This window comes from Pyrus communis, chromosome 14, assembly GCF_963583255.1.
Source record: "Pyrus communis chromosome 14, drPyrComm1.1, whole genome shotgun sequence".
NCBI lineage: Eukaryota > Viridiplantae > Streptophyta > Magnoliopsida > Rosales > Rosaceae > Pyrus > Pyrus communis.
Window position 1 is genome coordinate 1181071 of NC_084816.1, and position 143106 is coordinate 1324176.

Below are 143106 nucleotides of genomic sequence, written 5' to 3' on the forward strand. Positions count from 1 at the left end.
GTCCAATCTTAACCCTAGATGGGCATTCCCATCATTTGAACACCCAAAGGGCCGGCCTCATCAACAATTGAGGTAAGCCCAGCAAACACAGCCCAAAATGAACTAACCCAGCCGCCTTCACCCTAATGGCAATCTTGTAAATAAACTGAAATGTGGTCCAAAACACTGTTCATATGAATAGTGCGATTTCCCCTCCTACTTTAGACTAAAGTAATTTAGATCTATTCAGGGTTTAGGTAGGGGATGCTGGGTTTTGTTTGTTTGTGCAGTATATACATCTTCTGGAAGCAATGACAAGTTGCAACTTGTAAGCTTTTCAATGGATCAATATATAATATTTGTCTGCAATTTCCCAATATCTTCAAGGTCGCGTAAAGATTCTTTTCTGTGTTAATCTATGGACTTGAAGAGGTTTTGTTTCGTTTGATTTGACTTCGGTAGTAAACAACAAACAAAAGACATCACAAAGTCGCCTACAGGGAATTAAATAATTTTGCATGTAGATTAAATTTTTCTTTGTAAAATGTGTTGTTTTGACTTCTTACAATGACTTTTCAAGTGCCCACATGCATTTAGATTACAAATTTTTTTTTTTTTCGTTTTTGGGTGCAAGCAATAAAGGGAGAATCAAACTTAAGACTTTAAGTGCAACAGTAAATATTCTTCTAGACCAATATTATATAATATTATGGTTTTGTCTGCAATTTCCCAATATCTTCAAGGTCGCGTAAAGATTCTTTATATGTTAAGTCTAATGGATTTGAAGAGGTTTTGATTGGTTTGATTTGACTTTAGTAGTAAACAACAAACAATAGACTTCAAAGAGTCACTTGCAGGGAATTAAATATTTTGCATTTTGATTCAATTTTCTTTGTAAAACGGGTTGGTTTGACTTCTAACAATGACTTTTAAAGTGCCTAAATGCATTTAGATTAAAATTTTCCTTTTTCCTTTTTGGATGCGAGCAACGGAGACTCACATGTAAAACTTTGAGTGCAACGGTAAATATTCTTAATCATTTGAGCTACAAGCTCTTTACGAGATTTGATTTTTAAAAATTACAAAAAGAGATAGAAAAAAATGACTTTCTTTAACGCTACATAAAGATGAGGGAAAATAAATTTCGAGACAGTTTAATTTTTTCGATTCTTGTCTTAGGAAAGGAGAAGAGCGAGACTTGAAGTTTTTGTGCAAGAGCAAGTAAAGTGCCCTACTACTAATATAAAATGGTCAACTACTTGTATATCAAGTAGCAACTTCAGATATCACTTTCAACATCTGGCTATTTTTCAAAGTTTTTGAAAATGATTTCTAATGCGAATTTAATTTTTTATGTATGCCCTCTCGTTTTCTTTTTAATCCAAAATTCTTATGGGGTGTGATATCCACACACCCTATTTTACTTCTCACACACTTTTTTAATTTTCGACCGTCGGATCAGATGAATTGAAGAAGATCAACAGACAGAAATTATCAAGATGTGTGTGAGAAGTAAAATAAGATGTGTGGATAGCACACCCCTTTCTTATTAATATTTGTAAGAAAAGGCAACTATTTATTCAACGGAGAATTATAAATAATTATAAGGTAGATTACGGAAAACTTGATCACCAAGAATGTTTAAATTCTTGACAAATTAAACGGCAGCCTGCAAGTGAATTTCCAAGTGACTATTTCGGTATTCTATCCTGACAAAATTCGAAGACATTTGCGTATGAATTTAGTTAGGAAAGTTGGATGCATGTTTAACCCTACAATGTTAATTCCCTTTCTTTTTTACTCAGTTGTTAGATTGTTTGTATGCAGCAGCAATGTGGTTAATAAGTCCTTTATTTCTCACTTAAAAATTACACTGATCAACATATGAAGCGATCTTTAACATCGGAGAGGAACTGGAAATACGCATATCGCCACGACGTGATCAAAGCTAAAGAGCCACAAACTCCCCAAAATCCTACAATGAAACCAAGAGCCACTGAAATATAAAACCATGGAATTTCATTCCCATTGCCATGCACATCTTCCATGTTCTTGGTTGCATTATCATTTGTGTTCTGCTGGCATTTGTTTGGAAGCGGGGAACCGCAAAGTCCCGGGTTGCCCTCAAAGGCAGTGGCATCGAAGCCTTGGATCTGAGTGCCTAACGGTACTTGTCCTTGGAGGTTATTGTATGCAACACTAAGTGAAGCCAAGAAATGAAGACTTGATAGTGAAGCTGGGATTCCGCCCGACAGATGGTTTCTTGAGAGGTCTAATCTCTCCAAGTTTGTGAGGTTAGATACCTGGTCTGGAATGCTGCCAACGATGTTGTTGACGCTGAGATCCAGCTCGTGAAGGTTTTGCAACCGGCCTATCTCAATGGGAATATTGCCACTTAGACTGTTATTTCGGATGTAAATTGCTCGAGGCAAGTTGGACAGATAGTTGTACTGCAGATCTGTGACAGATTCATTCGTTCGCTGCGTGTAGATAGGTAGTTCGACATCACCATCTCTTTGAGCGGCAGGCTTCTCGGATACAAGAGCTTGTAGTGAGAAAAGCTCCTTTGGAAGTCCCCCAGAAAGTGAGTTGTTGTTCAAGCTTATGAAGAAAAGACTGGGAAGACTTCCCAACCAAGGAGGTATTGAGCCTGTGAGTCTGTTGGAAGACAAATCAAGGGCTTCGAGTTTCTTGAGCTTTGACATCCACACCGGAATATGACCTTTAAGTTGGCAGTCAGATAAGCCAAAAAGGCGGAGATTTTGAAACCCAGAACCAATCATAGCATCACCATCTGGCAGTTCTTCACCTATAAAATTATTTGGAAGTGTGACCACCCTGAGACTTTTGAAACGCATCAATATATGCATAGCGCCCGTGATATTGGTGAGTCTGTTCCTACCAAGCGAGAGGAAGGATAGGTATTTCATTGAAACAATCTCGGGCTGTATCTGTCCCTCTAGATTATTACCGCTCAGGCGAACTGCTTTCAGAAACTTGCATGAGTAAAGGCTTTTTGGCATGACACCGGAGAAGTAATTGCTCCCAAGATCAAGCTTGATAAGTTGATCAAGTTTGGAAAAATCTAGCTCCGAGATATTTCCATCTAAATGGTTGGATTCAAGATTGAGTTCAATAAGGTTTGTGCAATTCATCAAAGATGGGGGCAGAGGACCTTCAAGATTGTTGAAATGAAGGAGCATGATTTTTAATTTGGAGAGCTTCCCGATATGGAGAGGAAGTGCGCCACTCAAATGATTGAAGTAAATCTCTAGGATTGTGAGGCTTGTGAGATTGACAACGTTGTCACTAATGTGACCGAAAAGTTGATTGGAAGGTAACGAAATTTCGTGAAGCGCTTGGGCTTTGAAGAGATCACTAGGAAGAGTCCCAGAGAGAGTATTAAAGCCCGCGCGAAAGATTTCCAATTTCAAACACTGTCCTAGTCCGAGAGGAATTGAGCCATTGAAATCGTTGTGGGAGAAATCCAAGACTCTGACCAAAGAGGAACGAAGACAAATGGAGGAAGGTAATTTGCCAGTAAAATGATTTTTACTGACATTCAAGCTGCTCAAACTCCAGGCATGCTGGAGGAATGAAGATGGAATTGTTCCATTGAATTGATTGTTCGACAAATCCACTATTTGAATGTAACTAGATGATAGAAGCAATGGTACTTCTCCGGAGAGAAGGTTATAGCTCAAATCAAGAATTTCAAGGTGACTCAAGGACAACAATAGTCCAGCTTCAAGAGGACCGGAAAGCAGATTGTGGGAGAGATTGAGGTGCGAAAGATGTGTGAGGTTTCCAAGAGAACAAGAAACGCCTCCTTGGAGCCGTTTAGAGGGCAACAAAACATGTGTTACCCTACCATCGGCATCACAAGCGATGCCTTCCCAGTGACAACAATCACTGGAAGACCAATTTAAACGAGAAGAAGACATATTGAAAGATGACAAAAGAGAGTTGTGATCTGCCTTGTTGCAAGCATGGTTTGTAGAAATGAAAGCAGAGAACACAAAAAACTGGAAAAGGACTCCATAAGGTATTATATGACTAGGTGCCGGCATGGCGTTTTTTGCTATGGCTGTACCGGAGTTATATTGCTCGCATCGTTTGGGGGGTATATATACACTTCTTTGTCTGAACCAAAGGAGGTAGAAATTAACAAAGGGAAGAAGGTAATTAGGTAATGGTTTGTATTCTTGTGCTCAGTGTTTGAATTTCTCAGTCTTTGCTATTTAGAGACTTGAGTGAAATGGGACGTCACTAACAATGGAGGGTGTCTAATCATGGGTTGGGAGCAACGCAATAGAAGGTCTACATTGACTTTTCGCTTGTGCTTTTGGAAGAGCTAAAAACAGTTTTGTCTTGAAACATAGTTGTTTGATAAAAAATTTAAAAGCCCTTTTGAGTGTGAAGTAGAAGCACTTTTAATCACTTTGACAATTTTTTTGATGCAATCAAGTTAAGGAAATTCAATTAAACAGGAGAGTTGTGTAGTTAAGTATAAGAAGTAGAAGTGAGAAGCTCATTAATTAATTAATTAAGTGAATTTTCTATGATTTAACAAATTGTAAGTACTCTTACATGAAAGAGAGAAGGATACTTGCTCAAATTTTCCTCTTTAAAATTTAAGTTTCGCTCTTATAAAAAGAAATAATACAATTACGCGTATTAATTATAGAATATAGCCTGACGTAAACTTATCATCTGTCAACTTATTTCACGACTATATTTTTTTCCTTTGTCTAGACTTTGAAATCTCAAATCTATAATAAATAAATATGAAGAATGCTTTGAAATTGCACTAACATCACATGCCACTTACCTAAGTTGATTTTTCTTCTCTTATCAGATTGGACTCAATAGGTTTACTTAAGTCATAACCAAGGTAAATTAATGGAGCGTTTTTCTTTTTGCTGGGTAAGATGCTTTATAATATGTGACAATTACACTAATGGAGAGTAGGAACAACGGCAATACGTGTTGATAATGATCTTATATTGATGAGAGGAGGACTTTGCATGAGCTTATAAGTAAGTTGGATTATTCCTCATATTTTCAATTGATTTTATAGAGGGACCTTAACTTCTTCATAGTATCAGAGCCGATTATCTCACATGTTAAGTCAAATAGTCACATGCGCTTCACGTCATCCTGTTGTGTTGTTCACGTGTTAGGTTTGAAAATTCACCACATGTGAGGGACGCGTTGAGAATAAATCATACATTGATGAGAGGAGAGACATGACGTAACCTCAACTTCTTCACTACCTTGAGACATCAACAAATTGTAAATCAAGACATTTGTTTGCCAAAAAATTTAACAAAAGAAACTGTTACGTTGTTGCAGCAACATGTTTCTTCCAGAATGTGTCATGCTACATACGTTAACAAGATAATTGCAATTTAAACTTTACTGTTTGATGAAAGAGAAAAAAAAATCGTGAACCGTTTTCTTTTGTGTTTTCCTAGATAAACGTAAGCACCGTTTTGTGCAGTATATACATCTTCTGGAAGCCATGACAACTACATATGAGCATTGTTAAATTGCAACTTGCAAGCTTTTCAATGGATCAATATATAATACTAGAAAGTTTGCCCGCGCGTTGCTGCGGGATTAGAAATTGTGTGAAAAAATGTGTTTAAAGGTATAAACACATCAACTTTATCACATTTAATTGAATTACTGCATCAACATATTGACGCGCTTAATATGAAAATCCATAAACTATTTGACAATATGAAATCCAACAATCTCTAAAGATGAGAAATGAATGTAGAAATTCAGCAATCTCTAAAGATGAGAAATGAAAGTAGAAATCCTACCTCATATATATTAAAACAATTAACAAATTCTCAGTAAATGATCACAAAAGAGGTATAAAAAAGTAATTCAATTTCTTAATTTAAATCAGTTCTCACCATAACAAAATAATGATATCGTTTTCACATTAACTTGGATTGATTTCGATCACCAGCATTAATAAAATCAATGACTTCAACCTGGCAAGCAAACGACCAAATTAGATGCAAGCCAACCAACTTCGAATTTGACCAAATAAAAAAATAATTACAATTAAACTAACCTCTTATTCCCAAATGAAGTAGTTGTTGTTCCCTGTTTTGCCTTTGTGACCTCTTCTTCCCATATGAAGTAGGTGCTCAATCAGTTGATATAAACCATTTACTTGCCATTTTATTTATTCTTTACCTTTTGTTATTGTGATGTAATTCGGTAAGTCATTCTTATTGGGCGGTTATATTTTTCTCTTAATTTTGTTTGACATTATTATTTAATCAAGGACATCACTGTTTATACTAAAAAACTGATTAAATAAACTGTGTAAAGACAGTGAGATAACAACATTTGGCAACTATAAAGAGTAGTTAGTTTGATAGACAGCTTCAAAACAAAGCATGTGCTAAGAATCTTAAATTTCGACTGTAGTCAGTTTGATGGACAGCTTCTTAAAAAATTGGAAAATGAGAATAGATTTGTTGAATTTGTGTACAGATAAATTAAAACTTGTACAAAAAGCAAGTATAAAGAGTAGTTACCTAATCTTTTTTGGAAGAACCGGAATCTGTTTTTGCAGCAGTTGGAGATGACTTTTTTTCAATAGCTTGATAGGAACTCGGTCAAAGTCCTGCGCATTTTCTTCTGAGATATCTTCTACATCACTGTTTGAAATTGGTCCAAAGATCGGCAAACATGAGCATGCAATAGTTTAAGATTTGGACATTGGTAAAAAAAATTATACAGTTAGGAATGACCTTTGTTCAGAACTGGCAAAAAGACATCTTTTGACCGAAGAAGAATGGGAAAAGTAGTTTAAAGGAGGTACCCTAGGAAAGGGAAAAGAAAAGGATTGAAATACATGAAACAAAATTGTATCACAATAGAATTATATTATGAACAAAATAAGGATAGATTGTGTTTACCTAGTGTTTTTCTGCAGGAAATAAGTCTGGTTTTGCATGAGTTGGAAATGAACTTTTTCTGGCAATTTTACAAGATGTCAAGAAGTTTTTGCCCGTTTGTGTATGCGAAATGTACATTAAATAAGAGTTTGATTAAACATATGAAAAAAATATTGATTAGTATGGTGTAAACACAAAATTACACATATCAGTCAAGATGAGATTGCAATTGAGGGTTAAACCCCTCAGTCGTCATATGCATTCACAGAATGTAAACTGATTGGTATGTTTAAGCAGTAATGATGATACTTTTGGTCTAGCATAGTTAGCAATATGTGCAGTACATGTATTACCCTAATTGTATCTTATTATTAATCATTATAAGACTAAAATCTCTCCTCAAGCTTGTAAAGAAGGTTGAGTTTAAATTGACTTTCCTACTTTGAACAAAACTTTATTCAGATACCTCAAATAATCAGAATCATATAAAAACCAAGCATCCTAGTAGCTAGCTAGTACATGAAATCGTGGTTTCACTGATTATATTAAAAATATTAGGAAATTTTTTAGATACAAAAAGCAAATAAAGTTTGAAAAATCACTCATTGAATGTCCCAAGAGATCCTTATTTACAACAACATTTCCAATCCTGGCTAGCCATCTTCCATATTGATGACGTCTGCTACACAGAGAAGAAACAAAACAAAGAGATTTTAGAGATTTTTATTTGGTATTTATATTATTTCTCATCGATATTTTATCTAAATTATTATATAAAATTATGAATGGCTATTAAGACCTTGTAATTCTTCTGTACATTCAAGCCCCTCTTGAGAATCCATTGCTTTTCCTGTAAAGATCGCATTATGTTAGTAATCAATTAGCATTTAAACGCTCTTGTATATACAAATCTATTGAATGCATGATTAGTAGCATGAACTAAAACAACATGGTTTGACAGTTAAAATGGTAAGCCAAATTATATGTCAAAAAATGCTTACCCAAGTAAACTGAAGATTCATCATTTGATTGTAATTCCCCAGCTAATCAAAGAAAAACCAAAAATTAAAAAATAGAATCAGCATATAGTATGGAAAATAGTCAGAACAAAAGCAGAATTTGACTGGAAAAAAATGCACATTTCTTGTAACTAAAAACATCATTGTGTTTTCTTGACAAACCTTGCTTGCCTTCCTGCTCTACCCTTCTTTGTTGCAACTATTGTCCCACAGATGCGCTTCGTATTGACCAGTCCATCTATACCTGATCAATAGAAATGCATCAAGAAATATAAAAAAAACTTAGCATCGAGGCAACTGTTCTTTACGGTTTCATATAACAAAAATGCTCAATCAACCATGAATAAACAATAGCAATCATCGCTAATCAATCTTTCACCAAGAAACAACAAAAAAGCTACTTTTGAATATGCATTTGCGAGTAAATTTGTTGTCATGCCAACGTCAAGCTCTGGCCACCGAACTTATGACAATTTCCTCCATGCAACGTTGAAGTTCCAACTCCTGCAACAAAATGCAAGTACTTTCATAATTCTTCCAATTCCTTTCAACATTCAACCAAACAAACACCATGTACTTGTCCAACCAATCTATTATAAACTCCTTCCACGACAAAACATTCATTTCACGAAAAATTAAAAATTCCTACCTTTAAATTGCTCCAGAGGCATACCTTTGAAGATGCATTTCCCAATAAATTTGTTGCCAATCTAGCCATCGAATCAGAATGTCAACCTCTAGTCAGTGGCCATCAGAGAAATTTGTCGATGTAGGATTAAATTGCAACTTCTGGAACAAAATGTTAGAATTTTTATCATTATTTGAATTCCTATAACAAAACAAATAAAACTAATTCTTGCAGACCTTTAGCGTTTTCTACCATTCCAGAGTCCTTTGATAATCTAACAGTCATCTTTATAAGCATTGCTAGAGCATGAGATAGGATAAAAATGCAAACATGATCCGAATTTTTAAAAACCTTTACGATAAAAAAAAAAATTTTAATTTCTAAAACCTTTTGATTAGTTTTCAGACTTACAATGCGTTTGTGGTTTTTTCAACCCCAACGGAGGTAACTGCGAAGTAACAACATAGGGCAGATCCCATGGAAGCTCTTAGACAATTAGTAAAAGATGAATGCTTACAAAACTGAAAACAAAAACATTTAATCAAAGAAAAAAATACATACTTGATCACAAAGGGCTTGCAGCCTTGCAAGCTTGCAGACAAAAACCCCAATATTCGAAGACCAGCGTTTCCTGAAAGCAAAAATCAAACCAGATCAGACAGCCAAAAGCAAATCACCAAAAAAATTTAAATCAGGTACACAAAAATCAAACTAGTTCGATATTGAGACCTTACGAAATCTTGGCGTCGGGGATGTCATTGACTGAGTGCTTCTCGACCTTGAACTGGAGCTGGTGACCATCGGGAAGTTCGCTGTTCTGTTTGGCCAAGAATTTTGAGCTTCAGAGAGAAAGCTATGCAGGAAAATTAAAGTAGATGGAGTTGACGAAGAGCAGCTAATTCGGAGTTGGATGATAACGACAAATGGAGAACGAAGAGTTTCTGGGAGACAAAACAACAGAGAAAAGGGGAGAGGAAAAGAAGTGAAAAGCAAAACCACAGAAACCAAAACAATCGAACTCAAATTAGAGGAAAAGAAGTGAAAAGCAAATGACTAACCCATCGAACCTTTGCTTAGATTTGAGTCTCAGCAGCGATCCGGTTGCGCCCCGTCAAGGTAATGTATGGCGCCCTCTTTTCTTATCTTCTAATGGTCCTCTTTCAGGTGAAGACTCCATGATGACGGATGCAACAACAGCTACGATAGTAGCTAGGAACCTCCTCACACCTAAGGATAGCAGGCTGCTTTCAGGACGGTCCGATGAGTTGGCCGTTCAAGAGTCCCTCGCTCTCAGTGTTCAGTGTGCAGCCTCTGTGTCCAACATGGGCCAACGCCTACTTGCTCGCTCCCGTCAGGTTGAATCGTTGATGGCAGAGGTGGAAAGTCTCAAGCAGGAGATCAAACAGCTTAAGTACGAGAATAGAAGTTTGCATGTGCTTGCAAATAACTATTCGTCGGGCATGAAGAGGAAGCTTGATGAGCTGCAAGAATCCGAAGGTCGAATTCGAAGTGACTGTCAAAGGCTTGCGGCTTATCTCCAGAGGCACCTTTTTCCTGGGTCATCCAGCGTTTGGCCAAGTATTGAGGCCTCGAATGCTCTATCTTCGATGCCTTCCGCTCCGATGCCTTCCGCTCCTATGTCTTCTGCTCCTATGTCTTCTGCTCCGATGCCTTCCGCTTCAAGAGTTTTGCCAAGTAGTGGGGCATCAAGCAAACAACCTTTGTGAAAGTTACATTCTTTTTTTTTTTTTTTTTTGAATCAAATGGCATGGACTTTATCTTTGAATGGAAGGTGATACTTGAAATGATCCGGTAATAGTTTAAATTCAAGATTGGGTGCCTGAATCATTAACAACATGTTAGTATAAAAGAAAATTGAAATTCGGGGAGGCGGCTTACCTGTGTGCTCCGAAATGAACTTAAGAATAAACACCCCTTCGAAAGTTATGACTTGTCCCGTGTCATAAAATCCAACTTCCTTGGGAATTGTGGTTTCAAATATGTCCTCTTTGATGCCTTCTACATCTTCTCCAGCCACTACCTTCTCTTGAATCATTCTTCTTGGTGTACAAAGTCCTTTGAAGAATTCAACACCATCTAAAACTTGCTGTGTTGCACCAAGAATTGGAATAGCATTTTGCACCTTTGGGAAGGCTTCCACGATGTCCTTTTTACTCTCTTCTTGGTTGGGAATCAAAAACCTGCTAGGAAAAGGGACATTGGGTGGAATAACATCAGAATAACATGGAATTGGGACGTCCTTACTTGTGGTGGGTGGTTTAGAGGGCTTAGGGGGCTGCGGCAAGGGTTGTTCTACCCTTGCCGTGTGCATGTCTTCTTCCTCCTCCTCAATTAGCAGCTCCTCATCCACTTCTAGGCTATGTTTGGACATTTTTAGGTCAGCTCCAACCTCCATAACACTTCCCAAAGTGATAGCATTATGGATTTCAAAATCTTCCTTCGAGTTTTCAATAGTTGAGTTGGAGAGTTCACTTTGCTCTTGAATTTGTTTCATGAACTCCATAATCTGCCCAATTTGCTCCTCCAATTTACCCAACTTCTTGTCTTGATTTTGTTCGTCCTGCGTCAAAGAGGTTAGTAATTGAAAATTTTTATCATTATCCATGGACATACTTGAACTTGATTGGAATTGTTGTGGGGGAGGTTGTGGTGGCTGCATAGGTGTTGTATTGAACTCCTCATATGGTTGCCAATATGCTTCTTGTTGAGCCTCCTTGGCTTGATTTTGTGACCCCTGCGCCAAAGAATTTAATTCATTAAGAATTTGATTATAATCTATTGGCGAACTTGAATTTAATTGAGCATATTGCATATGAAGTTGTGGTGGCTGCATAGGTCTTGAATAGAACTCCTCATATGGCTGCCAATATGCTTCACGTTGAACTTGTTGAGCTTCCCACCACATAGAGTTTGAATGATCACTCCAATCTGAATTGTAAGTATTGGAAAACACATTATTCCTTGATTGAAGATCAAATATATCAACGTTTTGCATTTGGGACCTTTCCATGAGCTGTGACAAAAGAGAAGCATTATCAAGTGCCATGTTGTTCTTCTCTAGTACTTGAATTCAACAATTAAAACACAAGTCAAAAACTAAACTAAAATACATAACAGAAACGAACAATCCAAGGGATTAACAAATTTGCTAATCCTCGGCAACGGCGCCAAAATTTGATGCGAGAATTATACGCACACAAATTAAACCCTCTTTTTGACAATTGTAGTATAAGTATAAGTAGGGATCGTTCTGGACCGGGGATTAGGAGGGATTGTTAATCACTTGGAAACTGACTCAAAAACGTAAAATAAAGTTTAAAACACTATACTAGACTCAAAGAATGCAAAACTAAACTTTAAAACACTAAGACAAACCAAAAGACTCAAAATACTTTAAAAACACAAACTAAATTGATTTCTAATTAAATTGAACAATAAAGTAAAGGGGGGATTTTGTTTGGACGAGATTAAATTAAATGGGCAGATTATAATTAAAACAGATTGTAAAACAAAATGTGATGAATCAATGGATGATGGAATAGCTAAAGGGTTATTCTCCACACATGTTACACTTGCGTACAAGATTGATTTTCAGTTGGTTTTTCGATAAATTATGAAACTCAACACCCCGGGTTAATTAGGTCCGCTTAAATTAACCGTCAAGTTTTCCTTAAGTTAATGAATTGGATGGGTTTGCGCAACGCAATTCACAACATTCTCCAAAAGTCCTTTACGTGAACAGCGCAATAAAGATACAATCAAAGATCATTAAGCATTATGAAAACTATAAGTGTTGACGAGGCATTCGTTACTATGATGAGCATGAAACTCGTGCCAAGAATTCATTTAACGCGATTGTTTATAAGCAACCTCCACTACTTGTGAATATAAGTTCATAACGATTAGGTGAAACTCACTTATATTCTAGCGTCATATTCATGCATGAAAATTAAGCGCGCATTCTTAATAAACATACATAAATAAGTTATCAATCAAACGGTTAAACAAATTGAATCAACAACTTATGAAATTCCAACGAAAGTTAATCAATTCATATTGCAAACATAAACATAGTTTCGAATCACCCCCTAGCTAAAGGGGGGTTTAGTTCCTCATAACTTTGAAATCAAAGAAACACCTAAACATTCCAACAACTCAAACTTGAATTGTATGAACGTTTAGGCACTCTTCTCTTCCATTCCTCATACGTACAAAACAAAGAGAATTGAATTTAAACATTGAAATCAAAGAAACACCTAAACATTCTAACAACTCAAACTTGAATTGTATGAACGTTTAGGCACTCTTCTCTTCCTCGTTGTTGTAGCACAAGGTCTAATGAGATGTTTAGGGCTTTAGGTGTATGTGGAATGGAATGGGGAATGGTTGGAGTGGCTGCAATGGAGGAGAAAAACTGCACAAAATGGAAGGTGATGCACGGCACAAGATGTGTGTTTGTGTTGTGTGTTGTGTTCTGAATGGAATGAATGAATTATGGCTGCAATGCATGCTTATTTATAGGTAAATAAGAGAGAACATGACAGCTAGGAGGTGGGTGGAAATGTGGCTGCAATGTTAGTGAATGATTATGAGTGAATGCATGTGGATGTGGCTAGGTTGGAAAGCTGGAATTGTGATGGGAAAGCCACGGCAAGAATGGGAATATGTGGCTGCATGTTTGGGTTTGTTTAAAGGGTGCATGTGGGTGAATGTTAGGTTGGAAATGCATGTGGAATGCTGGAATTAAGGGGGAAGAATGCACGGCAAGGGAATGAATGACAGCTAGGTTATGATGATGAATGCATGTGAGTTGAAATGCATGTGTTTAAATGGTTGAAATGTGTATGAATGCATGGCAAAGCTGATTTATTTGAATATGCAATTGCAATGACAGCTAGGTTGAATGATTAAAGGAGTGTTGCTAGGTTGGAAATGCATGGGGAATGCATGTGCACGGTTTTGGGAGAAAATGGGAGTGCATGTGGGTGCAATGGATGTGGAATGGCTGGTTGTTTATGATGATGTGCACGGCAAGGATTGTTTTTGGTGCATGTGGCTGCAATGTTGTGCAATGATGGAGGAATAAGTGCATGTGGTTGAATTGGTGGTGAATGTGCATGGCAAAGAATGGATTTGGCTGCAATGGTGTGTAATTGGGCTAGGGTTTAAGTGCATGAAATGGACCCAAATTGCTCCCCCTTGCATGGCAAGGAATGGTGTTTGTGTTAAGCCCACGGCAAGGTGAATGTAATTGGGTTAGGGCCATTGTTTTGTGTCCTCAAGTGCATACAAGGCCTTCAATTTCATCCAACACTTGGGCTCCAAGCATAAGCTATCCATCCTTAACCCAATAGTGCTCCAAAAGGCCCCAAAACACTCCACAATGCATTCTTTTGTCAAACACGTCTTATGATCCTGAAAACACACAAAAGAAGCATAAAGGACTAAAATAACTAAAGAAACATAACGTAAATGTACGAGAACAAGCCATTTAAGTCGCATGAATATGCTCCTATCAGTTTGGAAGTGGGGTGCCACAAAGTTTTGGATTCCCTTTGAATGCAGAGGCACTGAAGCCTTGGAGCTGAGTGCCGACTGGTATTGATCCTTCAAGATTATTGTATGCAACAGTAAACGTAGACAAGAAATGGAGACTTGATAGTGATGATGGGATTTCACCTGACAGACGGTTGCTGTTGAGTTCTAATCTCTCCAACTCTGTGAGGTTGGATATTTGGTCTGGAATGTTGCCGGAGAAGTTGTTGATGCTTAGATCCAGTTGTTGAAGATATTGCAATTGGCCAATCTCAAAGGGTATGCTCCCACTTAAACTGTTGTTCCTGAGGGCGATTACTCTTGGCATGTTGGCCACATACTTGTACTGTGAAGACAGCACAGTTGCATTATTACCGCGTTGGAAGTAGATGGGCAACTCAAGAGAACAATGGCCCGTTTGATTCGCAGGCTTTTGCAATACCAATGCTTGTAGTCCGCAAAGCTCCCTTGGAAATTCACCCGAAATCAAGTTGTCATTCAACAACAAAAAGAAAAGACTCGGAAGAGTCCCCAACCAACCAGGTATTGTGCCAGTGAGTCTGTTAAAAGACAATTACAAGACTTCCAGTTTCCTGAACTTTGAAATCCATGCAGGTATTTGACCTGTCATATAACTGCTATATAAACTGAAAACACACATATTTTGAAACCTGAAATCAACAGTTATATCTCCATCTGGCATTTCTTCACCTTGAAAATTTTCTGAAGAAAGAGCACCCTGAGACTTTTGAAACGCATAAATATCTTCATTGCCCCCGTGACATTGGTGAGTCTGTTATGAGAAACCGAGAGGAAGGTCAAGTTTTTCAATTGAAGAATCTCAGGTTGGATTTGTCCCTCGAAATCATTTGAAGCCAGTCGAAGTGCTTTGAGGGACTTGCATGAGTAAAGGCTTGTTGGCAAGATACCAGTGAGTGCATTATTTATAAAATCTAACTTACTAAGTTGAGTAAGTTTAGAGAAATCGAGCGCAGAGATATTCCCACTAAAAAGGTTGAATCCCAGATTTATTTCGACAAGGTTTGTGCAATTCATCAAAGATGGGGGCAGAGGACCTTCTAGATTGTTGTAATGAAGGTGCATGAGCTTTAATTTGGAGAGCTTCCCAACATTCTCACCGATGGGTCCGAAAAGGCTATTAGTAGATAATGAAATTTCTTGAAGGGCCTGAGCATTGTAGATATCAGCAGGAAGGGAACCTGAGAGAGTGTTGTCGTGAGCACGAAAGACCTCCAAGTTGGAACAGTTTCCTAGTCCTAGAGGAATTGAGCCACTGAAAATATTGTGGGAGAAGTCCAAGACTCTAAGCGAAGAGGAAAGAAGACAGATAGAGGATGGTATTTGGCCTGTAAAATGATTATTACTGATATTCAAACTGCTCAAATTCCAGGCATGCTGGACGAATGAAGATGGAATTCTTCCGTTAAACTGAGTGCTAGATAAATCCACCATCTGCATATAACTTGATGATAGAGATGATGGTAGTTTTCCGGATAAATGGTTTTCGCTCAAATCAAGGATCTGAAGGCAAGTCAAGGACAAAAAAATTCGAGCCTCAAGAGGACCGGAAAGCATATTGTGGGAGAGGTTTCGATACGAAAGATGTGTGAGGTTTCCAAGAGAGCGAGAAATGCAACCTTTGATACCTTTGGAGGGCAACAACAAATGAGTTACCCTACCAAACATATCACAAGTGATGCCCTCCCATCGGCAACAATCGTTGAAGACCAGTTTAAACTAGAAGAATCAATATCAATGAAGGCCGAAGAGAGTCTTGATCAATTTTTCGGCATGCGGGGGGTTGTAGCAATGAAACTTGAGATGAAAAATATGAAGAGGAGGCCAAGTGCCATGTCTGTATATTTGATTGCTCACAAGTCTATTATATATAACACACTGATTTGTTTAGACTTAAGGGGCTAGAAACAACATCGAAACATGAATCACGCCTCTTGGCAGATGCATGCATGTGAAGAATATAAAACACATGAGTTGTACTACGTACTTGTATATGATTCATGTTGCAGGTGAAAAACGATTTTAGCCTTTAAGTTTCCACGATAAAACTAATTAGTTCCGATGTGGTACTAGTCATCACATCCCCATTGTGGATCATGTTGTAATGCTGAGCTCGTTCATGGTCGGTCACTCTCCGCGTTGCCTGTTGATTTTGGAATTGGAGCCTCATATTTCTTAGTCATGAGGAGCTACACGACTAAGGAGTAACATCATGTTGGTTGGTGTCACATCCCAGTACGGGCGCCATCACATTCCGGGTTCAACTCTGCTGTAGCACGATATTGTCTGCTTTGGGCCCCGATCACGCCCTCACGGTTTTGTTTCTGGGAACTCACACGAGAACTTCTTAGCGGGTCACCCAACCTGGGATTGCTCTAGCGTGCTACTCGCTTAACTTTGGAGTTCCAACGGAACCCGAATCTAGTGAGCTCCCAAAAGGCCTCGTGCTAGGTAGGGATGTGAATATACATATAAGGATCACTCCCCTGGGCAATGTGGGATCTTACAATCAGGATCCACTCCACTCCCCTAGACGATGTGGGATGTAACAATCCACCCCCTTAGGGGCCCAACGTCCTCATCGGCACACCACGGCCAGGGTTAGGTTCTGATACCAAATTGTCACATCCTGGCCCGGGGGTCCACCACATCCCAGGCCCACTCCACCACCGTAGTATGATATTGTCCGTTTTGGGCCCCAACCACGCCCTCACGGTTTTGTTTCTGGGAACTCACACGAGCAACTTCCCTGTGAGTCACCTATCATGGGAGTGCTCTCTTGCGCTACTCGCTTAACTTCGGAGTTCCCAAGGAACCCGAAGCCAGTGAGCTCTCAAAAGGCCTCGTGCTAGGTAGAGATGAGAATATACATATAAGATTTACATGATCCACTCCCCTAGACGATGTGAGATGTAATAGTTGGGCTTCAGAATTGTCAACATTCACAGGTTTTCCACAGCCACTTTGGACTACGACTCAAAAGCACTTTCATAATTCACACTTAGAACAAAACGTGTTCTGCACTGATTTTACAATTTTAAATGAAGCAAATTAATTAATTGAATTAAATTATTGCTTTGTCCATTTGCCTAAAATTTAATTAAGTCCTCTTTAGCTTGTCAATTGAACAAGAAATCAAGCCCTCGAACACGAAAATAGAAAAGAAGAAATAATTGTGGTGGGCCACATTCAGGGCAAGTTCCCGAACTTCTTTGTGAGCATGTCGAGAGTTTCGTGATCGTTGGATTTCAAAAAATTGATGGTGGATTATTTATATTAATCATTTGTCTTAATAATGATTAATATAGTGATTTCACATAGGAGATACTTATTTTGAGGCTAGACACGGCAAGACAATTACGATCCAAGAACGTATGAGTGAGTTGGCTTTTAGGTTCGACCTATATATGAGATATATGATTTTCGAAAGGGTTTTTATGAAATATCATGTTATCGTGACAATGTTTTACTCAACGAATGCAAATATTTTATATATTGAAGACGTTATGATTTATGTGTTTTGTGAACATTATTATGGCATGATCATACATCTTTTATTAGCTCATCATGTATGTTAAACCAATGTCTATGGTACTGTTTGGGATCATGACCAACTTCACATGTATGTTCACACTGCACGCTATGCTCACTTTGGATTTATGTAGTTCCAGCCTTTACTAGTTGCATTTAGCTTTCAAGACTGAAGTGGGATGTGCCTTGCACCACCTTCACGTGTATTTGTACTTGAGCATAGATTTATACACCCAACTTGTTCATGTTAGAGTGTCCTACCTTGGATGAGCTCGTTTGTCTGCATTTCTTATGAGAATATTATATCATACTTACTATATTTGAGATTTATTGTGATATAAATGTATTCTTTAAATTCGTTTTTTGACGATAATCGAACATAAGAACTCTCACTTTAATAAGTAAAAATGAATACCACTAGACAATGACGATATACATGTATTCTTGAATTAGCTGGTTTAACATTAATGCCTTAGTTTTGATAATTATATGTTTTATTGGAACAATATATGTTTTATTTTTAAAAAGGAAATGTTATTGGCACTCCAAAAATCTCATTTTACACTCCTCACAAGTGTATTTTTCTTTCTAAATATAGAAAGTTTGGAGTGTAGAATGAAAAATTTGGAATGCCAATAACAATTCCCTTTTAAAAAGGATAACCAATGAAAAAGCCTTGAAAACTTTGAGTTTTAACGAAAATGACAAAATAAAGGGTAAAGTGAAGTACTAGAATTGAATTTTAGTGTAAAAATATGATTTTTCATTAAAGTAAACAGTATAGGAAGCTTTTCGTTAAAGTTCCCTTTTTAAAATTTATAAGTTTTACAGCGAGACAGAGGTTATTATGTTCCGAAAAACAAGGTTTTAGAAAACTATCCCAAGTCCAAGTGTAGGGGGCAAAAGCCATACCAGTTTCGCCACTTTCTCATCCACCAAAAAACACACTCACCAGCTACCCCAACAACTTCCTCTCTCTCTCTCTCTCTCTTCCCCTGATGTCAAACTGTACGGTGGAGCGCTGCACAGTTGAGACCAACGTTGGAGTCAAGCTCAGCACAAAGCTCTTCAAACCTAGAGAAGAAGAAGAGATCAAGAAGGGCAGCCCTGTGGTGATTCATTTTACATATAACAAATTGGTATATTTAAGAATTTTAAAAAATTCTTATAACAAATTGGTATATTTTGGAAATGTTTTAAAAAAGCTAATGGGTACAAACTTATTCTATTTTATTTATTTATTTTGGAAATGTTTTGAATGAAAATTAGTTAGGAATTTAACAAAGGTGTGAGTATTAAAATTCTAAATCAATTATTAATTTTTATTTTAAAAAATTATGTAACTGACATATAAATTCAATATTACATTAATGCTAGGGACTTGGATCAAAATCTAAAAAAGTCAATAAACATTAGTAACTTGGAACCATATACTAATTTTTCCTTAAATATAAGAAATAGAAGTGAGAGGCTCATTAATTAATTAATTTAGTGAATTTTCATGATTTAACAACTTGAAAGTACTGTTACATGAAAGGAAAGGTTACTTGCTTGATTTTCTTCTTTAAAATTTGAACATCTCTCGTATAAAAAGAAATAATACAATTACGCGTATTAATTACATAATGTAACATGACGTAGACCTATAATCCGTCAACTTATTTCATGACTATATTTTTTTTCTTTGTCTAGACTAATGGAGCATTTTGTTTATCTTTTTTGCTGGGTAAGATGTTTTATAATATGTTACAGTTACACTCATGCAGAGTAGGAAAAAAGGCAGTACCTGTTGTGAATAAGTTTTACGTTGATGGAAAGAGGGACATTGCATGGATTTATAAGTAAGTTAGGCTACTCCTCGTATGACCACTTGATTTTATGGTGGAACCTCAACTTTTTCATAATATCAAAGCAAGTTGTCTCACATGTGAAGTCAAACGGTCACACGCACTCCACATCATCCCGTTGTGTTGTCCACTTGTTAGGCTTGAAAATTCACTATACATGAGGAAGCGTGTTGAGAATAAGTCTCACATTAATGAAAGAAGTGACCTTGCATGGTGTACCTCAACTTCTTCAATACATCGAGACATCATCAAATGTAAACCAAGACATTTGTTTGCCAAAAGTTTTAATAGAAGAAACTGTTACGTTGTTGTAGCAACATGTTTCTTCCAGAATGTGCCATGCTACATATGTTCAGGGGTGGATCTATATAGAGACCGGGGTGGTCCTAGGACCTCTGAACATCAAAGAAATGCTTATGAAGAACCTCAAAGGACCACCCTAAACCCTAGGCCATGAAGGACTCGATAGGATAAATTATAGTAAATTAATAGGATAACATAGTAGATATAAGAGCCACCATTCCCTGGGTTGTATTCGCCAGAAAGCTTGAGTTGCAGAACCGACAAAATGAAGAAGAAGGGTTGTGCTTTTGCACCCTGCTTGTTAACATTGTCGTTTTGCATTCTATCTATCCCTTTTTCTAATTTGGACCCACCATCTTCTATTTTTAAAAAAATTTCTACCCCAATTTTCCGTTCGCCCTTTTTTTTTGGAAAAAGATCCTCGCTGGATCATTTTCCTGAGAATCCAAGAAATTCTGTAATCGTCTGTAATAGAGAAAAATCTTTTGTGCGTTGCGCATTATTTCTGTCTACAAAATCCTTGAATATTTTATATTAGAACCACCAAAGATTGAATTCTGGATCCGCCATTGTGTACATTAACAAGATAATTGCAATTTAAACTTCACTGTTTGATATAAAAAAATTAAAAATTTAAAAATTTAAAAAAATGTGAACCGTTTTCTTTTGCGTATATTTCCAGATTGTTTTCATGTTTCCAGCAGTGGCCAATTTGCAGGATTAAGGTGCCACTGCAACCCATTTCCTGAACAGCCTTTTCTTGCGAAAGTTAAAGCTCTACAATTTTCGACTTCTGCTTTTGTTGGGATTCATTCAACAACTTCCGGCTTTCAACCCATGCAAACTAGAAGACGTGAAAACCCAACTTACATTAGGTTTTTTTTTTTTTTTTTTATATAATTTTTTTTAAAAATTTATATATACACTTTCGAAAATAAAAATATATAAACCCTTTTCAATGATTCTGCATATACAGATTTTGGATTTTTGATGAGTAGTATCAAGTTGAATCAGGACCCTTTTCTTAGTTTCATTTTTGTGGGGGTTTTTTTTTTTTTTTTTTTTTGTTGAAAATAAAACTTCATTAATGAAGGGGAATATTACAATTTGTGATAGATTGATAGATAGGTCTAAACAAAAACAAAACCCTCCATAAACAGAGTAAGACATAGTTGATTTTGAAATTGGAACCTCATCCTTTTTCAGTCATGAGGAGCTACACCTACACCAATAAGGACTAACACCATGTTGATTGGGCTTCAGCACTTTTGACTATGACTCAAAAGCACTTCCATCACACTTGGAACAAAACGTGTTCTGCACTGATGTTTACAATCCCAAATATAGCAAAGTAATTAATTGAATTAAATTATTACTTTGTCCATTTGCCTAAATTTAAGTCCTCTTTGAGTCTTTAGCTTGTCAATTAAACAAGAAATTAGCCCTCGAACAAGAAAATAGAAAAGAAGAAATAATTGTGGTGGGCCACATTCGTGAGATGGGTTCAACGTACTATATTAGGACAAGTTCCCAAACTTCTTTGTGAGCATGTTGAGAGTTCTGTGACGGTTGGATTTCAAAAAATTGATGGTGGATTATTTATATTAATCATTTGTATTAATAATGATTAATATAGTGATTTAATATAAGAGAGACTTATTTCGAGGTTAGACACAGCAAGACGGTCACGACCCAAGAACATATCAGTGAGTGGACCTTTAGGTTCAACCTATACACGAGATATATGATTTTCGAAAGGGTTTTTATGAAAATGAATTATATTCGCACACACCTTAATTTTTTTTTCCAAATCTTTTTATTTTGTTAATATTTTTTGACACACCACTAACATAATAATAAAAATGTTTAGTAATAACAGAAATGTCACATGGCACTATTTCAGTAGTGGAGTTTATTAGTATAGTTAGAAGGGTATTATTGTAATTAGGATGTATGAATATATAAGGGATTGTATAGCTATTATTTCATCAAGTTCAGTTGTATACATTTTGTCTGATCAATCAATACAATATCTTGTTTCTCTCTACCAATTCTTTCTCTTTCTCTGTACCAATTCTTCATATTTTGCAATGTAGTTAATATAACACTTAATAGAAAATATTAAAAAATTAAAAGGGTGTGGAAAAAGTAATTTTAGGGTGTGTTAATATAATCTCTCTTTTATGAAATATCGTGTTATCATGTCAATGTTTTACTTAGCGAATCCAAATATTTTATATATTGAAGACATTATGATTTATGTGTTTTGTGAACATTATTATGGCATGATCATACATTTTTATTATCTCATTATGTATGTTAAACCGATATCTATAGTACTGTCTAGGATCATGATCAACTTCACGTGTATGTTCACACTGCACGTTGGATTTATGTAGTTCCAGCCTGTACTAGTTGCATTTAGCTTTCAAGACTGAAGTGTGATGTGCCTTGCGCCAACTTCACGTAGTAATCACGTGTATTTGTACCTGAGCGTAGATTTATACACCCATCTTGTTCATGTTAGAGTGTCCTCCCTTGCATGAGCTCGTTTGTTTGCATTTCTGATGAGAATATTATATTATAGTTGTTATATTTGAGATTTATCATGATATAAATGTATTCTTCAATTTTGTTTTTGATGAGAATCGAATTTAAAACATATCACTTACATATAAAGAGTAATATACTAGACTGTAGTGACGATATACATATATTCTTGGATTAACTGGTTTAATATTAATGCCTTAGTTTTCATACTTATACGTATGACTCTTAAAATTTATTGAGTATCGAGTTAGGGGATATTATGTTCCGAAATTAATGCAAGGTCTTAGAAGGCCATACCAGTTTTGTCACTTTCTCATCCACCAAAATACACTCACCAGCTACCCCAGCAACTTCCTCTCTCTCTCTCTCTTCCCCTGATGTCAAACTGTACGGTGGAGCGCTGCACTGTTGAGACCAGCAATGGAGTCAAGCTCAGCGCAAAGCTCTTCAAACCCAGAGAAGAAGAAGAGATCAAGAAGGGCAGCCCTGTGGTGTAATTTCTTCTGACATATTATCGTTATCAAACTTTCAAATGAGAATTATTCAAACATGTTTTTAGATGATGATTGATAGTACGGCTAAAAAAAAAAACTGTTGCATTTAAAAGATTTTATAAAATTCTGTTCTACAACTATATTTTGTGTCTAATAATGTACATCTAAAATTTTGTGTTCGATTTTCTCGCTCTTATTCCGCTACTATCAAAAGAACGACATCCCTAACCGGAAATAAGAGATAAAATAAAAGGGCTGCTCAACTGATACTATGTATTTCTTCTTTGATTGGATCACTGAAGACGGAGGTAGAGCAGTCCTGTTTGTGAGTCACCATGAAAGAGCTACTGAGGCTTGCATGTTCTGTGCAATTTTTACTGTCACCCTCAGTGTGTGAATAGCTGCTGCTTTCAACTTTCTCCCCTTTGATTTGAGACTTGGACCCGGTCTTGGGGTTGCTTGTTAATCTTCATCCTATGTTTAATTAATCAGGTGGAACAAGGGTGAAAAAAGTAATTAAGCTCATAAAAAAGAAGATAGATTGAGAAAAATTTAGGTGTAACTGGGGATATTTTTCGTCTCTTTTTATCAGTCATCACCTTATTAATGAGATATAAAGAAGAGAATATATCTCCAGTTACATGTCAAAATCTTGCCAAGGAAAATTAGGGTGTGACTAGAGATATATTCAGTATCTATCTCACTCATGATATTTATATGAGTCAAGTAGTTGCACACATAGAAGTGAATATATCTCTAGTTACGTATAAGAATCTCGACAGATTTACATCACCAAATCAAGAAAAATTTGGAAGTAATCAGGGAATATTCCGGTCTTTGTCTCACTCATCACATGAAAAGTGACGCACAAAGCAAAAATAAATTCCCGATTACATATCAGAATCTCACAAGACTTACATCAGCAAAACAAGGAAAATGAATAAAACTTGATAAATAAATTAAAAAAAAAAGTGTATAACACTCTTACCTTCTTCTAAATTTTCTCTGCATCAGATAGAGCTTGAATTGAACATTGTCTAGGAGCTGGAAATATGCATATCTCCATGTCCTCTTGAGAAGCAAAGGTCAGCAGAATCCCAAGAACCCTACAACGAAACCGAGCACAACGGATAACCCAATCCATAGACTTTGATCCTCGTCGTCGTCCAAATCCTGGCTGTTCTTATTCTCTCCATCATTCCCATTACTTGACAAGCACTCAATAGGAAGTGGGGGACCGCAAAGTTTTGGGTTCCCTTTAAATGCAGAGGCGTTGAAGCTTTGAAGCTGTGTGCCGGTCGGTATTGATCCTTCAAGACTATTGTACGAGACATTGAAAGATTTCAAGAAACTAAGGCTTGCCAATGACAATGGGATTTTTCCGGAAAAATGGTTCAAGGAAAGGTCTAATTCCTCCAAGTTCTTGAGGTTGGATATTTGCTCTGGGATTTCGCCCAAAAAGTTGTTCATGTTAAGATCCAGCTTTTGTAGGAGGTGCAGCTGGCCTATCTCAATGGGAATTCTCCCACTAATGCTGTTGTTCTTCACGTCAATCACGCGAGGAAAGTAAGACAACTTGTACTGCAGAAATGTTGTGTTGGTCGAGGTGTAGATAGGCAGTTCGAGAACATCATCGTTTGCTTGAGGAGAAGTTTCTTCGGATGATAACATGGGAAGTGTACAGAGTTCCTATGGAAATTCACCCGAAATTCGATTGACTCCCAATGCTAAAACAAAGAGCCTCGGAAGAGCCCCCAACCAACTAGGAATCGACCCGGTGATTCTGTGCTTCGATAACCATTGAGGTATTTCGCCGTTGAGCTGACAGTTACTCAAATCCAGCATTTGAAGATTTTGGAACCTGTCGAGATTAGCCATTGCTTCATTCACTTGGAATTTTTCTCTCCGTAAAAGCTTGTCGAAAGAGTACCTTGAGACTCTTGCAGCGCATTAGTACCTTCATTGCCCCTGTGATGTTTGTCAATCGGCTGTAGCTGAGGGAGAGGAAGGACAAGGATTCGAGTGAAAGAATCTCGGGTTGTAGCTGTCCCTCTAGATTGTTTTTGCTCACTCGAATTGCTTTCAGGGACTTGCATGAGTAAAGGCTTGTTGGCAAGAAACCAGTGAAGTGGTTTTGGCCAAGATCAAGTATCGTTAGTTTAGTAAGATTGGACAAATTAAAGGTGGAGATGTTTCCTTTGAAAAGGTTGATTTCCGAGATTCAGTTCAATAAGGCTTGTGCAGTTCATCAAAGATGGGGGCAGAGATATTTCCTTCATTTAGATTGTTAAATTGAAGGAACATGTGTTGTAATTTGGATAGCTTACCAATGTTTACAGGGAGAAAACCGCTCAATCCGTTGGACTGGAGGTCAAGGAATCCAAGGTTTGTGAGGTCGACAATTCTTTCGCTTATGGCACCGTGTAGCAAATTGCGAGGCAACGCAATTTCTTTAAGTGTGGTAGCATTGTAGAAGTCACATGGAAGTAGTCCCGAAAGGTTGTTGTAACCAGTGCGAAACACCTGAAGTTTGGAAAACGCACCTAATCTGTGAGAAATATTGCCACTGAATTCATTGTGGGAGAAATCGAATAGTCTAATCGAGGGAGACAAATGAAGACAAATAGAGGACGGGATAGACCCCGAGAAGCTGTTGTCCATGACGTTGAAACTAGTCAAATTTGAAGCACGTCCGAAGAATAAGGATGGAATTTCTCCATGGAAGTGATTGCTGGACAAATGAACAATCTGTACATTTCTTGGAAGCTGAGAAAGTAAGAGTTCTCCGGAGAGAAGGTTGTAGCTCAAATCGAGGATCTCAAGGCGATTCAAGGACAAGAAGAATCTGGCTTCAAGTGAACCATAAAGTGAGTTGTGGGAGAGATTGAGGTGTTTGAGATGGGTAAGATTTCCAAGTGATGAGGGAGAAATAATACCCCCATTGAGGCCCTTGGATGGTAACTACAATCGTGTGATGTGAAGGTCCTGATCACAAGTGATGCCTTCCCACTGGTAACAATCAGCTGAAGTAGTAGTCCAGTTCAATGGAGAAGAAGACAGAGAGCGAGAGAAGGTCGTGAGAGCTCTGCGTTCGCTTGGATCGCAAACATCATTCATAAATATAATGGAATTGAATAAGAGGATGAAGAGGAAGCCATGAGAGATTGAATGATCCATCTTAGATTAAGATTCTCACAGGTTTGTTTACATATAATATGTTAGTATGAGTGTGATTCATACGGTTTGGTAATAATCTTTATTGTCTCAGATTGCTATAAAGAAGTCTTAATATGTTTATGAGAGTTAATTCAACTTCGTTTTGGATTGAAACTCCTTGTTGATAAGCTTAAGAATAGGACTTATACTTGTACAAGGAATGCAGTCTTGTATTCCTTGTAGGATTGTTATAGGGCAATCCAGGTCTTGTAGCATAAAGCCACAAGCCCCTGCTCTCACAAAACACGCTCTTATAGTTCCAATTACCAATAAGTTGGAGAGTATTGAGTTTTGCAGAGAGGAGAGGTTGTGTGCAGGTTTTCATGTCTACAGGTATGTGTTGGTATAATTGCTGCAGTTCTTACACTTGTATCACATACATAATTTAAGCATTGTGATTTAGTTGATTAATCCTTGTGTTCTTGGCTAGTGTATTAATCTTTCAAGTCTAGTTTTCTCTTACATGTGGTATCAGAGCCAATGGATTTTTCAATTAAGTTCAATCATTGGTCCTTCAATCTGCAAAACTAATTGTGAATTCAGTTAAGGAACAAGTCTGTTTATTGGTTTTATAGAACAATGATAATACGAGTCGTTTTAGGAATACCACTTTGTTTTTTATTTATTATTTTTTTTATTTCTGACCCTGGCAACATAAAAGGGAAAACTAGGGATTATTATCAATCCAAAAGGGGAGAAACTCGTGTTCTTTAATCTGGGAAAGGGTGAACTTATTCTTGCTTGCTTCTTTGGAGATCAATAAAGTGATTTAGCAAAACACATTTATTTTAAACATCATAGTTCTAATTTTGAGAATTATTGCTTTCGCTGTGTTCATTATGATGTCTACATATTGAGGTAATTGTGGTTTCTTAATCCTTTATATGAGTAAAGATGTATCCTGATCAACTAATTATGTTGTTAAAAACCACTGAATGAGGATCGTGTTATCTTTCTGATTCTTCATATTGATGTTGACTCATTCCTTGTTCTATTGTTTTCTCTTGTATTATTGAAATCTGAATGGGAATTGGTGCCGACGGGATTCTGGCCGATAACTTTGGCGATGATTTTGGTTTGGCGCATCTGTAACAATGGTGAATTTACTTTGAAAATCTGCAATGGAGCTGAGGAATTGCAATCGGGTTGACAAATATGCGTCCAGTGATGCATTCGGGTAACTCAGTTCACTGTTTCATGCATGATTAATTGTTCTCCTATGTGTATGATTATAGTGCGATGAGTTGGAGCATAATGAATTAGGGTTTCTGCTATTTCGAGTATACTTGTTTATTTATATATATTGTGAAGGCATGATTAAACTCGAAATCCCTATAGATGCCAACTTGTGATTTACGTGAGATGTCTGGAATCATATTAGTGTAGGCCTAGATATACTCTTCTATTTTTCATTAAAGAGTCTACGTGTATGCTATTGTATGTACCGTCATCCTTACGAGAGCATATCTTGCAAAGCAATTCTTAAAATTTCCTTGATCCTCTTAATTCTTAGCAAGATTTACCTTAAATCTTTGACTGGATGACTAATTTTACAAAAATCTGATCGCTATCAATTTAGTTGTTGGACCTTAAATGTGGTAAATACAAGATATGCTTGTTTGGTTTGGAATGGATTTGACTGCATATGCAATTCAGCAGCTATTATAAAGCAACAAATACAAATGCATATATAAAGTGGATGCCAATTGCTTTGTGATTTATATATAATAGCATATATGAATGAAATCTGTATGCATATGGATATAGCATTTGTGCATAGATGTTACAATTATGGGCATGCAGTTTTATCTATATCAAATAGAACTTGCATAAGCTTATCTACATATTGATGCATGCATACAAGAAAATATATGAACAGATGAATGAACATATATATGTGAAATATGTTTTGGGTAGAATTGTTATTGTGCATATATGACATATCTGTTTACATTGGTGTAATTTGGGTTTTATTTTTGTAATGATCTTATTTTCGTTAGTTGACCCAAATTAGATTTTGTGGCGATATATATTGATCTTAGCCTTAAAAATTTACTTGTATGATTATACATAGGTCAAGCTATAAAATTTGAGAATTAGCTTGTGTCATCCATTATATAGGGATGATAAACAAATTAGCTTCTGTGAGCTGTTGTCTATATTTGTGTACAACACAAATTGACATTGTCGAATGCATATTGATTTAATTTATGAATTCATAAGAAAGCCTGTGCTTATTGTATTGTGAAAATCATGGAGTTTAAGATGCATGCTTATTGTATATGTATATTTGTGATTTCATGATGCATGCTTCCGCTATTATATTTTGGTTGAAATCACAAATAGGGAGGAAGATGAACTTTGAGTTCTCCAGAAGAAATATTGGTCTTGATTATCTCGTTTTAATCAAGACATATTGTTGTGATATATATCCATACATTATCAAGATTTTGTTGATCTTGCTCGATGCATATTGAACTAGTAAGGATCAAATTGAATGCAAAAATATTGTGCTTGCTATTCTGATTTTGATCGTTGTTGAAACAGGTGATTTTGGGTTTATGTGAGATATGTTTTTTCTGAATGGATTGTGACTATCTTTTGATACATAGACTGTTTGCATAATGGTTTAGGTATATATGACTAAACTGAGATTATGCAATTGGTGAGGAATCGGGAACCAATTGGTTCATATCTCCGGTTCCTTTATTGGTTGTGTCGTACATTCTGCTTATGCTTAAGTGGGAGAATCATATATTCGGATGTAAGCATAAGGCTAAGAGTATTTAGGCCCGCCATTATAATTCATATGGATGCTTAAAAACCAGTTTATGGTTTTATTGAAGCAATTGGTTGAATTATTTGTGTTACGTAATTTGTTTAAGTAATGAGAAGGATCCTATTATGTTAGCATTCAAAAAGAAACGAATTTAGTTTCCATATGGATTTTGATTAGTTCATTGTATTGGAATGATTTTTAGTTAATATAGTTGCTATTAACTTGTACTTAACTTGGTTGTATTAAGTATGGCCTACTTAAGTGGGAGCAAATTGGTTTGGTTTTGCTATATTGGTTCACATAATTACAAAGTGCAAATTAAGTATGTTGTGACTTTTGAGTTAATTCTGCGATGCAACAGAAAAGATTCTTAAGTTCAATACTTTAAAATACGTAGGTAAGTTGTATGTGAGGTTAAGCTTTTGTCATCCAAAAGATTTGGTGATCACTTATTTGAATATGGCTACAGTTTGTTATAGAGCTTGTATGGTTGCTCTTAAGGTGAGGGAAAAAGTGAAAGAAGTTGGCATCATTGCGGAACATTTGGCCACTGATTTCATGATTGTTGATCCTTTAACCAAAGCCTTGCCAAATGGAGTTTTCAAAGCTCATATTGCTTGAATGGGAGTGGTGGATGCTCTTGATAAGTGGGAGTAATTATATTTGTTATCAAGAGCTTATGGATGCCTGTTGTGGAATGCTTTACAAGTGGGAGTATGCTGCACAAGGTTTTCTGGAAGCTTAGTGTTTTAGTTTAGAACTTTATGCTTTATAGTTAGTTTTATGCTTTGTAGCTAGATTTTGTTTATGTTATCTAGTTAGTTGATGTTTTCATATAGTTCAACCCTTCCAGATAAATCTGTGATCAGTTGTTCAACGAAAATAGTTTGATAATTCAATAAAGGCTCTTGAGTCAATATTTTTGAATTTTGATAAAGCTGTTGGTGAATTATAATATTTTGGGCTTTATGAGTGGGAGTAAACTTTTGGTTTGCTCATGCGCTGTGAAATGTTACTACAAGCATGAATTGGACTTTGTGATTTATAAGATGAATCTGTACATTGTATTGCAGAGGAGATTATGAATTCATTGTCTGACATGTGTGAGTAGTATCATGTTAATATTGGAGACATATGTGTAAGGCTTGTGTGACCACCTTAATATTGAAATTGATATGATTATTTACTGTTGTGAATCATACTCAAGTGGGAGAATGTTAGAGTATGAGTGTGATTCATACGGTTTGGTAATAATCCTTGTTGTCTCAGATTGCTATAAAGAAGTCTTAATATGTTTATGAGAGTTAATTTGACTTTGGTTTGGATTGAAACTCCGTGTTGATAAGCTTAAGAATAGGACTTATACTTGTATAGGGAATGTAGTCTTGTATTCCTTGTAGGATTGTTATAGGGCAATCCAAGTCTTGTAGCATAAAGCCACAAGCCCCTGCTCTCACAAAACACGCTCTTATTGTTCCAATTACCTATAAGTTGGAGAGTATTGAGTTTTGCAGAGAGGAGAAGGTTGTGTGCAGGTTTTCATGTCTACAGGTATGTGTTGGTATAATTGCTGCAGTTCTTACACTTGTATTACACACATAATTTAAGGATTGTGATTTAGTTGATTAATTCTTGTGTTCTTGGCTAGTGTATTAATCTTTCAAGTCTAGTTTTCTCTTACATAATACGCATATACGCGTATACATATAGGTCAAATGTGCACCACTTTGTACAGTATATACATCTTCTGGAAGCCATGACAGCTACATATGAACATTGTTACGTTGCAACTTGCAAGCTTTTTCTATGGACCAATATTATATAATATTTTGGTTTTATCTGAGATTTCCTTGTATCTTCAAGGTCACGTAAAGATTCTTTATGTGTTAAGCCTACGGATTTGAAGAGGTTTTGATTGGTTTGATTTGACTTTAGTAGTAAACGACAAACAAAAGGCTTCAAAGAGCCAATTACGGGGAATTAAATAATTTTGCATTTGATTATATTTCCTTTGAAAAATGGGTTGGTTTGATTTCTTACAAATGACTTCAAAGTGCCCGAATGCATTTATATTACAATTTTTTTTTTCCTTTTTGGATGCAAGCAACAAGGGGAGACTCAAACTTTGGACTTTGAGTGCAATGGTATAATATTCTTAATCACTTCAGCTACAAACTCTATGTGAGATTAGATTTTTTAAAACTACAGAAAAAGAGAGAAAAATGATTTTCTTTAACGCTACATAACGGAATGGGAAAATGAATTTGGAATCAATTTAATTTTTTTCGATTTTTGTCTTAGGAAAGGAGAAGAGCGAGAGTCGAAGTTTTTTCTGCAAGAGCAAGTAAGGTGCCCTACAACTAATATAAAATGGTCAACCACTTGTATATCAAGTAGAAACTTCAGATATCACTTTCAAGATCTGGCTATTTTTCAAATTGTTTGAAAATGAGTTCTAATACGAATTTCATTTTTTATATATGCTCTCTCGTTTCTTTTTAATCCATATTTCTTATTAATATTTGTAAGAAAATGGCAACTATTTATTCAACGGAGAATTATAATTAATTATAAGGTAGATCACGGAAAACTTGATCACCAAGAATGCTTAAATTCTTGACAAATTAAACGGCAGCCTGCAAGTGAATTTCCAAGTGACTATTTCGGAATTCCATCCTGATGAAATTCGAAGACATTTGCGTATAAATTTAGTTAGGAAAGTTGGATGCATGTTTAACCCTATAACGTTAATTCCCTTTCTGTTTTACTCAGTTGTTAGATTGTATGCAGCAGCAATGCGGTTAATAAGTCCTTTATTTCTCACAGAAAAATTACACTAATCAACATATGAAGCGATCTTTAACATCGGAGAGGAACTGGAAATACGCATGTCGCCATGACGTGATCAAAGCTAAAGAGCCACAAACTCCCCAAAATCCTACAATGAAACCAAGAGCCACTGAAATATAAAACCATGGAATTTCATTCCCATTGCCATGCACATCTTCCATGTTCTTGGTTGCATTATCACTTGTGTTCTGCTGGCATTTGTTTGGAAGCGGGGAACCGCAAAGTCCCGGGTTTCCCTCAAAGGCAGTGGCATCGAAGCTTTGGATCTGAGTGCCTAACGGTACTTGTCCTTGGAGGTTATTGTATGCAACACTGAGTGAAGCCAAGAAATGAAGACTTGATAGTGAAGCTGGGAATCCGCCCGACAGATTGTTTCTTGAGAGGTCTAATCTCTCCAAGTTTGTGAGGTTAGATACCTGGTCCGGAATGCTGCCAACGATGTTGTTGACGCTGAGATCTAGCTCGTGAAGGTTTTGCAACTGGCCTATCTCAACGGGAATGTTGCCACTTAGACTGTTATTCCGGATGTAAATTGCTCGCGGCAAGTTGGATAGATAGTTGTACTGCAGAGCTGTGACAGATGCATTGGTTCTCTGCGTGTAGATAGGTAGTTCGACATCACCACTCTCTGTTTGAGCGGCAGGCTTCTCGGATACAAGAGCCTGTAGTGAGAAAAGCTCCTTTGGAAGTCCCCCCGAAAGCGAGTTGTTGTTCAAGCTTATGAAGAAAAGACGGGGAAGACTTCCCAACCAAGGTGGTATTGAGCCTGTGAGTCTGTTAGAAGACAAATCAAGGGCTTCGAGTTTCTTGAGCTTTGACATCCACACCGGAAAATGACCTTTAAGTTGGCAGTCCGATAAGCCAAAAAGGCGGAGATTTTGAAACCCAGAACCAATCATAGCATCACCATCCGGCAGTTCTTCACCTATAAAATTATTTGGAAGCATAACCACCCTGAGACTTTCAAAACGCATCAATATATGCATAGCGCTGGTGACATTGGTGAGTCTGTTCCTACCAAGCGAGAGGAAGGATAGGTATTTCAACGAAACAATCTCGGGTTGTATCTGTCCTTCTAGATAATTACCGCTCAGGCGAACCGCTTTCAGAAACTTGCATGAGTAAAGGCTTTTTGGCATGACACCGGAGAAGTAATTACTCCCGAGATCAAGCTTGATAAGTTGATCAAGTTTCGAAAAATTCAGCTCCGAGATATTTCCATTCAAATGGTTGAATCCAAGATTGAGTTCGATAAGGTTTGTGCTATTCATCAAAGACGGGGGCAGCGGACCTTCAAGATTGTTGAAATGAAGGAGCATGAGTTTTAATTTGGAGAGCTTCCCGATATGGAGAGGAAGTATGCCACTCAAATGATTAAAGTAAATCTCTAGGATTATAAGGCTGGTGAGATTGACAATGTTGTCACTAATGTGACCGAAAAGCTGATTGGAAGGTAATGAAATTTCGTGAAGCGTCTGAGCTTTGAAGAGATCACTAGGAATAGTCCCAGAGAGAGTATTAAAGCCCGCGCGAAAGATTTCCAGTTTCAAACAGTTTCCTAGTCCCAGAGGAATTGAGCCATTGAAATCGTTGTGGGAGAAATCCAAGACTCTGACTGAAGAGGAACGAAGACAAATGGAGGAAGGTAATTTGCCAGTAAAATGATTTTTACTGACATTCAAGCTGCTCAAACGCCAGGCATGCTGGAGGAATGAAGATTGAATTGTTCCATTGAATTGATTGTTCGACAAATCCACTATTTGAATGTAATTAGATGATAGAAGCATTGGTACTTCTCCGGAGAGAAGGTTATAGCTCAAATCAAGGATTTCAAGGCGACTCAAGGACAACAATAGTCCAGCTTCAAGAGGACCGGAAAGCAGATTGTGGGAGAGATTGAGGTGCGAAAGATGTGTGAGGTTTTCAAGAGAACAAGAAACGCCTCCTTGGAGCCGTTTAGAAGGCAACAAAACATGTGTTACCCTACCATCAGCATCACAAGCGATGCCTTCCCAGTGACAACAATCACTGTAAGACCAATTTAAACGAGAAGAGGACCTATTGAAAGATGACAAAAGAGAGTTGTGATCTGCCTTGTTGCAAGCATGGTTTGTAGAAATGAAAGCACAGAACACAAAAAACAGGAAAGGGACTCCATAAGGCATTATATGACTAGGTTCCGGCATGGTGTTTTTCGCTATGGCTGTACCGGAGTTATATTGCTCACGTCGTTTCGGGGGTATATATACACTCCTTTGTTTGAACCAAAGGCGGTAGAAATGAACAAAGGGAAGAAGGTAATTGGGTAATGGTTTGTATTCTTGTGCTCGGTGTTTGAATTTCTCAGTCTTTGCTAAATAGAGACTTGAGTGAAATGGGACGTCACTAACAATGGAGGGTCTAATCATGGGTTGGCAGCAACGTAATAGAATGTCTACATTGACTTTTCGCTTGTGCTTTTGGACGAGCTAAAAACATTTTTGTCTTGAAACATAGTTGTTTGATTAAAATTTTAAAAGCCCTTTGAGTGTGAAGTAGAAGCACTTTTAATCACTTTGACAATTTTTTTGATGCAATAAAGTTAAGGAAATTCAATTAAATAGGAGAGTTGTGTGGTTAAGTATAAGAAGTAGAAGTGAGAGGCTCATTAATTAATTAATTTAGTGTATTGTCCATGATTGAACAACGTGTATGTACTCTAAGAGAAGGTTACTTGCTTGATTTTTCCTCTTTAAAATTTAAATATCGTTCTTATAAAAAAAATGATACAATTACGCGTAATAATTACATAATATAGCATGATGTAGACCTATCATCTGTTGACTTATTTCATGATTATATTTTTTTCTTTGTCTAGACTTTGAAATTTCAAATCTATAATAATAAATACGGAGAATGCTTTGAAATTGCACTGACATCACATGCCACTTACCTAAGTTGTTTTTTCCTCGCATGCCAGATTGGACTCAATGGGTTTACTTAAGTCATGATCAAGGTAAATTAATGGAGCATTTGTTTATCTTTTTCGCTGGGTAAGATGCTTTATAATATGTTATAGTTACACTAATGCAGAGTAGGAAAAACAGCGGTACATGTTGAGAATAGTTTCACATTGATGGTAGGGGATCTTGTATGGACTTATAAGTAAGTTGGGTTATTCCCCATATTTTCGATTGGTTTTATGAAATGACCTCAACTTCTTCATGATATCAGAACCGATTGTCCCATGTGTGAAGTTAAATGGTCACATGTGCTTCACGTCACCCTGATGTATTGTTCACGTGTTAGGCTTGAAAATTCATCACACGTGAGAGACGCGTTGAGAATAAGTCATACACTAATAAGAGGAGAGACATGGTATAACCTCAACTTCTTCAGTACCTCAAGACATCATCAAATTGTAAAGGGATTTTTGAACATTAGTCCTTGCAAAAAATTAAAATTTTAAAAAAATCTGGTGCTAGATTACATATTCAATTTAATCCATTGAAGTGTACTTTTATCAAAATTTATATTCAATTTTTATTATTTAATGTGTATTTTTATTTAATCTCTCCACATTAAAATTTTATTTTATTAATATGCACATATTTAGTTCTTTAATTATAAATAAACACAAATGAGAAGATATTAAAAGAAATTTGTGATACAAAATATATAAATACATGATTGTACTGTGCCGAAATATATATATATATATATAAAATTGACTTTTTTGCACCTACATTGTACCGAAATATACTATAATAAACCTAAATGTATGTACGAAAATGTATTATATTGAATTAATATACCTAAATATCAATACCGAAATGTATGTACCAAAATGTACATACCGAAATGTATGTACCGAAATATAGTATATTGAATTAATGTACCTGAATTGTCTATTGTATGACTTAGCCGAACCCCTCTCCTTAGTGTAAAATATATCGTTGTACTCAAAAAAAAAAAAAAAAAAAAAAAAAAAAAAACTCAAATGTGTGTACCAAAATGTATGTACCGAAATGCATGTATATGTTTGTATCGATGAATTAATATACATATATGTTTGTATCGATGGATATACCGAAATATTCAAATATATTAATGTACCTAAATGAAGAACATACAAAATTGTTATCGGACTATATATTATAAAAACAATTATCTGCCTAAATGTAGACATGAAAATTAAATTTAAATGTAATTAATACATTAAAATAGGAATAAAAGATAAATAAAACATCAAAATATAACTAATATATGAGATGATTAAATGTACTAGGGACTAAAATTGGATTTTAATCTTACACAAGGTTATAGTCTAAAACTCATCTTTTTAAAGAATTACAATGAAGTTTTCTAAATTGTAAATCAAGAGATTTGTATGCCAAAATATTTAACAGAAGAAACGGTTACATTGGTGCAGCAACATGTTTCTTCCAGAATGTGCCATGCTAACGTACGCTAACAAGATAATTGCAATTTAAACTTTACTGTTTGAGAAAAAAAATAAAAATCGTGAACCGTTTTCTTTTGTGTTTCTCCGGATATCCAAATTGTTTTCATGTTTCCAACAGTGGCCAATTTGCAGGATTAAGGTGCCACTACCGCCCATTTCTTGAACCGCCTTTTCTTGCGAAAGTTGGAGCTCTGCAATTTTCGGCTTCTGCTCTTGTTGTTTTGCAAAATAGTTTGATGTGTTATGCGACCTAAACATTTTTGTGGTGTTTTTTTATTTTTATTTTTTGTTGAAAATAAAATTTTATTAATGAAAGGGAATATTACAATTTGTGATAGATGGGTCTAAGTCCAAACAAACACAAAACACTAAATAAACAGAGTAAGACATAGTAGAGTAGACAGACTTAAGCAAAATGAGAGCTACACCCAAAACATAGAGGGAGGCCCATACATACTTAGGCCTGTAGGCAACAATAAAAAACAACAGGAAAAAACTTTAATCTCAAGCAGTAAAAAGCAAGCCTCCACCGCCACCGCATCATCCGGGAAGGAAGAGATTGCCCCGAACTGAAAAGAGCACTCGAACCAAAACTAGATTTGAGAGTGTTGCGCACAATCAATTCATCAAGACCAACAACATCCACAACCACACCTGAAATTAATGTAAAAAAACATACAGGAGGAGGGGAGGGCAAAGGGGATGTGTAAAACAGCCTGTTCCAACATGAATCATTCTGCACTTCGCCCAACTTTTATGGTAAGCTGGTTCAGCAATGGGCTGTGAGCGTTGGGTCTTGTGTCAAGATAGAGTCCAATATTCCGAGATCTAATTCATGATTATGGGTTGGAAAAAATGAGGGGTAGCAAGGGAGAGGTAGGAAGAAGGGTGCGATGTGTGGATGGTTTTGCTTTGCTTTCTTTCTTAAACAGAGAGAGAGAGAGCGCTGATTGAGGTAGTAATTAGAAGAAAAGTAAATATTTTTATGGTTAAACATGTGATTTAGAACTTACTCTTTAATAGTTGTTTTGCACCAGAGAATTTCTGGCTCAATTCGTACACAAAAATATTTATTCTTCTGGGCAGGGAGCTTTAACTGGAACACTAAAGAGAGAGGTGGTTTGGAAGTTGTCAGGGACCATGAAAAATTCACCATTTCCTGTTTAGAACAAGGACAAGAATTAAACATCACAAACCAAATCGAAAAAGAAAACGCAAAAAGAGTCATACCTTCTTCTAAGCCTTCTCCACATCAGATAGAGCTTGAATTGAACATTGTCCAGGAATTGGAAATATACATGTCTCCACGTCCTCTTGAGAAGCAAAGGGCAACAGAATCCCAAGAACCCTACAACAAAACCAAGCGCAACGGATAACCCAACCCATAGACTTTGATCCTCATCGTCGTCCAAATCCTGGTTGTTCTCATTCTCATCTGCATCATTGCCATTACTTGACAAGCACTGGTTTGGAAGTGGGGTGCCACAAAGTTTTGGATTCCCTTCGAATGCAGAGGCACTGAAGCCTTGGAGCTGAGTGCCGGCTGCTATTGATCCTTCAAGATTATTGTATGCAACAGTAAACTTAGATAAGAAATGGAGACTTGATAGTGATGATGGGATTTCACCTGACAGACGGTTGCTGTTGAGTTCTAATCTCTCCAACTCTGTGAGGTTGGATATTTGGTCTGGAATGTTGCCGGAGAAGTTGTTGATGCTTAGATCCAGTTGTTGAAGATATTGCAATTGGCCAATCTCAAAGGGTATGCTGCCACTTAAACTGTTTTTCCTGAGGGAGATTACTCTGGGCATGTTGGCCACATACTTGTACTGTGAAGACAGCACAGTTACATTATTACCGCGTTGGAAGTAGATGGGCAACTCAAGAGAACAATGGCCTGTTTGATTCGTAGGCTTTTGCAATACTAACGCTTGTAGTCCGCAAAGCTCCCTTGGAAATTCACCCGAAATCAAGTTGTCAGTCAACAACAAATGGAAAAGACTCGGAAGAGTCGCCAACCAACCAGGTATTGTGCCAGTGAGCCTGTTAAAAGACAAATCCAAGACTTCCAGTTTCCTGAACTTTGAAATCCATGCAGGTATTTGACCTGTCATATAACTGTCATACAAACTGAAAACACACATATTTTGTAACCTGAAATCAACAGTTATATCTCCATCTGGCATTTCTTCACCTTGAAAATTTTCTGAAAGAAGGAGCACCCTAAGACTTTGGAAACGCATAAATATCTTCATTGCCCCTGTGACATTGGTGAGTCTGTTATGAGAAACCGAGAGGAAGGTCAAGTTTTTCAATTGAAGAATCTCAGGTTGGATTTGTCCCTCGAAATCATTTGAAGCCAGTCGAAGTGCTTTGAGGGACTTGCATGAGTAAAGGCTTGTTGGCAAGATACCAGTGAGTGCATTATTTATAAAATCTAGCTTACTAAGTTGAGTAAGTTTAGAGAAATCGAGCGAAGAGATATTCCCACTAAAACGGTTGAATCCCAGATTTATTTCAACAAGGTTTGTGCAATTCATCAAAGATGGGGGCAGAGGACCTTCTAGATTGTTGTAATGAAGGTGCATGAGCTTTAATTTGGAGAGCTTCCCAACATTCTCACCGATGGGTCCGAAAAGGCTATTAGTAGATAATGCAATTTCTTGAAGGGCCTGAGCATTGTAGATATCAGCAGGAAGGGAACCTGAGAGAGTGTTGTCGCGAGCACGAAAGACCTCCAATTTGGAACAGTTTCCTAGTCCTAGAGGAATTGAGCCACTGAAAATATTGTGGGAGAAATCCAAGACTCTAAGCGAAGAGGAAAGAAGACAGATAGAGGATGGTATTTGGCCTGTAAAATGATTATTGCTGATATTCAAACTGCTCAAATTCCAGGCATGTTGGACGAATGAAGATGGAATTCTTCCGTTAAACTGATTGCTAGATAAATCCACCATCTGCATATAACTTGATGATAGAGATGATGGTAGTTTTCCGGATAAATGGTTTTCACTCAAATCAAGGATCTGAAGGCGAGTCAAGGTCAAAAAAATTCCAGCCTCAAGAGGACCGGAAAGCATATTGTGGGAGAGGTTGAGATGCGAAAGATGTGTGAGGTTTCCAAGAGAGCGAGAAATGCAACCTTTGATACCTTTGGAGGGCAACAACAAATGAGTTACCCTATCAGACATATCACAAGTGATGCCCTCCCATCGGCAACAATCGTTGGAATACCAGTTTAAACTGGAAGAATCAATATCAAATGAAGACCGAAGAGAGTGTTGGTCAATTTTTCGGCATGCGGGGGTTGTAGCTATGAAACTTGAGATAAAAAATATGAAGAGGAAGCCATATGAAATTTGAAGTGCCATGTCTGTATATTTGATTGCTCACAAGTTTGTTATATATAAAACACTGCTTTGTTTAGACTATAAGGGCTAGAAACATCGAAACATGAACCATGCTTCTTGGCAGATGCATGCGAAGAATATAAAGCACATGAGTTGTACTATGTACCTGTATATGATTCCTGTTACCTAGCTAATCTGCCCACCGGCCAGGTGAAAAACGATTTTAGCCTTTAAGTTCCACGCTAAAACTAAGTGGGTCTAACGGACTAGCTGTAACTCCTACTAAGCCCATGAAAGTATATTCCTTAACTTTTCGATGTGGTACAAGTCATGAGCAGCTCCAGCGGGAGCTCCTGCTCGAGGGACGGACTCCGGAACAGGGTTGGATTGCCCGAGGGAGGAAGTCCAGCGTTGGCTGGCGAGGAAGCCCGAGCAGGCTCGAGTGCCAGGCCCGTTGATTTGTGCCTGCCCGAGCGCTCGAAGGCAATTTGACATGGACTGACGTCAGGACGACGTCTCCACGCTTTTTGAGGGCCACGGAGACGTGGATTCCGACGAAACCGACTGTGCCGATGACAAGAACGGATCTCCGCCGCTTCCTTCTCCCACGACCACCGTCTCCTGCAAACTCATCTCCGCCGCTTCCTCCCCTGCAAACTCATCTCCGCCGGTTCCTCCTCATGTGACCACCGTCTCCTGCTGCTACTGCAACTTCAAATTCTAGGTTTTCAACCAACCCCTTTTCCATTTCGGCAAGACCCATTGCGAGATTCTCAGGGCTTGGTTCTCCGTTGGCGTCGGATTCGATTTAACCTTGCTCTTTTCCGTCTCCTTCCTCCTCATATGGGAGCTCGGCAGAGCTCTCAATCTCTTCCTTCTTCGTCCACAGTGAAGACAAGTTTTCTGAAAAAAAATATTATTATTTTATAAATAAAAAAAATACTATTATTTTATAAATACAAAAATACTATTATTTATTACATAAAAAAATAATATTATTTTATTGCTTATTGCCAAGGCTATTCAAGTGCAACGGTGAAGATGCAAAAGGCAGTTACTGTTCACTAGGTGGATTGAATAGTGAATAGCCTGGGGGGAGGGTTCCCACGCTGGAGTTGCTCTCATATCCTCACTGCTGGTTGTGTTGTAATGCTGAGTTCGTTCACGGTTGGTCACTCTCCGCATTGCCAGTTGATTTTGGAATTGGAACCTCATATTTCTTCAGTCATGAGGAGCAGGACTAAGGAGTAACATCAGGTTGGTTGGGCTTCAGAATTGTCAACAATACCAAGTTTTCCACAGCCACCTTGGACTATGACTCAAAAGCACTTTCATAATTCACCCTTTGAACAAAACGTGTTCTGCATTGATTGTAAACCATTTGCCTGAAATTTAAGTCCTCTTTAGCTTGTCGATTAAACAAGAAATTAAGCCCTCGAACAAGAAAATAGAAAAGAAGAAATTGGGCCGCATTCAGGACAAGTTCCCGAACTTCCTTGTGAGCATGTTGAGAGTTTTGTGACCGTTGGATTTCAAAAAATTGATGGTGGATTATTTGTATTAATAATGATTGATATAGTGATTTCATATAGGAGAGACTTATTTTGAGGCTAGACATGGCAATACAGTTACGATCCAAGAACGTATTAGTAAGTGGGTTTTTAGGTTCAACCTATACACGAGATATATGATTTTTGAAAGGGTTTTTATGAAATATCATGTTATCATGACAATGTTTTACTCAACGAATGCAAATATTTTATATATTGAAGACGTTATGATTTATGTGTTTTGTAAACATTATTATGGCATGATCATACATCTTTTATTAGCTCATCATGTATGTTAAACTGATGTCTATAGTATTGTCTGGGATCATGACGAACTTCACGTGTATGTTCACACTGCACGTTATGCTTAATTTGGATTTATGTAGTTCCAGCCTTTACTAGTTGCATTTAGCTTTCAAGCCTGAAGTGGGATGTGCCTTGCACCACCTTCACGTGTATTTGTACTTGAGCGTAGATTTATACACCCAACTTGTTCATGTTAGAGTGTCCTCCCTTGGATGAGCTGTTTTATTTTTTTGTCAAACCTTGGATGAGCTCGTTTGTTTTTTCTTATGAGAATATTATATCATACTAACTATATTTGAGTTTTATTGTGATATAAATGTATTCTTTAAATTCATTTTTGACAATAATCGAACTTAAGAACTTTTACTTTATAAATAAAGATGAATACCACTAGACAGTAGCAATATACAAGTGTTCTTGAATTAACTGGTTTAATACCACTAGACAGTAGCAATATACAAGTGTTCTTGAATTAACTGGTTTAATATTAATGCCTTAGTTTTGATAATTATACGTATGATTCTTTTTTTTAGAACAATATACGTATGATTTTTAAAATTTATGAGTTTTGCAGAGAGACTCGGGTTATTATGTTCCGAAAAGCAAGGTTTTAGAAAACTATCCCAAGTCCAGGTGTACCAGTATTGGCACTCTCATCCACCAAAAAACACTCACCGGCTACCCCAACAACTTCCTCTCTCTCTCTCTTCCTCTGATGTCAAACTGTACGGTGGAGCGCTGCACAGTTGAGACCAGCGATGGAGTCAAGCTCAGCACAAAGCTCTTCAAACCCGGAGAAGAAGAAGAGATCAAGAAGGGCAGCCCTGTGGTGGTTCTGGTGCACCCATACTCCGTCCTTGGCGGCTGCCAAGGCCTGTTGAGAGGAATAGCAGCTGGGTTGGCAGACAGAGGCTATAAAGCTCTGACCTTTGACATGAGAGGGGTTGGGAGGTCAACAGGAAGGGCCTCTCTCACTGGGTTTGCAGAAATTAAGGATGTGATTGCTGTGTGCAAATGGGTTTCTGAGAATCAATCAGCTGACAGGATTTTGTTGGTGGGTTCTTCTGCAGGTATAATAATTTTGAATTTTTGTGCTCTTTTAGAATATGTTTCTGCAATTTTTATTGGATTAAGCATGTTGTTTATAAATTAAAGGGTGTGTTTTTATGTAGATGATTTTTTGGATCTGTGGATTGTGTATTAGCTTGTGGTGGTTTAAAGATTGCTTCTTTGATTGGTTTGGTGAATGGTTTTGTGGATCTGTAATTTGGATATTAGTTTGCGAAGTGATCAGAGTGTTACATAGATAACAACTAATTACTTTCTGAAGCGTCGTCGAAAAATTAGAGAAGGCTTTGGATTTGAGGGAGAATTGATGATATGAGGCTAGGATTTAATTGGTAATGTTAGTTATCCCATTTAAGTGTGATGAAGTTGGGATTTCATTTGGTAATGTTGTTTGGAGTATTTCTGACTTTCGTGTTGCTGATCGAACTGTCCTTCGATCATTCAAAAGTTTGGATTTTGATCACATTCAAAGCGAATATAAGTATGATGAAAAATGTTATGTGCAACTATGATGGGTTTCTCTAGCTCGACTGGAGATTGTAAATGTTGTAAAAGATGATAAATGATGAGAAGCCTAAGTTTCTAGTAATTGTGAAGGACTTGAGCTATGATTGGATAAAGTCTAGCGTCGTTGTAATTTCGAACAGCCTCTCACTGCTGCTCCTTAACTTCTTGTTCTGAATTGCGATTTTTGGTTATCGATGTGTTGTTTATGCTCTCTACTAATTGCAATATGAAAATCAATACGTAAGTAAAATCACAAGGTCAATCAGTTTTGGTGAGAAATAGATGGTTTTTTTTTTTTCTGCAAATAATCTTGTGGTAAACAATGAAGCATGATCTAGGATCTTTCTGGTATGAACCGCACATAATTGTTGTAGACATGGTCGGAAAAATATAAGATGTTATTCATAGTCCCGTCTGTTTTGTTCGTTTTATGATCATTCGAGCTGGGGGTAACATAATTTCCTCATATGTTCTATAATTTCCCTATGTTACGGTGTAGGTGCCCCAATTGCAGGCTCTGCGGTAGATCAGGTTGAACAAGTTGTGGGCTATGTTAGTCTGGGGTATCCTTTCGGCATGCTTGCCTCAATCCTTTTCGGGAGACACCACAAAGCCGTACTACAATCCTCAAAACCCAAACTTTTTGTAATGGGGACACAGGATGGGTTCACGAGCGTGAAGCAGTTAAAGAACAAGCTAAGTTCTGCAGCCGGTCGTGTTGAAACACACCTGATTGAAGGAGCAGGCCACTTCCAAATGGAAGGCCCTGCTTATGATGCACAGATGGTGAATCGTATCCTTGAATTCATTGCATCATTGTAGATAATCAACCATGTGTAATGGAGTTGTTCTATTTCAGAACTGATCGGAGCTCTCCGCAGCGATCAGATTCTCTCCGTTTGCAGTGTGCTGCAGTTGTATGTATATGCTAACTTGTAATCGTGTGTAATTTGCAGGAGCTTAGTTGGTTTGCTATGTGCTTTCGGTGTAAAATTAAGCTGCTGTCTCAACAAATACGACAGAAAGAGAGTCGTTAAATCAATCTTTAGAGTCAAGTGTCATCCAGTACAACCCCGAAAGCATAATTAAGGTTAAACTAAAACTGAAACGAACCCTAACGCTTACACTAATCATTCACTTGATTCGACATCAAATCCGAATATGGCACAAATACTACAAGCAGGCATATATCATATGTCGTCGCTCTCAAAACGTTGATCATCGGATGCAATTCTGCCGTCTCTGGTCATTTTGTTGCCATTTGAACCATCAACTGCCCGACCTTCAGCCATTTCGTCATACTGCCGTTTTCTCCATCCTCGTTCTTGGTCTAGTGATAGTCTTTGGGAGAATGTACGTTCATCTGTTTTGAAGCCAAAGAAGGAAGAAAAATGGCACTGGTCATCAGCAAAAGTTAATAAGACGTTGCGCAGCTGTGCTGCTTCAGAGATACATTCACTGCAATAATACATAATACATCCATTGTAATTTTTGGAAAAATATATACGTAACACAGCAGCGAGATGACCTTGATGTTAAAAATTACACAAAGTTTAACTGTAAAGTTGTACACAGTAAGTACCAAGTCAAATCTGACTAATAAGGACTAAAGATACAACATAAGGCAGTGGAGCTTTATTATGTATTATAGAACATGGGTTATATGCAATTAGTTATTACCGCTTTCAACGTCAGATGCATCTTCGAGTCTTGCAATTGCATCGACCAGTGCCTGTTCATGCTCCTGCGTTTTATATAAACCATTACAATCCCGACAATAAAAGAACATCACGCAAATAAAGCATAAAAGATGCTTGAATTCATACTTTGAGAACTTTCTTGGCTTTCTCAATCTCCATGGGGTCAGGATGGCTGGCTCTGAAAACCTTTTCCACCTGTAGTATCAAGCAAAGCGGGAAAAACAAGTTACCACCAGGTAATTGGAGGAAAAGCGGGGAAGGAAAAACTTAAATCATCATACTTATACCTCTTTAATCAACGAGTCTGTATGAAGTATTTCAATATCGCTCATTGCCTTCCTGCCAATGCCATTTAGTTGCGGAGGCAAATCCTTCTTGGAACCCTTTGCAGTCCCTCTACCTCTTCCTGCACCTGAAACTGCACCGCCACGTGCCATCGACTTTTTATTCCCTCGGCCAGGTCCAGGTCCGGGTCGACTGCCTTTACGAGAAATCCCAGGACCATCAGCTTCCCACCGAATATCTTCAGGAGATATCTATATCATTAGAAGGAACAACAACAATTAGCAAAAAGCGATTGGGAAATGAGCTCACAAGGCAAATCACAAACACAATCTAATGGGCCACAAGGTCCACAACCCATTACACTGTCAGTACAATGTTAAGCAAGTATTCGATCTCCCACCACCTTTGTTCATCCCTACTTTCTCCACATCCCAAGGACAAAAAGTGAAAACTAAAAACTAAAAACTAAATGGTTATCAAATGGACCCATGGTAAAATATATAAGAACACTGCTCAATATCAAAAAGCACAAACTTTTGACATGATGATTTACGTGCTGATAATGAGGTAACTCAAAATCAATCTGCATTTGTAGCTTTATTATGAATAAAATGGTTAAGGAATTGAAAAAATTAGCATAGAGTACAGATTTAAGTTTAAATATCTGCAAAAACAAGCACAGAAAAGCAAAGTACCTCAGATTCTCCTGAAGTGCTATAAACCCACACAAACTCATTTGTCATAATGTGCAAAAACAAAAATAAAAACTTTGATTTTTGAGATTTGAAATTTAAATATTTTATGAGACAAAGAATATATCTTTGGTAAACAAAAGGATTAAAGCCCTACGAAAGAAACAACAATCAATAGCAGTATACCTCTTTTAGATTGACCCATTCCCATGTCTCATCCACTGTACCAATATCATAAACCAGAGCATGTAGCCCCTGTCAACATTTGAGAATTGTTGGAATTCACGAAGATTTTTATTGGAGTTGTGTGGTCAAAACTGCTAAATTAAAAAATGCTTACTCAGGTTCAGATGAATTCACAGCAAGAGCATACCTCAGCACGGTTGAAATTAGTTATAACAGCCTCATAGAAGTGATTGTCTTCAGGCCACCTTGTCCAAACTTTTCTTCCTACTAACGGATCATCAGTTTCACCCTCAGCAGGCTCATTTTCCACAAAGGCACCGGCAGGACCTCGATTAGTGGCTTGGGGCCTTCCAGGAAAATTTGTGGAAGGGTACTGTGAGGACTTCAAAAGCGGGCAACAAACTCCATTAAAGAACAGGGAAAAACAAATCCAAGAATATATGAATAGCATTGCACCATTTTCTTAACCCAGGATTATTTCAACTTACAGATTTTGGTTTCTTGTTCCGAGGTCCTGGAGGAGGACCTCGTCTCAAAGCTGCAGAGGATTGTTGCATGGATGGAGGCAATGCAGGAGTTGGAGCACCGAGGGATAAGGACTGTGATGTTTTCTGTTTCTTGCGTGATGCTGAAACAGTTGGACTAGGTAGGGGGTCATGAACAGGCTGAGCAGCATTAAGTGTACCATGTTGAACCCCACTTGTTTTTCTCCATTCCCTAATAGCATACAGTAAAACATTTCTCATAAAAAAATGCAGAGCTATCCAAATGTATTTGCTGCTCAAACCAACATGGCATAATATAATCAGACCTTAATCTCTGGATCATGTCATCGGCATTGACCCTGGACAAAAGTTCTCTGTGTTCCTCATCAGATACTCTCAGCTCCTTTCTAAGTTCCGTAATTAAAGTTTCCTTATCCTGTAAAGTACATAAGAACTGACTTTCAGGCCTAAGTTAACACAATCATACTTTTGATCCAAAAGAAAAGCGGAAGAAAAACTGCGAATAATTAATCAAACAGCTACCCAGGTGAGGGCATCAGATTGAGCACTAAACGCCCTTAGAACTGAACAGTATGCTTCTTGCTCAATGCGGTGAATCTGGATTTCCATGTCACCATGCATCCTAGATAATGGAGCAGAACCGACGGCTGCTGACCTTCCATTCCCAGAAGTTCGGCCACCTCTTTGAAACCTATTTTGATGAGACGGCGGAAGGTCATCATCCGTTCCTGCAAATGTTTCAGAACATAGCAAACTATTATTTCTAGCTTCAGTAACAAGTCTATTAGGTCTTTCAAGAACTTTGCAATAGGAAACCATGGAATCCCTTTCATTTCTAAGGGCCTTGCCCCCGCCAATAGCCACCTTTTTCAGTTATATACATGTCTATATGCATGCAACATATTTAGCAGGCTATTTCTTGTATCTGTGCCTCACAAAGTATGCACAAACTATATGTATATGGAAATATGGATCTTATATTCCAGACAAACCACGTAAGAATGCATACCTTCCTCAAATGTATCGTGACACTAGCGAAAAGAGAACTAAAATTGTAAATCACATCAACATTTTCTGATAATACAGAAGATGGGTTCTAGATGCATGCACAGTCCCCTAAAAATGTTGCTTTAGCATCCAAGAGTAGTACCAATGTTAAATAAACAAGAAAAAGGAAAAAGAAAGATACCTTGGTTACAATGTTAAATATTTTGCTAATTCGGAAAAATAACTATTGCTTTTCTCATTGTTGTCATGCAACGGAACAAAACAGCTTTGCAGGTATTTATAACAGAAACATAATCACTCTCATGCCCAAAATGCATCTTTCACTATTCCTACACTAAACTAACGCATCCTTTTGTTAAAATATGTTAAACTAATATAAGCCATAATTTTCAGCCTTAATTGCCAACTTTTCTGAATAAAACAAACCAACGACAAACACACAAAACGTGACCAATATATAACAAACTCTTTAACTTAATGCCGATCTGTTACTTTTCTCGCACCATCAGCCTTTTTCTCCTACACAGTGACCTTGGCTAGAAACGGAATAATAGGACCTAACTACCATTGACAAAATTCCACAGAGGAGAGTTACAAGTGACTTTTCTCAAAGGATGAAACTGAAACAATTCCAAGCACTGCTCACAAAAAAGTGAATATCATTCGGGCGTTCACCCAGTGCTCAGAATGCAAAACACAAAGTTTAAAACACTAAGCAAGACCAACTTAAAGATGGGAAGAATGGGATTTCCCGAATCGGAATCAATCTCCAGAACATAATGACACCAAATTACATGTTGTGGGAGAACGTGTAACTCTTACATGGTGCTTCCAAACCAACTTATACAAACTAAAAGAAAGAACAAAGCCAAAAACAAAATCCTAGTACCTCCGAGCACAAGTCGGGTACACTACATTACAATTAAAGGCGAAGCACAAGACGGAACACAAGCCAAACTACATGACAATAAACTTTCTTCGAATTCAACCATGGTAGACCAAAGTAGTACAAATTCAAGGAAATCCCACAAAAATAATGAATTCACAGTAAAAAACGAACATCAAGAGCAGTAATCAAACCCAAATTCACGAATTTGAGTCAAAATTACTCTGAGAGCCAATAAATTACACATTAGAAAAACAAAAATACATACAAATCAAAATTGAAAAACAGATAAGCAAATTCAACTTAGCTTACCACTGCTATCTGAGAGTTCGTAGTCCATCACCGCTCCTCAAAACCAAGACTTTCGCTAAAACCCTAGCAAACCCACGTCAAACCCAATCAATTCAGCAAACCCACGTCGGAAATTCGATCAATTTCATCGAAAACTTGAACTTGTACCTACTGGTACCCTCCAAAACAGATAAATTCGCAAAATTTGACCCAATTTTAGGACAGCACGGTCCCAAAACCTCAAAGAAGTTGAAATTAGGGCCCCAAGAGCGGTGACGATCGATTGACGTCAATGGGAGCGAAATGGGAATGGAATACCTGTTCTAATTGTGGGGCGTAACTAGAATTTCGAAGAGTTGTGGGGTAAAAAGAGTGGGGATTGGACTTGGAGTGTGAATTCGAAGAAATTGAATTCCGGCAGAGGGATTGGAGATTGGAGATAGGTCGGGAGGGAAGTCGCGGACTTCAAACTAGTTCTTGTGGCGCCTCAATGTTTTCAGTTAATAATTCAGTTTCAGTTCCGTGTTTCCTATTGGCTGATGGTTTTTCTTTTACTTATGTTAATTAATAATTTGGGAAGTGTTATTCGTACTTCAAAAATCTCATTTTACATTCCTCACAAATGTATTTTTCTTTCTAAATATAGAAAATTATGAGATTTTTGGAATGCCAATAACAATTCTCAATAATTTTTATTTTTATGTTTTTAGCATAGTGCTATTCACACACTCATTCTTTATCTCATACACACCTTTACCAAATTTTATTATTTTATTTATTTGATCCGATGACTGAAAAATTGAGAAAAATATATGAGAAGTAAAAATGAGCATGTAGATAGCATTATCTTCTTTTTTTTCGAGTACCCACCTGGCGCTCAAATGTAGGTCTCACATACGAGCCATGTTAGCAAACTAAGCGCTAGTTTGGAATTAATGTGCTTTTAAAAAAAAAACTACTTCTCATGTTCTTTGAGATAATCAACTATAAAATAAACCAGTTGAATGTTTGATAAACTGTATTTTTAAAAGTTTGTGAGTATGAAAACTGGTGTAAAAGCATGGTACATAATGATACAACATACATTGTATGGGGGTGGTGGCAACGACAAAGATGACAAGGTAGTTGCAGCGATGACACCGACAATAGTGCGGGTGTATTGGTAGCGCCATAATAAAGTGGTTGGATTGTAGAGGTGGCAGTGATAATGGCAACAATTATAGCGTTGTTAGTGTGACAACGGTGGTGGTGGTGATGGCGGCAGTGTTGTAGGTTGGTGGATGTAGTTGTAGGTTGTGGTGACGACAGTGGTAGCAATGGCAGTAGCACTGGAGGTGTGGGCCTGCGGGGATGATGGTTATGACAACAAAAATTGTGAAAGTATGGTTAGGTACCAATAGCGAAGAGTGGTGGTTGGGATGTATAGTTTACAATGGTGGTAGAGGGGTGGCAATGACGATGGCGGTAGTGATGGCAGTTTTGGTTATGGTGGCAGCAATGGTGATGATTATGGCGATGATATTGAAAACAGTTGACACACTCAACCCGATTAACCATTAAACTAAGGTAGAGATTGTTGGCTATCACCATAGTTGGAACGAAGCCATAAGTAGAGTTTTATAAGTGTGATAATTAGAACCAACAGGTTAAATTAATTAAAAGCAACTAAAATTATACCGCAAGAAACGAAAAACTACAAACAACCTCTCTACTTGAGACACAATAGGGTTTTTCTCCTTGAATACATGTCACAAGTTCACAGTATAACAGTAGTAAATGCAACAGTGTTTGCAACCAATCATGCATTGTGCAAACACAATCATAGATTTGATTATTTATTAATAAGTAAGATCACCCTACTCATATCCTAACGAGAGATGCATTGCTGCGAAGCCCGCTCATAGTCGTCAATTGCTGCTTTTGTCTCACTAAATTTCGGGAGGAGGGGAGGAGGGGAGGAGGGGAGGAGGATAATGTGTGGGTGATTCATAGTCATTTATTTACAATGCATTTAATTTTATTTATTTATTTATGTAGTTTGAATTTATTATTTTTTTAAATTGTTTTATTTTATGACAAAATTGTACTTTTAAGCAAAAAAAAACCCCAAAATTTTATTTAACAGAAGAAAAATGCAAATCATTTCGCATTTCTCCTCACTCTCCACACTTCCCCTCCCTCGCCTCTCTCTCTCCACCGCCCTCAACCTCCGCGGTCGCCCTTCCAAATTCCCATTTTACCCCTCCAATCACTTCGAAATTCCCAGGCTGCCCCTCCTCGCATGCAACCTCAGCTCCGGCCGCAGCCAACAGCAAGCACCCATGGACTCACCCCCGCCGCAGGCCGCCGCGTCGGTCGACTCCGTGACACATGATTTCCAGAATCAGAGCTTGGCCAGCGACGGCGGCGATGAGAAGATTTGCAAGAATGAAAGCAACGGTGTAAGTTACACTCAGAGGGTTAGGTTGAAGCTCGAAGATCTGAATTGGGACAACTCGTTTACCAGAGAGCTGCCTGGTGATCCTCGGACCGATACGATTCCGCGAGAGGTTACCTTGTTTTTCTTTTCTGTTTTGATGTTTGGGTTATTTTCTGTTTGGTTGCTGAGAAATGGAGGAAAGGAAAGTGTATCGTGTATATTGGGTGTGTGTTTGTTACTAGCTAAAGGCTTTCACTTGCGTTTTTGTTTCGTACCCAAATCGGAGAAGTTGTTAACTTTAATCATAAATGCTTAGTAAATTGTAGTTACTCAATCGAGAAATGGCCAAGTAACTTACGATTTGTGTGTTGTGAACTGGGTTCTGTTTGGTTGCTGAGAAAGTGGAGGAAAACCAAATAAGAAATTGAAACATATGTGCGGTCTGTGTGTGTACTAGTTAAAGGCTTGCATTTACTCTTTTGTTTCATGCCCAAATCAGAAAAATTGTTAAATTTATGCATAACTGCTTTGGAATTTGTACTTACTCAATCGAGAAATTGCTGAGTGGCTGACAGTTTGGGTGTTGTTAGTTGGGTTAGTTTAATTTGGCTATGGAACTGTATCATTGATAGGTTTGATTGTGATTTCATTTCTTGCTTTGAGCTCCAGTTTGATTTTTACTAGCTGAGGGGGTGATGGCGATGCGTTGTAATTAGAATCGTGGTAGTCCGAGAGCTACTTCTTATCAAGTTCACTTAATTTGGCTGTGGAGCAGTGCCATGATAGTGTTTATTGTGATAGATCTCTTGCTTTGAGCTATAATTTGAAATTTTTACTAGCTGATGAGGTATTATGTTGTAATTTGATGTTATGCATTCTGGGTTTTGATTATCAGGTGTTGCATGCTTGTTATACCAAAGTGTCCCCGTCAGCTGAAGTTGAAAATCCTCAGCTTGTTGCATGGTCAGAATCCGTTGCTGAGTTTCTTGATTTGGATCCTACAGAGTGAGTGTTCTTGTTTCTTGTGCTCCCGGGAACATCAACTGTTAATGCTTTTATAGAACATGGATGAGAAAATAAACTTTATTTTAAGAGTGTTTGGTGGTATCAGAAAGAAAGAAAAACTGGTGTTTTGACAGCATATATTATGGATAATGGTTTTGATGGTACTTGGAACCTGAATCTGTTTCTACCTCTACACAAGAACCTTATGGTTGGTACTTTAGGAAATTAGATCAGTGTGTAAATAACATGACACTACCATTTTAACTTGTAACTGGAAATATGGTAAATTAGTGCCCCAGATAATTTATACATTTGGAGTTGCTAAATTTTCACATGTTTTTTAAGATTCGTGTTATTGATTGAAATTTTCTTTTCTTCGAGTTCTGATATTTAGCTGGGGTTATTGTTTCCTTTGTACATGTGTTTTGCATCTTGTATGACTGCTTTGGCTTCGGACTTGCTGTACCTAAACCTTGAATAATATACCATAGTCCTTCACTCTGATGAATGATGAGTACATATGTTTTGCACTTGTGGTATGTCATGGTTCATGGGACTAATTTGCCACCTTATTTGGAGTTACAGATTTGAAAGGCCAGATTTCCCTCTTTTATTCTCTGGGGCGTCTCCCTTGGTGGGATCGTAAGTGCTTCTCTGAATATTATGTTATGAGGCTCACATTTGTGCTTGTCAATTTTCATCAACAACTGGATCGTAACTGCTTTATTTATGCAGGTTACCCTATGCTCAATGCTATGGTGGACATCAATTCGGCATGTGGGCTGGACAGTTGGGAGATGGACGGGCTATTACTCTTGGGGAGGTTCTTAATTCTAAGTCTGAAAGGTGGGAACTTCAGCTTAAAGGTGCTGGAAAGACTCCTTACAGTCGGTTTGCAGATGGCCTTGCAGTGCTTCGTAGTAGCATTCGGGAATTCCTTTGCAGTGAAGCAATGCATAATCTTGGAATTCCAACAACACGAGCTCTCTGTCTTGTGACAACAGGAAAATTTGTCACGCGTGACATGTTCTATGAGTATGTTAATTAGAACTCTATGCAATGAGTATTTTTCTACCTAATCATGTTTTACTACGAGAACCATACACCATCTTTACTGGATAATTTCTCTTTAGTCTTTGAGATAAAAGAACCTTCTCGGTTTGATCGTATGCTAAGATATCAATATCTTGCTCGGGGAAAGGATGAATTTTTTAGGAATATATGTTCTTCTTATTCTCTTCTTAAAAGAAATTCCTCATGTCTTCATTTGCAGTGGCAATCCAAAAGAGGAGCCTGGTGCAATTGTTTGCAGGGTTTCTCCATCCTTTCTGCGTTTTGGGTCATACCAAATACATGCCTCTAGAGAAAAGGAGGACCTTGAAATTGTTCGTGCTCTTGCAGACTATGCCATTAGGCATCACTTTCCTCATATAGAGAACATGAGTAGAAGCGAGAGTTTATCTTTCAACACAGGCAACGAAGAAGTTCTTGATCTGACATCTAACAAGTATGCAGGTAATAATTTTTTCTTTGGAGTCAAGGTGTTGGTGCTGGTGCCTTAATTTACTTTCAATAAGACAGGATAAACTATTTCTTATTGTGGAAGCGTAATGAATCGGAACTTCAGTTTACAAGTGTTGTATAAGTTTACTGGTCATAACTTTCTCATGTTGTGCACCTTCCTATGGTCTTATCCCATGGCATTATGGTAGTTTATTTTTCATTTTTCTCTAGAAAAACCATTTGGGTTGATTTAGGATTGAAGCACTTATTTAGGATTTAGCTTCCATACATTTCCTTCATGTATGCCTGCATTCGTAACTATGGAAGTTCAATTTTCTTTTTTCTTCTTTAGAAAAACCATTTGGATTGACTTAGATGCCAAACACCTATTTAGTACACTCAGTTGACAGTTGCAGAGTCCTAATTGGTTCAGTAGTTTTGTAGGAAGTTTTGTATTCCGGCCAAGTTAGTAGTGTGGTGAGCTCCCATATTGGGCATGGAAAGTGATTAAGATGGGATGGTATCTCTCTTGTATGCAACGTACACTTTGGACTAATAAAAATGGCTTCAGGTTCTGTTAAAAGCTAATACGAATAGGGACGAAATATCTTGTTTTAAAGTTGCATCCATAGAGTTTCTTCATGGAACTGAGTGAAGACTCAAATCAGATGTCTGCTGTTGATACTGTGGTCCATGCTGGAGCACGTTACACAGGGACCATCTTATTATATTAATAGAACTTAGTCATTGTGTTTCACAGAATGAAAAAAAGAAAAGAAAAGAGACGATTTGATACATCACCAGTTTCTGTTTAGCTTGTAAAGTTTTAGTGCTAAATATGTTATGCTAGGTTTGTACCAAATGTGGTTACGACTATTGTACTGAACCTTGGTCTTTTCTCTCATCTACCCGTACTGCCACTCCGAAAATAGTTTCTGATAGACGTCTTGCACATCATACTTAATTAGTTGTTTTTCTGAACTTTTGCTCCCATCATGGTTTTTTAACAGCTTGGGCAGTAGAGGTTGCTGAGCGTACTGCTTCCTTGGTTGCCAGATGGCAGGGGGTTGGTTTTACTCACGGTGTGTTAAACACTGACAATATGAGCATTTTGGGTCTTACCATCGATTATGGTCCTTTTGGATTTCTGGATGCATTTGATCCACGTTACACGCCGAATACCACAGATCTTCCTGGGAGGAGATATTGTTTTGCAAATCAGCCAGATATCGGCTTATGGAATATTGCACAATTCACTAGAACTCTGGTAGCAGCCAAGTTGATAGATGATAAGGAGGCGAATTATGCAATGGAAAGGTAATTGTCATTCCTACACCTCTATCCTAATTAAATGTATGTTGAAGTGGGAGTTAATTTTCAATTTTCGGGGGATTTTTATAGATATGGAACCAAGTTCATGGATGACTATCAAGCTATAATGACCAAAAAACTTGGTCTCCCCAAGTACATTAAACAGCTGATCAGTAAACTTCTGAATAACATGGCCATCGACAAAGTGGATTACACAAACTTTTTTCGGCTGCTATCCAATATCAAAGCTGATCCCAACATTCCCGAAGAGGAGTTGTTGAACCCACTAAAGGCTGTTCTATTAGATATTGGGCAGGAGCGAAAGGAGGCATGGATCAGCTGGGTGAAAATCTACATAGAGGAGGTATGATGAACTCTGGTTTTCTTGTAACTTCCATCTCGGAAAAGTATATTGGTTTGATACCAACATTGTATTCATCGTAAACATTGTTTTCGCTCAGAATATTGTTAAACTCATCCAGTGGCTAGATTCTCGTCAAAAGCGAACATTATGTCATCTGATTTTCTCACAAATTATAGTTTTTGTTTGTGCAGCTGGCCAGTAGCGGCATCTCCGATGAGGAGAGGAAGGCATCAATGAATGCAGTGAACCCTAAATATGTTCTCAGAAACTACTTATGCCAGAGTGCTATTGATGCAGCTGAACAAGGTGATTTTGAGGAGGTTCGGAGGGTGCTTAAAGTAATGGAACGACCATATGATGAGCAACCGGGAATGGAGAAATACGCTCGCCTGCCCCCGGCGTGGGCTTATAGGCCTGGAGTTTGCATGCTGTCTTGCTCTTCATGAGTTTGATTATCTAATTACAATGTTATATATAGTTGGCAAAACGAGATTTTTGTTTCGTTTTTCCTCGACAGATTATCTTCGGTCATGTCATATTAAGTTGTCGTATATAATAGTCAAATTCGGGGGTTTTCTTCTCCTTCGTTTACGTCTGACGATGAAATAAAGTGGCAAGGTTGTATGATTCTTGTTTCTAAACAATTTATACAGCTTAAAGAAATGCAAGAAAAACCAGGTCAAATGGAACATGCTGCTGAAAGATTGGCTATGAGGTCATCTCCAACCGATCCAGTCAAAAGGCCATAAGGTTAAAATAGCTCGGAATGACACGAGAATCATTTCCAACCGAGGGCTAGGCCAAAGGGCTTGTGGGTTTCACCAGGTCAAAACCCCCAAATCAGGTCAGCAGGCTAACCACTTCCAGCTAGCTAGCTAGCCTTCAAGCGCCAGAATGTCAAGCTTGGCATTTTGCTAGCTTTCCAGCTCAGCCCATTTGAATGCTAACAGCTAGTTGGCGTCATACTGACGCCAGCTAGCAACGACTAGCTAATGTCATGCTGACATCAGGTTACCGTAGGAAATTGAATTTTTTTTTTTTTTTGGATGAATTTAAAAAGAAAATTATAATTTTTTTCCTATAAATACCTAAGTCATTCCTACACCATTTCTCACATACTTTCCACCATTCCATACTATTTTACCTCATTTTATTTCAATTCTTCACATTCTATTCTCTTACCTCTTCCAATAATCTTTCCTTTAATTTTTCAATAATTTCAAATGGCCACATTTGCAATGAAAGGAATGGCTTGGACCCAAAAAGAAGATGAAGCTCTTTGCCAGGCTTATAGATGGGTCTCGGAAGATAGTGTCAAAGGTAGTTCTCAAACAAGTGAAGGTATTTGAACTTGTACGTCCAAAAAGTACAATGAGTTCTACGAAGGCACCATTCCACCGAATCCCCGGAACCACGAGATTTAATCTTCAAGATGGAAAACAACGCAATCTCCACCCTAGTACTACTTGGGGGAGTTATTCAAACTTAAACAACATTAAACAAAACATTTAACAACATAAAACTTAAGTCATCTCCAACCGACCCGGCCAAAGGGTCATAATGCTAAAAATAGCTCGGAATGACACGAAAGCCGTCTCCAACCGAGGGCCAGGGCAAAGGACTTGTTGGCCCAACCGGGCCAAAACCCCTAAATCAGGCCAGTGGGCTGGCCATTTCCAGCCAGCCCTTTAGTTGGGCCCTTCTACGCCAGAATGTCAAGCTTAACATATTGCTAGCTCTCCAACGCCATAATGTCAAGCTTGACATTTTGTTAGCTGGAGTTGTCAGCTCTCCAGCTCTGCCCATTTGAATGTCAACTGTTACCTAGTGTCAGCATGACACCAACATGCAACGACTAGTTGATGTCATGCTGCTGTCAGGTTACCGTTGAAATTTGATTTTTTTTTTTTTGGACGAATTTAAAAAAAAAAATTCTAATTTTTTCCCTATAAATACCTAAGTCATTCCTACACAATTTCTCAAATATTTTTCACCATTACTATCTTACCTCATTTTATTTCAATTCCTCACATTCTATTCTCATACCTCTTCCAATAATCTTTCCTTTAATTTTTTCAATAATTTTCAAATGGCCACATCTGCAATGAAAGGAAGGGCTTGGACCTGAAAAAAAAAGATGAAGCTCTTTGCAGGGCTTATAGATGGGTCTCGGAATATAGTATCAAGGGTAGTTCTCAAACAAGTGAAGGTGGTTGGACTCGTACGTCCAAAAAGTACTATAAGTTCTTCGAATGCACAACTCCACCAAATCCCCAGAACCACGAGAGTTGTTCTTCGAGATGTAAAACAACACAATCTCCACCCTAGTATTACTTGGGGGAGTTATTCAAACTTAAACAACTTTAAACAAAACATTTAACAACATAAAGCTTAGGCCACCTCCAACCGACCCGGCCAAAGGGCCATAGAGGTAAAAATAGCTTGGAATGACACGAAAACCTTCTCCAACATAGAGCTAGGCCAAAGGGCTTAAGGGCCCTACCGGGCCAAAACCCCTAAATCAAGCCAGCGGGCTGGCAATTTCCATCCAGCCAACTAGCCCTCCAATGCCAGAATGTCAAGCTTGACATTTTGCCAGTTATCCAGCTCAGCCCATTTAAATGCCAGCGGCTGCCTGACATCAGCATGATGCTAGCTAGCAACGGCTAGCTGATGTCATGCTGCCGTTAGGTTACCGTTGGAATTTGAAAAAAAAAATTTGGACGAATTTAGAAAAAAAATTATAATTTTTTTTTCCAATAAATACATAAGCCATTTGTACGCCATTTTTCACATATTTTTCACCATTCAATACTATCTTACCTCTTTTTATTTTAATTTTTCACATTCTATTTTCTTACCTCTTCCAATAATTTTTCCTTTAATTTTTTCAATAATTTTCAAATGACCATATTTGCAATGAAAGGAAGGGCTTGAACCATAAAAGAAGATGAAGCTCTTTGCATGACTTATAGATGGGTCTCGGAAGATAGTGTCAAGGGTGGTTTCAAACAAGTGAAGTTGTTTGGATTCGTACGTTCAAAAAGTACTATGAGTTCTACGAAGACACCACTCCACCGAATCCTCAGAACCACGAGAGCTGTTCTTCAAGATGGAAAACAACACAATCTCCGCCCTAGTATTACTTGGGGGAGTTATACAAACTTAAACAACATTTAACAACATAAAACTTAGGACATTTCTAACCGACTTGGCCAAATGGCTAAAAATAGCTATAAATAACACGAAAGTCGTCTCCAACCGAGAGCTAGGCCAAAGTATTTATGGGCCCCACCAGGCTAAAACCCTCAAATCAGGCTAGTGGGTTGGCCATTTCCAGCCAGAATGTCAAGCTTGACATTTTGCCATTTTTCCAGCTTAGCCAATTGGGATGCCAACAGCTACCTGGCGCTAGCTAGCAACGGTTAGCTGATGTCATGCTGCCGTCAGGTTATCATTGTAATTTGAAAAAAAAAATTTGGAAAAATCTATTTTTTTTTTCCTATAAATACCTAAGCCATTTCTACACCATTTCTCACATATTTTTCACAATTCCATACTATCTTAACTCATTTTATTTCAAATCTTCACATTCTATTCTCTCACCTTTTCCAATAATCTTTCCTTTAATTTTTTTCAATAATTTTCAAATGGCCACATCTGCAATGAAAGGAAGGACTTGGACCCGAAAAAAAGATGAAACTCTTTGCAGGGCTTATAGATGGGTCTCAAAAGATATTGTCAAGGGTAGTTCTTAAACAAGTGAAGGTGTTTGGACTCGTACGTCCAAAAAATACTATGAGTTCTACGAAGGCACCACTCCACCGAATTTCTGGAACTACGAGATTCTTCAAGATGGAAAACAACATAATCTCCACCCTAGTACTACTTGGGGGAGTTACTCAAACTTAAACAACATGAAACTTAAACAACATTAAACAAAACATTAAACAACATAAAACTTAAACACCTACTCCATTGTTCTTTGGCCCAAAGATGTGGAACAAGATCATGTTGTAGGTATTTGTTTGTTGCACGAAAACGTATCATCCTATGACGCCTCATGTACTCATTTAAATAGATATTACCAGTTCTTGGATCCAAAGACAAATTAGGCATGTCATAGGCTAGCATTCAGAGTGCAATACCAACCTTTTGATGAGGTGAGAAACCATGACGGCCTGCTTTATCTATCTTCTGTCGAAAGTATGGATTGAGATGTTGGACATCATGAAGTAAACGCTTGAAGACATGATACCTCATCCGGAAGCGATGTCTGAAATCCTTTTCTGTGTACACCGAGTTGGAGTTGAAGTGGTTGTTCATCAGAGTTTAATGCGCGATCTCTCTATTTCGTGATTTGTAAGAGTGACCACTAACAAAGCCACCCCATTGAGGTTGTTCTTCAGTTTCCTCGTACGCCATGACCCTAACCATTGCTGCCATATATGTTGTGTTGCACCATATATGGCTTGAGATAGTTGTATGGTAGGCTGCACATAAGAAAAAAATAGACAATTGGCACTTTTTTAAAGGTACTTCAAACCAAAAAATTTCACGAGGAAATAACTTTTGATAATATTTCTAAGTTTTAGGTTTCATGATCGAAATTAAAAGAGGAATAAAACTTTGACAATTTAGATTTGAGACTAATACTTATAACTCAAGCGGTTAACAATTTAAATTATCATCTACACTTATGTGCTTGAATCTTCCGAGCATTTTTACTTTTTAAGAATGCGTATTCTTACCAAACTTGAAAAAAAAAAAAAAAAAAAAAACAAACAAACAAACAAACATGAATAGTTCTCTGGTTGAAAGTTTTAGGAAAAAAAAAAAGAAAAAAAAGTAAACACGCCAGCAAAGTCTAGAAGTGAAACGCTGCGTTCAACTCTAGAAGATTAGATTGCGGAAAGTGCTGTCACAGCCAGCAAAGTTTGGGTGGCTCGGGGACTTCTCAATCTCTCTGCAGTGGCTGGTCCAGCTTTCGTAAGACTCTTAATTTTGTTCTTAATTTTTGCTCTTTGAATTGCTTGAATCAATGAATCTACCCTCAACATTTGATGCCCATTAACTGTTCGATGAAATGCTGCTTCGAATTTGATATGATTGGTAGTGTAAATTTTGAATCTTTGGCAACTTTGAATCTACGAACTCAAGCTTAACATTTGATGCCCATCATCTGTTTGATGAAATGCCGCTTACATAATAGCCTTTGAAGAGCATTGGGTTTATTCCCGTTTCCGTTTTGGTTGTAGCTCTGGCCAAAGTGAGCTGCCACGGCACCCCAATTGTCAAACTTTAGTCTGTCTGTGTACGTTTGAACCTAAATTCTACGTGCAGAGAACGGACATGTATCGACATTGTGGAAGTTGCATCGATGACCATAACGAATGTCTGGTTCATAGCATCAAGCATTCGAGTGATTCACACTTAATTCTCCAGCATCTTACAATGTGCCAATACTTAATTCCTTCATTTATAGAAACAAAAGGACAAGTGTGCTCAAATTCGTATATCGTCTATCTGATATGCTGCGAAGTCATTGTCTTTTCGCTTTTCTTTCGGAAACTTATGTCCTGCTTTATCAAGTTACACCTGGAAGTTGAATTCTTATCGACTAGTATCATGCTTTAACTGTAAAGTTTGTGACTTGGAATGTCTCATGTTTATACCAAGTGACGTCACCCTTCCCTCGGTTTTTTTATCCATCAATTTGTAACATGCTAATCATTTCTTTAGAGTCTATAGAATGCAGTGGATGCATGTTGAGTTAATTTCATGTGATGATAAAACTAAGATGCATAATTAGTTTCTACTGTGATCTACAGGGAATGAGAGTTCCGCGAAATCTTGAGGTCTTGAGAATGGGCACCATGAGCTATCAGGAAGCACTTAAGCTGCAGGAAAAACTGGTTGCTGAAAGAAAAATTCATAAGATTCCAGATACTCTCGTGTCCCTGCAACATCCACCTACATACACCCTTGGCAAACGAAGAACTGATCACAATCTGTTGATTCCTGAGACTGAACTCAAAAGAATAGGAGCTCAACTGCACTACACACAAAGAGGAGGAGACATTACATATCACGGTCCACATCAAGCCATTTTATATCCCATTATTGCTCTTCGGGATATGGGGCTTGGTGCTCGTAAATATGTGGAGAAACTTGAGTCGACTATGATTGACTTGGCATCTCTGTATGGCGTAAAAGCTTGTCCTGGAAATAAATGTGAAACGGGGGTTTGGGTTGGAGATAGAAAAATCGGAGCAATTGGTGTACGGATTTCATATGGAATCACCTCTCATGGGTTGGCATTCAACATTGATCCAGATTTGAACTATTTCAAGCATATTGTACCTTGTGGCATTGCAAATAAAGACGTTACATCATTGAGAAGGGAGACGGACTTAGCGCTTCCTACCGAAGAAGTAGTTCAGGACCAGTTGATTTCTTGTTTTGCAAGACAATTTGGTTATAATGATCTTGTGTGGAAGGATGCTGCTTCAATATTGTCAGAGAGCGGGGAAACTGAATGAGATTCTACAATTGTTTGCCAAAAACAAATAAACGATGTAAGTTTTATACTCTTCCATTGATTTATTTGTTAAAACAATTGATTTGAAAATTGCTGGATTTGTATATCTTGTATTATAAGTAATGTGGAAAACTAAGCTCAAGTGATGAGGAAGGGTGGGAAAATGGGTTTGAGCATTTGACCACATCAAATGTATCCGAAAAAATGTATTGCAAAATTAATCTGTTCAGTAATTTCCGTTCTTGCTTCCTTTTTTTGTCATCTTTAGCTGGTAAATTGCTCCTAATACAGGATAGTAGCTTGTGGTGAATCTATGGTGTTGAAAACTCTTTTCTGCCTCTACACAAATCCTAACTTGTTTGATGAGAAAACCATGCCCTTCCAATTTGCATGTTTTACTTCTTCTGTGCTACGATATTTTGTACTAGTAATCCCCGACTGCCCCCAGTTTCCATCCCTATAGTTTTTTCCTTGCATTTTTTCGTCCTTATAGTTTCATTCCTGTCAAAATAAGGCAAAAATTTCTTCGAAGTTGCATCTTCAAGTTAGAAAATGTTGACCAAATGGAAGGAAAACTCTAACTTAGTTGACGGATTGGAATAAAGCAAAAACATAACGAAATTACAGGGACGGAGATGCAAGAAACGAACTTCATGAACTGAAGTGATAATCCTACGGACGGAGATCCTCTCCCGATCTCATTGTCTAGAGTCCAAGGATCAGGTGATCTTGGCCGCTCAAGTTGAATCCAATGGTCCCTATTAACTCATTCTGTTGGCCCACCTCACATAAACTTACGACTCCAATCTCTCTTTCACACAAATCAAAGAACTCAGAGAACTCAGAGATCCGGATAGTTAAAGAGAGAGAAAGAGAGATCTGGACACTTGGTTTATGTGAGGTGTGCCAACGGAATGGACTAATGAGGATCGAGCGATTTAAAATGAATGGTTTGAATTTCCGAGTCCGTCGGCTCCGAACTCAAGGATCCAAAGAGGATTTCAATTCCAATAATAGCATAAAACTATTATAAATAAGGTGTAGATTATAAATTTATATTGATCCCAAATGGGACTAATTATATTTTAGTGCAAGACTGATCCAAATCACATACTTTAATAAAAAAAAAAAAAATCATGGCTATATTAGAAAATGTATGAGTCAGCTTGATGGAGTGATGGGGCTTGGGCAAGTTGATAATGGTACTAAAAATAAATTGTTTTCTTACTGCTAAAATCCATGTTCTCCTTTCAACCCATTTCTGAAACCATGAAAAATCATGTGGCTTCCAAGGGGAAGGTACAAAGCTTAGTATAGTGCAAGGCTAAGAAAATGAGGACTTTCTTACCAGGGTACATACTTAAGCAGTTAAGAGTATTTCGCTTTTACACAGACTACACTTGAGATGTTGTGTTCGGAATTTTGAATCCGCCATTCTAAGTAGCAATTGCATCAAGAAATATCTTAACAAAAATGTTTGGGATAAAAATGAGTGTGTGGATAACAGTATCATTTCTGTATAAATGGACAGCTAGGTTCAATTGTTTTAGTTGAAACCATCCTATATGACAATCTACGTGATTCTGTATTTCTTGAGAAAGGAGCTTAGTTTAGCATTTGTGAAAACTAAGTACTAATTTGGACAGATTCTTTAGTGTGACTGTAACGGAGGGCAGTACATCACAAGTTATTATACAATTGGAAAGATATTATTATTTCAAGTGTTCCTCTAATTATATAATGACATATAATATACTGCCTTATATTTCGACCACACTAAAAAATCTCTTCCTAATTTGGAAGGGTATAAATAATAGATGAAGAAAAAGAAGATTAGGAAACGTAAAAGTTGGAGGAACAGAAGAGAAGATGACAGTTCGGTGGAAGATTATGGTTGTTTCACGTTTGGAAAGCAAGATTACACAGCCATGTTTAGCTGTATGTTTGTAATTGTACTACTACTTAATATACTATATTAGGGTTCGATTTGGTCTCATGTGACATATCACATGAACAAAATATATTCAAGTTCTGCAGATAAGTCATTGAAACTGACACAACCCACTCAGACTCACATGATCAGCTGCTTCCTAGTTATCACCTGCTGCACGAAATATCTCAAAAGGCCATGTTACTAAGGCTGAGAGATACTGTAGGGTTTTCTATTAGCAATGTGTTGGTCACAGATGATACGATCATTGTGCGTTTTAACTTTTTCATATATTAGTGTTGAGATTTCTCGAAAGTTATCTTACATTGTTGATTGTGGACCATGTTAGTAAGACTGAGAGATACTGTTGGGTTGTCTACTAGCAATAGTATAGTTTTGGTTACGAACGATACGATCATCGTGTGTTTTAACTTTTTTATATGTTAGTGTTGTGATTTCTCGAAAGATAACTTACATTGTTGATTGTGGGCCATGTTAGTAAGACTGAGAGATACTGTGGGGTTATCTACTAGCATATCATAGTTTTGGTCACAGACAATACGATCATCGTGCGTTTTAACTTTTTCATATATTAGTGTTGAGATTTCTAGAATGCTATCTTAAATGGTTGATTGTGCGGACTTGACGATTGATACTGTAGCTTTACATTTTGTTTAACTGCGACAATCTTGTGGCTCTCAAGTGGCTAAAAACATTGGTTCTTATAAGTTGTATTGAGGTTTTGTGTTCGGATCTTCTCTATATAACATTTCTTATATCAAGAGAAAAACAAATCTCATCTAATGATGTTAATGCCTTTCAAGATGGATTCGATTGCCGGAGTTAATGCATTTAGGGGTAGATAAAAAGTGGTTCGAAGTGTTCAAACCGGCCAAATCGGAAACCAAACTAGTCCATGTGAACTACATCCTAACAATGTTGGTTATGGTAGTGTATCTGCCCCTTGTATTAAAGTTTGAAAAACCTTATCATAAGTTAGGGTAGATTAAAATATTTCTGCGTTAAGAGAAGAGATTAAAAAGAAAAATACTTGGCCACCAAATAGGATCATGGCAAAGAATGTTACTTGAGTTTAAATTGTCTTGTAAGAATTCTTGCAACCTTCTTCTCATCCTACAATGTTATATAATAATTCGAACCCTATATTTTTTATGTTATCTTTGAAAGATCATCTTAGTAAAAAGATTAACTAAATATGAAGTTCTTTGGTCATCTAACAAATGCAACCAAACACTTATCTAATAAACAAACTATATTTCTCACTTAAACCCTAAAATTTCGACAATGTTAATCAAAAGTTTCAATCATTTTTAATGTAGTTGATTTTTTTTCAAAATTGATTCTTTAAGAATGATAGAAATTAAGGACTCGTATAAAAGTGTTTTTAAATGATTGGAAGTGATTTTAGAGAACGTATTTTGGGGTTTCAAAGCAGTTTCAGTATTATTTTAGAATTTACTTGTATTTTACTAAGGATGAGTTCAAAAAAATTTCCAAACAAGTAATAAATTTTCCGACTATCAAACAACATTACAAATTAAGAAAGAAAATTAAAATGGTAAAACGAGAAAACGAGAAAATTACAAAATTTCTGTCCCGTTATCTTGATTTACATTCAATCTTTAAACCAAATTACCCCGTAACAGCACCGCCATTTTTGGGCTTCGTGATATGTATAAGCTCTCTATACTCTGTTCCTTCCATCTCCCTTGTGTTTTCTCTCCATCACACCATGAAAACCACTCACACAATCCTACTCGCCATCTTCTCCTTCCTTCTTCTGCACACTGTCACATCTCCTTCCCCGCTGCAAACCCACCAGGAGCTGCTGCAGCTGCAAGTTCATCCCAGACACAGAAACCAACCCAGAAGGTTACTGCTTGCTTCTGCAGTTGCTTCCTTCTCTTCAAATCCAAAGAATCCCAGCAGCAGCAAAGCAATGGAAGATCCCAAGAAATCTGTGGAGGCTAGCTTAAGGAAGTCTCCACCCAGCAAATCGAATCCGACCCAGAATCGATAAACTGGTCGATATTCGTGCAGGGATCCCAAAATAGAAAGAGAATGAAATTCCACAATTTTTGCAGATTTTTCTAATTTTTTTAACTGTTATATAGGTAGAAAGTCCAGATCTTTATACAATGCTTTTGTATGTTCTTTTCTATTCGTTTATTGTTGTTATTTTGTAGTAATTTTTTTGGGATTTTAGAGTTAGATTTAGGAGGAGATGGGAAGAAACTGTATGTAGAGAAGAACCCTGTAAGGAGTTGTTAGAAAGATTATTGATTTGTTCGAATTTTTGCAATTGGCAAAATGGAAGTTTTCGCATTTCAATCCTTTTGCTACTGTTTTATATAACCCATGTATGCAATTGATCTAACTTTATATTACTTCTTGCTGTTGTGAGTTCTCGAAATGTATCTATTTGCCGTTTTCTGTGTCTGAGGGCAAATATGAGTTCTTTGTGTCTTTAGAGACGCATAATGCAGTGAGTTTGTTATTATCTTCCTTGAAATCATGGTTATCTCCAAGAAAAGAAATTCTATATGTTCACGTTTATTGATTGGATTGGTTACTAGCACAAGTGCCTCCTGCTGAATTTGTGTTTTGGAACTTTAGAGTAAAGGTTCAGATATAAGACTTGCATTTTGTGAAATGATAAGGTACATGGAAAACTGCTACACAATGGTTGCCATTGCAGTCTTATTTTTGTTGCATTCGTCGATGTTTTACAAAATTCATACAGGTATGATAATGGATCCTTTAAACCACTGGTAGAGTCAGATTGAATGACCAACAGTGGTTAGCATCTGTAACTCAATGATTGTCCCGTTGCTTTCCTTATATTTTATGCAGAGTTGAAGGTCGAATTTGGAGTTTCGAGTTATTGTGCAACTGACTTACAAACATGGTAAGTATTTTAACTAGTTTTTTAACCTATGAAATCTTTAATGTTCTGCAAGTTCTGTCCTTGAGCACCCGTGTTTCATTTGGTCTGGAAAATGTCTCGATAGGCCATTAGCTCTATGAATTCACATGGTATTTCTTTTAGCAGCCTGCTATTGTAGTTCAACTATTGAGGTACTGTTGCTGGTAAGTCCAAGACATGCTCTTTTCAAAAGCATTGTAGAATTTTCAGAATTAAATCTCTTTCTTTAATTCATTATTTACTCAGTTTTTCAAAGAAAATAAATTATTGTATGGTTACAGATTTAGTGAATACATTTGTCACAGATTACATAATTTTAAGCACATATTATTGGTTGTATCTCAAAATTTTGATGTCAAACAAAAATCTTCCTTTCTAATATGAGGCAGGGAAGTGTGGTTTTAATTTAGTTTTAACAAATAATGATATTTTTCATGTTCTTACCTTTTCCGTTAATCCGCTTGTTCATTTGTAGTATACTTTGTTTATTGCTGAGTTATCGCTGTCACCAATTTTAAGATTAATGCTGTACTTGTTAGTGTGTTAATTATTTACGAAATTTGAAAATGTTACGCCAGGTCCCAAACTCTTTAACAATGAAAGGGGTTCTCTGTGTAATACAATGATAATATGAGAAACACCGTCTAATCTGGTCACCTCATGTACACGGCGTCTATATGAAGCATTCAACAAGCTGGAAATAAAGATAGTTCTACACGTGTAGTAAATGCGTTTGAGTGATGTACACGTAGTGAATGAACAAGAAAATCCGCCAGTTACATTGATTTTCACCAACTCTTCCTGAGGATTATATACCCTTAAGAAACAAATTTCCTCGTAGTATTCGCCCTGTAGGATTCCTCTGCAAACTTCAGTCTTAGCTCCTTTTCCTTCTCCTTAGAAATTTCCTACATAAAGATGAGGATTCGAAATAGCCGGTCAAATTTTTCTCAGATGACTCCACCTGAGACCACACCCAGGGCTGCTCATCTTCGTTCACCAGAAGGTTCAGATGATCGCTTTTTAGTTGAAGAAGAGAATCGGCGCATTGCATGGTCCTGCCATACAAAAAAACAATTTCCTGCTCAAGTTTCAAGTGAAGATCAATTGCATGATGAATTGGAAGCAGCAAGCAGTACAGAAATTAGGCCTTTGAACTGTGTTGATAAGGGGAAAGATGCGAAACATTGCATGCAAATGGATACAAATCCGGTAATTAGTCTTTTACTCAAAATTTCATTTTTCACTTTAGGAATTTGCGATTTGTTGAATTTGCCCAAGATCAATTTTGTTATTGTTTAATTTAGCGTATTCTTGTCCAAGGTTCATTGCATCTGAAAAGTTAGGGCAGCTAGTCAAGATTTACTTAATGTTTTAGAAGGTATGATTTTAATGTTATTTCATATTTAGGCCTCAGAGGGGCAGAGCGAAGGAGAAGCAGATAAAGGGAAACAATTTACTGCATGTGCTGGTTCTCAGGGGTAACTTATTTCTTGTCCTTTCTCATCTCTCGAACCTGCCAAAATGTTTAATTGCCATTTATCTATTCTAATTTTGAAATATAGATACTTATCTAATCTGCAATTTTGAGATATGTGATGAATACATAGTTACATACACATCCCTATCCGCATTCTCTTGTGATAGAACAGAATTTCCATATCTGTTTATTTGTAATTTAAATAGTCATAAATTGATAGTGAAAGTAAAATTTTCCATTCACTTACTGATTTCTTTTCTACAAAGAAGTTCAACTTGAGATCTATAAAATTGAAATAACTGTCTTTTTGCTGCAGGGGTGGAGAAAACGTAACTTCTCCAGTTACAGCTGGGATCGCTCGTCCTTGTTCTTTTTCTCATCTAGGTAAACTACTTCTATTAAATTAGATTCCTCATGGAGACCAAGTCTTGAGGGTAACTTTTCAGTGAATTTCTTGTTGGTTTAAGAGATTTGATGGTCATAATGGTCATAATCAGTTCTTATGATTGGGTTGAAAGGAATCCCAGTACTAGGGGTTCAATGTGGAGTAAATGAGTACATGTCTTATAAAGAGTCATATGATGCTAGTATATGGGAAATGTAATGATAGCTAAAGCCATCTTGTGTGTGTAGTTGCTAAGTGAACATGGGGTTTTCTAATTTCTTACATCATTCAGCATGTGATGTATTTCAGCTCAGTTGTTCTAGTTGCATTTATAGTTTATATAAGTATCAATCGAAGTACATTATGGCCTTTAGAGGTGACATATGCAAGGCACTAACATAAAAGCGTCTTAGACTGAAGCTGCATGTCATTACATGTCTTTTTCGCTCTAAGATTTTCTTGTTTCGTTGGCAACTACATGGAAAATTTGTTGTTCTAACTTTTTATTTTGCTTGGTGTTCTGAATCAGGTCAGAAACTTCCGTTTAAGAAAAGAAGACCTTATAGTCACACAGAGACTGAAGTAGAGATGGAAAGAGAGAAAGTAGAAGATGTCTATCTAGAAGTAAAAGTGGAAGATGCGGTAATGGAAGCAAAAGAAAAATGCATGCCAGTAGAAATTGAAAAAGAAAATCATTTTGCAGAAGTTAAAGAAGATAAGCCAGTTAAAGCGGAAGCTGAAGATGCAGTAGCTGATAAGAAAGAGGAATCACTGGAGGAAGGCGAGATACGAGAAGAAAATGCGGAGACAGAAAAAACAAGTGAGCTTGAACAGGTCAATGAAGGGTTGTATGTACCTCTTCTGACCATTGATGAGAACCAGCAGGACAGCAAAAACGAAGAACTTAATCTAGAAGAGACAGCAAGTGAACCAAATGAGAAGCCAAGAAGGGGAAGGAAAACGCCCAGATCTAGTGCTAGCACTAGCAGCGATGAGCCTCATCAGTAAGTATCCCTGTAAGAATACAAAATACTCCCATTTATGCTTTCAAGTATGAAAAATGGTATGACTTTCACCGCTATGGATGTTCTGTTTTTACCTTGATGTTTCACAGAACTAATGTTCTTGAACTTTACTTTGATGGAATTATATGTGTAGAATCACTACATAAAGTTCTTCCAATCCTTTAATATTTGAAAAATGAATGGTTTTTTTTTTTCTTTTTCTTTCTTGGCCAGAGAGAAAAGAGTCTGAAAAAGCACATATATATTATCATTTACGGTTTTATGTACTGTAATTCATTTACTTAAGGACAGTGTTGTTTTTCTTATTCTACTGAGACAGAATGAATTTTGAAAGTCAAGGGCAACTGTCATGAGATGTTCAATTGCTCCTTCATCTCCGTCCATTTCATTATATTTCTTCATGATACTCTCACGCTTTATGTGTGATGAGCATGTATATGTATGGTTTCCTAGTGGGTTTGGAGAAAATTTACAAATCTGACTATGAAGTATGAACACACAGGGGAAGGCAGAAGCTAAAGAGAGGAAGTCCAAAGAGGATGCAAGATCCAGCTGAGGCAAATCAAGGGTTTCGTCACATCCCTCCCTCCCCCTATTCTCTCTCTCTCTCTCTCTCTCTCTCTCTCATGTGTGTGTGTTTGGACATGGATTTGTGTGATGGACATGTGTTTTGGATACATTTTTATGTGTTGTGCATGCATATATGCTCTACCTGCGGACATAATCAACAACAATACTTTCACTATGAAGGTGTGTAGAGAAGCGGAAGCCATTAAGAGGTCGCCCCAACAGGGGTAAAGAGGAATCTTCTCTTTCAAACAATAGGTACCCAAGAAGAGGTCGCTCCCAGAGGGACACAGAGGAGTCCTTTCCTTCAAACAATAGGAAGCCAAGAAGGGGTCGCCCCAAGAGGAGCACGGAGGAATCACCTCATTCAAACAATAGGTACCCAAGAAGAGGTCGCTCCAAGAGGGACACAGAGGAGTCCTTTCCTTCAAACAGTAGGAAGCCAAGAAGGGGTCGCCCCAAGAGGAGTGCAGAGGAATCACCTCATTCAAACAGCGGGTACTCTCTGGATACAGAGGAGTCATCTCCTTCAAACAATAGGAAGCCAAGAAGGGGTCGCTCCAAGAGGAGCACAGGGAAATCACCTCATTCAAACACTAGGTACTCTTTCTCCCTCTCTTCCTCTCTCTCTCTCTCTCTCTCTCTCTCTCTCTCTCTGGGTTAGAAATCTGTAACTAAATATTTAATAAAACAGGAGTGCTGAAATGCCAAAGCCTAAGAGGGGAAGGCCAAAGAGGGTGAAGGAGTAACCAGCCAGCCAGTTAATGTAAAAACGTAGTGACTCCTTTGAAATGTCTTATATCATTGTAAGACTTTGGTAGAGTAATGTGTAATAAATAAGTCCGTAGTTTGCAAGTACATTTATTTGCCTTAGTCTTTTAGGATTTATGTTTGATGATCTATAACAGAAAAGACCCAAGTGAAAGCTGAAAACTTTGTGTGGTGCCTATTACCAATGTGTCAATGCAATATGCTATTATTATTTATCTTGCTACCCTGATTATAAATGTAACAGATATCATTGGTGGGAATTTATTGCATCACCTTCAGTTTCGTCTTTGTTATAGTTGACTGACTTTGTGCGTAACACATTTTTCAGTTTCATTTGTATCCCGGTTACCTATGATACATGGTAAGCATAGATCACAAAAAAGTTTTTGAGTATATCAGGATATTCATACAATAAATAAATTGAAAACTGCTATATTATTTATATTCTGAATATATTCAAGAACAATTTTTTTCCCAGAAAATTACCGTCGAGTGAATTATATATGCATGTACATTTTTTCCAGCAAAAGCATTAGTAATTGACAATTTGACAGGTCTTCTTTGTGTAAGCAATCTCATGTTTATCTGTATGGCCAATTTAGGCATCAAAATTGTTTAGTTTTGGTGCATTAAACTCTTCTATGACTTGTCCTATGTCTTCTTGGTAGACATTTTCATCGAAACAGCCTGATTTTCTTAAAGGGAAGCTTACATGCTATCCTTATTAGGTTACCTAATATGTAGAATTGCCATTTCATATGAAATTTATGACTTATATCTGCTAGGATTTCTTCTATGTTTTCAATGGAAATTAGATATATCAAAATTTAATGACATCTAGTCTCACATTTAACTTTTACTCTTTTACACTTTACGGGTTGAGAGGCACTGTGTAGCCTAGTAAGGTGAGAGGTTGTGTCAGGCCATCCACCAGGTGTAAGCCATGTAGAAATTTTTGCTTAAAATGCAGTTTAATGAGTCTAAATTTCTGTTTCTTTCTGTCTTTATGTGAGTTTCTAGGTCTTTCCCTTGTGCTCATCTCTTGCTAGACATTGATTTTTCCTTCAGATTCACTAGTTGAAACAACGATCTTTTAGGAATTGAGTTGTATACAACGAGATCACATTGACTCAGGTGTATTTTCTTTGTTTTTATCGTACCTTTACCTTGGTACTCTTGGATAATTTGAAAATGAGAATCAGGGGCAGACGGATTGTCAAAACTCCTCCTCCTCCAACTAGCTCGGTTGGTTCCTCAGAAGATCCCCCAGCACAGCAAGAAGAGCAAGAGGTATTATCGTTGCCCTTCAATGGTGCGATTTTTTTGTCCTACCAAAGAAATCTGCATGATCAATCAATTAAAGAGGTAAAGAGGGGTTCAGATGTGCAAATCTGTTGCAATTTTAAATTCAGATGTGCAAATCTGTTGTGGTTTAAGTTATTTTTATGTTAATTGAATTAACCAACCATCAATTCACAGGGAAAGAGGGATTCAGGATGTGAAAATCCTTTGCGATTTTAAGTTATTTTTATGTTAATTGAATAAACCAAACATCAAATCACAGGTAAAGAGGGATTCAGGGTGTGCAAATCCATTTCGATTTTAAGTTATATTTCATTCTTGGGTATCTCAGATCTAGGTATAACTCTTGATCAAAATCCTCATTTTGTCGTTATAATGCTACAATTTCTGCTCCACAGTCTCAGATCGTGGTATCCTTGCCTGCATCTTCAGATCTAGGCAACACTGTATATTCTGAAATTTGGGCTGGAGTAACACCAGTAGCCTCATCAGTTTGTTGTTATCATGCACTGATTCTGTTCAATCTTTTTTATAGGACACTGCAGGAGGTGTAACTGAAGATGCTTATAAGGAGATCAACGATTCCCATGTTACTCCAAGGTAAACTGCTTTCTTAATGTAATTTTGTAGATTCATTGAACAGGGCGACATCCCCATGACTTGTAGGCTTGAACTTGACAGTGAGACAGTATTGTCATCTTTCGTATGTCCATCTGATTTAATAAAAGGGGGTCATCTCTACTCAACGTGTTTCATAAATATCCAAATTAGGTTCCCGCGCACTCATGCAGTACGCGCGTAAAATTTAAATTGCATAGTAACTTCAGACTGATACTTTGAAGGAAACTCATTATTTTATTGTGACAGTGAGGACATTTGAATGGCTGTTTACACATATTGTTTACTTCAAGCGTTGTTAAATGAATTTCCTTTTGGTGATCATACAGGAGGGGGAAAGTGTTGAATGCAGCTGTACCTGCCCAACAGGTTCTAATTGTAGTATCTTCTGATGAGGGTACGCCTTTTTTTACTTTCTTTAAAGAGTTCAAGTAACGGTTATTTGGAACTTAATAAATTTTGTATGAAGCACTAATTTAGATATAGAGAGTATGCTTTTGGAAACATCTTTGTACAAAATTCGTACTCTGAGAGGATCAATGACTGCTAAACTAGGTGAACTTGTCTGCGTCATTTAACGGCATTATAGAGATGCTAGTAATATGGTAATTCTTCAGATTATCGAAAACCGATTTTTTTTTCTAAAACCCTTCTAAGCATCAGTTAACTCCTCAAAGAGTAGCCTACCCACTATTAGTATTATTTTTAGCATCCCTTTTTAGGATATTCTTAAAATGCAACAGCCAAAAAGAAAGCCATGTCGTTGGGTAACTTCCTTAACCTGCCATGAACCAGTGGATTTTTGTTACAATGGTGATTTGCAAATCAGGTTAATACAGATCCCCGTAGCTTCCACAGTAGAAAAGAAGCATGGAAACAAAGGTTACATATGATATCTTATTCAATGGATAAACTTTGTCAAGAAAACACATTTTATCAATATTTAAGTAAGCCTTTTCCCAACGTATTGTTTCTGTTCTAATAACTTCTGCAGATTGGTTTGTTGAGGTACTTTGCTTAGTCTTGAGGAGGAAGTATATTGGTGTTGGCTTGCTTTGTACTTCATGACGCTCACGTATTATAATAACATCTCACCATTTTCATTCTATGGAAATGGTTTTGTGGATGAAATATACATATTACCATACTAGTTAGTGTCTTTGCTGTTATTATTAGGTTCTGTTTTGTCAAATTCCGTTTCTTATTGGATTCTTGTATTTATTACCATGGAAAAGCAGATGAACCTGCACTGAGGAGCACGAAGGTAGACCCACATGAAGTCACCAGCCGAAGGATTCGTAAGAGAATAGACATCAGGGATGTCAACATGGGAAGATCTAACCGTGCACGTAATAAGCTGACTCAGGTTGGACATGCACGCGTACGCGCCTCAGGTGTGGCAAGGGCTAGGGGCATGCACAACATTATGCACAACCTAATGCCTTCTTGTCCCAAATCTGAAGAGGAGCTCGTTAAGAACGTTTATGGTGAGGCAAAGAAGGTGCAAAGGAAAAGATTCAGGCTTCTAAGAGAATTCTATGGTGTTTAGAAAGGCTTGAGGCAGTGAGGAACCTTATTTGGACTAAAGCAGTGGTTTCTGAGTTGCATGTTTTTCCGTTTCCTAGTATTATCGTGTTCGTCAGAGTTCGTTAAGGAAGTTTCGGTTGTTAGAATGAAACAATGCTTTTCTGAGTCGCATGTTTTTCGGTTTCATAGTGTCATCGTTTGTGTGAGATTTTTTAAGGAATTCTTGATTGTTGGATTAAAATTTGGTCTTCTGATTTGGACTTGAATTTCATACCAGTTATCATCTTATAGACGGGGAGTGCTATGATTCTATGAACGAGTGTTCAATCTTGAGAGACCTCCACATGACTTGGAGCTTACCCTACCTTTCCCTCAGCTCCTACCTCTCCGTAGCATTGAATACGGATCGGGCTGAGGCCTTGGCCCAGATTCATCCCCTAATGAGCCGAGGCTTGGCAGTGCTTTGCATGACCCATTAAACAACATGAAAATAACAAGTTTCGAATTAACCTGTTAATGATTCATTTCTTCTTAGGTTACTTGTTAAGAACCTATTAACAAGCCGGGTCGTCATCGGGTCACTTGTTAAGATTCCAATAATATATAGTTTGCCGGATCTAAACGTTGGACATGATAATTTTTTGCATGATTCGTTAACCCGACACGAAACGACACGGCTTATTAACAAACCGGGTCGCTGTCAAGTCACTTGTTACAATAATGGGTATGATAGAGCGCTACCTGTTAAGATAACATGTATAACATGAAAACAACACGAACGTTTGTTAGGTCTAAATGACCCATGAGTCCATTTGGTCGCGGTAGGCAATATCCAAGCGGCTTGCCTGTCAGGTCCATCATAGGCTAAGATGACATGGCCCACATGGGTGACCTGACCTGCGATCCCACCTGGTAAGAAATGGCTAACTCGACCTGATGGGAAGAAATGGCATCTCGGCCTTGTCTTGACATATGTGGGCATCAAATGCTCGTCGAACCAGGCCTCAAACCAGTGATTATCTCAGCTCGGCCTTGGGTATTTTACCCCAACAACGTATATCATACAAGTTTAAAAACGTTTAGTTACTAAGTTTTTGGTGAATACATAAATGGAGAGAGAAGATAATTTAGTTGAATATCAGAATGCGCCGATTAACATACAAACAAACTAGCTATATATTAATATAATTTTATTAAGTAAATGAAAGATTGTCATGATGGCTACATAACACAAGAGGTTACATTGTATATGACTTATTAAAAAAATAAACTAATACAAGCACTACTATATATAGTGGAAACTAGCAAAATCCTAATCCTTAACGGGTATTTTCACTAATAATAAAATAAATAACTAATTTTCCAACAAAGTTTGCATTTTCACTAATCTCATCACTTTGAAGACTTCTTGCCTTTTGATCATGGAAGTCTGTTTCCCATCACTAAGAACATTAACTTAGAGATTTGACAGCACCTAATTTGCAGCTGTATCCGTCCCCTTCTTTGCATTCACTTTTTCTCATTCTCCGGGTACTATGGAGGTTAAAGTGAAGACGAGATTCAAGCTCTAATCTTGGATGCAGAGGTAAATGTTTTCAGCCAGTCGAACTTGAAGTTTTCGTTTTCTTGCTTATGGAGTACTTGGAAAATGACTCTAAGAAAGACATGAAGCATTTGGAGTTAATGAAAGACTTTGTACAAAATGAAGCGTGGTAAAATTCTAAGATTCATACAGCTGATCTTATTTAGTAAGATAAAACTTTATTATCGTTTTGTCTTTTGTTCATGTACCTTTCTTTATGTTTCTTTGTGAGCCCTATTGTTGAATTTTGACCGTTAAACTTGAATGGTCGGCAGATGCATGAGTCATAATACATGCGTTAGGATCGGGAGTCATCATCATATTATATATATATATATATATATATATATATATGTATATATGTGTATATATATATATATGTATATGTATGTATGTATGTATATGTATATGTATGTATGTATGCATATATGTATGTGTGTGTGTGTGTGTATATATATATGTATGTCTGTATGTATGTATGTATGTATATGCGGTAGGATCGGAGTCATCATCATATTATATTATATATATGCGTTAGAATTGAGAAATACCATATTGACAACACTTTTATCACCCACTCTGTAATTTGTATTAAGGATCTAAACTGTCTATATTTCAACTTAGCACTCAAAGATCATTCTTAAAAATATTAGATAAATTTAAAACCATTAAGATATTTATTTGTAGTAAAAAAATGGACGAACACGATTCGGCAAAGAAGCACTAAAAATTAATATCATTTAATGATTGTCGTAATGTTTCGTATTTGTGTGATTTTTGTGGATATGATCTTTGAATGGTGAAAAAATGTTATTAACTACTTGAGTAACAAATCTCTAGAATTTGGAACAATCACAATTGCTCAAATGAGTAAAATTGTAAAATGGGTGAGGGCTGAGATAGGTCTTGGTGTTATTACATATGGAAGAATTCAAGGGTGTTTTCAATTCAGAATTTGACGGATATCAATTCTTTTATAAATACAGAAGTATTTAATCAAGGTTTTAAGTGATTTTTTTTTTTATTTTAAGTGTATATAATCAAAATGTTAAAAGATTTTGTTAAATTCCACAAAAAATTCAATTAGAATTTTAAATAATTTTTAAAATTCGAGAGAATTTGAGAGAATTCATTCAAAATTTTATATGAAATCTCTGTAAAACAATTAAACTCCATCAAATTAATAGATTAATAAATTCGTTAAAATCCTTCACAATTCCAATTAAACGATCATATTATTTTCCCAAATCTTCAAAGTAGGACTCTTGTATTTTGAAATATGACTAAACTAGTAAAAATGCCCACACATTGAAGCGGGACTTGAATGCAGCATCCTTTACCACATAAATAAGATACATTTAACTTGAAAAAAATTCAACATAATCATAAACGAACAAAAGGGATAGATGAGTGAACGGTGTTGGTAAGATAAGCAGTTCGACTTTTATATACATTGAACATGGCTGATTACAAAAGATATGGTTGCAAAAAATGCTCTGTTTCCCTGAGAATCAGAAGCAACATGCATTTTACAAATATATTGCCCTTCAAGTTAAGATGACAAAATATTTTAGTAGTTGAACAAAAAAAGCATAAAAGTGTGTTGTTCTTATTTCAACAGCTAATCTTTCACGCACTAATGTTCAAAGCAAAAAAGATGTAGGATGCCTGTTTCCATAAGACACAGAAGAAACATAAACAAGATGCATTCCACACATATTTTGCCGGTGTAGTTAAGGTGACAAAATACATGTCCTACAGAATAGACACCTATTTTAGCATTGCAAACAAAGTAAATCCGTTTGAGGTATATAACTGAAGGAAATAAAATATATGAGAGAGTTTTAACGAAAAACCCGCGGTATTGTTCATTTTAACTAAAAACCACATTTTTACACTAAAATGTCAATTCTGATACTATTCATTTTACCTTATATTTTATCGTTAGAACTCAAAGTTTTCAAGTCATTTTCATTAGTTTTCATTTCATAAAATTCATTAGATGCTAAATGAAAAAACCTGGTATTTAACATATGGAACTCAAAAATATTAAGAACAAAGACAAAAGGTTGAAAATCAACAATTAATCCAAATAGTGATTCTTATACAAAGACAACAAATACTCAAAAATCAAATACAAAATATCATCTCTTTGAGGTTAGTACAAAACCCTGTACCGATCAAACAAATAAAAATAAAAATAAAAATGAAAAACCAAAAAGTGTATACGTCGGGATTAAATCGGTGGTGTTTGGAGAGGATAGATAGTTAGATGGGAGGAACTCGTGACAGGAGGCACGGCTGGTGGTGGCCGCGGCGGAGAGAGAGAGTAGGAAGAGACGGACAGCGGCTCGTCTCTATTACGGAGTGGGGATGTGGTGCGGAGCAGCAGACGATTACAACACTTCAATATTGCTCTGAAATCAAACAACTAATCATTTAAATTAGACTAATGTCCTCTTCAATGATTGTCTATATTGATAATTGAAGTCTACCATTTATATGAAGACTCTTTTTTGGTGATCATTTGCATGAAGACTTTGTAAATAAGGTTAGTTTGAAAAAATCATCATTTGGGTCAATCGACCTCCATCTTCGTTGGTTCATGTACTAAATAAAGATGGCTTACCTTATCTCTATTGATCAATGGTTGGCAGTTGTAGGGGAGACACTTGAATTTGGTTCTAGGGTCTTTCTCCATATCCCCTCATTGCTTCGGGTTTTGTTGCTTTCTTGCTTGTTGGTCTTGTTGTAGGCTTTCTTTCGTCCTTCGTTAACATCTTCATCCTGGTAATACTTTTTCAGTTTCCAAAAAAAAAAAAAAAAAAAAAAGAAGGAAGATTGTAATATTACTGTGCACATAAAAACTTTTAAACCTTATATTTGAAGTCTTTACTGTTTACATGAAGACTTTCTTCCAATTTATTATATTTTATGTTTGAAGTCTTTACTGTTTACATGAAGACTTTCTTCCAATTTATTATATTTTACTATTATTTCTGTGGTGGTGCCGATGCACCTCTTCCCTTTTATTATTTTTTCTTTTACCTTTTCAAATGCACCATCCTTTTTTTTATTATTCTATTCCTTCTTTTCAGATGGTGCCCATGCACCATTCCACAAACTTTGTCTTTTTCCCGGAAAAAAAGACAAACTGCAGAAATAATAGAGACAAGTGAGAAAGAGGCAGGATAGTGGACACCACAACATGGACACGTTGAGAGAAGGACATGAATTGTCTCCTCTTCCCTTTCGTGTCTTTCCTTATCTTTCTGTTTTGCATGGTCATAATTAAATCATGTTAATATTTTATATTTTTTTTATAAATATAATAAGATAAAAATAAATAGTAATATAAAATGTTAACGTAGTTTAATCGTGATCACACAAACAGGAAAGCACAAAAGAACACTGAAAGTGAAAGGGTAGGCCAATCCTTATCTTGAGAGAAATTTTTATGTGTGATCGTGGCGAAGCCTATGTCCTGCCATTGTGGATGGTTAACGTTTTTTTTTTAAGAAGAAACGATATATTGATCCGTTAAAGATTACAAAGACTCTTGAATGAGGAGATCCTGAATAACCTGAGGACTCTCACACCAAATTAACTCGTTTCCAATCGAAAGATCATACTTGGTTAGTCTATGGGCACAATCCCATTACGAACTGAACACACATGAACAAACTGTTTAAGCTGAAATTGAGATGCCAATTGATTATAATCTCTCTCTCCACCACCAACCGCTGTAAGCCAAGGACTGCAGCAAACCGAAGACCTTCACATACAACCGACATCTCAGAATGTGTAGCGGACGGAATTCCGAACTTTCTTCATGCCCCGGCAGCCACAAACTTCCCCTCCAATCTCTTACCACCACATCTGCACCTAGACCTGGCATTTTGGACCCGACCCATTAATCCGATCCGACACGACCGGTTAATATTAGTATGTGAGTGGATGCTTACCGGGTCGGGTCGTTAACGGATGAATCCGTTAAATAACGGGTCACTTTGGGTCAACCCGTTAGTTGATGATGTTTTAGTAATTTCAATAAAGTCTTAACAACAAAAAATAAACTCTATGCAAAAATAATAATAATAATTGTTAACGAGTGTTAACGGGTGAAACAGATGACCTGTTATCTTAATAGATCGGGTTCGGATAACCTGTTAAGCTCCGTTAACTTAACAAGTCGGATTGAACCCGACTCATTTACAGGTCTACTTGCACCATCAACATCAATTTTAAACCAACCTTATCTAGGAGCCGTCCACAAGTTCAACGGAATTGACTCGCGCAAAATGCGGCACAAGCATTTACATCTAGAAACGCTTAGACAAAAACAGGGATGGAGACTAGTCAAGCCTAAAATTTGGAACACAAACTTTGACTCGATTAATTCCAAGGAAGCAATGATTCATTAAGATATATAGCTAATCGATTAAGCTAGCCTGAAAAATTGGTGCTTTTGCAATGGCAATGGCTTTTTCTGTGCGGATGCTTTTGTTCTCCTCATTGTTTTTGCTACCAATTTATGTGTTTTCCCAAAATAATGGAAGAGTAGCAGTTGGAAGTTCTCTAACTGCAACTACAAGTAACTCCTCATCATGGCTTTCTCCATCCGGTGATTTCGCGTTTGGATTTTTGCCCCTTGGAGGCAATGATCTTTTCTTGCTTTCAATATGGTACGCGAAAATCCCAGACAAAACCGTAGTTTGGCATGCATATGAGGATAACAACCCCATTGTTGCACCTAAGGGATCAACTTTGAACTTGGATGCCAGCAGTGGATTAGTTCTTAACAATCCTCACGGTGGGGAGATATGGAAACCCGAAACAACTTTCGGGGTTGTTGCAAACGGCGTCATGAATGACACCGGAAACTTTGTTCTTCAAGACAAAAACTCGGGGAGCTTGTGGGAGACCTTCAACAATCCTACAGACACTATTTTGCCTGGTCAGACAATTGAGAGAAATGGGAAGCTTTCGTCTAGACAATCGGAGAGTAACTACGCGAAGGGCCGGTTCCAGCTGCGCTTGCAAGATGATGGAAACCTCGTGCTCAATACCATAAACTTGCCAACGGATTATGCCAACAATCCTTACTTTGCCACGGACACGACAATGGGGACTGTGGAAGGTAGTGAAGGCAAACAATTGGTGTTCAACAACTCAGGGGACATGTTTGTTCTGAGAGAAAATGGTGGAAGATTCATTCTCACAACGGCAGAGGGAGTCTCAGCGAGGGAGAACTACCTAAGGGCAACTCTTGATTTTGATGGGATTTTCGCGCTATATGCTCACCCAAAAACTTTCACAGGAAATGCAAGCTGGAGTAGTCCTCTGTGGTATCAGCCGGTTGATATTTGTCAAACACTTTTGGAAGACGCGGGCGTTGGTGTTTGCGGATACAACAGTATCTGCAAGCTCAAACCAGATAATAGGCCGACCTGCGAATGCCCGAAGGGGTTTTCTTTTCTTGATCCCAAGGACGTATACCGAGGCTGCAAACCCGATTTTATACAAGGCTGTAAAGAAGATGAGCTAGCAAGTCCCAGGCAAGATTTGTATGATGTCGAGGTGCTGATAAATACTGATTGGCCAACCTCAGATTATGTGCAGCTAAAGCCTTTTACCGCAGCCAAGTGCAACGAGTCTTGCTTTCATGATTGTTTGTGCGCTGTTGCTGTTTTCCGGTCTGAAACCTGCTGGAAAAAGAAGATACCTCTTTCGAACGGGAGAGTGGATGTCACTCTTAATTCGCAGACCTTCATCAAAGTCCGAAAGGATAATATGTTGGAAAATTAATTTTAGTATTATTGTTATTTCTATTGGGTTTTCTTGTGGGCCAAGAATTAAGATTCTTTGTCCATTAAGTTTATAACTTTTTGCCCGTTAGGCCTTCCAAATTAGGACAAAAAATAAAAATAAAAAATAAGTGTGCTACAAATATATTGAACTCATAGTGAAATCACACTTCTATGGTGGGACGGAAAATTTGAGTGTGATACTAATATATTACGCTCATGAGTTTAATATATTAAACCACTATGGAAGGTCTTAGGGATTAGGGTTTGCTTTAATTTTCTCTATAAATAAGGTGCCTTGTAACTCATGGAATAACAAGTCACTCAAAATGCAGTCTTCTATTTTGTATCCGTGCAATCTCTTTCCAGTTAATAAAGTTATATTTGCTTATAATTGGTTGTTCTTTCGGTTAGTTAGTCTGTTCATTATGGGTACTCTGATTTTCAAACTAATATAACTCTGCAGTTTCCTCCAATGCCAATTCCAGATGATAAAGAGAAGAGCCAGACATCTGTCATACGCGTGGAATCATTACTATTAGGTACCTCTATCCTTGTTAATGTTGTCGGAAATGCTGCTCTCTGTCTCGGTTTTGGACTCTCATTTAGCTATGAAGAACTACAAGAAGCTAAAAATGGATTTACGGAAGAATTAGGAAAGGGTGTATTTGGAATGGTATCAAAGGGGGATGCAAATTGGTTCTGGTGTCGAAGTGGCGGTGAAGAGGCTAAACTTGTTGGAGAACAATTTAGAAATAATAAAATAACAGAAATACAGAACCGAAATACTTATACTTTACTATTCAAAAATACTTGCAATACAGAATGCAATTACACAATAATTACAAAAAATTAAAATGATACTAACTTGAATGAATTGAAGGTAGAAGCTAGCGCAAACGCTATGTCCTTCGAACAGTATTTCCGTCCCACTCGTGTGCTTGTGGTTCTACAACGTCTGCTCGACTAGGATACAACTACCTAATTCTACAATCCGCACTGGATTATAGAACTCTAGCGAATTGCTTTGTGTGTTTACTCTCTGGAAATTTTGTACAGAAGACAAGATGGAAGAAAAGATGATTCTCACTTGGATACTGTGATTGCAAATATATAAGTTGTTTCACACCCTTTCAAATACATGTTCAGTGTATTTGAAAGTACACAACTCTTTCTAATAGTTGTGTCTTTTAATCAAAATGTACAACTCTTTCTAATAGCTATGCCTTTTAATCAAAACGTTTTTTAATTAATAAATTAATTAAAAAACTTAATCCGAAAATTAAAATTAATGAATCTGATTAATTTTAAATTCCAAGGCCCCAAGGCCCAAGGCCCTTGTCTTGATTAATTAATATTAATTGTATTTAGGCTATATTATATTCAAGTCTAATCCACACAACCATAAGGCACAAGCCTTCAATCCATTTTCAAATGGTCCAAGTTCTAATTACTCAGAAGAAGGAATAAGACTATATAATAGTTGTGTCCTTTAATCAAAACGTACAACTCTTTCTAATAACTGTGTCTTTTAATCAAAACGTTTTTTAATTAATAAATTAATTAAAAAACTTAATCCGAAAATTAAAATTAATGAATCTGATTAATTTTAAATTCCAAGGCCCCAAGGTTTAGACTATATTATATTCAAGCCTAATCCACACAACCATAAGGCCCAAGCCTTCAATCCATTTTCAAATGGTCCAAGTTCTAATTACTAAGAAAAAGGAATAAGCCTATATAATAGTTGTGTCCTTTAATCAAGACGTACAACTCTTTCTAATAGCTGTGTATTTTAATCAAAACGTTGTTTAATTAATTAATTAATTAAAAAACTTAATCCGAAAATTAAAATTAATGAATCTGATTAATTTTAAATTCCAAGGCCCCAAGGCCCATAGCCCTTGTCTTGATTAATTAATATTAATTGTATTTAGGCTATATTATATTCAAGCCTAATCCACACAACCATAAAGCCCAAGCCTTCAATCCATTTTCAAATGGTCCAAGTTCTAATTATTAAGAAGAAAGAATAAGCCTATATAATAGATGTGTCCTTTAATCAAAACGTACAACTTTTTCTAATAGCTGTGTCTTTTAATCAAAACATTTTTTAATTAATAAATTAATTAAAAAACTTAATCCAAAAATTAAAATTAATGAATCTAATTAATTTTAAATTCCAAGAGGCCCAAGGCCCTTGTCTTGATTAATTAATATTAATTGTATTTAGGCTATATTACATTCAAGCCTAATCCACACAACCATAAGGCCCAAGCCTTCAATCCATTTTCAAATGGTCCAAGTTCTAATTACTAAGAAGAAGGAATAAGCCTATATAAAGGCTAGTACTGTTGCCTAATGTGGGACAAGAGGGTCTCAAACTCCTACAAAACTATGTTATGCAAGATGTCGAGGAGTTCAAAACAGAACTAAATGTAATTAGTCAGACGCATCAAAAGAATCTGGTTCGTCTTTTCGAATATTGTGACAAGGGGCAACAAAGATCACTAGTTTATGAGTTCATGAGCAATGGAACATTGGCAAGCTTTCTTTTTGCTGATATCAAACCAAGTTGGAGACAGCGAATTGAAATCACTTGTGGCGTTGCTAAAGGGCTTTTGTACTTGTCAATAGAAAGGATCATAATTCTTCGCCCTCTCTACAAAGAACTCTACAAAGAACATGAGGGAGTAGAGAGGGCAGCAATAATTCCAATTCATACATGATAGGCCCTAAACTTCATCAGCACCAATAGCTTAAGCAAACGCATAGTCGCGGGGCTATGGTTTCGTGACGAATTTTATTATTCATAACAAGATCATAAAAAGAGTTGCATACATAAAGCACTCTTTCTAAGGTTTTGATATAAATCATAACATTACAAAACCAAACATCAGTTAGTAACTAAAAATAGATTGATTATAAATAGGAAACTGTTGAAAATGAGTCACACATTGATGGGAGGAGAGACCATGTATGAGTTTATAAGAGGTTGGGCTATTCCCATATTGCCAATTGGTTTTGTAGTGGAACCTTAACTTTCTTCATGGTATCAGAGCAGGTTGTCCCACGTGTGAAGCCAAACGGCCACACAAGCTCCATGTCACCTCGTTGTGATGTTCACATGTTAGGCTTAAAAATACAAAAATACCCCACACGTGAGGGGGCGTGTTGAGAATGAAGAGGCTACTCCCCATATTGTTTTATGATGGAACCTCAACTTCTTCACGTTCATTGTCTCCATGAGACGATTTTTCTTATATCTTCACTCTGATTTTGTTTTGTTGCTGCCAATCTGCTTAAAATTCAAATTGCATGGTAGAAAATTCAAATTGATGCTTCAAAGGAAACTATCAACTTCTTCACGTTCAACATCTCCATCAGATGATTTTTCTTATATCTTCACTTTGATTTTGTTTTGTTGCTACCAATGTGCTTAAAATTCAAATTGCATGGTAGAAAATTCAAATTGATGCTTCGAAGGAAACTAGTTATTTTAACGTGATTGTGAGAACATTTGAAAGACTACTTACACATGTATTATCTTCTGATGAAGAGTACGCCTTTATCGTTTTTCTTTAAAGAATTCAAGGTGCCAATATGCTTAAAATTCAAATTGCATGGTAGAAAATTCAAATTGATGCTTTGAAGGAATCTATCAACTTGTTCACTTTCAACGTCTCCATCAGACGATTTTTCTTATATCTTCACTTTGATTTTATTTTGTTGCTACCAATGTGCTTAAAATTCAAACTGATGCTTCGAAGGAAACTAGTTATTTTATCGTGATTGTGAGAACATTTAAAAGACTACTTACACATGTATTATCTTCTGATGAAGAGTACGCCCTTGTCATTTTTCTTTAAGGAATTCAAGTACCGGGTCCAGATATATATAATTTTGTATCAAGCTCTAAATCAGATATAGAAATTAAGATTTAGGCAAAGAAGGCGCAAAGGCAAAGGTTTAGGCTTTTAAGCGAATTTTATGGTGAGTACAAAAGCTTGAGGCAGTGAGGAACCTCATTTGGACCATTGTTTTAGTTCAAATAAAGTCCATCTTTGGCTAAATTTGAAATGGATGACCTGACCTGCGATCCAACATGGTACGAAATGTCTGGCCCAACCTGCTAAGATGAAATGGCATCTCGGCCTTTTCTGGACCTCTACGGGCTTCAAATGCTCGTCTAACACACCTCAAGCCCGTCATTTTCTCATCCTCGGGTGTTTTACCCCCAACGATGTATATCTATTGATCCTAAAAACTACTAGTTTACGTGGCGCGCAGGCTGAATAGCTAATAAGCTAACTACGTCATTCGACTGAATGTAGGCGTGCCAACTCATTGGCCAAGCTCGGGAGTGAATGAATGTTGATGTCGCGTTAGGAGCGCTGATGACTTCTGAATCTTGTGATTACGGTTGAGGAAGGAACACATCTTAGTCTTCGGGTTCTAGAGCCTGAAGACAAGGGCTTTTAGTGTGGTTCAATATCAAATTCAGCCTTCAGTGTACTTGGTAACACCTCATTTCGCCGAGAAGGCTAATGAAATGACCTCTTCCAATAAGGACACAAAGAATCCTCGCTGACTGAGACTTGGATAGGTAACCAGTTGGTCGCGAAGCAGTGCTGTTTATCAAAACTGAAGGTGCTCCTCGATCGGTTAATTCTACGACTTCAGTGCTATTTACCTAAAGATGTTGCCGGTTACTAGTGCTGTTTATTTGAAGATGTTGACAGTTATCAACACAATGTTGTTTATCCAAACTGAAAGTATGTTGGCAGAAAAGGGTAAAATCTCAATATGTTTGAGAAGTTTCGCATATTTGTGTGTTAATTTGGAGAGCTTTCCTGTTGTGTGCCACTTTGCATTTATAGAATTGATGTACTTGTTTATGTGATGTTGCTGTTTTCCGGTCTGAAACCTGATGGAAAAAGAAGTTACCTCTTCCGAACGGGAGAGTGGATGTCACTCTTAATTCGCAGACCTTCATCAAAGTCTGAAAGGATAATATGTTGGAAAATTAATTTTAGTTTTATTGTTATTTCTATTGGGTTTTCTTGTGGGCCGAAAATTAGAATTCTTGGCCCATTAAGTTTATAACTTCTTGCCCGTTGAACTTTTCAAAGTAGGATAAAAAAATGAGTGTGATACAAATATATCGAACTCATAGTGAAATCACACTTCTATGGTGGGGCGGAAAATTTGAGTGTGATACTAATATATTACACTCATGAGTTTAATATATTAAACTCCTATGGAAGGTTTTAGGGATTAGGGTTTGCTTTAATTTTCTCTATAAATAAGGTGCTTTGTAACTCATGGAATAACAAGTCACTCGAAATGTAGTATTCTAGCCGTGCAATCTCTTTCCAGTTAATAAAATTATATTTATAATTGGTTGTTCTTTCGGTTAGTCAGCTTGTTCATTTATGCGTACTTTGATTTTTAACCTAATATAACTCTGCAGTTTCCTCCAATGCCAATATCAGATGATAAAGAGAAGAGCCAGACATCCGTCATACGCGTGGAATCGTTACTATTAGGTACCTCTACCTTTGTTAATGCTGTCTTAAGTGCTGCTCTCTGTCTCGGTTTTGGACTCTCTTAGCTATGAAGAACTACAAGAAGCTACAAATGGATTTACGGAAGAATTAGGAAAGGGTGTATTTGGAGTGGTTTCAAAGGGGGATGCAAATTGGTTCTGGTGTCGAAGTGGCGGGGAAGAGGCTAAACTATGTTATGCAAGATGTCGAGGAGTTCAAAACAGAACTGAATGTAATTAGTCAGACGCATCACAAGAATCTGGTTTGTCTTTTCGGATATTGTGACAAGGGGCAACAAAGATCACTAGTTTTTGAGTTCATGAGCAATGGAACATTGGCAAGCTTTATTTTTGCTGATATCAAACCAAGTTGGAGACAGCGAATTGAAATCACTTATGGCGTTGCTAAGGGGCTTTTGTACTTGTCAATAGAAAGGATCATAATTCTTCGCCCTCTCTACAAAGAACACAAGGGAGTAGAGAGGGCAGCAATAATTCCAATTCATACATGATAGGCCCTAAACTTCATCAGCACCAATAGCTTAAGCAAACGCAAAGTCGCGGGGCTATGTTTTTGTAACGAACTTTATTCTTCATAACAAGAGTAGGCATGGCCAAAATATCCATGAGTTTGGGTAACCACGGTTATCCGTCCGTTTAAAATTCATGGTTACGGTTATGGGTAACCGTTTAGACAAATAAACAGTTATGGTATAACTGTTTATCCGTGGAATTTAAATTGACGGTCATGAGTATTACCCGCGGTTATAAATGGATATCCAGTTAACCGTTTATGTTAATATATGTAAAATTAGAAAGAGAGAAAGAAAAAACGAAAACCCTAAATTAATAAATATTTAGGTCGGAAAGATCTTACTAATTTTGAGTTCAAGTTTATTTATCATGCATTGCATGCCGAACATATGTTGGTTGGAAGTTGGAAGGGATGCAGGGCCTCTTGGTCTATTAATTTCAGAGTGACGATCTCAAGTTTAGTGGTGTCTGATTAGTGTTTTCTTCGTCTTGCTAATTGCGGTTATAAATCAATGTTCCATGATCATGTGTATGGATGGTGCTATTAATTAATTTTTAAATTTTAATTGAGTTATAAATTAATGTTTGATGTTCAGGCGCATGGTTACTAAGAAAAATCTCATCGATTCGTTGTCAAATATGACAGTATTTAATGGTCAGAAAAAGAAAATTATGATAAATTTCTTTTTTAATTTTCAAGTTGTTATAAAAACATGTAAACGGGTAAAAAAACTGGTAAACGGGCATATGTGGTTACGGTTAAATGGGTACGCGGTTATGGATATAGATATAACCATTTATGCAATTACCCAACTAGTAAACAATTATACGGGTAAGAGATTAAACGATTATGGGTAAATAACCATAATTACCCGCCCACCATAACTATTTCCCATCCCATTACAAGAGTTGCATACATAAATCACTCTTATTTCCCATCCCATTACAAGAGTTGCATACATAAATCACTCTTTCTACGGTTTTGATATAAATCATAACATTACAAAACCAACCATAAATTAGTAACTAAAAATAGATTGATTATAAACAGAAAAATGTTGAAAATGAGGGACCTTGCATGAGTTTATAAGAGGTTAGGCTACTCCCCATATTGCCAATTAGTTTTATAGTGGAACCTCAACTTTCTTCATGGTATCAGAGCAGGTTGCCCCATAGCCAAACGGCCACACACACTCCACGTCACCCCGTTGTACTGTTCACGTGTTAGACTTTAAAATACAAAAATACCCCACACATGAGGGGGCGTGTTAAGAATAAAGAAGTTAGATTACTCCTCATACTATTTTATGATGAAATCTCAACTTCTTCACGTTCAACTTCTCCATGAGATAGTTTTTCTTATATCTTCACTCTGATTTTCTTATATCTTGCTATTATTTATGTGGTGGTGCCGATGAACCTCTTTCCCTTTATTATTTTTTCTTTCACCTTTTCAAATGCATCATCCTTATTTTTAGGGAGTTTTAACGAAAAGGCCAATGTAATATTCATTTTAACGAAAAATTATATTTTTACACTAAAAAGTCAATCCTAATACTATTCATTTTACCATTTATTTTGTCTTTATCATTAAAACTCAAAGTTTTCAAGCCTTTTTAATTTTTTTTTTTTTTTTATCATTCTATTCCTTCTTTTTAGATGGTGCCCATGCACCATTCCATAAACTTTATCTTTTTCCCTGCAAAACCCACAAACTGCAGAAGTAATAGGAGAGATTTTTCAGTGCGATCGTTACACGAGACAGTCATATCGGAATTATTTTCAACCAACCTTCTCTAGGAGCCGTCCACATCGGAATTGACTAAGCAAAATGTGACATACGCATTTACAGGGAGCATTTTTGCTCACCACCATTTAGTGTGGTGTATGCTCATCACCCTATTTATCACAGTTAGATGAGTTTGAATTTCAATATTCGTGTAGTGGATAGGCACAAATCTCAAAATTCAAACTTATCTAACGGTAATAAATAGGGTGGTGAGCATACACCATATTAAATAGTGGTGAGAAAAAATGCTATGGGCGATTACATCTAGAAACGCGTAGTCAAAGACAGGCATGGAGATTAGTCAAGCCTAAAATTTGGTACATAAACTTTGACTTGAAGAATTCCAAGGAAGCAATGTTTCATTAAGAAATATAGCTAATCAATTAAGCTAGGCTGAAAAATTGGTGCTTTTGCAATGGCAATGGCTTTTTCTGTGCGGATGCTTTTGTTCTCCTCATTGTTTTTGCTACCAATTTCTGTGTTTTCGCAAAATAATGGAAGAGTAGCAGTTGGAAATTATTTAACTGCAACTACAAGTAACTCCTCATCATGGCTTTCTCCATCCGGTGATTTCGCGTTTGGATTTTTGCCCCTTGGAGGTAATGATCTTTTCTTGCTTTCAATATGGTACGCCAAAATCCAAAACAAAACCGTAGTTTGGCATGCATATGAGGATAACAACACCATAGTTGCACCTAAGGGATCCACTTTGAACTTGAATGCCAGCAGTGGACTAGTTCTTAACGATCCTCACGGTGGGGAGATATGGAAATCCGAAACAACCTTCGGGGTTGTTGTAAACGGGGTCATGAATGACAACGGAAACTTTGTTCTTCAAGACAAAAACTCGGGGAGCTTATGGGAGGCCTTCAACAATCCTACAGACACCATTTTGCCTGGACAGACAATTGAGAGAAATGGGAAGCTTTCGTCTAGACAATCGGAGAGTAACTACACGAAGGGGCGGTTCCAGCTGCGCTTGCAAGATGATGGAAACCTCGTGCTCAACACCATAAACTTGCCAACAGATTTTGCCAACGAGCCGTACTTTGCCACGGACAGAACAGCGGGGACTCTGGAAGGTAGTGAAGGTAAACAATTGGTGTTCAACAACTCAGGGGACATGTTTGTTTTGGGAGAAAATGGTGGAAGATTCATTCTCACAACGGCAGGAGTCTCCCGGGTGAGGGACAGCTACATAAGGGCAACTCTTGATTTTGATGGGATTTTCACGCTATACTCTTACCCGAAAAATTTCACTGGAATTGCAAGCTGGAGTCCCCTGTGGTATAAGCCGGATGATATTTGCCAAGCACTTATGGAAAGCATGGGCGTTGGTGTTTGCGGATACAACAGTGTCTGTAAGATGAATCAAGATCACAGGCCAACCTGCCAATGCCCGAGAGGGTTTTCTTTTCTTGATCTCAATGACTTATACCGAGGCTGTAAACCCGATTTTATACAAGGCTGTGAAGGAGATGAGGTACAAAGTCCCAGAAAAGATTTGTATGATATCGAATTGCAGACAAATACTGATTGGCCAACCTCAGATTATGTGCGGCTAAAACCTTTTACCGTGGAGAAGTGCAAAGAGTCTTGCTTTCAAGATTGTTTGTGCGCTGTTGCTGTTTTCAGGAATGAAAGCTGCTGGAAAAAGAAGTTACCTCTCTCAAACGGGAGAGTGCAGTTAGATCTTAATTCACAGACCTTCATCAAAGTCCGAAAGGCTCCAGTGCCAATTCCTCCTCCAACACCAATTCCAGATGATAAAGAGAAGAGCAAGACCACTGTTATAGGTGTACTATTAGGTACCTCCATCTTTGTTAATGTTGCTGCTCTCTGTCTCGGTTTTTTCTTCATATTCCGGAACAAACCGGTAAGATCTAGTACCGATCTTGTTTTGGACTCGAATTTGCGCTCTTTTAGCTATGAAGAGCTACGAGAAGCTACAAATGGATTCGAGGAAGAATTAGGAAAGGGTGCTTTTGGAGTGGTTTTCAAAGGGGTGATGCAAATTGGTTCTTGTGTCGAAGTGGCGGTGAAGAAGCTACGCTATGTTATGCAAGATGCCGAGAAGGAGTTTAAAACAGAACTGAATGTAATTGGTAAGACGCATCATAAGAATCTGGTTCGTCTTTTCGGATATTGTGACGAGGGGCAACAGAAATTGCTAGTTTATGAGTTCTTGAGCAATGGCACACTGGCAAGCTTTCTTTTTTCTGAGATCAAACCAAGTTGGAAACAGCGAATTGAAATCGCTTATGGCATTGCGAAAGGGCTTTTGTACTTGCATGAAGAGTGCAGCACGCAGATTATCCATTGTGACATAAAGCCGCAGAACATACTTCTCGATGATTATTACACTCCTCGGATTTCTGATTTTGGATTGGCAAAACTTTTGATGATGAATCAGAGCCAGACTCATACCGCTATCCGAGGAACAAAAGGTTATGTTGCACCTGAGTGGTTCAGGAACTTGCCAATCACTACCAAAGTTGATGTGTACAGCTTTGGTGTTGTGCTGCTGGAGATTATTTGTTGTAGGCGAAATGTTGACGTGGAAGGTAACTGCGAAGAGAGAGCAATTTTAACGGATTGGGTTTATGATTGCTACGTTGGAGGAGTATTAGATGCTGTTGTAGATCATGAAGTTGAGGCCTTGGGTGATCGAGCGACACTGGAAAAGTTTGTGATGGTTGGGATTTGGTGCATTCAGGAAGACCCTTCTCTTAGGCCTACTATGAGGAGGGTTGTGCAGATGTTTGAAGCAGTTGTCGAAGTGCATGTTCCACCATGTCCATCTCCATATACCAGAGCAGGCTGAAGCCGCCATTAGTTGTATCGCAGCCAAGGTATAATTTACTGTCACAGTAGTAGCTAGCTTGTTTCCTATTTGTCAAACTATCTTTAGTCTACCGACTTGTAGTTTTGTAGTGTGATGATTTAGATCACAACCGTTGAAAGAATGCTTTATGTATGTAACTCTTGTTTATGATCTTTTATGAATGATAAAGTGACTCTTATATCTACACTTTGATTTGGTTTTGCTGCTACCAATTTGCTTATACTCTACGCAAGCAGACGACACTTACTTCATTGGAATCCTCCTAAAAGAACAAATGAATAGAGGCCATCAATTAGACCTCAAAAAAAATAAGTCACAAGTGAGACACCTCGAATCTTCTCCCTTCTTCTCCAACACAACAAACTCTAGATCTGCAAGACTGCAACAACCTTTGTTCTCCCTCTAACCAGCCTATCTCTAATTCTCTGCCACTCCTCCCCCTTCCAGCCTCCCCTCTTCGCTTCCCCTCGACCGCGCCTCTGGCGCCCCTTTTTCGTGCCTTCTCTCCTCCACTGGTGCTCTAAGCACCTGTTCTCCCCACCATTTTATGGGCAACCATTTTTCATGACTTTGTTGGAGCCTCCTCCCCAAAATCGAGATCTTCCTTCCTCCCAAGGGATTTTCTCTTGAATTGGGGATTGATATGTGGCTTTGGGTTGGTTTCTTGGTTGTTACGGGTCAGATCCCCCTTCTTTTGCTTGATTTTCAGGGTGGATTTCTCTGTAACAATTTGTGGTGGCGCCGCCTTACCTTGCTTGGCTAGCGGTTGCCGCAGATCTCCCTAGATGCAAGTCTTGGTGGTCTTGGCTACAGTTTCCTAATTCTCACTGTGGAAATGAGCAACTGGTGGATTTCGTTCTCAAAGTAGGGTAGGTTTACTGTAGGGTGGTTGTTTGTACCGCAACTAGGAGTGATGTCTCGCCTAGCGAGTATGTAGCCTCGCTTATCAACGATGGCATGATGTGGTCTCACTTTTGGCGATGATATTGCGTGTTCTTGATTCAGGTATGTTACCTCTGCCGGTTTTGTGACATTGGTGCTTGTGGTAATCATTTAGGAGATTACTCTTTATGCTTGTTTGTGCAAATTATCTTCATATCAATGAATTGGTCACTGTAAAAAAGATGAATATAAGCTCTTATTGAAACACTCTTCTATATATACAATCCATTTGCTAATATCTGCATTATACAGATTGTTAGATTAGAGTTAATTAACCCGGAATTGTCTCCCTAATTTATTATAGGAATGAAAATTTTGAACTTTAATTGTGTAATATTCCTACCTAAATAAGGATTGATGTAATTTGAGGTTCCAACAGAGTTTTATTATAGCACACCCCTATTATCTACACTAAAGAGGTAGGGAAGTGAGCTTAGTCTTGCTAGCAATAATGTGGTTTAAATTTGCTTTTGGCGAGAGTCGAACCTAGGACTTGTCACTTTCAAGTGAAGAAGAATACCACCAGATCGTAATACTAGGTGGCACTGCTCACTACTAATTAACATCAAATTAACATCAATACGCAACCACGTGTGCAATCCAATAAGTGTGATTTTTATATAATAATAAGGCCTCAAAGCAATTAGTAGTTGTGTAAGAACCCGTCCCGGGATTTACGTAAGAAAATAGGTATTTTTGTATTTTCACTAAGTTTGGGGGATACCTTTCTTTTTAAAATTGTTTTTGAACCTTAATTGGTGAGTCCAAGGGGCCCACCCCCTGTTTTGTCCCCCGGTTCCCTCTCCCTTTTCTTTTCTTTTTCTGAAAAGTCTCTCTCTTCTCCCTCACTCTCTCTTCCCGTGCTCTCTCTCCTTTCCCCTCCGACAAGAACACACACACACACACCCATGCCCACACCTATAACTCTTTTCTAACCCCGTGGCTGTGTTTTAGACGTCAAACCACGAAGAAATCACCTCGAAGACATTTCCCAGTTTTCCGGCGAGAACCGTCCCTTTCGAGGAGATTTTCGGCCAAACCACGGCGAGTTGGCCGGCGTGCAAGGTATCAATCTCTTCGTCTCGCTGAGTACTACAACTTTCCTTTTTGTTTCATCTAATTTCATTGAGTATTGAAGAAGTTATACTCATTTGAATCTTACCCAGTTTCCAGCGACCTCAGTGACTTTCGAGGAAATTTCCGGCCAAACCACGGCGAGTTGGCCGGCGTGCGAGGTATCAATCTCTTTGTCTCGCTGAGTACTACAACTTTCCTTTTTGTTTCACCCAATTTCATTGAGTATTGAAGAAGTTATGCTCATTTGAATCTTACCCAGTTTCCGGCGACCTCAGTGACTTTCGAGGTGTTTTCCAGCCAAACCACGGCGAGTTAGACGTCGTGTGAGGTACCATTCTCTTCGTCTCTTCGAGAGCTACGATTTTCATTTTTGAATCATTTGATTTCGTCGAGTATTAACAAAGTTATGGACGTTCAAAGTTTGTCTAAATTCCGGCCGAATTCCGGCGTCCTTCTCCGAGCACCCAGGCCTTCGGGCCATCTCCCACACCCACGGGCCTTAGGCCTGAATTGGTTTCTGGCCCAATACCCTCACCCTTTCCTTTTTTATTTTTAGTTATTTCATTTTAAAAACCCAAAAGGCCTTAGGGCCTTGGTTGCAGCCCAAACCCATTTCCCCTTTTTAATTAGGCCTTGGGCCATAAGGTTTCAAACCCAAACCCACTTTCCTTCTAACCCAAACCCAACCCACCTAAAACCTAAACCCAATTACCCTAACCCAAAACCCTAAAGCCCAAACCCGTGACCCGTTGACCCGGTCAAGGTCAACGTTGACTTTGACCGTTGACTTTTTGGGTTTTTGTGCGGGACCCCTCCTAGGCTAATTTCGACGTTCTGAACCCGTTTCCGATGTCCGTTTTCCCAAATTCAATCGTTTGAATAGAGTTTGACTAAATGTACCGTTTATGTGCTTAGGGGCGTTTAATTGTGGCGTTTCCATCTTCGCTAGTTGCGTGGCTCTTCGGCAGCTAAGTACTGTGAGTGGACCCCTTCTAAAAATGCATGTTTTAATGGTAGAATTGCATACACAGAAAAGCATGACTTTATGATTATGTTTTATGAACGTTTTGAGATAACATGCTTACTGAGGCTAGTTTGAATTATTACTATTTTTCCTATAACCCATGTTCTTATAGCATATCTGATGGATGACGATATGATATTTAGAACATGTTTAGAACACCTCTTTATAGTATAGATGATGGATGACTTTATACTATGAAGTTGATTTTCAATATATGTATGTTCACTGGTTTTGTACTTACCTAGTGGTCCCTTCCGCTACGGGACGTAGGGATAGATCCGGTCCGTCCCCGGGCGACAGTTTGGTGTTGGCATAGGGCCTGGAGTGTATTTTCCTCTGACTGTCTGCTCAGAGACGGGGAGCCGGCAAGGGGCCTGAAGTGCATTTTCCTCTGACTGTGTGCTCAGAGACGGGGAGCCGGCATGGGGCCTGAAGTGTTATATTGGACATTCACTAGTGATTATTATTTTATGCGAATGATGATTTGAGACATTGCACGACATGCTAGATTTCGGAAAACCTATGTTTCTCATTATACTTGTGTTTTCATAAAAACTGGGGGTTAATACGTTGATAACTGTTTTATTATATATATATATCAACTTGGTCCACTCATGTTTGTTTTGCGCCCCCTTCAGGACTTAGAATCGAGGCATACAATCCCGACGTCCAGGCACTTCCGCATCGTCATCCTCGAGTCTTCTCGGTGTAGGACCCACTCCTTGGTTTCATTCAATTTTATATTATTTTCTTTTAGTGTTCTAGATTAGAGGTGTGCTCTGAACACGGTCCTTATTTGCATATTAATTATTCTTTTATATTTATAAACCTTATATATCCCTTGTTTTCAGCATTTGCACTCAATAAATGGTTTTCGTCACCTTCGGGTGTCGGCCAGCACGTGCCTATCCTGGTATTCGGGGAATATCGGGGTCGGGGCGTGTCAAGTTGAATGCGGACACCCGGAAGAAGAACGAACCCCTTCTTTGATGGTTTAGACATAAGGGGATTTAAAAAGTTTCCGAAGGACAGTCTTCAACACCCTTCTTTGTGTGTTTTGGACAAAGGGCTGGTTTCTCCATAATCTTGACACCTTGGAGTCGAAGTACGAATCGTGCTGTCAGCTGCTTTGAAGAGGAAGAGTTTTTTTCCTGTTGGCCGAGTGCCTTCCCTTTGCCAAAAAAATCCAAACCAAGTTATAGTGCGAGGAAGAAGATTTGAAGAACTTTCCGATTTTTCCATTAAGTATGCGACCCCAATCCTTGAAGAAGACATCTAAGACTTGCCAAAACGTATTTTTGTGAAATTTTCTAGACCAAGAAAATCCCTAAAACGTGCCTACAACCTAACTGATGCCCTATCCCTTTATGTCCAAGGTTTTGTTTTGCTTTGGGATAGTGTCTAGACCCTAAACCCTATATATATGAGACCGGCAGCCGGTGGAAGGACCATACGAGGGAGAAGTCGGAAACCGCGGAGAAATATTGGGAGTTTCGGAGGAGTCAAATTCATTAAAGGTTTTAATTTCTTCTCTTATGTTTTTGCTTACGAAAATTGTCACGGCTCAGTATCTTCTTTTTACTAGGGCATGGTGCAACCCTCCCTAGTATGACAGTCTATTGATTATATATCTCTACAATGTTGTATTCTTAATAATCGTGAAGCAATTCTAGGTTAATTAAGGGTTAAATTCTAGGTTAGAAGATGCGTACTTCAAGGTTAAAATTCTTCAATCTGCCAGAATGACCTCGTGCTCGACATGCTAAATTAGGCGTGATCTTGTGCACTTGCCATTACAGTTTGTTGTCAGATTGATCTATATCTCTATTTCTTCCAATATATCTAAAACACACAAGTTTTTGGCATCGTTGCAGAATTGTGTGCTTTATTTTGAATTAAATTTTATGATAATTTCAGTGACAGTTTTTATGTTTTCCGGTATATCATAGCAAATGCTCCTACCCGTACCTTAAGCCAGAGGAGGAGCTAGAAGAAGAACAAGAGGAGATCGATGGCGTCACAACCTGCTGCTGTTCCCCCTCGTACCTTAAAGGACTACTTGATGCCAACATTCGACTGTCGATCATGCATTGTTATACCGGAGGTACAAGGTTCATTTCAATTGGACCTTGAATGGATTCAGATGTTGCCTACCTTTTACGGGATGTCTGACGAAAATCCATACCTGCACATTACGAGTTCATGACTTATGTAAGATTATCGGAATCAACCAAGTCAACCAAGAGGTTATGAGATTGAAACTGTTCCCTACTTCGCTGAAAGATAGAGCCAAGTCATGGCTCGACTCTTTGCCGCCCGAATCCATCCACTCTTGGGAGCAACTAGCACAGAAATTCCTCGAGAAATACTTTCCCTGGCATAAAATTATCCAACTGAGGAGAGAATTCATGAACTTTGCTCAGGGAGAGCAAGAACCGTTTCAAAAAGCTTGGGACAGATTTGAGAAAATATTATACAAGTGTCCGGATCATGGCGTTACTGACTCGATGCTGGTGTATTGTTTCTACGAGGGACTCAAACTTCCAGAGAAAAGAATGCTTGATTCAGCTTGTGGAGGTACATTAATGAATAAAACGCGGCAGGAGGCGTTTGACCTTTTTGACTCACTTGCAATGACCAGCGGTGGGGGAACGAAGGAACTTCAAAGACAGGTGTGGATGATGTAGATTATAGTACTGGATTAGTTGATAAAATGTCAAGTTTTGGAAAATAAACTCGAGACACTCATGCGTGATCATGGCATCCCTCCATCAAGCCAGCAAGTCTGCCAAATGTTCTGACCCTACTCATCCGAGGGAGCTGTGTCCTTATAGTGCATCGTTCCCAGAGTTCAACCAGGAGCAAAATGATCCTTATTCAAATAATGCTTACAATCTTGGCTGGAAAAATCCTCTAATTTTTACCTCGAACCAACAAAAAGCTAGTCATTCACCACTCGAAGATCTGTGTGCTCAAGTAGAGCAGACCACTCAACAAATACAAAATACAGTGCAAGCCTCCATCAGCAAATTCCCCAGCCAACCTGAAATAAATTTCGAGTCCAAAACAATTTCGGATTCAAATTTGCATTCTTTTAGCTATGAAGAGATTCGAGAAGCTATAAACGGATTCAAGGAAGAACTAGGACAAGGTGGTTTTGGAGTTATTGACAAAGGGGTACTGCAAATTTATTCCGTGTCGAATTAGTGGCGGTGAAGAAGCTAAATTATGTACTACATGATATTGAGAAGGAATTTATGACAGAATTGAATGCACTTGGTCAGACACATCACAAGAATCTGGTTTGCCTTTTCGGATATTGTGATGAGGGGCAACACAGATTACTAGTTTATGAATTCTTGAGCAATGGCCCATTAACAAGCTTTCTTTTCGCTGATGTGAAACCGAGTTGGACACAATGAATTGAAATTGCTCATGGAGTTGCCAGAGCAATTCTTTACTTGCATGAAGAGTGCAGCACGCAAATTATCCATTGTGATATAAAGCCAGAGAACATACTTCAATGATTATTACAATGCTAGGAACTCTGATCTTGGATTGGCAATTTTGACGATGAATCAGAACCAGATTCATACTGCCATTCGAGGAACAAAAGTTAATGTTGCACCTGAGTGGTTTCATACGTTGCCAATCACTACCAAAGTTGACGTGTACAGCTTCGGCGTTGTACTGCTAGAGATCATTTTTTGCAAGAGAAGCGCTGATATGGAAAATAACTGCAAAGAGAAAGCAAATTTCAGAGATTGGGTGTACAATTGCTACGTTAATGGAGAATTATATGTTGTAGTAGATTATGAACCCCAGACCTTTCTTGAACGATGGAAACTGCAAAATTTCGTGATGGCTGCATTTTGGTGCATTCAAGAAGACCCGTCTCTTAGGCCTACTATGAGGAAGGTTGTGCAGATGCTTGAAGGAAAAGTGGAAGTACAAGTTCCACCGTATCCATTCCCCTATACCAGAACTGGTTAAAACCGGCGTTATTTGCATTACATCCAAACTGAGGGTTATTAATATTTTGTTAATGGACTAATTCGTGGTTTTGCTCTCCAAGTCTCGCTTTAGTTTAGATATATTATTAAGAATTATAAAGTTTGCTATGAAACTGTGTGTTTGCGTAAGCGATTGGTAGCTGCTAATGACAATTTTAGACTTCGGTGAAGAAAGTTGAGATTCCACCATAAAACCAATTGGCAATACGAGGAGTAGCCCAACTTACTTATAAGTCCATGCAAGGTCCCTCAGATAGAAAGAATGCTCTCTGTATTTCATTACTCAACGAGGAAGTAATTACAATTGAGTATATATACACTTTGCTAAATAAGCTTAGTGACTAATAACACTAGATTAACCCACTAACACAATGATTAGTTACAAAACAATTGAACAGAATTACAGTTATCCAAACTAACTATGATATTCAAGTATGAGGTGTCCCTTTACCCTCCTCCTATCAACGTGTGATTCATTCTCAACACGCCCTCTCAACTGTGGCGAATTTTTAAGCCTAACATGTGGACAACAGAGTATTGATCTTCTCGAAACAAAATGACCTCATCTTTTAATTTGTATATTACTCTTTTTCTTTAAGAACTTAAAACACACGGATTTGGTCTTATTGAAGCATATGGCCTTCCCTGATCATTTGACATCTTTTGTTGGCTAAATTTTTATTCTCCATGATAAAACTCATGAAATAACCGTTGTACCGGCCTCCCGAAAAAATGCACAAGTGTTTCTTATCGAAGCATAATGGTCTCATATTTTAATTTTCAGTTACTCTTTCTCCTTATTAACGCTTAACACACAAATTTAATATTATCGAAACGTCTTCCCTCTTTTGGCATTTTTGTGGTCCACATATATTTTGGCATCTTTTGTTGGACCAGTAGGTATTATCTGTGGAAAAATTGGAAATTACAGTTGTACCCTCTTAAACAAACACTTAAATTTGGTCTTATCAAAGCATAATGGCCTTCCCTCTTTTTACATCTTCTGTTGGTTCAACATTTATTCTTTGTGGCAAACTCATGAAATTACTGTCTTATCGAAACATAGTGGCCTCATATTTTAATTTTCTCCTTATGAACGCATAACAACCAAATTTAATCTTATTGAAACGTCTTCTCTCTTTTGGCATCTTTTGTGGTCTATTATGCAATGTTCTAAAAAACGCCTTGGAACCGAGGCGATTTTGTGCAAAATGGCTGGAAAAATTGAGGTGGCTCTAGGCGGTGCTAGGCGGCTGGGTGGGTTTTTTTTTTTTTTTTTTTTTTTGTGAAATTTGTTTAAAGTCTAAGTTCTAATTATACCTTGAAATTTTGTTAATTTTATAGAATAAGTGTGTTGTGTATTAACTTAAATTCCGAGATGCTAAAGATAAGTATCTTACATTACTAAATTTCCTTATTTTCCTCTTATTTTCCATTTTATGTTGTTTTAAATTGTGAACTTGTTGTATATGTGTCATTCTACAATACTCCTCACTATGGTTATATGGCATATATGCTTAATGTATTTTTAAATTTGGACTTGTTGGATACTCTTTTTGAATTTTATCATTCTTTTATTATCTTATTCATGGATTTCATACAAGTATAATTTTTTGTAAGTGTCAATATGCACTTATTTACAAGATATACAAGAAATTTACCTCAATCCGCCTGGGCCGCCTAGGTGCCTGCCTAGGCGTTAGCCTGCCGCCCGACTAGCGCCTAGCGTTTTCTAGAACCTTGCTATTATGTATTTTGGCATCTTTCGTTGGAGCAGTTGGTATTATCTGTGAAAAAAATCGTGAATCTACAATTTTACCCTTTTGAAAAAATGCATAGATTTTGTCTTATCAAAACAAAATGGCCTCAGATTTTAGTTTTTATGTTAACCATTTTTCTTATGAATTCAAAATACACGAATTTGATCTTACCGAAACATAATGGCCTTCCCTCTTTTGGCAATGGCTCCTTTCATTGTTTTTATCTTCATTCGCCGCGGGAAAACTCGTGAAGCTCCTATTGTACCGGCCTCCCAAAAAAATGCATAAATTTGTGTTATCAAAACATAATGGCCTTTTTATTTTCAGTTACTCTTTCTCCTCATAAATTCATGACGCACAGATTTAATCTTATCGAAACATCTTCCCTCTTTTGGCATCTTTTGTGGTCCATAGTGTAACGCCCCAACCCGAAAAATTTATTTCGAAAAATAATTGCGGTGATAGGCTAAAATTAAACTCTTGCTTATTTATTAATCGCAATTCTTTTATTTAATTCTTAGTTACTCACAAAATCTATAACCCAAATTATTTAACAAAAACATAAATTTTTTAAAAATTATTCACCCAATTCCTTTTCTTAGACAAATTTTCAACAAAAGATTAATCTCAGTTATTTTAAGGCTGCATCTAACTCCCGTTAGCCTGCCTATGTACCCTTGAACGAGATCAAGTCTTTCGTAGTTCACAATTCATGTCTAATCCATTCTCGAAAATATTCAAGTAGCGGAAATATTCAATATTGATCTTTAACAATTGAATCACATTGAATGGATATTAATTACGGATTTAAAATATCGAATTCTGTGTAAAAAGACAATATCGGCCCACTGGCCACGTGTCACCGCACGCGCTGTTGCAGGTGGCGGTTTCCGATGAATGGAAACCCAATTTTCCGACTAACACTAAAAACTACCAAATTTTACGAGCAAGTAAAGTTCAATGAGAGGAACAACTTTCATACATGGGCCGAAGTCCAATTTGGGCTGGAAACCCATTAAATCGCCCACTAACCGCCGGAACCCTAGAATTGGGTGTGCTTTGATTCAACCTCCATACTCGATCCGACGCCTCCTCCACTACTTGGGCTTTGTTCCTGAGGTTGAGGGGAGTCTATTGGTAGTGGTAATTAGCTGCATTAGCTTCATGATTGGCGGATCACTGACGTACACCCCCACGAACCACCGTCCGTTTTTCCCTAAATCTACCCTTAAATTCCTTCTAATTTTGGGTGAAAATGGAAGAGAGAGTGGCGAGATGATGATTGGGTATGGTAAATCGGTATAATTCGTTGGAAATTCGATGGAAAACCATCGGAAAAGATGGAAGAAACAGGTCGGGTTGCACGGGTCAAGGGGAACCCGGTTTTCACCTTCCTTTTCTCCTTCCCTCATTTCCCTCCTTTCTTCTCTTCCCATTGGCCCATCCACTTTCTCTCTCCCTCCCCCATTTGGCCAACCTCCCCTCCTTTTCTTTCCCAAAGCTCCTATCTCCCCCCTTTCTCTTGCTGCCATCCGATAGTTTCTATTTTTTTTTTTTTTAATCCCAGCCATTCATCTCTTTCTTTTCTACATCACAGCCGTCCATGTGGCGCTTCCAAATTTTATGGAGCATTCCAGATTATGGTCAAATGACCATTTCGCCCATAACTTCGTTCGTTAATAACTCCTTCGTTATAACTCCAAATTACGTTCCGTTTGCGCCTACGTGTTTGTATCGTTAGTACTATGCAAATACGCCAAAAGAATAGGTCATACATCTCTCTAAACGATGGTTAATGGAAATCAAAATTCTTGCCTATAGGAGCATTTTCGTCAATTCACTCTTTTAAAATTAATAAAATCGTAAAAGTAGGGACGTGTTGTCACACACGGTGTATTGGTTAGAGCAGTAGGTATTATCTATGAAAAATCTCGTGAAATTATGTTTGTACCCTCTTGAAAAAATGCATAGATTTGATCTTATCGAAACAAAATGACCTCAGATTTTAATTTTTCTGTTACTCTTTTTCCTTATTAACTCAATGGATTTTGTCTTATCGAAATATAAGGACCTTCCCTCTTTTGGCATCTTTCGTTGGTTCAATCTTTATTTCAATGAAAAAATTCACAGAATTACTGTTATACTGGCCTTCCAAAAAAGAACGCTTCGATTTGATCTTATCGAAACATCATGACCTTATATTTTAATTTTTCGGTTACTCCTCTTTAACTCATAATGCATGGATTTAATCTTATCGAAACGTCTTTCCTCTTTTGTCATCCTTTGTGGCCCACTATGCATTTTGGCATCTTCCGTTTGAGCAGTGAGTATTGTCTGTGAAAAAACTTGTAAAATTATAGTTGTGGCCTCTTGAAAAAATGCATAGATTTGGTCTTATCAAAACTAAATAGCCTTAGATTTTAATATATCTATTACTCTATTTTCTTCTAAACTCAAAACCACAAATTAAGTCTTATCGAAACATAATGGCATTCCCTCTTTTGACATCTTTCGTTGGTTCAATATTTGTTCTCCGTCGCAAAACTCGTGTAATTACCATTGTACCAGCCTCCCAAAAAAATACATATTTGTATTGTTGAAAAATAAAGGTCTTATATTTTAATTTTCATTTACTCTTTTTCCTTATGAATTCATGACGCGTATAAATTTAATCTTATTGAGATGTCTTTCCTCTTTTGGCATCTTTTGTGATCCACTATGTATATTGGCATCTTTGATTAGTCATACTCATCCTGGAAAAACTTGTGAAAAGACCATTGTACCCTAAGAAATTATCTAAACCTCTTTATATAACCCAATAGTGTGAAAGCTAAGATGAACAAAGAAAACAATCGACCCTTCAAGTAATTTTCCTTGTGTACTTGCTCAACTGTTATCTTTTGTACTGTTGAGTTTCGATCTCAATTCTTTTCACCCTCCAACTTCTCAAGTTTTCACTTCAATCAATCACATCATGGATTCATTCACAATCACCATCACCCTCACCCTCACCTATGAGGAAGTCATGCCTAATGATGCCAGTCCACAGTATGTTGCCCCTTCAATTGTTGATATCCCAGAGTCCAGTTATGCCGAGGAAGTGGACCGTCCGTCAGACAATGACGAAAACGTTTCCCTTGATGATGAGAACAATATTTCTCATCTGGAAGATGATGAACAGATTCAAAGCCTGCCTCAAGGAGAAACGGATCGTGACGATTCCGTTGTGCCGTTGGATCACCGGAACAGGACCACTATGGTTGTGGGTCATCATGATTACGATGCAAGTACTTCAAATCCATGCCATGAGTCAATCATAGCTAAAAAAAAGCGAGCTCGGGCAATGGGTGCTGCTGCTGCAGCTGTGCCTGATGCAGTAGCAGCTGTGCCTGATTACGGCGGAGGATGTGACGACTGTGTGGTGTCATCTAATCACCGGAATGAAACCACTGTGGCAGTGGCTCAGTCTCAGCATCCTGATCCTGGTGCTAGTACTTCCAGACGCCCAGGCCATGTGTCGCCGCGAGAAATGAAGAGAAGAGCGCGTGCGATGAAATAGTGTCACTGCTGCAGCTGAACCTGATTCCGGCTGAAGGCGTGGTGACGAGGCGGCTGTTGAGAATGAAGAGAAGAAGGAAGGAGCCGGTGAAGCGGATTTGGAGGTGATTGACGTAGAGTGACAGTGAGATAGAGTACTGAAATAAATATGTTGAATAAGAGTTGGAATGTCTAGTTCATTTGGTGATAGACCTCGGGAATTTAGTGGAGAAAAGAAGCTAGGGCAATGAGTGTTCCTGCTACAGTTGAGCTTGATTCCGGTGGAGTACGTGACGACCCGAAACCCTAAACCCGAAATTTTCAACAGGGTGCAATTCGCGCTACTTCATCGACAACGAGCTCACAGATCGGGAAGCCGGAAACGCTAACAAATTTCCACCATTGGTTCATCTAATGTTGAATTTCTCCCTACTGAGTGCACTATGCCGCTATGGTCTCCTCCAACAAACTGAAAGTTCAAATCAATTTAAATTTTCAAAGAACATGTCGTCTTTTTATTATCTTTTTTTATTCAAGTGCCATTGCAAATCATTCTCGAAAATTCCATTTTTTACTGCTCAAAGGCAGGGATAAAGTTCTTACGGGATTATGTGTTTACTTAAGCGTTTGGGACATTGGTAAGAGTACAAGTCTATGAATGCAGGCTACATTGTTTGAAAGTGCTTTTAAATACTGAAAGTGTTTTGGGAAACAATTCCTAACACAAATGCAAATGAATCCAAAAAAAAAAAAAATACGCTTCATGCAAGATGCACATAGCTAGTGCTTCTTTCAAAATGCAATTCAAGTGTTTTGGACACACAAATCGCTTTCAGTTATTTTAAAAATACTTCTCACTTCCATTTGTCGTCTGTTTGAGCCAATCTTGTGCACCTTTATATATACTTGGCTCATTTACATATACCACTAAAATGCACAAATTTGGTCTTTATAGCAACGTATAGGTATAGCCTCAAATTTTAATTTTTCAGTAAACTTTTTTTTCTTATATATACAAAATGAACAGATTGAGTCTTATCAAAACATAATGGCCTTGGATTTTAATTCTCTGGTTATTCGATTTCCATATGATCTTAAAGGTTTTAACACACATAATTGGCCTTGTGAAAACATAATGGCCATGGATTTTAATTTTCAGTTACTACTTTTCCGTCTTATGAACTCAAATTCAATCTTATCGAAATATAATGACTTCGTCTATAATTTTGTCACTTACTCTTTTTCTTTTTGAATTCAAAACGACATAGCGGTCTCGTTTTTTAATTTACTAGGTACACTTTTTCTTTATAAAACTATAAATGCACAGATTTCTTCTTATCGAACCATAATGGTCTTAGTTTTAAATTTTCAGTTAGTCTTTTCTCTTATGAATTTAAAACGCACAAATTGACAAGACAGAAATATGATGGCCTTGGACTTAGTTTTTCTTATGAACTCAAAACGTACACAACGAGTCTTATAACAAAAAAATGGCCTCGGATTTTAAATTTCTCACTCAAATTTTTTTCTTATGAATTCAAAACTCATGTATTTGGAATTTTTGAACAAAAGGATTTTCGTGTTTCAATTTTTTCATGTACTCTTTTTTCTTCAACGCCAAACGCATGCTTTTGTTCTTATCGAAATGGCCACATATTTTATGTTTTTTCAGTTACTCTTTTTCTTTATGAACTCAAAACGCACATATTCAGCCTTATCAAAACATAACAGTCTCGTGTTTTGATATTACAATTACTTTTTTTCCTTATCGCAAGGTGCACATACTCGATCTTATCAAAGGATAATGGCCACCGGATTTTAATTTTCAGTTATTCTTTTTTCTTACAAACTCAAAACGCACATATTTGGTCTTATCATAGCATAAACATCCCTTGTTTTGATATTTGAGTTACATTTTTTTTCCTTATGAACACAAAGTGCACATACTTGGTCTTATCAAAAGACAATGGCCACGGGATTTAAATTTTTAATTACTCTTTTTTCTTATGAACTCAAAACGCACATATTCGGTCTTATCGAAACATAACAATTTCATGTTTTGATATTTCAGTTACTTTTTTCCTTATGAATGCAAAGTGCACATACTCGCCTTATCAAAAGATAATGGTCACAGGATTTTAATTTTTAGTTACTCTTTTTTCTTATGAACTGAGAATGCACAGATTCGGTCTTATAAAAACATAACATTCTCGTGTTTTAATTTTTTTAGTTACATTTTTTCCTTATGAAATAAATGTCCAGAATTCTTCGTAGAATCATAATGGTATTGGTTTTAATTTTTTGGTTAGTCATTTTTCTTATAAACTCAAAACGTACACAATTGCTCTTATCATAACATAATGGCCCTCAAATTTAGTTTCAATTACTATTTTCCTTTTAAACTCAAAACATACAGATTCGTCTTATCGAAATATAATGGCCTCAAGTTTTAATTTCTCAGTTACTCATTTTCCTTTTGAACTCTAAATGCACAAATTCGTCCTTATAAAAAAACATAAATACTCGGATTTTAATTTTTCGATTACTCTTTTTCCTTTCACATATTTGGTCTTATCAAAACGTAATGGTATTGGAATTGAATTTTCAATTACTAATTTTCCTTATGAACTCTAAATGCACAAATTCGTCCTTATAAAAAAAACATAAATACTCGGATTTTAATTTTTCAGTTACTCGTTTTCCTTTCACATATTCGGTATTATCGAAACGTACTGGTATTGGAATTGAATTTTCAATTACTAATTTTCCTTATGAACTCAAAACGCTCAGATTCGGCCTTAATGAAACATAATGACTTTGGATTTTAATTGTTCAGTTCCTCTTTTTTCTTATGAACTCAAAACGTACAAATCCAATGTTATCGAAATATAATGGTCATGGATATTATTTTTTCAATTACTTGTTTCATATGAACTTAAAACGCGCAAATTGAACCTTATTATAATGGTCTCAGATTTTAAATTTTTAGTTACTATTTTTCCTTATAAATTGAAAATGCACAGATTCCATCTTATCTAAGCACAATAGCAGCCCTCCTTTCTTTTGGCATCTTTCGTTGGTCAAATATGTATTCTCCATCGTAAAACTCGTCAAATTACCATAGTACCCTCCCAAAAAAGAATTCATCCCAACCTCCCTATATAACCCAATAAGGTGAAGGTAAAACAAACAAAAAACATAGACCATTCAAGACTTCAAGCCATCAACCAGTATCGAACGCCGCTGTGAGGGGAAAAGAGTTGTGGTGACTCGTACACTCTGAAGCATATTTGAGAAGTGTAGGGCTCGTTCGGTTGTCGATGCAAACTTTGTATCCGACTCCTCTCCCAGATAAGAAACAATATTCACAACATGAATGAAAACTGAGAGAGGAGTACATATACAGCCTACCTCGAGGACTGAACGATCAGTACGCGTCCGATATGCAACGGGAATGTACGAGTATTCACAACTCTTTGCCGCCCACATTGGGATGACCATTTGGACCCACGGGTTAGTATATCTCGAGTGTTTTATTCTAGTAGGATTCAAATTAAATTAGATCAAATGGGTTTGGGTTTTCATAATCCATATCTATTATGTCTGTCTTAATGGAGTGGATATGGAGATACCTATAAAACGCATGAAATCTTAGAGAAATCCTAACTTACAAAAAGGTAACTTACAAAAAGGCACGATGCTTCTTCTGTTGGTCGATCTCTTGCTCCCCCTTCTCTTTTCTGGTTTCTCTCCTCGTTGCCGACATCATAATATTCGGGTCAGGCATCGGGTGAGAATTGGTCGTAAAGGAGGGGGTGTGACGGAACCAGAGAAGAAATCAAGGCGGTGGTGGATAGGATCAATGAGGTCGTGGGGGAGGTTGGGCCACATAGAGTGCTAGGTAGAGTTGACAAACGAATCGTGTTTGTTATGTTCGTGTAGTTTTTATATCATATCTGTTATTTCAAATTCTTAACGAGTTATGCTGCGTCAAACCCGTTATTTTAATGGGTCGTTAACAAGTAACCCAATAACATCTGATTTGTTAACGAGTAGTGTCATTTCGTGCTTGGTCGACTAATAATGCAAGATATCTAGATTCAAAAATACTATCCTTTCTATCCAATTGTACTATCATTTGTATTATTTCTTTAATAGAGATAGACTCACATGTGTTGACAAACCCTATTTCTAAAGAAACAGTACAAATGATAGCACAATAAATGTAGCATTATACATTTAGATTTGAAAAAAAATATCTTATTATATTTGAAACGAATAACCAAATAAGGATCCAATGAGCATCCTTTTCCTAAGGATCCAAGAAAATCCGTAATTATATACATTCATTGTACATCATATGATCAATTTTCATTAGATACTAAATAATTTTTAACCATACAATGTACAATAAATAAACACAATTACAAATTTCCAACAAATTGATTAAAACTCTATTATTTTTTTATCATTTTATATCAACGTAATGGGTTATAAAAAAATTACCATGCCTAGTACTAGGTGGTGTGGGGTTTACCGGGAACGATTTAGACAAACACTGTAGAAACAGTTTTTTTTTTTTTTTGGTAACATAGAATTACACAGTTTAATTAAAGAAACTGCAAATATTTCGATTCAAATCACAAAACAATATACAAATTCAAGCACAGCAGCTAATCCATGATTGTAAGCAACAACCATATTTCATTAAAATCCTAATCGTAGATAAAAATTAAAACCCTCGACAACAAATTATCGAAACTAGAAACCCTAGAAATTGGGGATTTTTTTTATCTTAAGCCCTCTCGCCTCTGATCCTACGAGCGAGCTGGATGTCCTTGGGCATGATTGTGACCCTCTTGGCATGAATCGCGCACAGGTTGGTGTCCTCGAACAGACCAACCAAGTACGCCTCCGCCGCCTCCTGAAGCGCCGCCACAGCGCTGCTCTGGAACCTCAGATCGGTCTTGAAGTCTTGGGCGATCTCCCTCACCAGCCTCTGGAACGGAAGCTTGCGGATCAGGAGCTCAGTGCTCTTCTGGTACTTCCTGATCTCCCTCAGCGCCACAGTTCCGGGCCTGAAGCGGTGGGGTTTCTTCACTCCCCCGGTCGCCGGAGCCGACTTCCGGGCAGCCTTGGTGGCCAGCTGCTTCCTTGGGGCTTTGCCTCCGGTGGACTTGCGGGCAGTCTGCTTGGTGCGAGCCATTTGGGATTGAAGGACTTTGGGAGGTTTGGGCTGTTTGTTTCTCGGGAAAACCAACGAGAAAATGCGATGAATTTGTGAATTTAGAAATATCTGATCGGAATTATTTATAGAGTGGAGGAGCAAAAGAAGCGCGAGTTGAAATATTTGGGAAATTTTGAAACTTTGAATGAGCGAATATGAAGCGTTGATTGGTTCTTGTTATCAACGGTGAAGATTTATCTGGTGGAGTAGAGCGGATAGGGATCCGTGTGCTCTGCTCGTTGTCCAATGGGATTGGTTTATTTCAGCGGCAACTGGATTTTCATTGTTTGTCGACTTTTTAAGTTGGCGGGTCAAGTTTTCAATATCGTTTTGTATCCAAAAAGTTGGCGGGTCAACTATTTCATTTTATGGGGTCGGATGGCGGGTCAAGTTTTGGGTGTTCTGAATATGGGCTGGACCGGAAAATTATGCAAATGTGAAAGGGGCTCGATGAGATAAGATTTCATGGTACACGTGAGATTAAATGTTGGGCCCAAAGAAGGGAAATGGCTTGAACTCGAAATAGGGAGAATGATTTGAACTCGAGATGCAGTTTCAGGAGATGCATTAATTATTAGGGCAATTCATCATTTGCAGGGAAAGGAAAATACGTGGAGTAATAGATCTTCACATTATCAATGACCATATTTTTGTAAGATCATTATTGTATCTGTATTGATGAGATATGATTAAATGTACGAAGATGTCAAACAAAATTATCCATCAAAATTGCTTGTCGTGTGAATCGTTGATAAGTTAATATACTAGCGTTGTTCTTAACTGAGACACAATTTGGATTTAATCTCGGAACCTTGTAGGGTTAGGAGTACTCGAGTAAGTTAGTTTGCGTGTGTAATAGAATTTTTTTTTTATAGTAACTACTTGTTCATGGTTACATCATCTACCTAACTTTTTGGGGTGATTTCAAATTAATCTTAACAACATTCTTAATAATAACCTAACATTTTGAACATATGTTAGGTTCACTAGCGTTCAATGGTGTGAAAAATTATTAAAGTGAATTTTTACTCTTGAGTCATCTATGGAGCTTTAAATCTCCACATCGATATAGTTTAGCTACGCAAATTTACGGCTTAACTTGTCTAAAAGGAGTTGATTTAGGGAATTAGAGCTCCAAAGGCGACGATTAGTAGAGAGCAATTTTAATTTGTCCACATCATCATTTAATGCTAGAAAAATAACCACTTTATGTTGTTAAAGTCATCACTTAAAGATGTTGGCCTAACAATGTCTAATTTTTAAACCATTGAGTAGTTACTTAAAATATTTTAAAAAGTTGAGACGACTAATTTGAAATCACCTTTTATTTAACTCTAGTTTGTATTCGATACCCATAACGTGTGAGAAAAAAATATTACTGGCAACTACATGTAAATCATTTGAGCTTCCAACACTTTTCAAGCTAGCCTTTTGTATTGCATTGGTGTGGTGATTCCTTCTTTGAATTGAAAACACAACTTTAGGTTCTTTCATATTAATATAAAAAAGTATTACTCCAACGTAGTTGTTTTATTTTACAAACGATAGTGTTAGTAGATTAAACTGTTCGCCGTTAGTAAGAGGGGAATCGGTGGGACTAGATTAAACTCACACCAGATTGTATATGCATAATTACTTTTCACAAACTGCAGTAAAGCGTCATCTGCACCTCCAAAGTAATTGTTGGGTTAAAAAGATTCTAACATAAAGAGTGTCTACTGCTTATACAGTGCAGTAGGACATCGACATTTCATTTTAGAAGCAAAAAGTTGCCCCATAAAGCTACCAAAACCAACTTTATAGAAAAGGACTCAAAGTTGGTATACATAGCTCAGAAGATTGAAGACAATAGTGTCTAATTCATGGGTCAAGATTTAAGATTGGTACGACTAATTAGTCACCCAATTGATTACTTATCCTGTAGGAGATATTTAGTCTGCTTAATTTGAGTACTTATCCCTTGCTCAAGAATTCTAACCTCGAAAGATTCTTCCCTTGGAACTAATTTATCTTCTTTTTTTTGTCAAACGATAGATTTGTTAGATTAGATGTTAGATGAGGGAGTTGGCGAAATTTGAACCCATATCGTGGTGCAAGAATAACACTTATCTCCATCACTGTGGTCCACTTGCAACTTTTTTTTATTAGTTAGAATGGAAGGGAATCAAATTTTTAAACTTATTTCTCCCTTACAGATCCTCACTACTTCTACTAATCTCGAGGGCTCTTCATATTCTTATAACAATGTCGAGATACGCAACATAAATGCTCAAATGGCACAGCCTCTACAACCGTCATTTTCGTTTTGGAAGCAACTTCTCTTACTTGACCATCGGAAAAATTTCCTTGGCAAATACAAACACCATTGTCCTCAAAGGCTCTATTGCTCATTTTCTTGTTCATTTCATAGAAGTTTTATTTTATTTTTAACGAGCGATATTCTATGCTAAATTTATATAAATTATGAGAAGGAGATTTGAACTTGGGTGCATATGAAATGGAGCGATCTTTTCATTATTGAATGGTGTAAAAGATTGAATTACAGTTACACAACTCTAGGTCTTGAATTTGAAAAGAAATACTATCATCCATGTCGTCCAACAAATTTGGTAAAGGAGACTTAAAATAAAAGAGAAAAGGGCAACAAAATTGGACATTTCATTTTACAAGCAAAAAAAATCCCTAATCTACCAAATTAACCAACTTTGTAGAAAAGAGCTGAAAGTTGGTATAACTCTGAATCTGAAGAAGTTGTGCGGAAGAGTGTAGACAGGAGTGTTGATTTCGTGGGTCAAGATCGATTAAGATTGGTATGACTAATGACATTGATGAGCTAGCTTAACTAATCCAACACTAGCGAGTCTTCCTTGTGGCCATAAATATGTACGTAGGATAAGAGCATCTTCAGGAGAGCTTACAAAACTAAATTTGAAGTTCAATAAAGATGTTTATGCTCCAATAAATTTGTTTAATGAGTCTTCAAATTTAGAAAATGTCATATACTCTCTAGATTTAGAAACTCTCTATACCACTCTTCAAATATTTTTATTTATTTATTGTGTAATGTGTTTTTGTGAACTTTTTTTTTTCCAAAAATTAAATATTAAAAAAAGTTCATATATATGATGGGAAGTAATAAAAAAATACTAAGACTTGTGGAGTCTGTTGCAGCAAAATTGTGAATCAACAAATTTTAATTTTCAAACTGCCATACGTGTGGGTCAACAAATATGTATTTAAAGACTCACATTTATAAAAACGGTTGAAGATGCTCTAAGTTGTAAAACTCCAATTTTTCTTCAATAATCTGGACCGCTCAATAAAATAGGGGAAATTCATAATAAAATTACTAATTATTTGCAACATCTACAATTCTAATTAATTAATAGGCCTAAGGTAAGGTTATTTCAATGTGGAAGCTAAATGGTAGGAGGAGTAGTAGTGCCTCAACTTGGAAGAAAGCAATGAACGATATTGACAAGGCAATATGGTCCCACATTCTCAGACCAAAATCTACCCTAAGGCGTGACATCTATACAAACAAAGAAGAAACTAAGGATATGTATTATATACTAATTCAGAAGATAAAAAGAAACAAAATAAGCACGTAACCCTAATTGTTTTAGAACTACAAGTGACAAACGTGGATCCCCACAGAAAAACAAAGACACGGGTAACAACAACGACATGAATACTATAATAACCCTAGTATTGGTAATGAGCAGTGGGTGATGAAAAAGAAAACAAAAACCCTAACGAATCCGCTTTTACTAGGATCAAACAATCAAAACATGACAAAATCCAAGCATCATACGAGCAAGTCCAGCAAGAATATTAGCACCTCCCCTCTTTCTGCTTCTTGCTTTAAGAAACTCAGCTTCGTAAAAAGAAATATAAATACTTAAAATGGCAGAGTATATTGGTACCATATAAATATGCGTGTGTATATATATATATATATGTGTGTGTGTACATATATATACATATATGTGCAGATTGCACAAAGTGGTAGGGGAGAAGACGTTGTTTTGGTATCTGTGGCGGGCATTTTTAGTGGAAGATAAAGTACCATGCATCAAGCTAGGGTTTAGGGTTATCTGCCTACTGTATATTATTTGCTGTATTCTTGTGGAGTAACTCGGTTGCATCTTTGCTTGTATCTAATATATTCCTTTTGGTACAGAGTGAAAGAGACCAAAGGCAAACTCTCTTTGTTTCTCTCAAGAGAAAATGAAAACTAATAGCCACCGTACATTCACAATCTGCGATCAGAATCTAACATAAATTAATTATCGCACTAGGCCGTATTGAAATTTTCATAAAATTAAACAGTAATTACAATATTGAAATAAGACTAAGGGATGCCATATGTAAGAAGCACTGCCATTTGTATTATCTATGTCGTCCTTATTTTCGAAAAAGAAAAAGGATGTCCCCATTTTTAAGAAAAAGTTCGTGCATTCCTTTTAAGGTTACTGTATAATGCATTTTAGCAATTTAAACCATCTATATTTGAAGTCATGCTTCAATATTCATTTCTATCAAAAATCATCATCATTCGAAACCGTTTGGTTATATAAAAAGTGTAACAAAACACTATGTTAGATGAAAATTAATGTAGATCATCAAATAACTAGAAAAGCCGGGTTTTTGCAGGAATAATCCTCAGAAGAAAAAAAAAAAAAAAAAGATTTGAACGTCTTCAATAAATGGATTGCACCCGAAAAAATATAAAAAATATAAAAAAACTTCATGTTGAACGAACATGACTGGCAGACAGTGTAGTTAGTAGCAAGCAATGGGAAACCCCTAACATTGTATGAGTTATCTCCTTAAAGAAGGATGATTAAATATATAATGGATCATTTGCTTCTGCAACAATTTAAGAGCCATCGAATGGGAATGAGTTAGGATTTAGTGTTTTCTATTAAAGGGTATCAACGTGAAATGGGACACAATAATAAATAGCCAAAACCAATAAGAAAACAGCCGTGTGTCAACCCTACGTAGTGTTGTCCACAGTCGCACTGAAAAAATACTGGTTATAAGGCATAAGTAAACCTTAAGACATAACGGAATTTGACATAAGCTAAGCCAACTTTAACTCATTCTAAACAAGAAACTAATAATTTCCAATCTATTTTGTTGGGGACAAAATATGAGAGATTTCAAATCTATTTCAATTTTTTTAAAGACTACTTTGTGATTAATTTAAGTATAATCCGTAGAATGCAGTTGATTTACAAAGAAAATAAATAAACACCTTTTTGCATGTGGAGGTTGACAAACTCTAGCATTTGGGTGGGGGGTTGGTGATCAGAAAGTTAATCTCATTTAAATAGTCACTTCTTCTAAACACAAATATTGAAAACAACGAACACAAACGTTAAATATTTCCTTAATCCTACATGGAATTCCTTTACCAAAATAATCAAAATAATAAGGGCTCCTTTAGAAGTATATTTTTAAAATTACTGAAAGTGCTTTTAGTGTAATTGATTTTGGGTTTCAAAAACACTTCAAGGATTTTTTGAAAGAAGCATTAGCCATGTGTTTCCGACAGGAATTACTTTAAGTGCTCTTCTAAGATCCACTTTGATTTTTACTAAAACTTAGTTTCAGAAACATTTTTATCAAAAACATTTTTAGTTATTTTAAATATACTTACAAATGAGCCCTAATACATTAAACCTTCCAATAAACTAAGTCCTGCGTTTTTCAAACTACCCATCCTTCTTACATGCCCATGAGGCCAACATAAAATTTAAGCATGGGCAGCTTGGTAAATCTACTAGTACAAGTTGATGACCCATTAATTTGGAGAAGAGATTTTCTTCGGATCTCTTCCATCAAGATCATCGGATCAAGTGATTCGAATCTTTAAAATTTCATCCAACGGTTCATCTGTTTTGACCCTTTAAAAGCTATAATAAATTTTTACCGTTAGATAAAATTTCAAAGACTCATATTACTTAATTCGGTAATCTTAACGGAAGATATCCGTAGAGGATCTCTTCTCATTAATTTGGTCCCCTCTGTTGCACTGGACTTTACAAGATTCGCTAATTCCAGAAAGGCAAGACAATGAGTGTTTGGAAGGTTTTTGGATATTTCTGTCCTCAAACCCCCACTCCCTTTCGGCCCTTGGATTGGACAGCTCGGAAATTTTTTTTCATGGACCAAAGTACCCTCTTCTCATACTAAATGAGTGTGCAAATCAAACTATGATCGTAAGTGCAAAGATAAGTACTTTAGCGTTAATTTTTACTTTAACTGTAACTACAAAGATAAGTACTTTACCATTGATTCTTATTATGACGGTAAGACATAGATAAATACTCTATTATTAAAATTAAAATCTCTAGAATAGAATTCGCATTACCTCAAATGTAAATATAGTCAAGGACAATATAATGCCAAATGATTTCTAAACTTATTGGGGATTAGAAGGTATCACCATGTCAAAATTTTATCTTATATATATTCTCATATGTAAATTTTATACAAAATTATAGTTTCATGAGCAATTTACCCATGCGTTATTGTTTTTGACTTTCAATTTTGACAAGCTGAAACTAAACTATCGTCATGAGTTTGTTTTGTATTTTATTTGTACGTCAGCTAATCACATTTATTTTCATTCTTTCTTTGACCATTTTGAAAGAAAAAATAGCATGTGTAATCAATATGCACATGAAATTAAAAGGACCAACTCACTTAGATCATCAATTGCTATCATTACATAAAGTATTTCACAATTAAAGTGGACATCATCATTCATCACTTCTTCAAAGTTCAAACAATTGTTAGGGTAGTGGAACATAGAGTGGAGAACTTCTCATGGAACCAAGCAATCATGTTCACAGTAGTACCACCACCTTATGTTGGTTGCATGGTTATTTTAGGAAACCATGGCCCCAAGGGCATTTTGGTCAATTTAGTTTATACCAAAACCATACCTCCTACATCGAGGAAGAGTTACCCCTCTCTCTCTCTCACACTCTCTCTCTCTGCTTCACATGCTCTCATTCTATCAAAATCCATAAGAACCAAGACAAAGAAGCTCATTGGCTTAGGGTAGCCCCTACTCTCTCTCTCTCTCTCTCTCTTTCTCTCTCTCTCTGTCAAATTTTCTGGTTTTCCAAGATTCCACTGTGGATATGATCATCTCTGCATACCACACCCAACCATTGGATTCCCACTCCTTCATTCTCTCTGTTCTTATCTCTCCCTGAACAATCTCATTCTCACCCCACTCCTCCTCTGCCCTCCTCTGTTTTTCTCTCTTGTTTTTCATGGCTTCTTTTACTTCAAATACTAACAATTCTCAACCCCAAGAGAATAATTCCAATGTCAAAAACGATGTCAGGAGGCAGGAAATCCAAGCCGCCGTTGCCAAAGCAGTGGAGCTGAGAGCTCTCCATGCTGCTCTGGTTCAAGGAAGCAGCCCTGCAAATCTCAGGTTCCGTTCTTCTTCCCCTGCCTCCCGCCCTGCCTCCCAGTTCTCTGCTCTGGACTACCCCGTTTTCACTCCGGTGAGTCGAAATTTTGGACATTCTTCATTTTTCGTTCTCTAGTTTCCGGAATTTGCTCTTGTTTCTCTACTACTGTCATACAATTTGTTCTTTGCTTTTAATAAATATTTTTAGTTTATAAAGAGGGTGGTTTTTTTTTTTGGGTGTTGCGAGCGTGCCACTACTTCGTTTTCATTCTTTCTAGCATGGAATTTGCTTTGTTTTCTTTGTTATTGTGAGAAACTTTTGTTCTTTCGATATATCAAAAGCGAATCCCGAAGATATAAAAGAAACGACAGGAGGGGAAAATTAGAGCGTGAAAGTCACAAACCCTTTACAACCCAAGTCCAATACTGAAATGTTGTATTTTATGCATACTTGAGTTAGGCCAGTTGGTAACGGCCTTAAAAAGTTGGAACGCTCCCCTCGTATATTAGAGTAGTTTAGATCTTCGTATTTAAAAAATAATAATAAGATTGTATTTTGCGGTTAATAAGTGCTGGAAGAGTTCACTAAATTTGGAGACATTTTACAGAGTTATGAAGATGAACCACTGCCCGGATTTCAACAAATTCCGACAATGAATCGAAGGTTATCCGAGAATTGGGACGAGTATGGCGGGCTAGAAGGAAATGTGGATGAAACAGTTGCATCAAATTACAAAGAAAACTCATCTTCAAGAAAAGGGTTTCCTTCCGATTTTGCCAACTTAGAGTCCCATGCTTGTCCAGCTGAGGATCACAAATCTGTGACAAGCTCTTCATGTGCAAACAACATCACTGTGCTTCAAACGTCGCCTGCCAAGGAATACTTCAGGTCGAGAAGGCGAAATAGTTTGGGGGATTTCAACTCGGTTTCATCTTGTAATCGATGCAAGCCTGCGATCATAACAAGTGAATCGGAGGTTGGGACGAGGAACTGCAGGAATTCTAACAGTGTTGTGCCGTTGACAGATTCACATTCTTCTGTTCGGTCACAACCAAAGAGTCGGGGAGTCATTTCGTGGTTGTTTCCCAAGTTAAGGAAGAAGCACAAGAACGAAAGCTCTCCAAACCGAACAGAACCAGAGGAAGTTTCTCAGGTTTATAGGGACTTGGGGATAATGTCAATTGAGACGTTGAGGAAACAGCTCACAGAAGCGAATGAGCAGAGAGACGCCGCGTTAATGGAGGTTTTGGGGATGAGATCTTCGCTCGGGGAGCTGAAACAGAAGATGGACTACTTGGAAACTTACTGTGAAGAGCTGAAGAGAGCTTTGAGACAAGCAACACATACCAAGAATTCCCAAATCCCTGAAAAGCTTGGGAACTTCCCAAAGAGTGGCAAATCCAACGATGGGAATGCAGAAAACCTAATGCCGGTCAGCGAGGAAGTAATGGTGGAAGGTTTCTTACAGATAGTATCGGAAGCAAGACTGTCTGTAAAACAGTTCTGCAAGATCCTTGTAGCGCAGATCGAAGTAACAGATAACACCCTGGTGGATAATTTGAACATGCTTCTCGAGCCGTTCAAATTGTCATTGAGTTCTAAGCACTCCAAGGAAGTGTTGTACCATTTGGAAGCCATCATCAACCAGTCACTCTACCAAGACTTCGAGAACTGTATGTTTCAGAAAAATGGCTCGCCGAAGATTTTAGACCCTCACCAAGCACGCCAAGCGCAGTTTTCTTCTTTCGTTGCCCTCAGAAACTTGAGCTGGAACGAAGTATTAAGAAAGGGAACGAAGTATTACTGCGAAGAATTCAGTAAGTTTTGCGATCAGAAGATGAGTTACATCATTACAACACTAAATTGGACAAGGCCGTGGCCGGAGCAGGTTCTTCAAGAATTCTTTGTTGCTACCAAGTGCATTTGGTTGCTTCATTTGCTTGCATTTTCGTTCAATCCGCCTCTCGGGATTTTGAGGGTGGAGGAGAATAGGAGCTTTGATCCACATTACATGGAAGACATGTTCACGGACAGGCAGAGATCGTACGGTCCGAGCCGGGTTAAGATTATGGTAGTGCCAGGGTTTTATGTGCAGGATAGGGTTTTAAGGTGTAAGGTTCTTTGCAGATATATGTCTGCAGGTTCAGTAAATTGATCCCTTCTTTTCAATATATATATATATATATATATATATATATATATATTAGTTTTTTATCAATCAATTATTGCCTTCTTTAGGTTTTTATTTATTTATAATTATTTTGTATGGATTAACTATTCAACTACCATCGATGCTTCAACTATACAAGGCTTAATTGGATTTATCGTCTCTGTGATGATAAGATAGTTGAAAGATAATGCTTGTGGTAAAAATATTATGATTTAAGCCCCGTGGTAATGTTAGGCTTTAAACTCAAGTAAAAGTTCTGTCAACTCTTTGTTAATTGTTAGCACCTAAGCCTCACATGTGAGGCTAAAAATATAAAGTTAGCCTCCCATACTAACAATTAACGGAGAGTTCAGTTTTGGGCACATGTGGCTCACATTCTAACAATTAACGGAGAGTTGACAAAACTTTTAATTCTAAACGTTAGGACTTCCCCACATGCGTTTCTCCTGATTTTTTTTACCAGAGGGTCTATCTTCCTCACCACCAGGACTAACAATCCAATTAGGCCATTATATAAATGTTGATATTGTGTTCATAGGGTTATCAGTGAAAGTCTACGGGGCAAAGTACCAGCAATGTGCCATCAGTTCATTAGGCTGTTGGACTAGTCAGTTGATCAGGCGGTATGACCCAAGTTTTTCCTCCTCAACCAGAACCTGCTTATAAGTGAGACAATCTCAACAATCTATGGATTCTTGAGCACAAAAAATATGACTGAAATTGTATTGCAAGCACGCAGAAATACCGTCCTACCGAACCAATTACAGCATACAAAACAAAGGACAAAATAATCAAATAGAGCAAAACTTCAGGGGTGGCAAGTACTCGTCTCAAAACTTCGGTCGCTAACAACATTATGACTAGAAAAAGAGAGGAAGAACTCATAACTATTTTTCTGCAACTGCAAACGCTAATCCCAAATATACGAGAAGAGGCCGGATTTATGTATGACCATTTGAACCCTCGCCGCCTCAGGGCACGGCGTCCATCAACTGAAGCTCAGTGCAGATACCTTCATGCATTTACTTTTACTTTCTTCATCAGCTCTATGAATTCACTGAAAACTGCAGTAAAAAACAATCCCTTAACATTTTTGTAATTTAACATTACACGGTATGTAAAATTGTAAAGAAATGGTACCATAAGGGCGATAAAAAGTAGCTAGAAAGAAGCAACAGGAAAAAGAAAAGCTCTCGTAGCTATGAGCTTTAGCTTCACCTTTCAGTAGGTGATGAAATTCCTAGATTTCTTGTTAAAAGTGCATATCTCTAATTGGTGCAAGCATCTTCGGCAGATAATACTAGTAAATTTAAGGTTTACTTATTAGTATGTAGAAACATAGTTCACATTACCGTAGTCCGAATCATGAGGTCCTGGAGATGCTTCAGGGTGGTACTGAATAGACATGATGTTTCGTGCAGGATAGGCAAGGCCAGCACAACTTCCATCATTGAGATTGACATGAGTTACTTCTACACCCTCTGGAAGTGATCCAGCCTCAACTGCAAAGTTGTGGTTCTGCAACAAAATTAGAGGATGGAAAGGTTCATATATGTCCATTACTTCGACATGTTTACTTTAGACAGTTCAAAATTTTCGAACATAATAAATTTCTAACATTGACATACCTGAGCACTTATCTCAACATGTCCAGTACGAAGATTACGGACTGGATGATTTCCTCCATGGTGGCCAAACTTCATTTTGAAAGTTTTACCGCCTAATGCCAGGCCAAGCAACTGATGGCCCATGCAAATTCCAAAAACTGGAACCTTCCCAAGAATCTCCTTGACTGTTTCAACAGCATAAGGAACAGCAGATGGGTCTCCGGGGCCATTGCTGAAAAGGACCCCATCTGGTTTCAATTTAAGAGTCTCTGATGCTGGCCATGTTGAAGGCACAACAGTAATTTTACAACCATACGAAGCCAAGCGCCTGAGAATATTATGCTTGATTCCAAAATCATATGCAACCACCTACAATTCAGACAGACAGGAATAAGATAAAAGGTCAACTAAGACCAAAGTACCAACATCAGAACAATACTGGTCCTCTAGCAAATGTGTTTGCCTTTCGCTTTATAGTTAAAGAGATAAAGGAAGGGATGGGGAAGGAGAGAAACAAGAGATGTGACATGTGACAAAAAGAGTATGCATAATAGGATACAATTAGATTAGAACTAAAAAACAATTTACTTCCAAAACCATCCTATATATTTTTTCCTTCATCTCTGTTCTCCTCTCCTTTTCCCCTCTCGTTAATTTTAAAACAAAGGAACGAAAATGATACCAAACATTCTGTTTAGTAATTCAAATTTAACTCAATACTGACTTACATGAAATGCATCTCCATCTCTTTTACTGGAGTTAAATGCCCACTCTGAATCTGTTTTATCAACCCAATCATGAGGGGCCTTACATGACACACCACTTATTAGATCGACCCCTGCAAAATTAAAACAAGAAACCTTGGAATTTTAATCCTTAAACTTGATTTCTTTTTCTGTTACATCCTTTGACTTATTTAACTAACAAATACTTACCAACAATTTCCCACGAACGAGACATTTCCAATAGTTCTTCATCTGATTTTGTCTTTTCTGTGCTTAAAACACCAATAAGGCTTCCATCTTGCCTTAATCTTCGGGTGATAGCACGTGTGTCAACATCATCTGTTTCATAATCAATCAGCACCAAAAGCAAAACGTCAGAAGTCATACACAAACAGCATAGCACACCAATTAACATGATTCTGCAAATTATTAGTTCCTTAAAGATCAATGCCCAGGTCTAACTTACAAATTCCCATGATGTTCCTTTCTGCTAAATAATCACCAATTGTTTCTGCACATCTCCAATTTGAAGTACTGCAAATTAACAATCACACAGTGTAGTTTATTGTCAAAACTGAGCATCACAGCCCAATCACGGAAATGGCTGATATTAATGTTCCTATAGCAGTATTTGAAGAAGGACCAATTGGTCACCTGATGCTTAAACTTCTGATCACCAGACCGGCAAGGAAGCATTTCCTTGATTCTTCATCATCTGATAAAGATGACACCAATAGCAGAATTCAGCATATCTAAGACGGTATAAATTTCAAAACTTGAGAAAGAAAACTTAACCTACCAAAATTTACACCAGTATTTCCAATATGTGGGTTTGTCATCAGGACAAATTGACCAGCATAACTAGGATCTGTAATAATTTCTTGGTACCTGCGTAAACATGTAAAATGCCCGTATATCAGACCCCATATATTACAGGCTGAAATTATGAATTCCTCGACATTGATACCGAACCACGGAGGAGGTAACTAGTTCCACTTATACAAGTACCAAATTTACGTTACAATGTTAAAATATGCAGCTAAGTCCCACAAACGGAAAGAACCTGACACCAAAGTTCAAATGTTAAGAAATATTGCTGGGAAATACAAAATCATAAGTATCTCACCCAGTCAAGGATGTATTGAATACAACTTCACCAACTTGGGTCCCTGAAGCGCCAAACGACTTCGCTCTCCAGATTGAACCATCTTCAAGCACAAGCCTAGCATCTGAGGTCTTCCAAGGTCTTTCTGCCAAATCTAAACCCCAACAAACAATACAAAACACACAGAACCATATATTTTTTATAATAAAACTACCAATTTAATCTGTATTATAAAGAAATTATCAACAATCAAGATTATAAACCTCCGAGAGTGAATTCTGAGCATAAGAACAAGAATTTCAATAAAACTGAATAAACCCATCATTTGTTTTTCACTTTTATTAATTTTTTTTTCACATTCCTGGACATAAAACTGAAGTTCCATGGCACGCAATTAACTTGTTTATCATCTAATTACTGTAAGGACACAATATTTTTTTCTAATATAAAACAAATATTTTAAATATTCATGCGCATTAATGTATTGGGAAAGTTGGAAGAGTGAAAGAAAAGCAATTGAAACAAGAGGTGACGGCAGAGCAGAACCTGGGACGGTGGTTGAGGTGGCGGAGGAGCATCGGATGGTGAAAGCTCTGAGCTTTGATGGGTTTGGAGACTTGGGATGGAATAAAGTCCACGGATTTAGAAGAGCTAATTCCATAGCTGCTGCGGCCATACTCCTCCCTCTGTTGCGGCTGTGGATTATTTGGCTTCGCTATGCGTCTGTGTTAGAGAGAGAGAGTAGAAAATAGAAAGGGGATATACGTACGATACATTATAATTTTTTTAGTGGTCAGACATTAAAAAAAACAAAACGCCATTCTTATTATATTTTTATAATATTTTTATAAGTAATGCTAGAGAGATTAAATTTGTAAATAAAATTTTAAAAACTAAAAGATATATGAGTTGATGATTGGTTTATTACTTACACGTTGATAAACGTGCTTACTCTTATTGGTAACACATCATTTAGTTTGCAAATTTAGTCTATAAATTTAGTCTTCCTAACATTACCTCTTTTTTATATCTCATTTGTACCATATTTCATTGGGCCTAAATGTGTGTCTCATCTCTATCAGAAAAATGAAAGAAATATAGTATGAAAAATGTGATAAGAGTAGTATTTTTGTAAAAAAAAATGCAATAAGAGTTAAAGCTTAGGAAAGCAACTAATAAATTAACATGCATAAGATTCAAATTCCAATATCCTAGTGAAGAGGGTGTTAAATTTTTTTTTTTTGCGTCATGAGTTCGAAACTTTCCTCATCAAAACTAATGTAAAATGTGAGATAAAAGACCTAATAAATTAACGTTGACCACATGATGCCAAAGGCCAATTTAGAATTGGCATTTAAATTTTAAAAATAATTATTGGCACTTTAAAATGAGTCCCTTACTCCGGGTGGCCTATGGCTACGGAACAGTTTTTCAACGCCGGTCGAGCAGGTCGGAGTTTTGCGCGGAGGTGGCGAGGGGGAAGATTTGCGAGGTTCTGAAGGAAGATAGTGGCGGATACGGGTTGGGTGGGTGATGAATGAGATGGAGAAAGGGAAGAAAATGAGAAGGAAAGCTTGTGAGGCGCTTTGGAAGACTTTCTTTCTTACAGCTGCGGCAATGTCATACACAGTAGAAGAAAATGGTGGACTCAAAACCAAATGAAATTTTACCAAATAGACGAGAATAATTTAGCAAATGATCATTATACTTAATGCAAGTACAAATCAACTGCATGTAACATGCTCAGAAAATATCCATTAACACATAACACCGTAAACCTAATTGAACGAATCTGACTCGATTAATAAAACGAGAGCAAAATAGCTTCCAATGATATATATATATATATATATATATAGAGAGAGAGAGAGAGAGAGAGAGAGAGAGAGAGAGAGAGAGATGTTGAAATGTTATCCTCAAAAATGTTGCAACAGTTGCTTCTAATTGAAACCTCTGTGAGTCTTATGATATGCTGTAAAACTCAGCAGAATTGGTTATCAATGAGAATGTAATCCTGTTGCAAAGTGCCCTGTTTATACCAATGATAAAAAACATAAGCAAGATACAGCTGAGCTTTCATACTTCGTCCACCAAAAGCTACGAACTTCATACTCACTCCACCGAAAAAGCTATGAACTTTCATGCTCACTCCACCAGAAGCTAACAGAGAGACTTGGCGTTAGAGATCGCACATAGTGCCACCACTTTGGTGGGATATAAAGCATATCACCTTCCTCTAAAATGCAGTCAAGAAATTCCAGGTCACGCATCTTTGGGAACTCGTTCTCATCTATGTTGTCTAGATCAACCTTCAAACCAATGTATTTTCAATCAGTAATATATTTGAGCTTTAGAACAGAGAATCCAATCCCATATATATAATCTACATTGACCTTATCAGAGATATAGGAATGGGCATGCATGGCAAGGCACTCATTGTTTAGAACAGAAAAATAACGTAGCATCAGTAAACACAACAAAATAATAAGGTCGAGAATGTAATTACCTGGCTCGAGTTGCATAGCATGGTCTCAGTGTATGGGTAGAGTTCCTCGGACAATGATGCAAGGTAGAGCCTAATATACTTTTTGCCAACTACCTGAAAAAGAGGGATGGATTTGAGTCATACAATTGTTTGGATCATTTTATTCTATTAACAAGAAAACAACAGCAATATACCAACAGACAACGGATAAATGTGCTCGGGCACGCAATCAAGTACAGCATTATGTGCCTGGAATGAAGCATCAAAGCATTCTTGCCATTCATGATGATTCAGCACATTGAAATCGTTCTGCAATGTGCACTGAAGACACGGTTTGGCAGCAACATGTTGAAGACATATTTTGGAGCCAGCGCACCCAGGCATGTTCTATGAAATTACCAGCTTGTTTAAATATGCACATGGTTTTACTTTTTAAAGATGGCAATGTAGGTCTGTGACAATGCATTTAGGTTACAATCGTTTGCTTTCCTTCCGTGACACTCATATCTCCACCATCACACGACTATCCCATTACAAATGATTTGTTCCCCTAGAAAAACTATGAACTAACTTTGGAACTCATAACTGAAACAATTTGATGGTAAATCCAGCTTACTGAATGATTATTATACTGAGTAAGTAAAGTATAACACTCCAGAAGGCAACATCATGACGTAAATACTCAATTCAGGAAACTAAATCTAATAAGAAAATGCAACTCTTACCACATATGTACCACCTCTCAAAAAGATATGGGATCCACATGTGTTGGTGGGCCCCACCTCTATTAGAAAGGTGGGACAAATGTCGTAAGTGTAGCATTACTCAAATCTAATATACCTGAGCAAAAACATTATGGTGTGGATCGTGGTGTAATGGAGTTACTGTCCCAGCTGGACCAAACCAAGCATTTAGAGACCTTAGTTCGCCACCACTGGCAAAACAATAGTCAGGAATACATATGTCCTCACGTAGCTCAGTTATCTGCATATCAATAATGGGATATAAGAAATACGAAGGTGGAAAATTGGGGCGGTCCAGCCCAACAAGTAGGCGTATCGCCATTAAAAACATGGTAACGGTGTAAATGAACACACCTGATCAAACAAGGGATGCTGAGCAAGATATGTTGGGGCAGCAGAAGTAGATCCACTCGCCTGAATCCTCTCAAGAAACTGGGAAAATGTAATAAGCTCTTGCTTCCACTCCGGGTACAAATAATTTTTCCCGACCTACAGTGCATTCAAAACTTTACCAATTTTCAGTTATATAACAAAAATCAACGAATTAACGAAGAAAGTAATTCAATCAAGCATCAATTTTCAACAAACCAGTGGTCCAGTACTACTACATTATGAAGAAAATCACCTCAACTGGCACGGTGCGATCACCGGCAACCTTTGTTAGATAATCCAAGTCATTCCACTTACTCCTGGCCGGCCAATGATCCATACCATCGGTTATTATAACCGGGCGACCTGGTAACAAGTATTCACTCAAAAACCCCTCCAAAGACAGGCCTGATCTCTTCACAACCATTTTACAAGAAAGTGACTTTCTGGGCAAAACTCCAAGCAACTGCCAATCAAAAAGTAAACACGGTAAAAATAAATGGTAATTTGCAAAACCCAGTAATCAGAAACCAATTTCAAAGCTACCCTTTTGAAAACAGAGGACTTTAGGAATTGGGATATTTTTAAATTTGGAAATTAACATAAATTCTATGAATTTAGAAGCAAGATGTTGCCTTTGAGCTATAAGCAATAAAAGGCTATGAATTTTGATGTGAAATGACGAACCTCACCTCCTTAGAGACGACGTCGTCACGGACCAATCGGCGGTCCGCATTGGGACATTTCTGCTGCTGCTGAGAAACCCTAGCGGCCCTGGCTTTGGCGGAGACGACAGTGACGAGGGAGTGCAAGTCGGGTTTCAAGAGCGGGCCGCCCATGATGAGGCCCATGTCGAGTGCCCGGAGAGCGTCGCTGAACTCACCGGCGGAGACATGAAGCTTGGACACGTGGAGGCAGGCCATGGAGTAGGCGTCGCGCCAAACGGGGAGAACGGAGTGCCAGGGACCCGAGTGGAGCTGCTCCCAAGCCATCTCGCGAGCAGCCTCCGCCGCGCGGAGGTCGCCAGCAGCGGCTCGAGACGCCATTCTGACGTAGGCGTAGCCGCCTTGCTTGGAGATGGATTGGATAAGCTGAGTCCACTCGGAATCGAGGATTGGGGTGTCGAGGTGGTGGTCGGAGTTGGCGGCAGACATGGCGGTTGGAGGAGGAGTGAGAGAGGAGAGATATTTCTAGCTGAGAACGAAAAGATATTTTGTTGATTAAAACTTGAAAGTGTATATGTGACGTGCTGGCGCACTTTTCGTTTCCATTTTGCTAAATATTTTCATATCATATTTTTATATCATTTTATATAATAACCGGACATCTACATCATTTGAAAATTTTGAAAAATCAAAGGAAAAAAAAGAAAAAGACTCATCATATACCACAATCATCATTTAATTAACTAATTTTTCTTAATTATTAGTTTATTAAATAATAAATTAAATTTAAAATTTTGATTAATTCAAATGATGTGACTATCCACATTAAATATCACCTAAAATGATATGAAAATGGAGTACAAAAACATAATATGAATAACATTATTCTTCAATTTTTTCCTTTTACATTTTTTTGTTCTTATATTTTTGGTCCACGTCGATAAAAAATAGTTGAGAGATTTATGTGGCTGATGAGGAAATCAAATTATTAAATGTATTGGGGATGCATTTTTGTTTTTATCTACACATTTCTTGAAATTTAGACAATCATTGTATCAATGCCATTAATGAAAGGGTTGGGTGGGCCTGAAGCTATCGCCACAGGACAAGACGTTGTCAAAAGCATGAGAAATGCGAAAAACTATGTCAAGTGTGACTCTATATGAATATTTTACCGTTTCATATTTTAACGTTAATTTTTAAACTAATACTATAAAATTATGACAAAAACTTAAGATATTAAGGCATCGATGAAGAATCTAATTTGTTAAGATGTTTTTTTAATATTTCTCAAAAAGCATTGTCAGTGAGGGGGAGAGACAACTGCCTTTGTCCAATGATTTCAACTGGGGCCCAGTTGATCACACTGGTCTGGTTTTTAATTTCACTTTTAATTACAATTATGCCCTCGGAACAATGAAATTATTGATGGGAAGAAAAAGGATGAGAAAAATTTTGAGTAGATCCTGCGATTAATCACACTTATAATGTCAAAAGAGTTGGTCACACTCTCACAAGGTCAAAAGGAGCGGGACTACGTTCATTGAGGATTTTACATACCTGAGGTTAAAACGAAACAGTAATAATATTCTTACAACATGAATATACCACATTAGTGTACCACATTATGTGGCATTTAATGTGGCTGTCCACATCATCTAAATTAATCGTAATTGAATTTAAATTAAAAACCATTTAATAAACCAATAATAAAAAAAAATACGAAATTAAATGATGATTGTTGCATACGAGGAGTCTCCTTCCTTCCTTCCTTCCCTGTTGCTTTTTCTCCCGTTTCTTCTTCCACGCCATTTTTTTGTTTCAGCCCAGATTTTTTTCTGCAACCTTGCCATTAGTGGAAGCAGACGAAGTAATGGAGTTGAAGCCGTTGGTTGATGCGAAAATAAAGCAGGTCCTCGGAGTTGACGACTTTGATTTGGAGGGTGTGTTGCCAGAAGGGTTCTTGGAGAGAATCATTCCTGGGCTGCAAAGATCAAGGAGAAGAGGAAGATAGAGAATCCATTAATGAATTGGAAGTTTCCTGCATTGGAGAATGAAATTGACATGAAAGACAATCTCAAATGGTGGGCTCATGCTGTTGCTTTTGCAGTTAGATGACGAAGATTCTGGTTCTAAGATTTTTTGTATTTTTTTTCTGATTTGGATTTTGCTTTAATTTTTTAGACATTTTTTGTATACAGTAGATTTACCAGTTCAATCAATATTGTTCTACAACTTGTAAATGTGAAAAAAAGTAGAAACATTTTCATGATCAGATTATGAATATTGGAAGATTCAATTTTTGCTTCAATTTTTTAGACACTTTTTGCTTAACTTCCTCTGCATTCTTCTTGAGCTATAAGCGTTGCTGCAGGATTGCAAGATTGAATCTTGGAAGAAATTGGTTTCTGGTTTATATCTTTAGAAAGCAGTGTTTGGATATAGGCATTTCATTTTTCAATTTTGTTGATTAAACATCTACTCCTTTTAAGAATTAGTTGAGATTGTGGTATCCACACTAACGTGAAAAAATCTAGTCTGAAACAAAAAAATGGGGTGGAAGCAGAAACGGGAGAAGAAGCAACAGGGAAGGAAGGAAGGAAGGAAGGAGTAAAAATGGGGTGGAAGCAGAAACGGGAGAAGATGCAACAGGGAAGGAAGGAAGGAAGGAAGGAAGGAAGGAAGGAGAGACTTCTCGTATGCCACAATCACTATTTAATTCCAGATTTTTTTTTTTATTATTGGTTTATTAAATAGTTTTTAATTTAAATTAAATTATGATTAATTTAGATGATGTGGACAGTCACATCAGATGCCACATAATGTGGTACACTAATGTGGTATATTAATGTGGTAAAAATAACATTATTCAAAGCGAAACTGTATTCAAATTCACGAGCACCCGTTTTTTTTTGTTTTTGTGAGGGTAGTTGGACCAGCGATGTAACATGCAGTCAGGTTGCTCTACTTAAGTCCTTTTAATACACAAATAGGGGCATGTATAGAAGAAATCAAAATCACAACTATAGTAAAAAAATTCCTTTTAAAAATCTTCATTTTTCCTATTCCTGTACAAGAATCTGTCTTGTAACTGAGTGCATATGCCCTTCTTGCTCTTTCACCGATTACGCAAATTACCAGATAACGTGATGAGTGAAATAGGTTGAGCACCCGAGAGGGTCCAGCATATTATCTTGTGTTTGGACCTAACACCTAGTCAAGATATCTAGATTTTCATCTGACCTAGTTGAGCTCACAACGAAACTGCTGAGGCTTGATCATCAAGCAAGGTGCAACTATCAGAGACATATTCATATGATTCAAGGCTGCCTTGGATGGATCAGGTCTTAGCCGGCATAGTTTTCTCATAAGTTGGAGAAACTCCTCAGCATGATGCATGACCACGTCATCCGTAGGGCACTCTCATAGTAAGGCCGGGTCCTTACATTGGAGGTTGGACTAGGGTTCAGGTGGAACAACTTCCGTTTGGCTGTGACTTGAAAACCACTGAACTTAAAAACCATGTCTTTCTTTCTAAGGGGATTAGTGTTTTAGCATGCTATCATTTGGTCTGCTTACCTTCATATGATCCTAATTCAAAGGATGTCATTCGTTTCTAACTTCGATCTATTCTATACGGGGGAGGGGGGAATGCCTCGGTTATACGCTAAAGAAACTAGGCTCAATTCCTTTACACAAAGATACTACAACATAATAGCATATACCATTTCCACCTTACTGTGAGCAAGGACTAATACGAAAGCAGGCATTTTGTGAATTTGTGAATAAAGCACATTGCCAAAAACGGAAGTCAAATTGCAGGAAAAACAAATAAAATGGATGCAGTACAGTCACAGCTACAAATATGAGCATCAAGATATGAGCATAGCTGTATCAAAAGTAATCTCGTGAAATGAAGAAATCATCGTAATATGAGCATCAAGATATCAGCATTGCTGTATCAAAAGTAATCTCGTGCAAAGAAATGAAGAAATCATCATAACTTAGTCATTTACCCAGTCTAAGAGATCAACTCATCTAAATGAAACCGACATTTCATTCTTTTTGAAGATTATTGGAGAAAACTCAGACGTCATTCACTTTGGTTGGAGAATTACGAGTTCTAAAAAAAAAGAAAATCATAACTTAAAGTTTCGGAATACACGAATGATTAAACCCATATAAGAATTTGTACACAAACAGCAACAGACTTATTCCCAGGTGGGGGGTGAATGCAACATTTTTCCAGTCCCTAAAACGAAAAAAATGATCTAGATCAAATTCTGAACACAAGTTATAGACAGGTAGCATGAGACACTGAGAAGTAAGAATCTTGATCAAATTATTAAGCCTAGTTATTAACAAGATGCCAGAGAAACAATGACAAATAAGAATCACTTGATCAAATTCTGAACACAGGTTATAAAAAAGGGTAGAATATAAGACTGAAACATGACTTACAATCTAAGCCATGCGGATATAGGATCTAATAGACTATGCCGCAAAGTACTCCATCATTTCTTCGAGTTCAAGATCATCTAATGAACCGGTGCCATCAATTCCAAAGTTGAATGGGCTGTTGAATAATCCATAATCTAATGACAGGCTATCAATTGGAGACCCAAAGTTAGCATTGGCAGTTCTGTCTTGCTCACTCTGAAATGTGTCTTGAACAAAATTTGGATCTCCTCCAGCAATCTCACTTCCATTTCTATGTACTGGTACATGGATTCCATCCGTTGGTATAATCTGCGGTTTATTCATTACAATCTGAGGCAGCTGCTGGTCTTGACTTGGGGGATATTGTGCCGATGGATTATAGAGGTTAAATGTATCTCCATGATGCTGGTTAAATGTATCTCCGCGATGCATGTCAGCATCTTGCACCCCATGATAAAGCAAGGGTGTTCCACCAACATGCATGCCCTGTGTCATAATTACATTCTGAGAAGGTACACCAGGGTAGTAGTTAAACTCAGGCGCTGGTATTTGTGCTTGGACATCAAGATCATTCTCCAGCGGCCGTAAAGTTGTAATGCCACCATTTTCCTGTTGATTCTCATGAACCTGAAATCCAATCATCTGTACATCAGTGTGGTTTATATCAGGCAATGCACCTCGAACATGTAGATGCTCATTGTGAGATGGAGCAGGAAGTTGTTCGACAGGGCTTGCTCTGACACGTGCCCTTTTTCTCCGCGGTTTCTTTTCACCATGCTCTTTATCTTGGACATTATTACGAGAATTATTGCGTAGTTTGCTCAATGGCTCTACATCCGTCACCTGATTCCTCATATCATCTTTGGATGAAGAAACCGACCCAAACCCATCATCAGTACCATCAACATCATAGTCACTGTTACTGCTAGCAGCAGCTTGCTTTTCACCACGGCCACTTTGTGGCATCTCAATAATGCCAGATGTCCCATTATCACTACTAGGCTGCCTAATGAGGGATTCTTCTCGGCTTAAAACCCCTAACCAAATTGCACTCTCCTTTGCTGTCATCTTATCCTGTAAGCATTTTGACTGGCGGACGTGCCTCCTTATCTTTGCAATATCAGGTGACATATGCTTTATCACAGCAGTTAGCACTCCAACTTTCCACATCTTCTTTAGGTCGTGCGGCTTCTTATAAGGAGGACTCTGACCATGGGCTAGCCCTAATTTGACCCACCAATCTTCATTTCCTGTCGGCCACCAAGGTGGTGGAACTCCCTTTTCTAACGGATACTTCCTTTGAGGGGGGTCACAGTGTTGCATCAAAGAAGACAATAGAGAACCAAGAGTTGCATCTTGTAGATCTTGGAGGATGCTCTGAGAATTCCCATTTCGATTATTATCTGCATCACTCATGGCAAGACACTCCGCTTCATACTTGGCTATGGCTGCAGGCCCATTCTTATCGAACTTCACCTTTTCTTTCCACCAAGCCCTGACGTTATCTGAAGCACCGCTCACTGGCTTGCCCTTCTCAGGAATGATACCATACACAAAACCACGAGCTTTGCACACTTCCATCAGCTTCAGCATATACTTAAGAATCCCATCTTGTGCTCTTGACATTTTCTTCCTACGAGCCTGATCAGAGGTCTGCTTAGGCTTCTGCTTTTCAGCAGCTTGTTGAGCTTCAAGTTTCTGCCTTTCTCTAAGCCTTTTGAGTTTGATTCGATCCTTCCACATTCGCATCTCCAAATCTTCCGATTCAATCTCTTCGTCACTGACATCTTTCTCCGCAATATTATCGCACCTCAAGTCTTCTTCTATATCCGAACTGTCATTAGCAGTAAAAAAATGCTCCAATCAGTAAAACTACAATAACCCGCTGTGTCTGGTTACTGAGGTACTTGACGGCAAGAAATTGAAACGAAAATTTTTTTTCTTAGCAATCAAAGGCAATCAGCTGTATTAGTCTTGGTAAAGTGGACACTTTCTCTTCTTTTTTTTCCCCACACTTTCTCAGCAGCCAAACAGAGCTTGGGAAATTATGACAATCAAAGGCAATCAGCTGTATTAGTCTTGGTAAAGTGGACACTTTCTCTTCTTTTTTTTCCCCACACTTTCTCAGCAGCCAAACAGAGCTTGGGAAATTATGACAATACAAATCCAACATTTATCAACAAAAAAAAAAAAAAAACCCGTCTTTTTCTATGATTTACCTCTAATAGTTCCTACACAATTAGATTACAACAAATGAAACAAATAGTATAAAATCCAAAATCTCACACACATAGAACATATAAAAAAAAACCCACATCCCCAATTCCTCATATCGTTAAATACAGCAGATTTTGATCAACATGCAAACAATTCGGAGAGAACCACAAACAAGAAATATGATCAAAAAATTATGAAACATAAAAAAAGTAAAATTTACAGAAACCCCATTAAAACTGAAGTACTAGGCACACCAAAAAATGATTAAAAATGAAACCCAAAAGAAAATTATTTGAAATTCTTACCTGATATCAGGTCCAATCTCTCCGACGTCACCCATCTAATCTTAATTTGCATCCAAAGATTGCTGCAAACCTTAAAAATCTGACCTTTTGTTTCTTCTTCTTCTCTTATGTCACTGAATTCTCTCTCTTCTCAGAAGAGGCCGAGAATATAAGGGACTGAAGGGCGAATCCAAATGGGGGAATTGAATCCCTAAAAGGAACTGGTTGGATACAAAATGGCTGGACAAATTCTGTACCGAAAATTAAAAGGGCAAAAAATTCAATGCGAAATTAAAAGAGGAAAGAGAAAGCAAATGTATTTTTTAGAGAGAGAAAGCGATGGAGATGCTAAAATGCCAGTTGCGAATTGGGAATTGTCCTCGTCGGCCGAAAAATCGACTAAAAGGGCGTCACAAATGGATGAGAACTCCTCTGAGTTGCCGATACAGCGGCCTCGATCCCCTGCATCGCGTCTAGGAAATTATTAATTTGTGGATGACCGTCGTTTTTGTTTGATTTTTCAAGAGGGTTTTGTTTTGTTTTTTTTTTTTTAAATATCACTTAATACACTAATTATGTTTAACATGATAATCTCTACATTTTAACTTTATTTTAATAGAAAATTTATTAGTTAAGTTCTGACCACACATTTGAGGCGTAACATTTTGGCTCACGTCTAAATACTTTATGGCTCTAAACCTCTCTTTAATGTGAGTGCATTCTCGATTTTTACGTTTGAAATTTGAGTGAATTATTTTTTATTATTTTATGTACAATTCTACAGTGTATTTTTTTAATCTTCAATTTTTTTATTTTTTATTTTTTTGTGGCGTGTAAAATTCGTAATGTGTAAAGAAATATTAACCATACAATGAAGTTAACTAATTTAACCAAAAAATTAACTAATCAATGTATCATTTTATAAGGCTACCATTTTTTTTCTTTCTTTTTTATATTTGTAAAAGAGAAAAAGAAAACAAAAATGACTAACCACTCGCTAATTAAGCAATTAGCAACTTACTACCTTATTTTTTTTATTTTTTATTAAATTTCTTTTTTTATTTTTCATATTTACTAGCTGGTATATGAAGAAAATAGCTAGATGTATTTGTCCGTTATTTGGTCTACATACATGGTCAATACTACTAGATATCTTAATTGGGATCCAAGAAAGGAAAAGAAAACATATATATATAATATATATTTATATATATATATATATATATATATAAAACACACGAGGGGTTAAAAATGAACCTATTTCAACTAAATCAAAACAATTACCGCTATACAAAAACTCGGCATAGTGACGTAATAATTTGGCAAAGGTGTAGTAGTGTTTAATGTTTTTCAACAATTAATACTACAATCTAATAGCATTTTTTTAGCTATTTGTAAAAGAGAGATCTTATATTTGTCGGAGAGGGCACTTGCTTGATGAGGCACAAACTTTATTGAAATACTTTCACGATGTCCGTTGTTGCACTAGGAAGTGCAATGCTGCTACTCACTGGTCTCCTTGGTTAAAAGGGCGACCCTAAGCTAACAAGTATTTTTGCTTTGCGAGTGTGTAGGGGAGTGGATGGGGACGTCTATCTTACGTTGTCTTACTCCTACTTTACAAAGATGTTGTTTCTACAAATCCAACATATGACCATTCAATCACAAAAAAACAACATTTCTATTATGTCAATTGTTAATTAAATCGATCGTTAATCCTTGTTATATAGGTGACTTCTATTTATAATTTTAATAACTAAAACCTAAACCTTAAAAGTTTCCTTCTTAATTAATCAATACGTTTTCAAAAGTAAACACCAGATGGATTTGGTTCAATGTGACACTGCAAGCTAGCTAGCTCTAAGTAATTATTATGCATTTTCGGTAACAGTTGTTGTGACATCCCACATCGCCCAGGGGAGTAATCTTTAAATGTATATTCTCATCCCTACCTAGCACGAGGTCTTTTGGGAGCTCACTGGCTTCGGGTTCCGTTGGAACTCCAAAGTTAAGCGAGTAGCGCGCGAGAGCACTCCCATGATGGATGACCCACTGGGAAGTTCTCGTGTGAGTTCCCAAAAACAAAACCGTGAGGGTGTGCTGGGGGCCCAAAGCAGACAATATCGTGCTACAGTGGTGGAGCGGGCCCGGGAAGTGATTCGTCCTGGGCCGAGATGTGACAATTTGGTATTAGAGCTTGATCCTGGCCGCATATGTGCCGACGAGGACATCGGGCCCCTAAGGAGGTGGATTGTGACATCCCACATCGCCCAAGGGAGTGATCCTTAAATGTATATTCTCATCCCTACCTAGCACGAGGCATTTTGGGAGCTCACTGACTTCGGGTTCCGTTGTTGGTGAGGGTAATAAATTTCATGAAATTCCAACTTATGTCATCTTTTTATTTTTTTGGTTAAACAAAGTGACTAATAGCCTGACAAAAATGAATTTATAAAATAATGTCATGAGTTCGAGAAATTTTAAAAATATCGTACAATAATAACGGTTTGCAAATATTCATCTCACAATAGTTTTGTCGAATACTACATTCTCAGTCACACAGTAACATCGGATGACAAGTTTGAATCAATTTTGAATATCACTTGACCATATGTATAATGTATTAACTGACATTAACTAAATCTAGTTAGGTAATCACCATTAGTTGGAGTTGAGGGAGATCATTGGTAAAAATGAATATCACTTGACTGTATCTATAATGTATTAAGTGAAGTTAATTGAATGTACTTAGTTAACAAAAAGTCAAAAACCATTAGTTGGAGTTGATAAAAATCATTAAGACCGAGAACTTAATTAGTGGGGTTTAAAAATCATTTATCCAAGTAATTATAATAATATTATACAATACATACAAGATTTACACGCCACCAACCACAATGTCTCTCTGTTTTTTTTGTTCTTCTGGTTTCATAGGAACTATTGGAGGAATAAAATAATCAATTGTCACCCACTAAATCATGGCGTATCCAATAAACATTTCCTAGCATGCATGCTGATATTCAGATTGGATTCTACACTATCGTTAGAGGGTTGCCAACATAGCTTTGTTGCCTTTATCGTTTATTGTTATCGATCAATATTGGTAGTGATTATGTGTTTGTGCTTATGGTAGTCTTTTGGAGATTTACTTCTAAAAATGACGAAGTGTATGTATGTAGGAAGAGTTGATTTCCTACTGATTTGAACTTTCATACATTTCCGATGAATTAAAATTAAAGCCTTATGGGGAAGGCCAACTTATATACAATGAGGTTAAAGCTTTTTACACCTATACTACATGTGGAGAAACCTTTATACCGACACCACACTCAGCTACTGCACACATTCAGCAATATTAAAATGTTCTTCCCTGCTGTCTTTCCTTTGATTGTAGTGATGGCAGGTACACCCATGCTTGCCAACTGAGATTCCGCATGTGGAGCATCAAAGCATGGAGTGGATGTATAATTAATACATGGCAGGTACACCCATGCTTGCCAATTGGGATTCTGCACTGCATGTGGAGCATCAAAGCATGGAGTGAATGTATAATTAATACAAGGATTTCAACACTCCCCCTCAAGTTGGAGCATGAATGTTTTGAACGCCCAACTTGCTGAGAAGAGAATGAAACGATGCCTTTCCTAGTGCTTTTGTAAATATGTCGGCCAACTGATGTTTTGAAGGTGTGAACTTTGTTGCAATCATTCCTGAATGTAACTTTTCTCGGACCAAGTGACAATCTAATTCGATATGTTTAGTTCGCTCGTGGAAAACTGGATTAGCTGCAATGTGTAGTGCTGCCTTATTGTCACAGTAAACATGAGCTGGAGCTGCATGGGAGACCTGTAAATCTTGTAACAGATAACGAAGCCACGTAAGTTCACAAGTGATTGCAGCCATTGATCTATATTCTGCCTCTGCAGATGATCGTGAAACCGTATGTTGTTTTTTTTGTCTTCCAGGAGATAAGTGATTTCCCCAAAAACACACAATAACCTGTCACAGACCTTCTAGTCGTTAGACATGATGCCCATGAAGCATCACAGTAACCACTCAATTGTAAAGTATTTGTAGATGGAAAAAATAGACCTTGTCCTGGAGTCCCTTTGAGGTATTTCAAGATTCGCATAGCAGCTTCAAGGTGAGGCTTGCGTGGTTGGTTCATGAACTGGCTAAGGTTTTGGACAGAAAATGTGATATCTGGCCTTGTTATGGTGAGGTAGATGAGTCGTCCCACGATCCTTCTATATCTGGTTGGATCATTTAATAATTCACCATCCGTTGGCCTTAACTTCAAGTCTTGTTCCATGGGAAAATCTACTGGACATGCCCCTAATAGTCCAACATTGTCCAGTATGTCCAAAACATATTTCCTTTGTGAGATAGAAATGCCTTGCTGTGAACGAGCCACTTCAATCCCAAGAAAATATTTGAGATGTCCGAGTTCCTTAATACGAAACTGATGATGAAGGAATTGTTTTAACCGTTGAATGGCCTCATGGTTGTTCCCTGTAATGATCATGTCATCAACATAGATAAGAACCACTGTAATGGAATGCGCAGTAGTGCAGGTGAACAATGAATAGTCTGCGGTTGATTGTTTGAACCCCACGAGTTGAATAGCTTGAGAAAACTTTGAAAACCATTGACGGGAAGCCTGCTTCAAGCCATAGAGGGATTTATGGAGTCGACAAACCAAGTTCTCCCCCTGTCGACGAAGTCCAGGAGGTGGAGACATGAAAACTTCTTCGTCCAAATCACCATGGAGAAAAGCATTCTGGACATCGAGCTGATGGAGAGGCCAGTGGCGTTGAGCAGCCACGGCCAATAAACAACGAACAGTGGTAAGTTTGGCCACGGGTGCGAATGTTTCAGAATAGTCCAGGCCTTCAATTTGAGTGTAACCTTTAGCAACCAAACGCGCTTTATAGCGCTCGATGGAGCCATCAGAGCGATATTTGATCTTGTAAACCCACTTGCTGCCAATTGCACGTTTTCCAGGAGGCAGGGAAGTGAGTGTCCAGGTATGGTTCTGTGCAAGTGCAGCAAGTTCAGACTGCATGGCAGCTTGCCAATTAGGATCAAGGTTGGCCTGGGAAAAAGAAGTAGGTTCGATGCTACGAGTGATATTATTGATAAACACTTGATGAGATGATGATAAATGTGAAGGAGAGAGATAATGAGAGAGGGGATAGCGAGTACCTGACCGCGAAGAAGAAGCGGAAGTGGAAGGCGCCGTGGTGACCTGTGAACAATCATAATCCTTTAGTAACACAGAAGGTTGCCTGGGGCGGAGGCCACGACCAAGGGCAGGTGGTGGTGAGGGCGACACAGGTGATGGTGGCGACACAGGTGATGGTGAGAGAGGTGCGACAGTTTCGGCCGGTGAAGGAGGAGAGGTGTGCGGAGTAGAGATGATGGGAGATGAGGGTTCTTGTGGAAAGGTGGAAGAATCTGATATGGTATCGGTGAGAGGAAGAGGAATGACGGGCACAACTTCATCAGGTTGGGTGTCGAGAGGATGATGAGCAAAAGGGAAGATGTGCTCATGAAAAATCACATCACGACTAGTAAAAAATTGATGGGTGTGAAGATTGTAGAGACGATACCCCTTTTGTCCAGAAGGGTAACCAACAAAGAGACACTTGTGAGCCCTAGCATCAAACTTGTGTTTAGGAGAGGTGTGTGTAGCATAGCAAAGGCACCCAAAAACCCGTAAGTGCATGTAAGTGGGGGGGGCGTGTGTAGAGCATTTCATAAGGTGTTTTTTTTGATAAAACGATGGTGGGTGTGCGATTGATAAGATAAGTGGCAGTGAGAAGACTTTCTCCCCAAAATTTGAGAGGAAGGTTTGCTTGAAAACGAAGTGCGCGACCTACATTAAGGAGGTGTCGATGTTTACGCTCCACCACCCCATTTTGTTGAGGTGTGTGTGGGCAAGTATGTTGAAAAACAGTACCTGAGTTGGCAAAAAATGAACGCATGGATATGAATTCTGCGCCATTATCAGTGCGTACTTGTTTAACTTGACGCTGAAATTGAGTGTTGACATAAGCAAAAAATAGTTTGATTTTCTCTTGTGTTTCAGATTTTAAATTCATGAGAAAGAGCCAAGTAAATCGGGAGTGATCGTCAACTATGGTTAAGAAGTATTTAGCACCTGATGAAGATGGCAAACGATGCGGACCCCAAATATCACAATGTATTAACTCGAAAGGTTGCATACTAGAAGTAGAACTTAAGGGAAAAGGTAACCTTGTTTGTTTGGCTACTGGACAGACATCACAATGAGAATCAAAATTAAAAAAGATATCAGGAATAGAACTAGATAAGACACGGGCTGGACCAGTGGAAAGATGTCCAAGGCGTTGGTGCCAGACATTGGATGATGTGGATGCAGAAGCAGCAACGACCCCAGGCTTATTTTGTCGAAAGACGAATTTTTCTGTGATTGGAACTAGGTAATACAGGCCATCACGCTCCTTCCCCAATCCAATCATCTTCTTCGTTGCCAAATCCTGTAAGAGACAAAAAGTAGGGAAGAAAATGATCAAACAATTTAATCCCCGAGTAACTTTGCTAACTGACATCAGGTTAACTCGAAAACCAGGGACATAAAGGACATCTTTTAGGTTTAAATTTGAAGTGAGTTTGATTGAACCAAGACAAGAAATTGGTGCTTGTGACCCATTTGGCAGATTGACAGAGGAAGAATGTGGTCTCCTTTTGTCGTGTAAATTGAAAGAAGATGAAATGTGATATGTAGCCCCACTGTCAATAATCCAAGAATCTGGACTGTTTGTGGAGAAAGAATAGCATTGTGTATTAGGTATACCTGCTGTATTTGTAAAAAACTGATTTTTACCATCACCACGAAGAATAGCCTTGATTTTGTTGATCTCATCCACTGTGAATTTCAAATCAACAGGTTCTTTGGTGGTGCTCGACTTGCCCTCTTCTTTGTGGGCATTATTTGCTGCTGCGCGCCTGGTTTTGTTGGGAGGCTTTATGTCCTTCCCGTGAAACTTGTGGCCAGGAGGGAATCCGTGAAGGTAGAAACAGTAATCAACTGTATGAGTAGTTCCATCGCAGTAAGTACAATGAAAATCCTTACCGGTGTATGCCTTGCCACCATTGTTCGGCTTGCGAGGCTGCTTATTCCAGGTGGTCTTGGATACGTGCATGGCATGTGTAGTGTTGCTTTCACCACCTTCTGCCACCTCTCTTTGTTTTTCTTCTTGTAAGGTCAAAGAATATACCTTACGAATGTTTGGTAGTGGCTGCATTAAGAGGATTTGTCCACGAACAGCCGAATAAGAGTCATCCAATCCCATGAGAAATTGAATAACCTGTTCCTGTTGTTCTCTTTCATTGATCGCTTTCATCGTTCCACATGTGCAGGCTGGGATGGTATTGTAGGACGCTAGTTCATCCCAAAGTCCTTTGAGTTTGGTATAGTATGCCGATATGGGTCGTTGACGCTGTCGATGTTCAATGATCTCTCTTTTAATTTGAAAAATGCGAGAAACGTTTCCTTGCGATAAACGTTCCTTCAAATCCTCCCATATCTCAGAAGGTGAATCCGTGTATAGGACACTGCTCATCAGATCATTACCAACAGAACTAACGACCCATGAGAGGACCATATCATTGCACTGTTTCCAAAGAGAATATTTGGCGTCGGTTTTTGGCGGGGCTTCTATCGAACCATCCACAAAACCGAGCTTGTTCTTGGCGCTGAGGCTGATTGTCATCGCACGACTCCATGTGGAATAATTGTCACCATCCAATGGTTTGGAAACAAGGTGTAGACTCGGGTGATCCGAGTGATGGATGTAGAATGGATCAGTGATGTCCATTGTTGTTGTGAGTTGTGGTTTGTGTTTAGGAGTTTCTTCGTCACTCATGATGAACAACGAGATCGAGCGGAAGTGTTTCAGGCACCAGGAAGGTGCTCTGATACCATCTAAAAATGACGAAGTGTATGTATGTAGGAAGAGTTGATTTCCTACTGATTTGAACTTTCATACATTTCCGATGAATTAAAATTAAAGCCTTATGGGGAAGGCCAACTTATATACAATGAGGTTAAAGCTTTTTACACCTATACTACATGTGGAGAAACCTTTATACCGACACCACACTCAGCTACTGCACACATTCAGCAATATTAAAATGTTCTTCCCTGCTGTCTTTCCTTTGATTGTAGTGATGGCAGGTACACCCATGCTTGCCAACTGAGATTCCGCATGTGGAGCATCAAAGCATGGAGTGGATGTATAATTAATACATGGCAGGTACACCCATGCTTGCCAATTGGGATTCTGCACTGCATGTGGAGCATCAAAGCATGGAGTGAATGTATAATTAATACAAGGATTTCAACACTCTTGTTTGTTTAATTGTGTAAAATTTTAAATTTATTCCAAATCAATTTATTGATCACTGAAATAATGTACCTAATGACACTCTTCTACTTATTTGCGATAATTAATGGAAGGAATACCACTATATATATATAGGATAGATTCGTGACATCATTTTTTCACACAATATTTGTCACATGTATATAAAGAGAGAATTGTATGTCTAGACATACAAATCTGCAATTCTACTTTCTTAATCACCTCTCTCTACCTAATTCTTGATAGTTTGGAGGTTTGTATGTCTAGCTGCGGAAGAAAATATCGTGAAAGCTTATGATTCAATTGGGAGGTTGCACGTTATGAAAATCACTTTTGTAATTTAAAAATATTCTTAGAGTTCGTTTAGAAGTATTTTTAAAATAGCTGAACGAGCTTTTGGTGAAGATATTATTGGAAGCAATTATTAACAAAAGTACAAGTGAATTTTAAAAAAAACATTTGAATTGTTTCTTTCTGCTACGAGTACTTTTAGAATCCAAAAACATTTCTTTGTAAACGCTTTTAAAGAATGAGCCCTCATGTTTTTGCCGAAAGTGCTATCAACTCTTT

The 143106-nt window shown here is 37.5% G+C and overlaps 14 protein-coding genes and 3 pseudogenes across 18 annotated transcripts; 7 read left to right on the forward strand and 10 right to left on the reverse strand.

Moving 5' to 3' along the window:
• Window positions 1-1856: 1856 nt before the first annotated feature.
• Window positions 1857-4049, reverse strand: LOC137715584 (receptor-like protein 3). The gene has a single exon (XM_068454927.1). The coding sequence runs from the start codon at window positions 4047-4049 to the stop codon at window positions 1857-1859; it is 2193 nt and encodes a 730-aa protein (XP_068311028.1).
• A 10039-nt stretch (window positions 4050-14088) lies between these two features.
• LOC137714862 (tyrosine-sulfated glycopeptide receptor 1-like) lies at window positions 14089-15982 on the reverse strand (annotated as a pseudogene).
• A 7024-nt stretch (window positions 15983-23006) lies between these two features.
• On the reverse strand, window positions 23007-26049 carry LOC137714188 (receptor-like protein 2; annotated as a pseudogene).
• A 5635-nt stretch (window positions 26050-31684) lies between these two features.
• Window positions 31685-33907, reverse strand: LOC137716631 (receptor-like protein 3). Its single transcript, XM_068456073.1, has one exon. The coding sequence runs from the start codon at window positions 33901-33903 to the stop codon at window positions 31708-31710; it is 2196 nt and encodes a 731-aa protein (XP_068312174.1). The 5' UTR covers window positions 33904-33907; the 3' UTR covers window positions 31685-31707.
• Window positions 33908-37322: 3415 nt separating this feature from the next.
• LOC137714175 (receptor-like protein 3) lies at window positions 37323-39908 on the reverse strand. Its single transcript, XM_068453455.1, has one exon. It carries the CDS (start codon window positions 39530-39532, stop codon window positions 37343-37345), a length of 2190 nt encoding a protein of 729 aa, XP_068309556.1. The 5' UTR covers window positions 39533-39908; the 3' UTR covers window positions 37323-37342.
• A 2070-nt stretch (window positions 39909-41978) lies between these two features.
• LOC137715207 (uncharacterized) lies at window positions 41979-43919 on the forward strand. The gene is made up of 2 exons (XM_068454451.1): window positions 41979-42437; window positions 43442-43919. The coding sequence occupies exons 1-2, from the start codon at window positions 42083-42085 to the stop codon at window positions 43762-43764; spliced, it is 678 nt and encodes a 225-aa protein (XP_068310552.1). The 5' UTR covers window positions 41979-42082; the 3' UTR covers window positions 43765-43919.
• Window positions 43920-43966: 47 nt separating this feature from the next.
• Window positions 43967-48949, reverse strand: LOC137715206 (protein EMSY-LIKE 3). Of its 2 annotated transcripts, none has more exons than XM_068454449.1 (10): window positions 48518-48948; window positions 46834-47039; window positions 46617-46726; window positions 46294-46522; window positions 45993-46187; window positions 45806-45874; window positions 44930-45178; window positions 44769-44837; window positions 44623-44686; window positions 43967-44305 (listed from the first exon to the last, which is right to left on the reverse strand). In XM_068454449.1, the coding sequence occupies exons 1-10, from the start codon at window positions 48543-48545 to the stop codon at window positions 44133-44135; spliced, it is 1392 nt and encodes a 463-aa protein (XP_068310550.1). In that variant the 5' UTR covers window positions 48546-48948; the 3' UTR covers window positions 43967-44132. The 2 variants fall into 2 exon arrangements, with proteins under 2 accessions (XP_068310550.1, XP_068310551.1); XM_068454450.1 differs by having other exon boundaries at window positions 44263-44400; window positions 48518-48949.
• Window positions 48950-50593: 1644 nt separating this feature from the next.
• Window positions 50594-55725, forward strand: LOC137715901 (uncharacterized). The gene is made up of 8 exons (XM_068455262.1): window positions 50594-51045; window positions 51811-51920; window positions 52506-52562; window positions 52656-52955; window positions 53194-53435; window positions 54434-54740; window positions 54825-55098; window positions 55290-55725. The coding sequence occupies exons 1-8, from the start codon at window positions 50629-50631 to the stop codon at window positions 55542-55544; spliced, it is 1962 nt and encodes a 653-aa protein (XP_068311363.1). The 5' UTR covers window positions 50594-50628; the 3' UTR covers window positions 55545-55725.
• Window positions 55726-59965: 4240 nt separating this feature from the next.
• Window positions 59966-61888, forward strand: LOC137716319 (octanoyltransferase LIP2, mitochondrial-like). Its single transcript, XM_068455757.1, has 2 exons — window positions 59966-60087; window positions 60930-61888. The coding sequence occupies exon 2, from the start codon at window positions 60933-60935 to the stop codon at window positions 61638-61640; it is 708 nt and encodes a 235-aa protein (XP_068311858.1). The 5' UTR covers window positions 59966-60087; window positions 60930-60932; the 3' UTR covers window positions 61641-61888.
• Window positions 61889-65246: 3358 nt separating this feature from the next.
• On the forward strand, window positions 65247-74550 carry LOC137714774 (uncharacterized). Of its 3 annotated transcripts, XR_011065461.1 has the most exons (7): window positions 65247-67728; window positions 67927-67997; window positions 68313-68380; window positions 68911-69385; window positions 69909-70573; window positions 70668-73061; window positions 73903-74550. XR_011065461.1 is itself a non-coding variant. In XM_068453916.1 (5 exons), the coding sequence occupies exons 1-5, from the start codon at window positions 67435-67437 to the stop codon at window positions 70162-70164; spliced, it is 1164 nt and encodes a 387-aa protein (XP_068310017.1). In that variant the 5' UTR covers window positions 65247-67434; the 3' UTR covers window positions 70165-74550. The 3 variants fall into 3 exon arrangements, 1 of the variants encoding a protein (XP_068310017.1); XR_011065460.1 differs by having other exon boundaries at window positions 70668-74550; XM_068453916.1 differs by having other exon boundaries at window positions 69909-74550.
• A 5553-nt stretch (window positions 74551-80103) lies between these two features.
• LOC137715586 (G-type lectin S-receptor-like serine/threonine-protein kinase LECRK3) lies at window positions 80104-84309 on the forward strand (annotated as a pseudogene).
• Window positions 84310-89829: 5520 nt separating this feature from the next.
• LOC137716082 (G-type lectin S-receptor-like serine/threonine-protein kinase RLK1) lies at window positions 89830-94724 on the forward strand. Its single transcript, XM_068455476.1, has 3 exons — window positions 89830-93301; window positions 94193-94303; window positions 94405-94724. The coding sequence occupies exon 1, from the start codon at window positions 89867-89869 to the stop codon at window positions 92273-92275; it is 2409 nt and encodes an 802-aa protein (XP_068311577.1). The 5' UTR covers window positions 89830-89866; the 3' UTR covers window positions 92276-93301; window positions 94193-94303; window positions 94405-94724.
• Window positions 94725-109254: 14530 nt separating this feature from the next.
• Window positions 109255-109937, reverse strand: LOC137715982 (histone H3.2). The gene has a single exon (XM_068455363.1). The coding sequence runs from the start codon at window positions 109853-109855 to the stop codon at window positions 109445-109447; it is 411 nt and encodes a 136-aa protein (XP_068311464.1). The 5' UTR covers window positions 109856-109937; the 3' UTR covers window positions 109255-109444.
• Window positions 109938-116897: 6960 nt separating this feature from the next.
• LOC137716505 (IRK-interacting protein-like) lies at window positions 116898-119540 on the forward strand. The gene is made up of 2 exons (XM_068455961.1): window positions 116898-117411; window positions 117926-119540. The coding sequence occupies exons 1-2, from the start codon at window positions 117172-117174 to the stop codon at window positions 119471-119473; spliced, it is 1788 nt and encodes a 595-aa protein (XP_068312062.1). The 5' UTR covers window positions 116898-117171; the 3' UTR covers window positions 119474-119540.
• Window positions 119541-120180: 640 nt separating this feature from the next.
• Window positions 120181-123676, reverse strand: LOC137715370 (carbamoyl phosphate synthase small chain, chloroplastic-like). The gene is made up of 10 exons (XM_068454674.1): window positions 123472-123676; window positions 122947-123079; window positions 122620-122708; window positions 122475-122535; window positions 122287-122354; window positions 122031-122159; window positions 121824-121933; window positions 121117-121464; window positions 120841-121006; window positions 120181-120552 (listed from the first exon to the last, which is right to left on the reverse strand). The coding sequence occupies exons 1-10, from the start codon at window positions 123599-123601 to the stop codon at window positions 120503-120505; spliced, it is 1284 nt and encodes a 427-aa protein (XP_068310775.1). The 5' UTR covers window positions 123602-123676; the 3' UTR covers window positions 120181-120502.
• Window positions 123677-124833: 1157 nt separating this feature from the next.
• Window positions 124834-127762, reverse strand: LOC137716506 (lysine-specific demethylase JMJ30). Its single transcript, XM_068455962.1, has 6 exons — window positions 127215-127762; window positions 126779-126988; window positions 126508-126642; window positions 126251-126394; window positions 125432-125524; window positions 124834-125234 (listed from the first exon to the last, which is right to left on the reverse strand). The coding sequence occupies exons 1-6, from the start codon at window positions 127674-127676 to the stop codon at window positions 125055-125057; spliced, it is 1224 nt and encodes a 407-aa protein (XP_068312063.1). The 5' UTR covers window positions 127677-127762; the 3' UTR covers window positions 124834-125054.
• A 2407-nt stretch (window positions 127763-130169) lies between these two features.
• LOC137715303 (ETHYLENE INSENSITIVE 3-like 3 protein) lies at window positions 130170-134559 on the reverse strand. 2 transcript variants are annotated; one of them, XM_068454583.1, is made up of 3 exons: window positions 134150-134559; window positions 131649-133461; window positions 130170-131439 (listed from the first exon to the last, which is right to left on the reverse strand). In XM_068454583.1, the coding sequence occupies exons 1-2, from the start codon at window positions 134182-134184 to the stop codon at window positions 131682-131684; spliced, it is 1815 nt and encodes a 604-aa protein (XP_068310684.1). In that variant the 5' UTR covers window positions 134185-134559; the 3' UTR covers window positions 130170-131439; window positions 131649-131681. The 2 variants fall into 2 exon arrangements, with proteins under 2 accessions (XP_068310684.1, XP_068310683.1); XM_068454582.1 differs by lacking the exon at window positions 130170-131439 and having other exon boundaries at window positions 131513-133461; window positions 134150-134557.
• Window positions 134560-143106: the final 8547 nt, after the last annotated feature.

Coding starts and splice junctions, on each gene's coding strand:
- LOC137715584 (XM_068454927.1), bottom strand. CDS start 4,049: ATGCCGGCACCTAGTCATATAATACCTTATGGAGTCCTTTTCCAGTTT.
- LOC137716631 (XM_068456073.1), bottom strand. CDS start 33,903: ATGCCGGAACCTAGTCATATAATGCCTTATGGAGTCCCTTTCCTGTTT.
- LOC137714175 (XM_068453455.1), bottom strand. CDS start 39,532: ATGGCACTTCAAATTTCATATGGCTTCCTCTTCATATTTTTTATCTCA.
- LOC137715207 (XM_068454451.1), top strand. CDS start 42,083: ATGTCAAACTGTACGGTGGAGCGCTGCACAGTTGAGACCAGCGATGGA. Junction 42,438..43,441: donor GTTGGTGGGTTCTTCTGCAG/GTATAATAATTT, acceptor GTTACGGTGTAG/GTGCCCCAATTGCAGGCTCT.
- LOC137715206 (XM_068454449.1), bottom strand. CDS start 48,545: ATGGACTACGAACTCTCAGATAGCAGTG. Junction 45,179..45,805: donor AATGGGTCAATCTAAAAGAG/GTATACTGCTAT, acceptor CTAATGATATAG/ATATCTCCTGAAGATATTCG. Junction 44,687..44,768: donor AAGCCAAGAAAGTTCTCAAA/GTATGAATTCAA, acceptor TATAAAACGCAG/GAGCATGAACAGGCACTGGT.
- LOC137715901 (XM_068455262.1), top strand. CDS start 50,629: ATGCAAATCATTTCGCATTTCTCCTCACTCTCCACACTTCCCCTCCCT. Junction 52,956..53,193: donor ACGCGTGACATGTTCTATGA/GTATGTTAATTA, acceptor CTTCATTTGCAG/TGGCAATCCAAAAGAGGAGC. Junction 53,436..54,433: donor GACATCTAACAAGTATGCAG/GTAATAATTTTT, acceptor GTTTTTTAACAG/CTTGGGCAGTAGAGGTTGCT.
- LOC137716319 (XM_068455757.1), top strand. CDS start 60,933: ATGAGAGTTCCGCGAAATCTTGAGGTCTTGAGAATGGGCACCATGAGC.
- LOC137714774 (XM_068453916.1), top strand. CDS start 67,435: ATGAGGATTCGAAATAGCCGGTCAAATTTTTCTCAGATGACTCCACCT. Junction 67,998..68,312: donor GCATGTGCTGGTTCTCAGGG/GTAACTTATTTC, acceptor TTTTTGCTGCAG/GGGTGGAGAAAACGTAACTT. Junction 68,381..68,910: donor TTGTTCTTTTTCTCATCTAG/GTAAACTACTTC, acceptor GTTCTGAATCAG/GTCAGAAACTTCCGTTTAAG.
- LOC137716082 (XM_068455476.1), top strand. CDS start 89,867: ATGGCAATGGCTTTTTCTGTGCGGATGCTTTTGTTCTCCTCATTGTTT.
- LOC137715982 (XM_068455363.1), bottom strand. CDS start 109,855: ATGGCTCGCACCAAGCAGACTGCCCGCAAGTCCACCGGAGGCAAAGCC.
- LOC137716505 (XM_068455961.1), top strand. CDS start 117,172: ATGGCTTCTTTTACTTCAAATACTAACAATTCTCAACCCCAAGAGAAT. Junction 117,412..117,925: donor ACTACCCCGTTTTCACTCCG/GTGAGTCGAAAT, acceptor GACATTTTACAG/AGTTATGAAGATGAACCACT.
- LOC137715370 (XM_068454674.1), bottom strand. CDS start 123,601: ATGGCCGCAGCAGCTATGGAATTAGCTCTTCTAAATCCGTGGACTTTA. Junction 122,355..122,474: donor ATCAGAAGTTTAAGCATCAG/GTGACCAATTGG, acceptor GTTAATTTGCAG/TACTTCAAATTGGAGATGTG. Junction 121,934..122,030: donor TCGTTCGTGGGAAATTGTTG/GTAAGTATTTGT, acceptor TTAATTTTGCAG/GGGTCGATCTAATAAGTGGT.
- LOC137716506 (XM_068455962.1), bottom strand. CDS start 127,676: ATGTCTGCCGCCAACTCCGACCACCACCTCGACACCCCAATCCTCGAT. Junction 126,395..126,507: donor AGCATCCCTTGTTTGATCAG/GTGTGTTCATTT, acceptor ATTGATATGCAG/ATAACTGAGCTACGTGAGGA. Junction 125,235..125,431: donor TGCTATGCAACTCGAGCCAG/GTAATTACATTC, acceptor ATTGGTTTGAAG/GTTGATCTAGACAACATAGA.
- LOC137715303 (XM_068454583.1), bottom strand. CDS start 134,184: ATGGGTGACGTCGGAGAGATTGGACCTGATATCAG. Junction 133,462..134,149: donor GAGATTGGACCTGATATCAG/GTAAGAATTTCA, acceptor TGCTAATGACAG/TTCGGATATAGAAGAAGACT.